Source organism: Pholcus phalangioides, unplaced genomic scaffold (assembly GCF_987345545.1).
Source record: "Pholcus phalangioides strain wild (caught in Gottingen) unplaced genomic scaffold, Ppha-v1.0 ptg000001l_1, whole genome shotgun sequence".
Lineage (NCBI taxonomy): Eukaryota > Metazoa > Arthropoda > Arachnida > Araneae > Pholcidae > Pholcus > Pholcus phalangioides.
In genome coordinates, this window is record NW_028301594.1 from 17,088,152 (window position 1) to 17,232,330 (window position 144,179).

General features: G+C 36.1%; 3 protein-coding genes and 1 non-coding gene across 4 annotated transcripts; 1 reads left to right on the forward strand and 3 right to left on the reverse strand.

Moving 5' to 3' along the window:
* Positions 1-278: 278 nt before the first annotated feature.
* Positions 279-6,570, reverse strand: LOC149089986 (uncharacterized). The gene is made up of 5 exons (XM_089231780.1): positions 6,120-6,570; positions 3,981-4,077; positions 1,910-2,187; positions 701-787; positions 279-577 (listed from the first exon to the last, which is right to left on the reverse strand). Exons 1-5 carry the CDS (start codon positions 6,284-6,286, stop codon positions 514-516), a joined length of 693 nt encoding a protein of 230 aa, XP_089087906.1. The 5' UTR covers positions 6,287-6,570; the 3' UTR covers positions 279-513.
* Positions 6,571-16,456: 9,886 nt separating this feature from the next.
* Positions 16,457-87,267, reverse strand: LOC149089987 (uncharacterized). The gene is made up of 6 exons (XM_089231785.1): positions 87,207-87,267; positions 68,114-68,191; positions 47,897-47,941; positions 46,743-46,919; positions 38,787-38,978; positions 16,457-32,146 (listed from the first exon to the last, which is right to left on the reverse strand). Exons 2-6 carry the CDS (start codon positions 68,181-68,183, stop codon positions 16,728-16,730), a joined length of 15,903 nt encoding a protein of 5,300 aa, XP_089087911.1. The 5' UTR covers positions 68,184-68,191; positions 87,207-87,267; the 3' UTR covers positions 16,457-16,727.
* An 8,385-nt stretch (positions 87,268-95,652) lies between these two features.
* LOC149089988 (uncharacterized) lies at positions 95,653-97,041 on the forward strand. The gene has a single exon (XM_089235087.1). The coding sequence runs from the start codon at positions 95,653-95,655 to the stop codon at positions 97,039-97,041; it is 1,389 nt and encodes a 462-aa protein (XP_089091213.1).
* Positions 97,042-99,504: 2,463 nt separating this feature from the next.
* Positions 99,505-99,577, reverse strand: TRNAT-CGU (transfer RNA threonine (anticodon CGU)). The gene has a single exon. It is a non-coding gene; the product is annotated as a tRNA-Thr (tRNA).
* Positions 99,578-144,179: the final 44,602 nt, after the last annotated feature.

A 144,179-nucleotide genomic window follows, 5' to 3' on the forward strand; every position in this document is an offset into this window, starting at 1 on the left:
CGTATGTGATATTAGATACGTTAGGAGGTAAAGGGCAGAGTTAACAACATTTTGCTAACGAGGGGGGGAGGGGTGTCAAAATTGGCTAAAAATCGGCTGACGTTATACTTGAACGGCCCCTAAGGCGTGTAACTATCTATTTGTTGGATGGGTTTAGGGGGAGGTCGTCTCCCAACCGCAAACGTGTAAGCTCCCTATATTATCAAAACTGAAGTGCAGTTAATTGTACCAGATTCGTTCTATTGATGTAAATATGAAACAAAAAATTGACGAATATATAAAAACAATGTATGACGTGTATTCAAACATAAATCTTTTTACACACTCAACCGTTACGCTATTTACATGTGTTGAAAGTGACGAAAACATGAATTATGTACAATTAAAAGTAAGCTTGAAACAAATCAAAAGGTGGGAAAACGTCGTCGATATCGATCAATATTTCGCTCGTCTTCGTACATGGGATTTCGTGATCAACATCGTCTTTGGATTCCATATCGGCGATATCTTGAGTCAAATCTCTGAAAAGCATAGACTCGATAATGTCCAGTTGCTCACTAAGTTCTTCCGTTGACATCTGAGGGAAATGAAAAAGAGAGAAAAGAATTGAGGGATTTTTAACGCATGTAATTATACGACGGGTGGCAATTATGAAAAATTTGTATGAAATAAATAAGTCTGCAAATTATGTTCGACCTACGTTCGTGTATTCAGGATCTTCAGGAAGTGTGAGCATTTCTCCCATGTTATCGATTTCCTGATCGTTGTGTGACTCATCCATGGACGGCTGTAAAATTTTATTAATAAGAGTGACACAAATATACTAATTATTATTTGTAATAATTATTAGAGTGTGGCATTGGAATTGTAAAATCTATGAAAATCTACATCAGATGCTTGAAACAGTTTAAACTGTTTAAATTGACCACCTGGAAGACTACTACTAATCAACCCTATATTATTGGAGAATCTTATTTATATTCTAAGGTTATTTTTTTCATCAAATACTAATTTCCATTAGTTCTGAAACGATATTTTCATTAATTATTGAACACGAGTTTTCAGTAATTCTGGAATTTTTTTTTCTTCATTGAACATATGAATTTTCATCAAGTCGGAAATTCTTAGATGGAGATATTATATTATATTATTCTTAGATAGAGATTCATATTCATTGAATATGAATTTCGTTAAATATGAATCTTCATTAATTCTGAAATTATTTTTTTAGTAATTCTGGAATTCTTTCAATACAATTCCCGAATTATTTTTACACAACAAAATATTGCATACAACATTCGTAAATATGTACTTTCATTAATCCTGAATTTTTTCATTAAAAATCAATTTTCAAAAGTTCTGGAATTGTAAAAATCCTTTAAAATTATTTTTTCATTCAATATGAATTTTCATCAGATATTAATGTTCATTAATTCTGAAAATATTTCTTTCAATTATTCTGACAAATTATTGAAAGAGACTTGCATATTTTAATATTTCTAGTCATTTCCCTCATTAGTTCAGAAATTATTTCTTTATAATTCTGGAGTTATTCCTCATTAGTTCTGAAATTATTTCTCGTTAGTTTTGAAATTATTTCTCGTTAGTTTTGAAATTACTTCTTTATAATTCTGGAATTATTTCTCATAATTTCTTCATTCGGGATTTTTTTCTTTCAGTTTTTCTATGAATTTTGTAGCATATATTTTCGTCGGCGGGCCACTGCCTGCAAAAAAGCTCTCGTGGCCACGAATTAGAGATTATTAATCCCAAGGTTTCGATTAACCCTATAATAAACGAGCAGCATGGCAGTCGTGTGTGATCAGCATGCTATAAAAAAATAGTGATCGATCGCGCAGGTCTGATTCAGAAATGAATGCCTTTTTTTTTACCAGTTTACGGTAATTACCTTTGCTGACGTTTGAAAAAAGCTTTCGTCTTCTCCAGCATCACCAGCAGCAGTTGGTGAATGTACAGCAGGGCAATGATAAGACCCCGATCCTTCTGCAGAGGAACGTTAGGGAACGACGCACGATCCGAGGGTTTTTCCATTGAATTGCTGACCACATCATCCTCCTGAAGACGATTTTGGACACTGTCCGTCTCCAAAACCAGACGTTCGTTTTCCGATTTCAACAGTTCTTGCTTCTTTTTCAGCGCATGGTTCTCCTTTTGCAACGCATCATTCTGCACGAATCATTAGGAAAAAAAAAAAAATAATAACAGTTTTAATGATGTTATGTGTGGTCAATTATCATATTCTTTTCATTTCTTACCCGAATAAATAGCTTCGTGAGCGAATGAGTGAAATAAAATATTTTTGTATCCACTCCAATTTGTCATTATTATTTTGATAATTTTTTAAAGGATAATACAAATGAAAAATATTATATGAATAGTTTATTTTTTTCTCTCTATCAGATTTAAATTATATTTTAAATGAAATGAATCACTTGAATAATAACCCTCACAGAAATATCATTTTTCATAATTCAATTACTTTCAATTTTTCATAATTTAAACATTTTAAATTTTTCATAATTTAAACATTTTAAATTTTTCATAATTTAAACATTTTAAATTTTTCATAATTGAATTATTTGTAATTTTTTTGGGAAATTTTTAATTTTTGATAATTTTGTCTTTAATTCTAATTTAATTGTCTTTAATTTGCGATATTTTAATTATCTTTGATTTTTGACAAGGGGTCATTCAAGTATTACGTCAGCATCGGGGGGGGGGTTCGGATTTGCAGACTTTTGATGACAGGGGGGGGGAAGGAAGGGTTTGAAAGTTGCTTACGTCATCAGTCACCCCTTTTTCAAGATATGAAATATTCTAAGCTGCTGACGAAATTTTGCTGACGGGGGAAGGGGGGGGGGCAGTGTTTTGCTGACAAGGGGGGGGGGTCGAAAATTCCAGGGTTAGCTTTAGTAGTTATATTTCATTTTAACAAAAAATATTAATTGCACTTGTATGTTCAGTTAATTTTCAAATTTGAAATGGGATTATACGTAAAATAAATCTAGTAAGTCAAGGAACACACACAAGATAGACATTTGGGGGGGAGGGGCGGGCACAAAGAATTTCTCCCAGTGAAATTTTGAGTCACCAATCTTCAAAAAAGCATTTAAATTACGAGATTGATCAAAATAGTTCATAAAAGGAGTTTTTTCCGATATTTCCCCTTTTTTTACGAAAATATTGAAATTTTTCGTCGGCTTGGAGGAGGTGGGAGGGACACGAAACACCTATCACCAGTCCCTCCAGCGTACGCCTCTGATGTTATACATGTATTTCATATTTGGATACTTTTACATTACCGAGGAAAATAGTGTCATAAATTTATTTTTAATTAAAAATTATGTTATATTTGTGTATCATTCTTTATTTCTTTTGTTTATCAATATTCTCTTAAATTAGGAAACTTTTCACAAACTTTAAAAAAAAAAAATTATAAAAATGAAAAAAAATTATTATTTGATTTTTAAATTCAATGTTCCAATAATATTTCGAACTTAAAATTAATTACAAAAATTATCTTTGGAAATTTAATGATTTGAGTAAAAAAATAAATGACCGGTTCTGATGAATTAATTCCAATTACCCACTGTAATTATCAATTCCTCTGTTATATTTTGATAGCATTATTATGTAAATGTTCCGCAAGTATCCATAGCTATCAGTTGATTTCAAAAAGAAAGAAAAAACCCTGAAATTTATCTAATAGATTAATGATTCCCAAATGGTATGTAACAAGATGACCAAGTGTTCTCAACAAGATATTTTGTTCATAAAATTACGTATAAGGAACCTAGAAATTTAGTTGTTATTCCCAACCAGTGTGACATGCCAACTATAGAACAGTTATTCTAAATGCGCATCAAGATACTAGAAAGCTTCAAAGATGCCGTGAATGCACACTTTGCAAATCTGTACAATAGATTTATTATAATTTTGATTATGTTTTTTTGAATTACCGTTTGTTTGAGTTGAAGAAGCCTCTGCTCTAGAATCATCATCTTCTCTTTTTCTTTGTCACGTGCATTTTGAGCCGCTTCCCTGTTGCGTAATTTCCTGCAATGAAAATTATTCCATTAAAAAAACCAGGGGAATATAATCAACATTATTCATAAGTGAAAATATTTTTTTTGCCAATTTAATTATTAGTGGTAAAATAATTAAATTATGTGAAGATTTAATGAGCGTAAAATGTTCTAAAAACTTTAGTGATTGACTTCGGGGAATTTGGGCGTTGAATGAATGATTTATTACAGAATAATGTAAAATTTATTGAAAAATTATTAATATATACAAATATGAGAAAACACTAATGAGAAATGTACTAGAGAAATACTAATGAGAACTGTACTAGAGAAATACTAATGAGAAATGTACTAGAGAAATACTAATGAGAAATGTACTAGAGAAATACTAATTAGAAATGTACTAGAGAAATACTAATGAGAAATGTACTAGAGAAATACTAATGAGAAAACACAAATATTCATCGATTAATGAAATCAACACTTTTAACATTTATCATAAAGGTATTCATGAACCAATACAATTAACATTTTTTAAAACTGATAAGAAATGTCAAAATCAGAATCGTGTCAAAATCATCAATTAATGAATTAATATAACCATACTGCGCATTTTTGACACCAAATTGGCGTATTTTGGCTTGCTTCTTTCCGAACGCCTTGTTAGAAAAAAAAATTATGAATCTTACACACACTCTCTAAAGAAAATATTCAACACTAAACCCATTTTTGAACGCTCCTCCAATTCATGACCAAATTGCACAATTTTTTCAAGAAGAAAAACTGGGTACCTCAAAAACATATATGAGAAGGTTAAAAAAAATTGGATATTGATTCGGCATGTTTTTCTTTGTAATTAATGCAAATTTCCAATCAATTAACTTTTTAATCTAAATAAATGAATCAACTTCGGAAGAGAGTACCCACAAATCAATACTGATGAGCAATGTATTTTCAAATCAATAATAATGAGAAATATATTTACAAACAAAAAAATTAACATTGTTTAATACTTATGAGAAATGCATTCACAAATTAATGAAGTTGATATTTTTAATTTATTACGATAAAGGAAACCAATAATGCATGTAAATATTTCAATGCGAATCGTAAAATAATAAGTGATTTTAAATAAGTATTAATAAATTATTATAAATTCCAAAATTAACCAATATTTTCGTAATAATTATAATTCAACTCCAATATTATGCTCTTTTTTCAATTTAATTATAGTTAATTTAATTCATAAATTATAGTTACAATTTTTGCGTTTTAAAATATTTATTGGTTACGTACAATTTTCGCAATGCAATTTCTTTCCTGAAAAAGTTTGCTATATTGTCCATTTTGTTCTTTAATTAATTTGAAGATAGAGCATAGTTATGGAGGGGAATAAACACATAAGTACTGTAATTTACAGTCGACCCAGCTAAATCGGATATCAACGATTCCAGCACATAATATCCGATTAAGCGGAGTATTCTCTAATGTGGGAAATTCTAATGCCATTTTACAACGTTAGTATGGTTTGCATATTAAAAACTAATAAAGGATCAATAATAGTAAAGCTTCTCGAGTAATTCAAACATCAGAAATGACATAAGAATTATATTTACTGGCAATGATCACATTATCTAAGTTTTTCTTTTCATTAAGAAAGCGCCCATTAGATCAACAGAGAACACAAATAAAATAATTAAAGGTATGTGTTGAAGACAACTTGAATACTTGGAGGCCAGAGTACCTACTCTATTTATCTTAACTAAGTAACACATTTTTCACTAATTCCGAATGTTTCATTCAATTAAAATATTACGTGTACAGTGGTTGATGTGTATAATAGTTGACGCGTGTAGCGTAATATTCGATTAAGAGGGGAAAAGTCGTTGGAATTATCATATCATGCGGGGAACTTTAACATTGTCTCTATGGGAGAAGTTTTGGTGACAGGATTTTATCCGTTTAAACGGGTATCAGTTTATCCGATATCAGATTAAGCGGGGCCGACTGTATTTCGTTTTAGTATAAATTATAATAATTAAATTAATCGATAATTGTGTGAGCAATGCTTACCTCCTGTGGTTCTTCTCTTCTACTGTGAGATGATCTAATTTCATCCTCTTACTTTTCGGACACATTTCGGGATTAGCGGTCATCGCGGATTGTTCGCTCTTGATAGTCGCAGCCTGATGACCACTGCTGCAAACTATCAAAGGAATGTTATGGGCCATCATCATCATCGTTGGCTATTTGATTATTCACCTTTTCTTCAAAGCTGGGCAAAAAGTGCGAACGTTGTAACTGTGCTGCGTGTCGAATCGCTCTTTGGTTGTTGCAAAAATCGACGAGAAAAAATTAAGAATCATTTCTAAAGAAGAAAGAATTATTTTCCCTAACAATCGAAAGGAAAAATTAAAATAATTTTTTTTTATAATATTCTCGGAGAGAACATTTTTGAATTTTTAGACAATCGAGATTTTTTACTAAAAAGACTTCTGTTTAATCCGAAAGAGTTCAAAGGAATGGGGATGATGATGCAACGCAACAGCTGTCACGGGATAAAAGTTTCGGAACGTGGTTATTCCTGATTGGTTAGTGACCTTGTGACGTCAGGCATGATGTCAGCTTTATCTTTTTTTAGTAATGACGTCACGTATAGATGGAAGTGTTATGGGCGTGAAGGGCATATATTTTTTATGTTTTTCTTTCTCACCATAAAAAGCGCAGGTGTTTTATGGATGAAATTTGATACAATTACCTATTGTAACTTCTTTCGTTCACCAAAAATTTTCCAGTGTTTCTTTTTTGTAAAATAATTTATATTTGGTGTCTGCTTCAATGACAACTATTTTTCTTTTCAGTTTAGGAAATTGGAAAACACGCATAAAATTATTATTTTGTGAACTGAGTAAAAACTCAGAGAAATGTATTCTTACATTAATATCTTTTAATCTCTAATTAATATCTAATAAATCTCTAATTTTGAATTTTTTCGCAAAGATTCATCATTCTTATATTCATTCTGCCTTATCTTTGCATATTGTATTTTTGTTCATTTCATTTATTTTTTGATGGTTTTTGTGTATGGGTAGCTATATCCTTGTATCGAATTCTCAATTTGCATCTCCGTTTCCGTATGTATATTTTTGTACCTTAGCCGTTTTAATTTGTGGCGTGCAAATTTTTATGAATATAATTGTAGTTATTATTTTACTTTTCTTTTTATTCCGATTACTTCATTATTTTTGGTATTTTTATGTTCATGGTAGTTTTTTTACATCTGGGTAATTGGGCTCTGCCTGTTGAAATGTGTAAACAAATAAATAAATAAAGTTATAGATTTTACACGCAATTAATAACAATCAGGGATAATTTTTTTCAGGGAACAATAATTTTTTTCAACATATCTATGTATAAAAAAAATATTGAGTACTTTTCTACAGTTTTCTACGCTGAAGCTTACCACCATCCCTAAGATTACTGGAGAAATAAGACAGATAAAATTAAATTTATGGTTGAAATAAATTTAGATGAATGACTAAAAAAATTAAATAACTTTAATTGAACTTTTTAAATTATTAATGTTTTGTTCTATTTTATAACTTTCAATAACTTTTCAAGCTCTATTAACCGAAAAATAGCTTTAAAAAATAAAATAAAACAACTTAATTATTATTATTACTTTTGTTTTTAGAAAGACACTGAATTTTAAAATTAAAAAGAAGAAGAAGAAATAAGTCTAGAATATTTTCAAATAATATGATATTTATATATACTAAGACTGGTCCGATTAATCAGTTTGGCTAATCTATCGTTGGTTGTCTATCAATTGTTAATCGCAGTTAAAAATTTTAGTTGAGTTAATCGCGACTCCATCAACACAATTGAAGCTTTTATTAGAAGTTTTTAATTTCACCTGATTTATTTGACGAAACCGATAAGATGTATTATTATTATGTTCGTATACATCACATTTTAGATAAGGGGCCGTTCAAGTATTACGTGAGCAAATTTTTAGCCATTTTTGACCCCCCCCCCCCCGTCAGCAAAAGTCGGCAAAACGCTGACTTCCTCCCCCCTTGTTAGCAAAATATCGTCATCAGCTCTGCCCCTCTGAATCCTAACTCATATTTTCATAAAGGGTGGTTGCTGACGTAAGCATTATCCAAACCCCCCCCCCCCATCGATGATGACGTAATACTTGAACGGCCCCTAAGTGACCATGTTTGAAAATATTTAAATAAATAATTTGATCAAATTTTTCGGCATGGGAAGATACAAGTCGATTGAATGAAAACTGATGATTTTAGTTTCAAATTGAGTTCAACGTGACTTTTATAAGACCGGACAAGATTTATCGTCCACACCAGTGACATCAGTCAACGGGCCGTCAGTGATTTACCGTTTCATTTTTACCCATTCATTTTCCATTAGTAGTGTCTATAACCGGGACTTCCACTCACAGAAAAGCATTGAACATTGAAGGACCGGACACGCCCCGCTTCCCATCTCAAGGAGATATCAAAGCGTTCCCGAAAGATGGGTTCACATCACATTCACAGAACAGCAATAAACCGGGCCATGGTCTTCCAAAAATTGAGAATCACTGGTCTAAACTGTGTGAACAGCAGTTTTCGTATTCATTTTTGATCGTATCATCGTGATAACACTTATGTGACATCGGTGAATAAAGTACTAATGCTGAATCAGCGGCTGAGAAGCTTTACGAGAAATTCGGATGCAGAAGTGATTGAAAGATGAATTCCAGAATGATGTAATTTGCTTTCGTGTAGCGCTCTCTATCGACAAATTAAAAAAAAAAATTTCTGTACTACGAAAAAATCCCCCATCACGAGAGAATAAGTGTTTATGAAATTTTTAACTACTTATGAATTTACGGGACACCTTATACATTGAAGTCCGTTGACGTGATTCAAAAAAGTGACCGTTAATGGGAGGTGTTCGCTAACGGGGAGTATACATTATGGGAGATTCCCCTATATTCCTACAGCTAATCTAGAATTGTTCTAAAATTGTCTTGGTGAAATTCGGTAAATTTTACATTAACTGGAAATTTCTCTAAAATTTGGCAATTTTTTTTTGGCAAAAATTGAGAATATCCTGCGATTTTCCGAATTTATCACCTGAATTTCCGATATTTTTTCGATGAATATGGTCTACGAAATGGTAATTCAGTATTTCCCAAAGTGGGCAATATCGTTCCGGCTGGGCGATGGAATAGTCCAGGGATAAAGGCGATAGAAGCTACAGTTTGCTGACCATATTCGCTGGAGAAAAATACGTGAAATTCGAAATACGGAAAAATACGGGACATTCTCAATAATTGTGAAAAATAATGCCAATAGTGAACAAACTCGGCAACTCGTACGAAAATCACAGAAAAGTCGCCAATTATGAAGCGCCACTTCAAAGTGCAGCGAATTAAAAAACATGGCAAATATATGAAATAAATATTCTTATTCGTAGTTGTATAGTATATATCATTATTATCGCAGTATAATTTCAGAGTTGGAAAGATAGTTTTAATCTGATTTGAAGAATAAGAGTAGGCTGACCATATTTGCTCGAGAAAAATACGGGAAATTGAGCTTCGAAATAAGAGGAAATACGGGACATTGCCAATTATTGTCAAAAAAAAAATGATGCCAAAAGTAAACAAAGTTCCCAACTCTAGCTAAAATCGCAGAAAAGTCACCAATCGCAGAAATTGAAGCGCCACTTCAAATTTCAGTGAATTGAAATAAAAAAAAAAACGACAAGTATGTGAGATAAATTCTTGTTCGTAGTTGCAATTATCGTAAGGGGTCATTCAAGTATTACGTCAGCATAGGGGGGTTTCGGATTTGCTGACTTTTGATGACGGGGGGCGGTTTGAAGGTTGTTTACGTCATCAATCACCCCTTTTTGAAGATATGAAATATTATAAGCTGCTGACGCAATTTTGCTGACAGGGGGGAGGGAGGTCAGTGTTTTGCTGACTTTTGCTGACAAGAGGGGGGGGGGGTCAAAAATGGCTGAAAATATGCTTACATGATACTTGAATGGCCCCTAATGTAATTTTTGAGTAGAACGATAATTTTAAGCGTTGATTTGAAGAATAAAAAGTCAAGTTGGCTTCATTGAAAATACGTGAAGAACCGGGACATTTTTGCAAAAAATTGAAACAGCCAAAAATCAGTAAAAATAGGGACTCTCCCGGCAAATACGGGACGTATGATCACGCTAAGCTACAGGTATAACACAAGATCTTATGAGAAAAGAAGGGTGCGAAGGAACAAAAATTTAGAAACTATGCGTGTAACTCATATCTAATCAAAATTTTCACATTCCTTCCAGATGAAAACTTCAAGATAGGTGGTGCCATCTCCCTGTGTCTTTTCAGACTAACTGTTTCTTTTTTTTCCGTAGAAAGTGTTAGTGCATAGTTTTCGAAACTTTTCGTTCCATCGCCCCCTTCTTCAGAAAATAAATCACATTCATGTGGTTCCCTAACAAGACTAATCTACCACATTATGCTCATATTGTTGTGCAAGGCACCAACATCTATCCTGTCACGCACACAAAATACCTTGGTGTCATAGTGGACAAGCGGTTCAGTTACTCCCGTCATTGTGATGACGCCATTCACAGGGTGACTGTGGCCTCGGTCATGCTCAATAGTCTCATAGTCACAAGCATTCAAATCTTGCAATATGCAATAAAATTATACTCTGCAAGATGGTCATCAGACCGGTGCTGCTGTATGCTGCTCCTGGGTGGCTGTTTGCACGACGAATGAGCCTAATATCTCTCGCAAGTTTTCAGAACAAAATTCTCAGACGATACACTGGACTTCGTCAAGGAATGTCAACATTAGAAAAAGACTCAGGTGTGTTGAATATCACAGTGTACATTAATAAATTGGCAAAAATAAACTATCCGACTCTGAATTTCCGCATCTTGCTGAAATTTCTTCATATGGCAGTAGTCAGAAGTTAAGACTAAAAAGACCTAAGAACTATCTGCATTAGGGGCCGTTCAAGCATTACGTAAGGAGATTTTCAGCCATTTTTGACCTCCTCCCCCCCCCCCCCCCCCACGTCAGCAAAATTTCGTTAGCAGCTTAGAATATTTCATATCTTCAAAAAGGGTTGGTTGATGACGTAAGCAATCTTCAAACCTCCCTCCCCTCTTATCATCAAAAGTCAGCAAATCCGAAACCCCTTCCCCCTCCCCCCCCGCGATGCTGACGTAATACTTGAATGACCCCTTATGCCCAGACCTGCGTTGCCAAGTCTGTAAACAGTTTTAATAATGGAACAGAAAGTAATGGCACAGAGCTCTTGGGGTCGAATTGACTCTGCACACCAGTGTTCGTGAATAAAAATAATAGGCCTACATATTACCACGGTGAATATCACCATTGGCCTTCACCATTGGCTCTGATAACATTTCGTTTTTCAAAAAATATAAAAAAAAAGGTAAAAAGGTTGTATGTTTTGGGTGACCTATCTTTGGCTTTCTTTTCGGCTGAGCTGCAGTTGTTGTTATGATCCTGGTTGGTGTAAATTAAGAAGATATAAATACATTTGCCCATATACGTATAATCGCATCTATTCACATTAACCGCATTCACTCACATTTAATCACATCTAATCACAATACATCATATTGTAGACATAGTCCTTTGAAAATTCTATCCACTGGCTCGGGCCAGTGTGACTGTCTATATATATTTTTCTTTTTAAAAAAACTGGAATTGAAGAACTTTGGGTATTAGGTGAATCTAGGTATTCACCTACATTATTTGTATATTAAACGTTATTACAAAGCGCACTACTGCTTCAGGAATCGGTAGAGTTATGATGAAGAGGGGTTTGATGGGTTATTACTACCCACTGGAAGCCCGTATCACTAATTATGGTTTTCGGTTTTCTCCGATCGTTCCCCGACTCAAGTGAACCCATAGGATCCTATGTTATATTTGTAGATTCTATCGCCCCCCCCCCCTCCCGGAAAATTCCATCACCTACCATGGGGCGATATTGCCCACTTCGGGAAACACTGCTCTAGTGGAAGGGGGTTGCTAGGAATCCTGTATTTTGATTCTCAGAGAAAGATGAAATTTTGAATCAATTATAGCAACATGAAAAAGTTCAAAATCTTTTATCTGGCAGTCAGGCCTCATTGAGACGAAGTCGAAGAAACACCTAAAATACGTTCATGCATGCCAATCGAATTTCCTGTAGGATGTACATCCTACAGGAAATTCGATTGTACAATTCGATTCTTGTACAATATAGTAAATTTTCCGACAAAAAAGCTATTTGATCCAGGTTCGATCGCTCCCTGAAATATTTATTTCCTTTTTAAGTACAAATGGAGCAAAAAAATTGCGAAACAAATTATCTTGATTTTGGAAGAGCAGTGGAAATTTAGTTTTCATATTGGTGCCATCTGTTGCAGATTCGAAGAATCGATCTTTCCGAATTTCCGCATGAACGTACACAAATATGCATGCTTGCGTGCTGCCACCTGTATTTCAGATCGAAAGCTCTGCAAGGGACGTGTGTTGTGTTGTAATTTTTAAAATCTAGCAAGTGCCTATGTAGAGATGAATGACTATGATGAAAAAAATTGTAGGAAAGACGTTTTTTTTTTAAAACCATAAATAGTAAATCCCCAATAATTTTTGATACGTATTATGTACTTTATTATTATGTATTTTAATACATAAATTCTCTCATTTAATTATTCTCATATTTCTTACATACTCAGTACCTTCTCATTATTAAATTTTGTATATACACATATATTTCCCAATTGAACTTGCATATTGAACTTTGACCTGCATATGATGTACATATGAAAAATATGTAAAAAAAAGAGCGAGAAGAATCTTTTTGAACTTTGGATTGTTTTGCTTACATAAAATTTGTCAATAGTAAATCTCCATTAATTTCTGATGCACTGAGTTGAAACAGAACTTTGTTACCTGTATTGTATTTTTGATGTTATTGCTGGGGTTTTTTGCGTCACGACTCCCATGTGATGTTTTTTCCCCCATTCCGCTTGGAATAGATGTTGCTAGCTGCAGATTGTGTGACCTGCTTCTGTGAACTGTGGTGGCATTTGCCTGCTTATAGCCAGATCATGACTTTTAACCAATTTGAAAAGTTCTTTTTACATACACTACACATTCATGCAAACACATATCTATCTACAAACATGGACACATTTTCTTCTTCAAAGGCCTTCTTGGCCAGTTTTTATGCTGGCAGTTGGCAACACACAAAACCGCAAGCATGCATAGTTGAATTCTTTTACCCTCCGAGAGGCCTTATTGCATGCACGATAAATCATTGATGCATCTCGCCTCCTCAAAATCCTCTTATTTTAGCAATGAAAAGTTATTTTGTAAAGTTGATTTCTCAATGGAACGTTTTTCTGTACATCCCCTTAGTTAGCAAATCGGCAGGAATCTTACTTCATACAGGAAGATGACATTTTGAAGGGGGCTTGCGATTTTTGTTGTGCCACTTAAAGGGTTAACCGCACCATTCTGATATAGAACACCTTTCGCAGGTGAAAGGTATCTTGGTGAATTGTGTCTACATAACATCAAGAAATGATAATTTTTGGAAAGAAAACTATATACGCTCTAAGTGAGAAAACTGAGATCTAAACTCAGCGTATTAGTATCGCACTCACCCGAATTGTGAGGAGACGGTGGTTTGATTCCCCCCCCCCCCCCCCCAGAGGAACAAGTGAATTTTTCTTTACAAAAATTCATCATCTCTACATAACATCCAGTTTCCTTGTGTATTTTATATAATTTTATAACGGCGAAAGACACAATAAGATGCCTGATAGACACCTTGTATGCGACTGTTGCATGACTTAATCCACTCCCCCTTCTTGGGATATGGATTGAGGAAAGAGTTTATGAAAGGTCCTCACTACGACATAAGGATATATCGTCTGATAAGGATTCACAATGAGTCACTTTTCTTCAGATGCAGACAAGTCAACTATTTTCATGCTGAAAAAAATCAGAATTTTTTTTTGTTTACAGTCATTCAACATTGCTGTTTGGAATAAGCGCAGCATAATACTCTCGGACCTAAAATTGCATGCACTAAAGCGCGAGCATGCAATTAGCTGTTATTTTCTCATTTTTTTTAATTATTAATTAGAAGTCTATTATTATTTTCCACCCTCATATATTTCCATTGCAGCTGGTCACATTATAACGAAATGTATGATATAATTTTTCATTCCTTCCAAATATTGAACCAATTAAGAAGCAAATTTATTTTCAAACTTTCGATATAACGACCTCCCAGTATAACGTCTGTTTTCCAAGGAACGATTAGCAGCGTAAGAAATCATTGGTTGAGACCAGTGATCACCATGATCACCAGTGATCCATGAATTGGACCACCGAGAAAAAAAAAATTGTGATGGTCCCGCGGGACCAGTAGCGAAAAATCTCGTCAGTCAGTTTGACACCCGAAAATGCCTTATTTTTGCTAAATATGCTTAAAACACGTGCATTTATGTGAAGATATTTTGTTTTAATTATTTCGTAATCAATGCCGCTGTTTGAGTCTTGGCAAAATGTTTTCTGGAAATGTAATGTAAAAAGGAATGCCTCTTCAAACCTTCACACTTGTTTATCGATAAATTATCACAATGAACAGTTGTGGCTTCATAAGGTTCGACTACAGTTCTAATATTCTTCTATGGCTTTTTGTACTCCTTAGTGGTATATCACTCTTTTAAATGGCAATATATTTAGGAAAATTAATTATTATATTATTCATTCATCGCAGAGATGATTCGTTTATAGTGGACCACTCATAATGTCTGCGGACCAGTAGGTTCTTGTATTCACTGTCCGTGGGACACGTGATTTTTATTTTTCATTTCCAACGCTGATTAGGGTCGTTATAAACGAGTTATAGTCGACTTATTAATATTTCAACAAGGAAATCAAAAACGCCATCTACAGTTCTGATTTTCTTTGTTACTTGAGTTATTTTATTGTTAAAGTATACTCTTCTTTTGTTTCAAATATACTTTGAGATAAATTACATAAAAATTTGTTTTTAATCAAGTTCTTAATTGAAAAAAATTTAAAGTTATTATTTTTTTAAAGTTAAATTACTTTAATATAAGAATATGTGATTATAAAATGCCACAAGTTGGTAGGAGTCAATTTTTTTTCGAGTCGTGAGCACCGTCTGTGCCCATCGTCAAAAAGACAGCATCAACATGAAATTCACCTCATGTGCAAACACAACTCCACGTAATGATTGTAATTCAAGCGATTTAATTAGTTGTTTACTTGAGTTTGCGATCAGTAACAAGTGAGTTGGAATTCCGACATTCTCGAGAGCGTGCTTCAATAGGCACCGTGGGGCAGGCAAGCAAGAATGAAGCTTCATGTCCAGAGCAATGTTTCTTAGACGTTTTACGTTGGCATTACATCTCCTTTGTTGATGAGATTAAAGTGCTAATTATCTCGTGGCACCTTTACTTGATCTCTAGGCATTTCTGTGGCACCCTAAGAGAGTGATACATTGTTTGGGAATCTTAAAATTTCCGTTCAATTTAATTTCGTACCAAAAATATTTAACTTCTTTCTAGGGTGTTATGACATTTCGTTCGGGAATGACTGCGTTAGAGAAATACTATACTATACAGGATGTCCTGCAAGTGCTAGCATGGCCTTTATCTCACCAACCATGCATCGTAGAAGCATGATTCCAGTTTAAAAATTGCTCAACAGGTGTACAAAATTTACCCTTTACCAGTTTTGAGAGTAAAAATGCAGTGTGAAACAAAATAAAAAAAAATCTAAATTTTTATATGTTCCCCCCTGTGATCTAACTTCCAGTTAGAAAGTTGCTGCCCTGTCTCTCCTGATGCCAACAAAAAAATTCCACGTTTCTAAAAGCAATATTCACAGAGATATTCAAATTCGAAAAACGGAGGAAATTTGGGAAAGAACAACGTTAAATAATGCTTGTAAAACGATTTTTCCCGCATTTAACGCTGTTCTTTACCAAATTTCCACCGTTTTTCGAATTCGAATATCTCAGTGAAGATTGCACTGAGAAACATGAAATGCTTTCTTGTTGGCCTCACGAGAGACAGGGCAACAACTTTCTAATTAGAAGTTAGAGCACAGGGGTACCACATAAAAATTTAGATTTTTTTATTTTGTTACACACTGTATTTTCACTCGAAAAACTGGGACAGGGTAATTTTCGAACGTCTTTTGAGCATTTTTTTTAAATTGGAATCAGACTTTTATGACGGACGATTGATGGGATAAAGGCAGTGCTAATCACACTTACAGGACACCCTGTACAATGGGAAGGAAGAAAAAGGAGTCAGAAAAGGAAACTGACGATCATTTTTATTATAAATAATTTATCTCCACACACACAGCCCGAATTTCACTTGGCCCAACAAACACATACAACTCAGGATCAAAAAAAAAGTTCGACATTACAGACATGCATTTCAAAGATGATATGGCTTAAGTCACAAATGAGTAAAATTCGCAAATATGTCGTCATTCGTTACGGCAGAAGTCCTTTCACCCTCGTCCATCACTCATTCCTTTCCCATTGCCTTCTCGGTTGATTGATTTAGAATTTTAAATTTGAATTAATGGCCGTGTCTAGGTCTATGCCGAATGTAGCGTCTTCTCCATCGTTGTGGGTGCCGCCCCGTTTCGTCATGGGTGTCTATGGATCCGAGATTTATTCCGAGTTCAGCCGTCTCGGAAGATGATCCAGAGGAACTTTGAGACCTAGACGATTCTGTGGTCGACGTCGTTTCATTCTCGGATTCAACTGAGATCAACGACGAGGTTACAGCATGGAAATCGCCTGATTTCACAGCAAATCCTTCGACGAGAGGGATTTTTACACCAAGCTCTATTCCGTGTCGATCTCCGTCGCTTTTGGTGATATGTGAAGAGTCCGTAGTGTTTTCGTGTGACGAGTCACTATTTCCGTCGATCCTAAATTCGGCCTTCCATTTTTCACCTTTACGCAAACTCGAAAAGTCAACCTCATCTAATTTCAAATCAAGGTTCAAGTTGAATCCATTATTTTCTGTTGAAGCTTCTGCTGCGACCGTAGTTGTGCTTGATTCTTCAGCTACCGAACTTCCTTCGGAGGAACTATTCACTTTTCCAAGCAGTATCGGTAAAGGTGGCAATGTCCGTTTGATAGTACCGGTTGCAGCCGTCGTGATCGCGCCCACAGTTGAAAATAAGTTTAAGCCTGTCTCTGCCTTCAAGCTTAATTTCAATCCCGATAGTCCTTCAGAATCTCCATGGGAACCCTCAACTGATCCAGAAATCGCCTGATCTAGTTTTTTGGTACTTGCAGTGCTACCTTCCAAAGCGACATTGTGTTCGGTTAGATTGGTATTCGTGGTATCAATAGAGTCAGAATATCTCAATGCCACGCCGGAACGTGAGACGTGCGATAAATCGTGAGCGATGTTGCCTAAATTATACAGAAGTTTTCCTGATATGACGTCATGATGGTTATCGGATTTTCTATGGTGTTTCCTCCAGATTCCACCCAACGATGATCTATGGGAACCTCTCAAACCAACATGGTGATTGGATATGTGACTGTGCTCAGAAGAACTTTCTTCGTTGTCTTTCTCAGACGACGCGGATGACTCATCTTCAGATTCTTCATTGCTGTCGGATTGCTGCGCTCCTTCGGCTGTGGTGCTTTCTTCACCAGAATGTTCATGCAACTCGTCAGAAGCGTTTTCACTGGTCGACTCGGAACCGAACGTGGGCTGTTTGCCGGCATCTATTACTTTATGACTGTTGGCTTTTTCCTCGTCGTAAGCAGATGAACCGCGAGAACGAAACTCGTCCAATTTTATCATAATTTTCTTCTCGGCTTCCGCTTTTGAATCCCAGTAATCGGCTGAATATGCGGTCTTGTGTACGGACTTTTCGTAAGCACTTGCCTCTTCTGATGAAGTGGACAAAACGAAAGCTTGTACTCGGTCCGCGAGTTGCAACGATGAAGAAGTGCTTGCGGAGTCACGTACATTGGTTGTGGATTTTTCACGCTGCTGTTGTTCACTTTCTTCGTCATATTTTGAATCGTTCGTGCTCCCAGAGTGAACATCGATATCTAATTCAGAAGCTCCTTCTTTATTCAGTCCATGAGTGTGTTCAGAAGAACTCCCTTCGTTGTGTTTCTTGGATGACACGGATGCCTCTGCCATAGACTCTTCACTGCTGTCTGATTGCTGAGCTCCTCCGGTAGCGTTGCTTTCTTCACTGGAATGTTCATGTGACTCGTCAGAAGCTTTTTTACTGGTTGACTCGGAACCGAACAGGGAGTGTTCACCGTGTTTTATTACTTTATGACTGTCGGTTTTTTCTTCGTCGTAAACAGATGAACCGCGAGAACGAAACTCGTCCAATTTCATAATTTTCTTCTCGGCTTCCGCTTTTGAATTCCAGTAATCGGCTGAATATGCGGTCTTGTGTACGGACTTTTCGTAAGCACTTGCCTCTTCTGATGAAGTGGACAAGACGAAAGCTTGTACTCGGTCCGCGAGTTGCAACGATGAAGAAGTGCTTGCGGAGTCACGTACATTGGTTGTGGATTTTTCTCGAAGCTGTTGTTCAATTTCTTCGTCATATTTTGAATCGTTTGTGCTCCCCGATTGAACATCAATTTCTAATTCAGTAGCTTCTTCTTTTTTCAGTTCGTTTATCTGGCTTCCTTCTTCTATGACGTCTGAAGTTCCTGCTTTAGTCTCGTCAGTCGAGTTGACGATGCCGCTCTCATTGTATGAGGTTCTCCCAAAGTCCGTTAAAAGCCGATCATCATCTTCCCGATGTTCAGCTGGTAGACGATCTACGTCTTCGATAATTCCACCCTGCGCGTCATTCGCCACATTATCGGAAGTTTGTTCATCTACTTGTGCATTCGCGTCTTGTGTGCTCGTGTTCGCTAGCCCTTTGACTATCAGCGTTGCCGTATCTGCTGATTCAGCTGTTTGGTGTAGCCCAGACCCTTCAGAATCTTTTAAGACCAGCGCACCTCCCTCGCGTATTGAATTAGAAACATTGCGAAATCCGTAGTCTTTCTTTGAGTATTCTGAACTTGCGTTTAGTAACACTTTGATGAAACTTTCTCCAAGTCTGTCGATGCTGAAGAAATCAGTGTTGTTCAGTTCGGATGAGTTTTCACTAGTTTTTAACTCGTTAGCTTCACCAGATGTTTTTGCTACGCTACCTAAAGTGGACACTTCCATCGCGTTTGAAACTCTCAGTTCATCAGTTGAGCTTTCTTCTATGGTAGATGCTCCCTCAACTTTTTCTGCGCTCACCGTTTCACCCGAAACCACATTATCTTTGGAATTTTCAGTGCTTGCAGACATGCCAGAAGATTCGTTCTTTCGTACAGAATCTTCTGAGTTTATATAAAGGTTTTTACTCTCAGATTCATCTTCGGATAACGATGAATCTTTTGTAGATGATTCGGTTTCTGCAGTGTCATGTTTTCCTTTGCTAGCTTCAGTAACGGTTTTGGATACAGCTTTCGCTAATTCACCTTGGGCAATGACCTGTTTCTCAATAGATGTGTATATTTTGTCGTGAATCTTGTCATTTTCGTAATCGGTTTTCCTGGTACCTTCTTTCTCAGAATCGTGGTCATCTCCTGACGATGACGATGAGGTGTTTGATGTGTCATTATCTCGTATGTTAGTTTCGGCAACGATTTTGGATGCAGCTTTTTCTAATTCACCTTCAGAGATGACCTCTTTCTCAACAGATGCAGATATTTTGTCGTGAATAGTGTCATCATCGGAATCGGTTATGATGGTACCCTTTTCCAGAGAATCGTGATTCCCCCTTGCAGTTTTCTCAGCACCTTCTTTCTCAGATTCGTAATCATCCCCTTCAGTTTTCTTAACAACTTCTTCCTCAGAATCGTGATCAACCTCTGCAGTTTTCTCCTCACCTTCTTCCTGGGAATTGCGACCATCCTCTGCAGTTTTCTTAGTACCTTCTTCCTGGGAATCGTGATCATCTCTTGATGATGATGAGGTACTTGAAGAGTCAACATCACCTTTTTTAGCTTCAGAAAGGGTTTTAGATACAGCTTTGGCTAATTCACCTTGTGCGGTGACCTCTTTCTCAATAGATGTGGATATTTTGTCTTGAATCGTGTCATCATCGGAATCGGTTTTCCCAGCACCCTTTTCCTGAGAATCGTGACCATCCTCTGCAGCTTTCTCATCACTTTCTTCCTGAGAATCGTGATCATTCTCTGCAGCTTTCTCATCACTTTCTTCCTGAGAATCGCGATCATCCCCTCCAGTTTTTTTAGCATATTCTTTCTCGGAATCGTGATCATCCTCTGCAGTTTTCTTAGAACCTTCTTCCTGAGAATCGTGATCATCCTCTGTAGTTTTCTCAGCACCTTCTTCCTGAGAATCGTGACCATCCTCTGCAGTTTTCTTAGAACCTTCTTCCTGAGAATCACGATAATCCTCTGCAGTTTTCTTAGCACCTTCTTCCTCAGAATCGTGATCATCGGCTGCAGTTTTCTTAGAACCTTCTTCCTGAGAATCGTGATCATCCTCTGCAGTTTTCTCAACACCTTCCTCATGAGAATCGTGATCATCCCTTGCAGTTTTCTCAGCACTTTCTTCATGAGAATCGTGATCATCTGTTGATGATGATAATGAGGTACTTGAAGAGTCAACATCACCTTTTTTAGCTTCAGAAAGGGTTTTAGATACAGCTTTGGCTAATTCGCCTTGTGCGGTGACCTCTTTCTCAATAGATGTGGATATTTTGTCGTGAATCGTGTCATCATCGGAATCGGCTTTCCCAGCACCTTCTTCCTCAGAATCGTCATCATCGGCTGCAGTTTTCTTTACACCTTCTTCCTCAGAATCATAATCATCCTCTGCAGTTTTCTTAGCACCTTCTTCATGAGAATCGTGATCATCCTTTGCAGTTTTCTTAGAACCTTCTTCCTGAGAATCGTGATCATCCTCTGCAGTTTTCTTAGAACTTTCTTCCTGAGAATCGTGATCATCCGCTGCAGTTTTCTTAGCACCTTCTTCTTCAGAATCGTGATCATCCGCTGCAGTTTTCTTAGCACCTTCTTCCTCAGAATCGTGATCATCCTCAGCAGTTTTCTTAGAACCTTCTTCCTGAGAATCGTGATCATCCTCTGCAGTTTTCTTAGCACCTTCTTCCTCAGAATCGTGATCATCGGCTGCAGTTCTCTTTACACCTTCTTCCTCAGAATCGTGACCATCCTCTGCAGTTTTCTTAGCAGCTTCTTCATGAACATCGTGATCATCCGCTGCAGTTTTCTTAGAACCTTCTTCCTGAGAATCGTGATCATCCTCTGCAGTTTTCTTAGAACCTTCTTCCTGAGAATCACGATAATCCTCTGCAGTTTTCTCAGCACCTTCTTCATGAGAATCATGATCATCTGTTGATGATGATGATAAGGTACTTGAAGAGTCAACATCACCTTTTTTAGCTTCAGAAAGGGTTTTAGATACAGCTTTGGCTAATTCACCTTGTGCGGTGACCTCTTTCTCAATAGATGTGGATATTTTGTCGTGAATCGTGTCATCATCGGAATCGGTTTTCCCAGCACCTTCTTCCTCAGAATCGTCCCCATCGGCTGCAGTTTTCTTTACACCTTCTTCCTCAGAATCATAATCATCCTCTGCAGTTTTCTTAGTACCTTCTTCATGAGAATCGTGATCATCCTCTGCAGTTTTCTTAGAACCTTCTTCTTGAGAATCGCGATCATCCTCTGCGGTTTCCTTAGCACCTTCTTCCTGAGAATCGTGATCATTCGCTGTAGTTTTCGCAGCACCTTCTTCATGAGAATCGTGATCATCCCTTGCAGTTTTCTTAGAATCTTCTTCCTGAGAATCGTGATCATTCGCTGTAGTTATCTCAGCATCTTCTTCCTGAGAATCGTGACCATCCTCTGCAGTTTTCTTAGAACCTTCTTCCTGAGAATCGCGACCATCCTCTGCGGTTTCCTTAGCACCTTCTTCCTGAGAATCGTGATCATTCTCTGTAGTTTTCGCAGCACCTTCTTCATGAGAATCGTGATCATCCCTTGCAGTTTTCTTAGAATCTTCTTCCTGAGAATCGTGATCATTCGCTGTAGTTATCTCAGCATCTTCTTCCTGAGAATCGTGACCATCCTCTGCAGTTTTCTTAGAACCTTCTTCCTGAGAATCGTGATCATCCTCTGCAGTTTTCTTAGAACCTTCTTCCTGAGAATCGTGATCATCCTCTGCAGTTTTCTTAGAACCTTCTTCCTGAGAATCACGATAATCCTCTGCAGTTTTCTTAGCACCTTCTTCTTCAGAATCGTGATCATCCGCTGCAGTTTTCTTAGCACCTTCTTCCTCAGAATCATGATCATCCTCTGCAGTTTTCTTAGAACCTTCTTCCTGAGAATCGTGATCATCCTCTGCAGTTTTCTCAGCACCTTCTTCATGAGAATCGTGATCATCCCTTGCAGTTTTGTTAGCACCTTCTTCCTGAGAATCGTGATCATCCTCTGTTGTATTCTTAGAACCTTCTTTCTGAGAATCGTGATCATCTCCTGATGATGAGGTGTTTGAAGTGTCATCATCTCTTTTGTTAGTTTCGGTAACGATTTTAGATGCAGATTTTGCTAATTCATCTTGTGCGATGACCTCTTTCTCAGTAGATGTGGATATGTTGTCGCGAATCGTGTTACTTTCGGAATCAGTTTTCTTGGTCCCCTCTTCCTGGCACTCGTGATCATCTTCCGATGATGATGAGCACCGTGAAGTGCCGTCACCTCTTTCAGTAACTAGTTTAGATACAACTTTCGCTAGTTCACCCTGGGCCATTACCTCTTTCTCAATGGATGCGGATATGTTTAAATCAGTTTTCTTCTTCTCATCACCTTCGGTGTTAACCACAGTTCTCTCTGATTCCTTTTGACCATCTGGCGTTGAGATGTTTGAATCTTCTTCACCTTTAGATTTCTCTCTTGCTTCTGCTTGATTTTTAGTCAATGCCGAGGCACTTCCATCATAATTAGAGTTGTTTTTATGCGTATCTATAACAGAACCTTCCTGTGCGATTGCTGATTGCTCATTTTCTTCGCTCATTCCTGTACTCATTGCCTCATCAGACTGGACCGTATCGCCAGAACTGTTGAGGAGAGTATTTGTTTGATCTTCATTTTCATCTTCAATTTCCGTAGAAGTGTTGGAGTTAGTTTCGTCTTTAGCTTCCTTACCTCCAATAGATATCGATGTATTCAAATTCGAACCTTCTGTTGTGTCTGATTCAGTGTATTCAAGGGACAAATCTTTTTCAGCATTTTTATGGTTGGATTTTTGGTTTGAATCCGAATCTTTTGCATTCAATTTTTTTGTTTCATCAGACTGAAAGCTCTCAGCTGATTTGACTTCAGAATACTCTGCCTTTTCAGTTTCTTCCTTGTCTGATGCCATATGTTCCGTTGAGGTTATTGCGGTCTGACTGTGATCTGTGTCAATGCTGCCGCCTTCTTCATTTGATGCATGATCATGCTCTTCCTGATTTCTAAGATGATAGTCATAATCGGCGTCTTCCTCTATGCCTAGTACGAATGCGATATCTCGATAGCTGGAGGATAGCACTCGTTTTTCATTGCTGGTGTATTGATGTTGTTCATTGCTGTGGAATTCAGAGCCTGTCGCTGAACTGGAATCTTCCTCTTTTGGTACGGAACCGCTTTTCGAAATCTCTTGACCATTTCCTTCCGTTTCAGCGACCGTTGTGTCAACAAAGACTGTTCTATTATGCAGATCCGATTCCATTACAGAAGCTTTACTTTCAGTGGAATCATTCAGTAACTCTATGTTTTCGTCACGGCTGCCATTTACTTTATGCTCTTCTTCAGCATCATCATCTAAAGCTTTTGTTTCATTTTCATCTTTGTCCATACCTTTTGATGTATCTGTTTCCGAAGAAATTGAATTCTTGGTATCTTTGTTTGTGTCGCACAGTTGTGATCGACTTCGAGATTCACCTACCTTGTCACTACCGATCGTTTTTTCTGGGCAATTATCATAACCTTCGGAATTCTTCAAGTATTCAGAGGAGGTCGTTGAATCATCGTCACTGATTACCGAATCTTGCTTTCCGCCAGAGTCATATCCGTAACCGTAGAAGCCATTTGATTTTTCTACAACCTGATGAGATGCAATCGAAGCATACGAAGAGTCTTCAGAATCTATGTTCGTACTCGAAGAAAATGATGACATGTAAGATATATCAGGCGCAGAAGTATCTGAATAGTTTGGTGATGCTTCATTCTGTTGCTGTCCCGCATTTGACATTTCATTTTCCTCTTCAGATCCTAGCACAGTAGGGCTCACACCTTCTTTTTCTGAAGTAGTGGAATTAACTATGCTTACATTGGCACTTGAGTCAGAGTCTGTATTCTGTTCCTGATGTGCATCTTCTTTTCCTGTTGAACTTTTTATTTCTATCCCTGCTGAGTTAGAACCACCTTCCTTTTCTTCTAGTTTTGGTGAGTCCAAAGAACTGCATTTATCGTCCTCCACATCTGAACAGTCTTGATCGTGTTTTGTCGATTCAGAAGAATAGTCCTTTTTCACATCCAAAGAATTGTCCTTTTTCACATTCAAAGAATTGTCATCTTCTATATCAGAGGAGACGTCATCTTTCTTAACATTAGAAGAATCGTCCTCTTCTTTCACAATATCAGAGGAGTCATCTTCCTCATCGGTTTTAGCAAGATCTTGCACGCTTTCATTTCCTTTGGTGTTAAAGTAATCTTCTTCTAGTTTGTTTGAATCTGATGGACTGGCCCCTTCATTTGCTGAACCAGTAGTTGAACTGCTACTTCCTTCATTTTCTATTGAAGAGATGTCCCCCTTTTCTTCACCTGAGGTATCTTCAGTTTTCTCCCCATTTTCAGCATCTACAGAATCTTCTGCCAACTTAACCGAGTTCCAGAACGTGCTTTCTTTATTGTCAGTAATTGAAGCTTCTGTTCCGCTCTTCTCGTCTGAAGCACCTGTTTCGCTCTTCTGATCCAAAGCATCTTTTTCTTGCTTCTCATCTGAACTGTCTGTTTCTTTCTGCTTCTCAAGTAAAGATTTCAAGAATATATCGTTTGACTCTGCAGTTTTCTCTGAATCTGCAGAGTTTATTTCCTCTGCAGTTGAATCGGAAGAACTACCATCTTCGTGCTCTACGTCTGAAGAATGGGATTTATTTTGCTCGACATTTGAAGAGTTAGATGCATTTTTATCAGTTTCTGACTGGTCTGTTTCGTTTTTAGTACTCGAGTCATTTTCTCTTGTTTCTTCGTCTTTTCCAGGGCTCGAAGAATCTTTTTCGGAGTTTATTGAGTAATAAGAACCTTCTTTTTCTTTCGCATCAGAAGAGTCAGATTCTTTTCTCTCTGCGTCAGAAGTGGTGGAATCTTTATTCTCCGCATCAGAGGTGTCAGATTCTTCTTTCTCTGCATCAGAAGTGTCAATTTCTTCGTTCTCATCATGGGAAGTGTCAATTTCTTCGTTCTCATCATGGGAAGTGTCAGTTTCTTCATTCTCAGCATGAGAAATGGCAGATTCTTTTTTCTCTGCATCAGATGTGTCAGATTCTTTTTCTGTTTTCAAAGAGATTCCTTCCCTCCCTTCGTTATTTTTGGAACCTTCTTCTAATGCGGCTGAATCGGAAAATGAGTTCACTTTTTGGTCCAAATCATAAATTTCTGATTCTTTGCTCTCTGAATTCGATCCGTCAGATTGTTTTTCATTCGCAGCTGAAAAAAAAGCTCCATGTTCAGTTTGAAAGGTATTTTCCTTCTTTACAGAATCAACAGTATTCTCTTTCACTTTTACCGATGTGCTTTCGTTTTTTCCCGCTCCTGAATTTTCTGATTCTTTCTTTGCAATGGTGTTTTCTTCCATTGCTTCATTTTTTTCCGAATCTGCGGAGTCTATTTTTGATTCGTTCGAATCAGAAGAAGAGTGTTCTTGTACCGAAATACCATCTTCTCTTTGATTGGCATCTGATACTGCTTCGTTTACAGTCTTCCAGAGATTTTGTTCCATATTTACAGCTTCCTCAGATACGCTAGAATTTTTCTCGCTTTCTTCTCCTTGTGCTGAGTCTCCAGATTCTTTTTGTTCTGCCTCCGAAGTGCCTTCGTTTTTCTCTGCTTCTGAAGAGTTCCCAGAATTTTTTTCTTCGATTGCTTGATCAGAAGACTCATTAGTGGACGAGTCAGAATTTTTGTCAGTCCTTTGATTGTCGTGAATTGTGTCGCTAGAATCTTTTTTCGCAGCACCCTCTTCCTGAGACTCGTGATCACCTGATGATGAGGATGAGGTACTCGAAGCGTCATAATTTTCTTTGTTATCCTCAGTAACGGTTTTAGATACAGCTTTGGCTAATTCACCTTGGGCAATGACCTCTTGCTCAATAGAAGTGGTGATTTTTTCACTAATCGTGTCATAAGCGGAATTGGTTTTTTTAGTTCCTTCTTCCTGAGAATCATGATCACCTCCTGCGGTTTTCTTAGCACCCTCTTCCTGAGAATCGTGACCATCCGTTGTAGTTTCCTCAGCACCTTCTGCTTGAGAATCATGATCATCACTTGATGATGTGCTTGAAGTGTCAACGTCTCCTTTTTCAGCTTCAGCAATGGTTTCCGATGCAGCTTTGGCTAATTCACTTTGTGCGATAACCTCTTTCTCAATAGATGTGGATATTGTGTCGTGAAACGTTTCATCATCGGAATCGGTTTTCCTGGTACTCTCTTCCTGAGAGTCATGATCATCCTCTGCAGTTTTCTCAGCACCTTCTTCCTTAGAATCCTGATCATCCCCTGCTGTTTTCACTACACCTTCTTTCTGAGAATCGTGATCATCTCCTTCAGTTTTCTCGGCACTTTCTTCCAGAGTATCCTGATCATCTCCTGCAGTTTTCTTGTCACCTTCATCCTGAGAATCATGATCGTCTTCGGAGGATGATGAGGTGCTTGAAGTGTTATCATCTTTGTCAGCATCAATAACGATTTTAGACGGAGCTTTTGCTAATTCACCTTGGGCAATTACCTTATTCTCAATGGATGCGGATATGGTGTCGCGAAGCTCTTGCTCTTTTTCACTTTTTTTAGAAACTGAAGAATCTTTTTCCGATTTATTTAAATCGGAGGAACTACCTTCATTTTGTTTCGTTGTTAAGGCTTCTGATTCCACGTCCTCGTCATCTGTTGTTCCAATTTCTTTCTCTTTGCCATCTGAAATGTTCGACTTTTTTCCGATGTCTGAAGAACTGTCTTCACCGGTTAGAGATGATGAAGTGCTTTCTGATTCATTTGAATCGGAAGAACTGTCTTCCTTTTGTCTTGTGTCTGAAGTGTTTGCTTCCACCTGCGTGTAATCTGATGTGACTGTTTGTTTCTGTCCATTTGAAGTTTCATCTTCTTTTTGTTTGATATCTGAGCCTTTTCTGGTTTCTAAAGAACTGTCCCTTGCTTCTTCATCTGTTTCAGAAATAGAAGAAACCTTTTCCGATTCATTCGAATCAGAAGAACTGCCTTCTTCTTGCTTTGATTCTGAGATATCAGCTTCTTTATGATTGTCATCAGAAATGTACGGCTTTTTTCCTGTTTCTAAAGAGTTGTCTTTTTCTTCTTCGCTCGTTTCAGACGAACTGTCTTTCGCTTCTTCGCTCGTTTCAGACGAACTGTCTTTCTCTTCTTCACTTGCTTCAGAAACTGATGAACTTTCTTCTGATTTATTTGAATCGGAAGAAGTATCTTTTTCTTTTGTTTCTGAAGCGTCAAATATTTCTTCTTTGTCATTCGTAGCATCAGTGTTTTTTGCATTGCTGTCAGAAGTATGTATGTCTTTTCCGGTTTCTGAAGAACTGCTTTTCGTTTTTACATCTCCGATAGAAACAGAAGAATCTTCTGATTTACTAGAATCAGAAGAACTACCTTCTTTTTGTATTGATTCTGAAGAGTCCGCGTCTTCCTGTTTGTCATCTATAGTGTCTGTTTCTTTCTGTTTGTCATCTGAAGTTTCATCTTCTTTTTGTTTGTTTGTTGATCCTTTTTTGTTTTCTGAAGAACTGACTTCTGCATCTTTGTTTGTGTCAAAAGCTGAGGAATCTTTTTCTGATATATTAAAATCAGAAGAACTCCCTTCTTTCTGTTTTGCTTCTGAAGTGTCGGCTTCTTCCTGTTTGTCAAGTAGAGTGTGTGACTCTTTTCCCGTTTCTGAAGAACTCTGTCCCTCTTTTTCATTTTTTTCAGAAAGTGAGGAACCTTCTTCTAATTTATTAGAATCGGAGGAATAGCTTTCTTTTTGTTTTGTTCTTGAAGTTTCTGATCCTTCCTCCTTGTTTTCTTCTGTTTCAGTTTTTTTATCTTTGTCGTCAGAAGTGTGTGAGTCTTTTCCGGTTTGTAATAAACTGTCTTTCATTGCATCATCTGTTACAGATACTGAAGGACGTTCTGATTCATTCGTATTGGAAGAAATACCTTCTTTTTCTATTGTCTTTGAAGTGTCTGCTTCCATCTGCTTGTCATCTGAAGTTACTGCTTCTTTTAGTTTGTCGTCGGAAGTATCATCTTCTTTTTGCTTATTATCTGATCCTTTTTTGGTTTTTGAAGAACTTTCATTCGCTTCTTCTTCTGTATCAAAAATCGAAAAACCTTTTTCCGCTGCACTCGAATCAGAAGAACTTCCTTCTTTTTCATTTGAAGATAAATATTTTTCTTCTATTTGAGAAGAACTATATTTTTCATTTGCTTCAGAACTTCCTTTCTCTTCTCCATTTGTATCAGAAGAACTGTCTTTCTCTTCTTCATTTGTTTCAAAAGAACTGTCTTTAATTTCTTCACTTGTCTCAGAAGAAATGTCTTTCTTTTCTTCACTTGTTTCAGAAGTGTCTGTCTTTTCTTCACTTGTTTCAGAAGTGTCTGTCTTTTCTTCACTTGTTTCTTTCTTTTCTTCACTTGTTTCAGAATTGTCTGTCTTTTCATCACTTGTTTCAGAATTGTCTGTCTTTTCATCACTTGTTTCAGAATTGTCTGTCTTTTCATCACTTGTTTCTTTCTTTTCTTCACTTGTTTCAGAAGTGTCTGTCTTTTCTTCACTTGTTTCAGAAGTGTCTGTCTTTTCTTCACTTGTTTCTGTTTTTTCTTCACTTGTTTCTGTCTTTTCTTCACTTGTTTCTGTCTTTTCTTCACTTGTTTCTGTCTTTTCTTCACTTGTTTCTGTCTTTTCTTCACTTGTTTCTTTGTTTTCTTCACTTGTTTCTGTCTTTTCTCCACTTGTTTCTTTCTTTTCTTCACTTGTTTCAGAAGTGTCTTTCTTTTCTTCACTTGTTTCAGAAGTGTCTTTCTTTTCTTCACTTGTTTCTTTCTTTTCTTCACTTGTTTCAGAAGTGTTTTTCTTTTCTTCACTTGTTTCTTTCTTTTCTTCACTTGTTTCAGAAGTGTCTTTCTTTTCTTCACTTGTCTCAGAAGTGTCTTTCTTTTCTTCACTTATCTCAGAAGTGTCTTTCTTTTCTTCACTTATCTCAGAAGTGTCTTTCTTTTCTTCACTTGTCTCAGAAGTGTCTTTCTTTTCTTCACTTGTCTCAGAAGTGTCTTTCTTTTCTTCACTTGCCTCAGAAGTGTCTTTCTTTTCTTCACTTGCCTCAGAAGTGTCTTTCTTTTCTTCACTTGTTTCAAAAACTCCAATATCTTCTGATGTATTCGAATCAGATGAAACATCTGAACTGCCTTCTTTTTGTTTTGTTTCTGAAGCATCAGCATTCTCGGCTTCGTGATTTATGGTATCAGTTTTTTGCCCTTTGTCGTCTGAAGTGTTTGGTTCCTTCTGCTCATCATCTGAAATTTCAGCTCCTTTCTGTTTGTTATTTTCAGTTACTAAAGAATTTTGTTCCGTTTCTATATCAGTTTCAGACATTGTAGAATCTTCATCCGATGTAGTTGAATCAAAGGAACTTCCCTCTTTTTGTTTTGTTTCAGAAGCACCAGCGTTCTGTTTGTCAAATTGAGAGTCTTCCTTCTGCTTTTCAAATGAAGCATACGATCCGTTTTCAGTGTCTAGAGAAGAGTCTTTCGTTTCCTGAAGTTTTTCTGAGTTCGAAAAATCATCTCCTGATTCTAGTGAATCGGAGAAACTGCCTTCATTATGCTTTATATCTAACGTGCTTGTTTGTTTTTGATCGGCATCTACAATGTCCTCGTCACTTTCTTTTTCACCATTTTTTCTGGTTTTCTCTTCTTCAAAATCAGTTGCAGAATCAGAGGAAACATTTCCATTTTCTACCGCATCTGAAGAATCGGATTTCTTTTCTATTTCATTTTGTTCATTATTTGAGGTATCATTTTTTTCAGAAGAATCTCTTTTATGGAATGCTTCCTCTTCAGAAACCGAACCTTCCTCAAGATTTGTTGAAGCTTGAGTCTTGATTTCACTTGCTCCATTTTCTGATAAGCCCACACCACTTTCTGTTTCAGATGCAGAAATATTCTCGTCATTGGAATCGAACGTATCTTGTTCATGTACGTTATTTGACGAACCTTCTTCAGTATCAGTGGTTTCTTTTATTTCATTTTTCTCTTTTGCTCCTGAATCTGTTCCTCCATCTAAAGAAACTTGCTCTTTTATATTTGAACCGGAAGAAAAACTGCTTTGTTCTTCTGCATGTAAAGTGTCTTTTGCTTCATCTGCAGTTTCTGTAATAGTAGAAGCATTTTCTTGGTTTTCTACTGCAATTCCTTCATTTTTGTTCGTTGTATTCTGCTTTTCATCATAACTCAAACCTAAGACGTCTTCTTGCTCAATAGAGAATGAATAACCTTCTTTTCTGGTTGAAGCTGAAGAACTTTCTTTGTCCTCTGATGTAACTTCTTTTTCTTCCTCCTTCGAATGTGTCGAGTCATCATTTTCTTTTTCTGTAACTGGAGATGAACCATCTCCATCACTTTTCCCAGTAGAACTAGTATATTGATTTTTTGTGGTCAGGGAATCATAATCTGTTGCCAATTTTGTAGAGGATTCTGATTCTTCCGTGAACGCTTCCAGAGACGTTGCTCGTGCCGTAGATGATTCTACTAGTTTCGTGAGTAGTGAAGATGAACTTCCATATTCATTTCGGGCTCCTTCATCGGAGAGCAATGATAGGTCGAGCTCAGTCACATGATTGTTTTCTTCATCAGTTGTTGAAGAGAGATCTTCTTTCGTCCGAAGCGTAGACAGACTCTCCTGTTCTGTTCCAAAAGAAGACAAATTTTCTCCTTCAGTCACAAGCGAAGACGTGGAATCTTCACCATCTTTTATTGCTAGCGAAGAGTGATCCCCCTTCCAATGAGAACTTCCCCCGTGTAGTGTTACGAGCGATGAGGAACTCGTTTCACTTTCTTCTGTATTGGATGAGGATGCATGTAGAAAACTTGATGTCGTGAAACCTCCTGTCTCATTTGATGTTGAAGATGCGTAACTGTGAGTGTTGGAATTCTCTTCGAATCCATAATTAGTATCACTCCCAGAGATTGACACTGAAAGAGTAGATGGCTTCTCCGTGTTCCAGTTCAACGAAGCACCGAATCCCCCAAAGGATATTCCTCCCGTTACGAAAGTTGGTACCCATCCAGACACAGTCGTCGCCAGCCAATCTGTCAACATTGTCTGTTCAGTGGTTGAGTCGTAGTCTAATGTGAATGTTACGGTCACTCTGGAGTCATCATCGCCGTCATTCGAAGGTGTTGTTGACGAAGAACTTTCAGTGCTACTCTCTTCGGTAAAAGCGTCTGTGACAGTTTCTACTTTTGCAGTTTCGGTCTCGCCCTCGACACTGGAGCTGGTTGGACGAACATCTTCTATTGTGATACGAGTACCATCACCCGTGAACTTTTCGAGATGCAGCGTTGTCAGATTATAGAATGACTCCACCAAGCTATCGTCCCTTGTCGTAGATGTTGTTTCAGTGGTGAAAATCGTGGCAGGTGGTGATGTACCTGAAAGTTAGAGTGAACAACTATTAAATATAGACAAGTGCTTGCTTTAATCTTCAACTATTTTGCACTGGAAACAGTTTCTGATACGATTGTGATCAGCAACTTGAATTTTTGCACTTTAAATTTCTCCCATTGGACGATATTTCCTGAAGCAATGTCGCATGACCATTCTTAGTTTTTTCACCGATTGTCACTACAGTCAACTCTCGGTTTACGAACTTAATGGGTTCCTGAAATCCGTTCGTAAACCAAATTGTTTTCAAACTGAAATAAGTTTTCGCATAGGAATCAATGTAAAATGAATAAATCCGTTCCGGGGATTCCGAAGATTTTTAGTGCGAACTTTTTACTCTGTGCTGGTCCTGTGTGCATAACCAATATGGTTATCATGAAACCAACACCGAAAAACATTACCGCAATTCGAAAGAGATGAAATGTAAACGGAATGACGATTCAAGGACATCGTTTGTCTGGTTTCGTGAATATGTATCATCTATAATCCTGGTCTACAATCATCTATAATCGAATCGTAATTAATTTCCTCATTCCTGTTAAAGCTGCAAAATCTACGTTTGCCACACCATCTGGCCAGTAATTATACCCCCAACCAAAATTGATAGTTCTTTAAGACACTAGTTGCCAAGCTTTGTAAATAAGAGCTATGCAATGTGGGATGATAAAATAATGTTTTCAGAAGTTACACTGAGATTGTTAGTTCTATATCAGATATTATTGCAAACTATCTGAAAAGTAGTTTGCTTCAGAGCTTCATAAAGTTTGAAATAAACTGCTTATCTATGGGCTGGATAAGAGGAGCTGTATTTAGTTGTGGAAATTATACTCTGATGAAATATAATTCTTCAACCAAATTCTGTTGGTAAAACAAAAATTTTATTCTCAGACTTCTGAAATATACTTCTTCTAGGATTTAGACCGTTTCGCGTGTTCATAAATCGGAATTACTTCGCAAGCCGAATAATTTTTTATTGTTCGTAAACCAATTGTTGACTGTACTACTTAATCACACATGCACCTCGTGAACATTCCTCTTAGAAATTTCGAGCAAACTGGTGCATACCGGGAAGTGTTTTGCTGACTTTTACTGACAAGGGAGGGGGGGGGGGGTCAAAAATGGCTGAAAATCTGCTTACGTAATACTTGAATGGCCCCTTATTTGTTTTAGTTTTTTATACTTATTTTGTACTTATAATTGTACTTTATTTTGTACACCACAGGCTGTGTTGTAATGTGATGCTATCAAATAAGTTTTTTTTCTACTTATTACTGGCCTTTTTTTGTCCCAGTCGACGTCATGTCGTTCATAAATATATTTGCGATTTTCACCTACTAAACGTTGTTTGTGATACCATGTTATCTGGCAATTTTTCTCTTTCTTGGTGCCTAACATCACCCCTCTGAGTTTGTCGTCACTTCAAGGCAACACTCTGTATATGTGTGACTCTAACGTATTCATGTCGTCAGTATTATGCAGGCTTCGTGTTATAGTGGTGCTGCCATCCGTCTCCCATGTTTTGAAATGAAAAGGACCGAGCCTTGTAACAGTTTTAACGGAGTTACAAGTGCTATGTAAGTATCATGAGTATCGTCCAAGTGTTTTTTTAGGTCTGCCTACTCTATATGGAGAGATTTGTCCAAGTGGGAAAAGGCTCGTATTCGCGACTCGAAGTTTCAAAGCCGCATAAAATTAACTTGAACCGACCACAATTGTGCCATCAACGCGGGCTCGAACCCGGATCCTGCTCATGCGAGTTCATCATGATGCCCCCACGATCGCCAAGTGGCGAACAAGTGTTACTCGTTCCAGGGCGGAAACTGGGGAAAGTTGTCACGGGTTTTCCAATTTCAAGACACGAATGCCAGACACGATTCGAAAGAGTCTCCTCGACTTAACTCTTACATAACACGAAAAATCCAAGGATTTACTATCTTCCTTTCAAAACATAGGAAGCAGACGGCAGCACCAGCAAGAACACGAAACAAGCATTTCACTGACAACATAAATATGTTAGGGGCCGCATACACAGACACACACACCGGCATGTACCAATTCGTTAGAAATTTCCCCAGAGGAATGCTTACAGTGCATGCGCAGTTACTAAATAGTTTTCCTACGACTGGTCAGTTTTATTGTGGTCTTTGCATAGAGCATGGTGAGGTTTCCCTAGGCAAAGAACATTGTCTCTTGTCTTTTATATATATTACCTTGGGGCAAGCTGAGCTATGGTTAGAATAGCATCTGCCGTTCTTGGAGGCAATTTGATCTCTGGGAATTTCGACGGTGATTTGTCAAAGCGTGTAAACATGTGGGAAAAAAACACATAAGAACAATCATGTCAATGAAGAGATGTGTGTTTGACAGTGAAAAAAAAAAATTTAGAAACCTGAAAAAAAAGGGGAGGACAAAAGTAAAGAACAAAATTTTTCCAAAACGTAGGAGGACGTTTGAAATGACATTAAAACGGGGACATGATTTTTTACGAAAATATGTAAACTTCTAGTTCGTGATAGCATGTGTGTTGCAGTGCACATAAAATATATGTTAATATCTAATACTGTAAGTTATAATGCATAAAATCGACTGAAATATAACTTGTATTACAGTTTTCTTCGATCTCGTGCAAAGTCAGCTGATTGACGGACTGATTTGCTTTGTATATTTCAGCTGACCTGATGTGTGTGTGTAGGATTTTTTTTCTTTTTCTCTTTTTTTATGTTGAAAGATCAAATGATTGTCGGACTCATGTGATGATATGTGAATATATATCTACAGTGTGATATAATTACAGTCTGAAATATAATACTTAAGTGAAGCAATTATTATAAACCCCAGGGACACTAAATTGCTGCTCGCTGGTTGCTAATGGTTGCTCCCTGGGGTAAGATGTAAAGTTGATTTTTTTTTTTGTGGAGGAAATAAATGCTCCCTTCGGGGAACCCCGTATGGCGAACTATGTTTGCCGGACCGGGGGTTAGTATCTCTTTAAAACGGGGACATGTCCTGTCCTTCTAAAGAAAGTTCTCTGGTAATCCTACTTTAATATATTAGTGTGCCGTAGATGAGACTTTTACAGCTCATGCTTTAATAACTAGGCTGACCATATTTGTTCGAGAAAAATACGGAAAATTGAGCTACGAAATACGGGACATTGCCAATTATCGCTAGAATGATGCCAAAAGTAAGCAGAGATGCCAACTGGTGATAAAATCACAGAAAAGTCGCCAATCTCAGGAAATGAAGTGCCACGGTTAATTAAAAAAGAAGAAAAATGTGTGAGTTAAATATCTTCTTGTTTGTAGTAATTAATTTCTGAGTTTGAAAGATAATTTTAATCGTCGATTTGAACAATAAAAAAGGCACGTTGACTTCATTGAAAATACGTCAAAAACCGGGATATTTTCACAAAAATAAAAGTCCGGACAACCAAAAAAACAGAAAAAACCGGACTATCCGGGGAATACGGGATGTATGGTCACCGTATTAATAACTAATTTAGAAAAACACTACTTTAAAATCTTGCCGCGATATGCTGTTTCTATATCTTAGCTATTATAAAGTCAAAAAAGAACAATCCTTAAGTTGGTGATTCTAGAAATCTTTAAATACTTATTTTTATTATCAAAATCAATCATTCTATCTTATAGGATAAAAAAAAAATGTTTGAAGCACAAACACATGAAAATACACTGCTGCCCTCTATCGGATATATTTTGCTTTAAAGAAACAAACAAAAATTCAAAGGGAGCATCACGGGTGCTGCCATCTATTAAATACAGTCGAACTTGGTTAATTTGAAGTGAAGCTAAAAAAAAGGAGGGGGGGGGGGGAATTCGTCAGAAAAGAAAGTTCGAATTATCTAATAAATCTATTTTGCATTCATAAAAATGACTACAAATTACAACTTAATCACCAATCTTCACATAGGATCTTAGCTCTGCTACATTATCCCCACCGTTCTGGAATCGGCATCACTGTAAAATTTCTTGACCAGGCTCAGGGCCTGATTTAAGGGAACAGTTACTGATCACCAGTTACGAAACCGTTTCCAAAATTTTGCTGATCATTTCTATGGTATTAGGAAAATCGATTTTTATCGGAATTTTCGGAAACAATTATTCTAAAAAAATCTGTTCCCAGAGGGTGAGCAACACAATTCATATCAAGTGGTGTACAATTTTGATGAATTTTGGCTGAACAACGTTAAAAAAGAGGCATTAAATCGGGGATCTTCAGCCATTCAGACACTGCGGGTGAAACTGAAACTTCACCTGAATTCCGCGGGCCACAAACTGATGTGATTTGGCGACGTATCAATACAAGGTGGGGGGGGGGGGTAGGCCAATGGGGGCCCCGAGTTAAACAGGGACAAAAATAATTTAAAAGTGATTTATTCTGAAATTATTTCTTTTATTAATTATCAATTTTGATTAGTTCTGAAATGACTTTCTCCGCTAATTCCGAAAAAAAAAATTCCGATTAATAACTGATTAAATTAATTAATTCTGATTTATTTTGAACTGAAATCACCTTAAATCAATTTTTGTAATTAATTATTACGGTAATTGTGAAATTATTTTCCTTCTCAATACAGTCGAATCCTGTCTTAATGAATACCATTATAGCGAAAAAATCTTGTTTTCACGGACACTTTTGTAATCCCTCAGATAAGTTTACATAGGGACAATGCAAAAAACTTTGAATTCCTTTATAACGAAATTTCGTAGTGATGGAGCAATTTTTCCGGTCTCTTCGTAGTTCGTTATAACGGAATTCGATCGTATATACGTATTTAAACCATTTCTTCTGAAAATTATGTAACTATTATTTTTATTGATTGCGAAATAATTTGCACCAGAAATTACGAAATATTTCTCTCATTGAGTTATAAGTTATTTTTTCTTCTAATTATACAAATACAAGGCCACAACAGGCAAAATGCCCAACGAGGAGGGTGGGGGGGTGGATGAAATTATTTTTTTCAGAAATTCTGAATTTCATCAATTCTGGGATTAATTGTTTTTCAATGTTTTTAACCATTTTCTGAAAATAATCGGTGGGCCAAAGCTCCAAGGGCCAAATGTGGCCCGCGATCCATGCGTCGATGACCCCTGCATTAAATTATCAAAAAAAAAAAAAAATGCAAATTTAGCATTTTTTGAATTCTTCCTACACCGATAATTGCGCGCGGTAGCCCCCAGGTCAATAAGATACGTAATTGCCAAAGGATGTTAAGAGGTGTCACGAGTTCGATAACCGGTTCGTCTTTGTTAGATACTTTCCTGACACAGGGGTGCAATGGAGACGGTGACATGGCCGTAGAAAAAGACTGCTACCGCAGGGAGTCCGACATTGAGGGGCTAGCGTACCAACCTCCCGGTAAGTATTAAAAAATGGTTGCCGTTCAAAATAAGCAATAAATTGTAGGTCCCGGTCTAATTAGACCTCATGGGCTGAAAATGACAAAAATGATCAAATGATCATGATCGTTATGAACAGTCGTTTCTGAAATTGCTTACTTGTGTAAAATACGAGACGAACCAACGCACCTACACAATTAATCGTCTTTCCGACACATCGGCCTGAATGTGAATCCACCAGCTTTCACTCCATTCACAGCAGATGTGTGCCTCTGCTTCATTAGCAGCTGAAGATGCCTGGGTCCGCTCCATTCGCAGCTGAAGATGAGTGACCACTCCATTCAAAGCTGAAGATGCCTGCCTTCACTCCATTCGAAGCTGAAGATGCCTGCCTTCACTCCATTCGAAGCTGAAGATGCCTGCCTTCACTCCATTCGAAGCTGAAGATGCCTGCCTTCACTCCATTCGAAGCTGAAGATGTCCGCTTCGGCTCATTCGCAGCTGAAGATGCCTGTCTTCACTCCATTCACAGCCGAAAATGGCTGCCTTAATTTGATCATTTTTGTCGCTCCACGGTCATTTTCTGCACACGAGGGCTAATTTTAGACCGGGACCTACAATTTATTGCCGATTCCGAACGGCAGACTTGTTTTTTTATACTCATCGGGAGGTTGGCGCTCTAACTTTTCGATGGGGGACCTCCTGCGGTAGCAGTTTTTTCTGCGATCACGTCACCGTTTCTGTTGTACCCTGTTTCAGGAACGTTTTCTGACAAGGATGGGCCGGATATCGAACTCGCGACACCTCTAAACATCTTTTGGTACTTAAGGCGAGCATCTTATCGACATGGGCTACCGCGCCCATGGCTGCCTTAGGTCAGACAGAGATCCGGGGGGGGGGGGGAGAATAGGAAATCCTCTCCCAAGAGCCGAATAATATGTAAAAATTTATTTGTCCCCGTAAAATACAGGACAATCCAACAAACTTACACAATTCACCCGTCTCGACATATCCTTCTGTACGTGGATAACAAAGATAACAAATTAGTCGAGGGAAAGCGGATTTTCCCCCAACTGTCTACATTATACTAAAAAATCAGGATTTTTTCCCTATAAATTTAACATTAAATTTAAAAAAACTCAAAGGGAGTTCGTAAAAGTTCCAGTTATGAGTTGACCACGTTCGAATTAATCAAGTTCCACTGTACATTTAAGTAAGAAACATGAAAATTTTTTCGCTATTTTCAAATATAAATCGCACTTACTCATTGGCGGGCAATGGTCATATCGCGGACAACATTCCCCTTGGACATATTCCGGCGCGCAATCGCCACGGAAGAGACAGTCAGCGAATACGCAGGATATTGAGCTACCGTGACAACGGCAAGTGTAACAAGGATTCTGGATGTCTTTTATGAGTTCCCCGTCCTCGTAAAGTTTCCCGCTGTGGACACAACCTGGAAAGGAAAAGACAATAAACACACAATTACATGTTAGAATAAAAAAAAATAAGAAAACAGATCGAATATATCGAAATGGGAAGCCGAAACAAGTGCTAAGCTCAACCTTTAGGACAGTGCGGGCCACTTCACTGGTTTGAAAGCGTGTCGCGGGCCACTTAATTGATTTGGGACAGTACCGCATGAGTGATCTGTTAATATTCTGCGGGTCACTCCAGTGATCTAGAACTGCGCCGCGATGATCTATAAATATGCTGCGGGTCACTCAAGTAATATAAGAATGCACTTCGAGTCCCTTGAGTGACCTGCAACTGTACGACAGGTAACTTAATTGCTCTGGAACTGTGCCGTGAAAAAGTACTATAAATATGCTACGGGCTACATGAGTGAACTAGGCTACGGGTAACTCAAGTGATTTAAGAATGCTCCGCAGACCACTTGAGAGATATGCAACTGTGTCACGGGTAACTCAATTGCTCCAGAACTGTGCCGCGATTATCTATAAATATGCTGTGAGTGACACATAAGTGATCCGGAACTGCGCCGCAGGTTACTCAAGTGATCCGTAAATGTGCCGCGTGTCACTCAAGTGATTTAATATTCATTTGGTGGGAATGAGATTCCCCATGGCCCACCACAGTAGGTTGGATCCATCTCAAGACGATGAATCAACAATTCATACAGTTAATTTAATGTCCAGGAAGTGAAGATTTTCCACGAAATTTATCCACGGCAAACACAATGCATCGCCCTGTCGCCGGAAATTGAAAACAAAAATCTACGCGCTCTTGAGGGAAACGCCTTTCTATTATTACATTACCTTGAGAAAAAACCTCTTTTTTCCCAATAGCCTCTTATTATAAAGGCTGTTCCCGATCCTTTTTACTCGCATACAATAAAATACACGCACCGTAATCATATATAACAAACATAACCATTAAAATTTCTCATCAATTCTGTATTTGCAACACACACCCCCTTAGAATTTTCCTTACCATCGCATGTAGATTTACATGCACCGAAGCGTAGCGTTATATATGTATTCCAAGTCTGTGGATATTGAAAAATGAATTTGTGATAGTCATTTTATTATAGGAATCTTCTCATCGGGGAGGTTTCCAAGTGATGGGATATTGCGTGTGGGGTCTCGTGGGGAACTTTATTTACGCTTTAATCTAACAACAACAACAACAACAACAACAACAAAATTATTAACTAAACAATTGAAATTAAAAAAAAAAATTAATGAAATTTTTTTTTATTTTTAAAAAGTGAATGCGATTTTCATTGGAATTGAAAACAAATAACGTTCTTTGATGTTGTCGCGTAGAAGTACATTGTATGGGTAAAAAATCCCTTTGAAATATTACTGTATTGGCGTATTTGCCTGCCCTCGCACATGGTTTTTTTTTGAAACTATACCGGAATGTACATGACTCGGGGCCCTTTAGGTCCCTCACCAGGGCCTCGGATTTATTTTTATTTATTTACATTATTTGTGAATGGCAGGGTAGCGCTTACTTATTTGTTTCTTTGACTTGTTTGTTCTGTACAGTCCCCCCACTTTTGTGTAAATATTTATACTAGTACATGTTACTTTGAATTTCGTATTTGAATGTATATTGTTAAAGGGTCCTCCAGGTACCCTAAAATAGGGGCCCCTTCGAACTTAATGTATAATATGATTCGCTTCGTTGTATGTCTGACATCGCACATGTTTTTTGTAATTGCATATGATTGCACATACAGTACCTTCCGTAACGAACACTCCCCGTTAACGAACACCTCCCATTAAAGGACACTTTTCTGATCCCCCGGTCCCGTGGAATAGAACTTTAATGTATTTCACTCCTCATTAGAGAACAGTTTTTTTTTCAGGCAAAGTCTAATTTTTTCCCAAACTCTAATTTATTCATTTTTGTTCGTAAACCGAAAATTCATCATATTCGGCGAAGATGACGCAAAATCCGAAGTTCGTGTAGGTAAATATAACAAACTGTGAATTAATTACTTAATTAACTGAACTATGGTCCAGGATGGTAAATTCGAAAAGTAGTGTTGGCTTTATTTGTTGATACATGTGAAGAAAGGAACATTACAAGACTGATAATGTTGTTATATGAATGTTTTAATCTTTTTCACACTCATTTTAATTTAATTTTTATTGAAAAATATACGTAGTGTACGTATCATGTGCTGGTAAAAATAATTAATTGATTTAATGAAGAGAAGAAAGATTATAAATTTGTTCACATCTAGCAGACTTTCCAACTTTATTTCGGAATTATGCGAAATCTCCCCTAAAAGTGATAAAAATATAGTGAAATATATTTAAGCAAACTTTCTTTATCGAGACGATTGGTGATTATGCATAATTACCGGTGCATCCCTTTTTCAGTAACGCATATATTAAAACGCATAGGAACCATTTGCGACCAAAGTCAAACGTCGTATAAATGTGAAGGTCGTATAAACGAGTACTGTATACCGTACATTGTCTATCATATTTCCCCATTATCGGACACTTTCCTTTGGCGGACAAAATTTTTTGGTCCCATGGGTGTTCGTTATCGAGAAGTTCTGCTGTACTACCTGCTGTACCTAGTTCTAGGGATTCTTTAGATCCCATTGATAGGGGGGACCCAGATTATTTTTATTAATTTTTCTCAAAATTTTCTCCGCCACGACCACGCCCTCCGGGGTCTTATATCTCTTATATGAGCTCATATCGCGTAAGCGGCAGAGCCTGGTCGTTCTCGGTCCGTTCTGTTTTGTATTTCTGCTCATGAAATTGTAAAATCTATAGAGTAAAATGCTCGTCATGAAAATTCAAAATTTCACTCATAGATGATTCTGTAGTACTTTTATTTGGTTGGCATTAAACAACTTTCAAACCCAAAGATGCTAACCGGATAGAAACGTAACATCACCATCTATTTGTGAAATTTTGAACTTCACGACAAGCATTGAAACAACTGAACACAAATTAGCATGATTATGATTTTTATGACGAAAAAAAAACTACTTGAAAAAGGAAAAAAAATGCATTTAGGCCTAAAAATCTAAGAATATACTCTGGAAAAAAAAAAAAATTTCCTCCATTTCCGATAAAATTAATTTTAGAGAAATGATACGAATGAAAATTTTAAAGGAATTAATCCTTAAACATTTTTTCAACGAATTCGATCCATGAAATGTCACATTTTTCTGTTCACTTTATATTTTGTCAATAGGGAAATGCCATTAAAATTAACATTTCAAACATTTTTAAGCACATTTAGAACAACTTTTTTTACTACTAATAAAACAATAACGTTTTCTCTGTAAGTTGTCTTTTCTTCTTACAGAAGCGTTCAACAAGGAAGTCACATTTACGGTTGTTGCATATAAAAAGAAAAATCCTACAGCAGACTTTTGAATCCGGCTTATTTTTGGCGGGTTTTCTTCGAGTATAGAAGAGGAAAACATGTCACTGCATGTCTTTGCACAAAAAAAACTATATTTAAATGGGCTTTCTCAATTGACTTCCAGTAGTCCGGCATACCCTGGATATGTGTCGGTTTAGGGAGAGTCTAACTGTACTTTAATAAACAATTACCATTTAGTAGACAACTACCGCAATCTATACTAATGCGAGAATGAGATTGCTCGATCATGACCCTAAAACAGCTCCCGAACTGCTCACGCGCAAAACAGGAAAGGAGTTAAACTGTTTTTCAGACCAGAATTGAACGTTTCCGCCACCGCCTAGTCTTTTTTTTAAAACCATCTGTTGCTGCTTGAAGTTTCAAAATCAAAACATGTTCAATGCCAAACAGAATGATGACAGTACAGCACCATCTATGAGTGAAATTATTGGATTTTTTTCACAAGCATTGAATAACCAACGACATAGAATTGCCACGATTAACGCTTTTTTGCGAAATAAATTTTAAATCGCTACAATTTTTGAAATACGCCTTGATTTTCTATATCGATTGAATTTTTCCATCGAAATTTTAACAAAAAATATAATTTTTTTCTTTTTTCTTGCGCGATGGCAGAAATTCTTCCAAAAAATGACTGACGCGCAATTTCTAGTATTCTCCCATCAACGGCGGCTGCGAGAACTTTAATTTTGGACACGTACATTTTTAAATTTTAGTAACAACAAAAATTCACACGACACCTCCCCCTATCACTCTTTTGAGAGCTACCTTGTCCCTAAGGGCGTAATATCAGAAACAAGAATGGCCATTATCACACAGGTCAATTGTACATTTTGATTCTTTCACCCAGTAATTTTTTGGGAGCGGGCAAATTTAGGCAATAAGTTTACAAAGAATTTAGATTCTCACTTGTCCAAGGCCTGGAGCACCAGGAAACCCTCGCATTCTTCTAGTTTCCACCCTGCAAACCTTGGAGTAGATATTTGGGCATTAACAAGGTTTAAATCTGTTGAAAAGGGTTAGATTAATTGAAAAAATGCAATCCTAGGAAGGAAAATATGATTGTTGAGTAAGGGCTGAAAGACGGTAAAAGTCATCTGACATAAAAGTAATTAAGAACGGGGAAATTCGTTTAAAAGCGGGACGTATGGGAAAGCGCATTTCCGTCAATTAATCAATTGTATGTAGCTTCGGACGGGTAAAGAACCAGGTTTATCTCAGTGCCATTTGGATAAAGCCCTTTCAGTCTCCAACCAGGTTCATCTTTTGGGCCGCTCATAAGGTTCTGCAACCGGGCGGCAGGTGAAGTGGAGCCGCCCTTGTCTCCCATAATAAAAAAATGGTGGCTATAAATATTGTATAAATAATCTTGTAATTCAAAATAATCTAGTAATCCCAGGGTAATAATGTACTTCCAGCCATATTTCTAAATTTTCTCCTTATCGTAGAGATGGTGTGAGGTGACTCTTACATTGTCATAATCCCTATTTAGCCGCCTATAATTAATTACTCTATTTAGCCACCCAATTTAGTCACCATTACCATTCTCAGCCACCTCGTTGGGCATTTTGCCTGTTGTGGCGTTGTATTTGTATTATCTTATAACCATAGTGTTCCTCAAACTTTATGTTCCATCGCCCCCTTTCTTCAGAACTTTTTTCCTCTCATCGCCCCCTGACTCAAGCGAACCCCATAGGATCCTATGTCACATTCGTAGCTTCTATCGCCCCCATTCTTCCTGGACTGTTCCATCGCCCCCAGGGTGCGATATTGCCCACTTCAGGAAACACTGTCTTATACCAACCATGGCTTCAATGCACTACTGAATTTAATTAGTAGAGCGATGATGGAGGGTGTAGGAGCTGTTAAAGTCTACGGCACCCCGATATGCGAGTGAAGATTCAATGTTCATCTTTCATTTGTTATATTATAAAAATACATTTTTTCGTTAAATTCATTCAAACACACTACAAATAATGCAGTATTGCTCAATTTCCCGCAGGCCATAGCGGTTTTTCGGCGATTTTAGAAATAATTAGCAACTTCGTGCTCACATCCGGCATTGTTTTTGGCGAGAGAGAGATATGATCAGCCTACGTTAAAATATTTTATGGCGCAGCGTCATCTGTGAGTTAAATTTTAAACTATTTTTGAATTTAAATCATTAGTATGTATAATATATATATATATATTATATTAATTTAAAAAAAGATTATTCTTGGTCATAACAAGAAGCATTTTGCTAGAAACCAAACTGTCACACCCCGAATGAATGGATTTATTAAAAAAACATATGTCATGGATGTGACCATGGACATCCCGTCCTGTATATGAACAGAAATCTATTAAGTGAAAAAATATTGTAATGAATTTATTTTGTATTCAACCATTACTAGTACCCCATAATATATAATTTTATCAGTAAGTTTATCTTCTTAATTTTAATCACTACATAATAATTAAAAAGCATAATTATTAATGGTTGATAGTATTTGTAGTTAAATACCTATGAGAAATTTATCAAACTATTTGCCATTAATCCCAGGTAATTGCTAATTCGATAAATGAGTAAATGGACATTTGAAGTGCACTATGGGTGTAATATACTTAGTGTCCGGTAAGACCAATTGAGGCTTCTATCTCATCGACAGTTCGTTGTGGAGGTTTGGTTCTAATTCAAAAAATATGCTCTGCCAGTTTCTAGAGTGGGAATATATAAATTTTGATGTACCATCGTCCCCTTATTTCCAATTACAAAGTTGTTGCTTTGGTAACATTGCAAAGTGCAATATTCACTGAGAGATTTCAATTCAAAACGTTGTAAAGTTGGGAAAGAACAGCGGACAATGCTGCTTTCCCTCATTTCCCCCCCTTTTTTTCCTCTGATTTTCGCATTCAAATATCTTAACGAATATTTGGAAACGTGGGACTTTTTTTTTTATTGGCCTTAGGAGAGACAGGTTCTAGAATTTTGTAATTCGGAGATTGGTCTACAACCATCCGTCGTAGAGGTATAGGTCCAATTTGAAAAATGCTCAAAAAAGGTGTGAAAAAATTACCATGTACCAGTTTTGAGAGTGAAAACACATTGTGTAACAAAATTAAAAAGAATCTAAATTTTTATACGGTCCTCCTGTCCTCTAAGTTCCAGTTAGAGAGTTGTTGCCCTGTCTTTTCTGAGGTCTGTAAAAAACGATCCAAGTTTTTAAGTGCAATACTCGCTAATATTCTAATTCAAAAATCGGAGAAAAGTTGGGAAAGGACAACATAAGCGTCTATATTGCATATGTACATATACCTCACATATCTTTGTATTTGTGCAATCAAAAAAATAAATAAATAGGGGAACGGGGGGGGGGGCATGTGTGAGTGTGTACGTATAAACAATTTTATACTTTTCATTTTATGACATACTGTATTTTTGCTGTTTAAACCGGTACAGAGTGATTCCTGAGCACATTTTGATCATTTTTTACACCAGAACCATACCTGTACGATGAACGGTTGATGAGATAAAGGCCACGATAGGACTTACAGGACACCCTGTATACGGTAAGATACCCCGTCAGGATAAGACACCGGTAAAACCAAGTCGGGTTGATAAAAGCCCGAAATTCGTTCGTAAACGTTTTCATTTCGGACGCTTACAAAGTCAAAGTCTGTTTTTAATGAATCAACAAACCATAATGAACACTTAATTAATTATGAATTATTTAATAAGTACAATTAAGAATTAACTAACCCGTGGACATTATCATGGGTATTAATTAACTCGTGGACTTGTTAGTTCCGTTGAACGCTTAATTAATAATTAATTATGAATTATTTAATAAATACAATTAAGAATTAACTAATTCATTAATTAATCCATAGAGATGCTGGTTTCCGATCATGTTTTTCAGTAATTAATTATCATCAATTAATTAGTTTACTCCGAACAATGAAAACCCTATTTTTAAATGAATCAATTAACCAGTCAGCTGTTTTACGACGGCATATGCCGATTTTTAATCTAATTATTTTAATTTTAACCACCATGAGCTTATTCGTTCCTGACGCTTATTAACTAATAAATAATTAGAGCTATGAATGATTAAATAATGAATTAACTATACCATGAACTTTTTAATTGATAGGACTTATTAAGTGATTGATAATCAGAATTAATTTAAATTTCACATTTCTCGGAGTCAATTTAATTGATTAATTTACTCCGAACAGTAACAGAGCACATTTTTAATGAATTAATCAACCACTATGAATTCATCATTTCCTGACGCTGCTTATATAGTTGATAGTTGCAATTAATTATAACTAATATACATGCACTCACCACAGACGTATTCGGGGCAACATTCGCCGTCCCTGCGCACGGCTTTACATCCGGGCTTGATTTCGCAGTCGCGTAAGACGCAAGAGAATCCTGGGGGCCGACATGTACATTTCTCGCAGTGGTCGTCGGTTGGCACGGGGTCGCCGTTCCGGAAAACCTCTCCGTCCACGATACACACTGAAAACGAGAAATTTAATGAAACACTCGTTTTTTTGGCGATGTACAGGTTACGGTAAATGTGATAAATCGGTTATATATATATATATATATTATGTATCGGTTATATATATATGTAAGTTTGATAAATTTATCACTTTTACCTGAGAGATTATGCATTAGCGTCGGTAAATTTGATAATAGTGGAAACATTACCCCTTTTACAGGCAATTATGTACTATAACACGTGCGGTTGCTATATATATACGGCAAATACTTGAAATTTTCTTTATTTTTATCTATGATTATGCATAATACCCTATCATAATTGGCGAATTTGATAAATATGAAGAAAATTCCATGTGAGTCTAGCATGTGTTATGAACATAGTCGAACCCCTATATAATGATAACAAATTTTACAATCTTACCAGATACATTGATACAATACTTGTATGACTTATCATGAATTATCAATCGTACATCATATAGTGCGATTTATTATGTTTACCAACTAATCGACGCTTGGGTACTATGCATAATCTCCAGTAAAAGTGAAGAATTTAGGGGAATTTATAAAATTTACCAACAGCACTTGAGAACTATGCATAATCGCCAGTAAAAGTGATAAATTTAGGGAAATTTATAAACTTACAAAATGCTTGGCAAGTATGCATGATAACAGGTGATATATAATAACCGCATTTATAATATTTACTGTAACATAATCGTGAAACAGCGGAACCTCTCCATAACGGATACCCTTGGAATCTAAAATTTTGTCATCAGCGAGGAGTGTCCGTTAATTGGTAATAAAATACATTGAAGCCCTTTGAAGTAATTCAAAAAAATCTCCGTCAAAAAGAGTCCATTATGCGAGGTTCCACTGCATACTATATTGTTTTTGTAAGTCTCTTTGCTTTGCATAAATTAGAATACATGAATCTAAATTTGAGAAAAGATGAATCGGGGAACATTAAGGGGAACACAAGAACTTACTTGTTTCATTTGCAATGTAAAACGCTGCTCTCTTGCTTATTACTCCTGTAAAAAAGGTAACGCAAATTTAATTTCTCATTATTATTCTAATTAGCATGAGGAATAGCTTTAAAATTCGGTGCATAAAATCAAATTATTAGAGTCAGTATTCAAATATAATTATGAGTGTCAAAAATACTCTGTTCTTCTGAACAGATGACATTTTTATGTGAAGAAATAGCTATAATTGGGTAATATTGGTACATATAAATACTGTTACTTATTTATTGAATGAATTTTAAAAATGTATTTATAATGGCATCTTATTGTTTTATTGACGTAATTATGTGCATACAGGGCGGTTCTAAACGCATGGGACAAATAAAAGGTGTATAAGGCACCCAAACAACCATTTTTGATCGCAGAAATGAGCGGTCGACTCACAACAGCACTTCAAAAGCTAATATATTTTTCTGGCGGATTTGCAGCGATATGTGCTATCAACCATTCGAGGGTGCATATGCACCTTCGGATTGGATTGGAGTTTGTTATTTATTTTGTGCAAGGATCATCAAGGTCAGCTACGCCAAATAATGGCCAAGCTGTATAATGACTTGTGTAGAATTGGCGCTACCCAGTTGCACTATGAGGAGGCCAACAACATTACAATACGCTGCATCCTTCGAATGGTTGATTGCATTTATCGCAGCAAATCCGTCATAAAAGTATCTTTTCTTTTGGGGAACTGCTGTTGAGCACTCGCTACAAACGCCCTGTAACGCCTAATAGAGTTTGTCCCAGGAATTTAAAATCTACTTGTATTTCATCATTTTTCAAAATGGCATTTATCAGCTCTCAGAAAGTCTCCCTTTGTGAATACTACCTTTGAATACTACACTACCTACAAAGATCTTTGTTGCCACCATAGACTTAAGATATAAATAGACCGCGCACGCTATTCATAAAACTTGTCGAACGTGAAGAAAAGATGAGCAGTATTGTCGGGGAAAGAACAGGTTCTGCGCTATTACATTTGGCGCGTTTTCGCCGAAGCTAGGATGTTGCTGTAAAGAAATTTGACTCAATTCGATCAAGTTGATGAAAACTTTCCTTCATTTTTTCAATGAATTTCACTCATTTTTATGTGAAATATTTAGGGAGTATCAGATTTGAAAAAATAAATTCTATAAAATAAACAAATATTGAAAAACGGAATTTTTTTATTTTCCATTAAGGGATAATTCTTAATAATTTCTTAACACGTGGGTTTTTAAATTTTAATTGAATATATAATATTTGAAGGAAGTGAATATAAACAGTATAAATTTCATGAAATAAATTTTTTTGGCACAGTTTTTAATAGCTTTCTAAATATCTATACACACACAGGAAACAAAATATTGTATACAACAAATATATAATGTTTATGTTACTGTAAATTTGATACATTATACATAACATGTTGGAGTAAAAATGAATGCTAGAAAATCGTATATGTTGTAAAGCCTAATTCATTTATATTTTTAAATATTCTCTTCATTCACTTTGTCGCTTTTAATTTCGAAAATTTATTTAGACTAGGGGTCATTAAAACAAAAATATATCTTTCCAGAACATTACAATTACTCTATATACTCATAATTAATGTATAATTAATTATAATGCATCATATTATGTTATGTAATGTAACACATTCACACTCATACCATATTCAGTCATGAAATAATATTCAAACAATAAGAAAAAATTTCATTTCTAACATTCCTGAAAAACCTTTTATAACCCCATCACACAAAACTGTAAACACTTACATAATATTTCAGGATTAAAATAGATTTTACTCAAGAAAATTACAGAATCTCATCATCAATTTCTCTAAATTATAAGAATTAAAATTCCATGTAGAGCATATATGTAATAATTTAAAGTGTGTGTATATATATATATATATATATATATATATATAATATTTTAGGATATAATATTTCATATATATAATATAATATTTACACATGTCACACACATATATATATATATATATATATGTGTGTGACATATGTAATCTCTTCGCTCCTAAAGTATGCATATGTTAATCTTAATTTAAATTATTAAATCGTTTTTAGAATGATTCTTTTTCAAGATAACATCTGAGGTACACAATATATGACTTCAGGTCTTAGTACAGATATTGACTCAAAAAATCAATTGAATAATTAATTTTCTTGTTTGAAGCGGCAATTTCACATACAACAAACATAAATTAATGAATAAAAAAAATTTCTTTTCTGTAATAGTTTTATCTCAGGTGTGAAGAGGGGTAAAAATACTATTATTTTTAGAGGTTGTTATGCATTTTTATGCCAAACTGCAATTGTCTGGGGGGGGGGGAAGTTTTCCTCACATTCTATTTAAATATAATATTTTTTATAAATTTCTCCTTCTGAAAAGCATATTTTCTTCCAAGTTGAGCAAAACTCGAATGAACTCACTAGCTCGCCAAATCTCGCCTAATCTTGCGGAGACGTATATTTCAGTTAAAACTTCATAAAACTCACAATTTCAATCATTTATTGCCAAAAATCCTATTAAAACATTTAATAATGATTCATGACATTTGAATTTTACCAAAACTTGGAACTTTAATTGAATTAAATCCAAAATGGAGTCGTTAAAAATTGAGATTACGTCAGAAATCCATTGCATCGTCAATTTAATATTCCAATTTTTAATTTATAAGAAGGGGAATAAGCAAAAAGTATTCCCATGTGAAAGGACACTGGTCCCCCTTTCCTAAACCGTTCAGAACATCCGAAAGCTGCACACGTGGTGACCATTCTAATGAAAAATAAGACAGCACGTGTAGATCGTCATACGAGTAGCCATAAGGAAAGCATTGCCAGCGAGATTCCCTGACCAGCCTTTCGACCGGAGTCACGTGACTCCGGATCTTTGCTTCACATTGTAACCCCTCGCGCGCACTCTATAGTATTATTACTCTGTGGTTGCCACCTATGACGTAAATCACGTGACGTATACACTTCATGAACCAAAGATATTTTAGATTTTCGATACCGGATTGATTGACGCTTCTTCGGTAGGGCATGTACTCTACTTTAGCCTAGAGTCCAATGGTTTTAAGTCACTACTGTTTGAAACCCAATTAGTTGGAGAGGTGAAATAAAATACATTGATTAGAAGCTTTTCTTGTGAGTTCCTAGAATACACACAACAAGTCAGTCAATTTTACGTAGATCTTTATGCTGCATAGCCATTGCTTTCAATTCCAGTTACTTTCAACTTCACAGGTTGTCACTTCTGATATTTTACTCTGGTAGACTTTTCCCTTATAGTCTACGCCGTATTCAAATTTTGTGAAAATCTTTGTTGGTAAATTTGTAAAAGCCCTACTTTTACAAAAACTTTAAGGTGTTAGTATCCATGATAAAGATGAATGGACTTGGTCTACTATGGTGTGAACCCCTCATTAAATAACACTCCTAAACAAACATTTTCGGTCATTTAATGCGCGGTCGAATCGCAATAGCAAAGGCGTAGAGGGTGTTTTTAGAGAGAACACAACAGCACTTCCCCAAAAGCAAATATCATATTTTTCTGGCGGATTTGCGGCGATAAGTGCAATCAACCATTCGAATGGTGCAGAGTATTGTGATGTGGTAGGGCTCCTCATAGTGCAACCTGGGTAGCGAAATTCTATCATAAGTCATTATAATAACGCTTGGTCATTGTTTGGAACATCCTAATAATAAATAACAAACTCTAATCCAATCCGAAGGTGCATATGCATCCTCGAATGGTTGATAGCACATATCGCAGCAAATCCACGAGAAAAATATATCAGCTTTTGAAGTGCTGTTGTGAATCGACCGCTCATTTCTACTATCAAAAATGGTTGTTTTGGTGTCTTATATCCTCTTAAAGTTTTCCCATGACTTTAGAATCGGCCTGTATACACACAATGTCGTACATACATTACATCAAAAAAAAAAAAACAATAAGACACCATTATAAATATAAATTTTTAATTCATTCAATAAATAAGTAACAATATTTATGGAGAAAAATATATACTGTTAATATTTCTGTAAATATTACCCACGCAATTATAGCTATTTTTCCATAAAGAAAATGTTATCTTTTCTACCCATCATTCCAAAGAATAACTAGAGTTCTTTGGAATGAATGTTCATCAATTCTTTGTTAATGAAACTGATGTTTGGTATCGAAACCTTTGTTTTGTGTTTCATGTTTGTTTATCAACCTGCAACACTATTTAAGAACGACCGTATAATTGTAACGTCTTGTGACAAAACCGTTTTCACTTTCTTGAGGTGAATGATTTGAAGTGACCATGTGTGTCTGTAATTTCGTACATTCCCAAAAATGTCACAATATGATACTCGAGCATTCTTTAAAAAGCCCTATAGTGCTTGACTAGTTGACCTGCGAGCCATTATCGAGGCGTTTCCAATGATATTACATTTCTTTCTTCCGTTAAATCAGAAGGTGATTAGCTGATCAATGTCATACCACAAGGCAATAAGAACTGATCACATAACACACGAGTACTGCCCTTGCAGAAATGTTATCTCATCAACTGCTGCGTGTAATTATGAATGTAACGGATCGGAAGCGAAAAAGAAAATGAAGAAGTGAATTGCAACTAATAATAGCGATATAATAATCAGATGTAAAACAAATAAGGCAAAACAAGTTCACGAAATGATGGCGCTGGAAATGCTTTGGGTTAAACGCTCGTTTTTTGCGGGTCACGTGTTGATGGAATCAAGTGTTTGGTATCAAAACTTTTGTTCTCTGTTTCACATGTTTGTTTGCCTGAGTTTTTTTTGTAGCAAATCTATTCCAACCCCTTTTTTTTCTGCCTGATGAAGGCCTCTATAGATGCTTCGAAACCTGTTATTATTGCCATTTATTGGGAGCTATCACTTATTAAACCATGCACACATTCCTCTTTGCTCTTTCTTTTTTTCTACTTGAGGTGAAGGAGCCATTCCGTCAGTCATTCACCCTTCAACAGCATCCCTTCATTATTTTTTCTCCCCTTCACCTTCATCATAGAAATGGAGAAAACAAAATCCATCTCAATCTGTCTCTTTGGCATTCGACAATGACACGGGCGTCGTCGTCATCATTATAGCTGAAGTGATATTAGGGGGGCTTAGCCTCTAGTCCAGAGATCTTCAACCTTTTCCCAGTCGCGAGCACTGCCTGCACCCATCGTCAAAAGAAGCGTACCCCTACGACAAGTTTAACATACGAATGCATGAAATGACGATGATTTCAATCCTTGAATGTGTTTTACTGGAACGGTAATCGTGTGCTCGCGAGCACGAAATTGGACATGGGCATCGAGCATTCTGTGTCATGGCCCCCACATCCTGGAGCGGGGCCTCTAGGCTGAGATCTTCTGCGGACCCCTCGGTCAGACTTATCACGGGCCCCATCTGTAGTTAATTTATAGCGTGAAAAATCAAACATTTATGAGAACTGTCCCGGGCCCTGTCAGCCCCCCCCCCATTTGTATGGGCCATGCTCTGTGTACTTCAGGGAACACCGTGGTGCTCGTGAGCAACGGGTTGAAGATGCCTGCTCTAGTCCATAGAGACACCACAGCCATTTGAACAATCTGATAATACACATCCATAATTCCTCAATTATGATCATAAAAAGTCATAACTGCTGCTCTAATTATCTATTATCCGGATTGAATGGGGAAAATGTTTAGCTTATTTTTCATTTACTTTTTTTTGGACTACGTTAGTTCTCTTCCCCTTCAACATGACAACATTTTAACATGTGCAACATGTAACAACGGATATAGCTATAGCCACTGGCCCAATCATCATCCGCCATTTATGCGCAGTGTGACGTCAGTATTATCACTGCAGCCAATAGTTGGCAACCTATGTCATTTTTTAAAGCAATTAAATGTCACTTTGACGTCACATTGAATAGAAAACCAGTTTTTCCTCGATGAGCCAGCTAGGGATTTTTTAAGGTATCTTGGGGGAGGGGGTAATAGCTATTTTGTGGCCCGGTGAACATTCTTATGATCCTACAATACCCGTATAAGCGTTTTAATAAGGCCTAAGACATATATTTTCAACACACGACAAAACATATATAAATTGATGGAATTGATAGAACTGCTATGTAAAAGAGCAGTTGAAGCAAAATTAAAACCCGAAGCTCGTGTATTTTGTGGCTGGTCTAAGCTGCACTTTTCTAGACTACAAAATTCTAGGCCTGTATAGTATTACCAGTGGTTCCTAACCTGCGATTCGCGTATAGGAGAGCGTACGCGAGCTTCCTACGCATTTCTAAAGCGTGAGACCAGTCATCTGGGAATAGTGTTATTATGCATATCTAGGGATAATCACGTCTCCTACGCAACTTTAAGTGATACACGTGCCTTCAATTCATTTCTGTACACAATCTTGAAATCTTGAATGGTGGAACGAGTGTAGGCTCAGCTGATAGCCTCTTTGTCATATCTATGCCTATTCGGAAACATTAGTGCGCTAAGCAAATGACTTTTCTATTATACCTTATATATTAAAATTTTCTATTATACTTTATTAAATACTTTAAATTTCCAGGTGCCCTTTTTGTTCGATAAAAATACAATGGATCCAGCAAAATCATGTTGGACAGTGGGGAGGGGGGAGGCCATGTCCCCCACCAGGTATAATATTATCATAGGTTATGCAAAATAAGAAGTGTGATGGGATTAGGGTGAATAATATCGAAAATATTGTGAAAATATGAGGTATCGATTAGAAAAAACAAATGTATGTATACCCACATACAAAAATATTATCACGTGTGAAACACTGGTATTATGCTAATTTGGCGAAATAATATGAAATGAATATATGAATTTTATTTACACATTATAATCTCTTTATGTAACGACCGTCAGAAAATATTTAGGTCCAGAAAATCTGTCTTTGCGTACAAGAATATGGAGCGATTTCCAGCCACAACACGCAAGTAAGTTGAAGAGAGATCAGCGAAAATTGACATCCAATTGACTAATACTGAAGTATATACTGTATATTACGACATGTTACATTCTAAACCCGTTTTATCATTGCTATTTTTTTGCGGGAAAAACGTATAATTTATAGGGTACTATATTTATTAATTCCACGTATTTCGTCACGAGATTATTCCACATTCCTGCACGACTGTGAGCGCATTGCTGTTCTTATTCGGAATTCATATCGCGCTCTGCTTCTGTGAAAAGGAAGACAAGTATAGATCTTCACGAGAGGCTTTGACCTTTAAAACAACCCAACGTCCACGTAAACATTGAATACATAATCACAAGCAGTGTCTGGTGTGTATATATTATTATTATTTAACCCTTTCACGAATAACTTCCCGTTCCTGTCCGGAAAGGGTCGACATTTTAAGAGAAGAAGAGTGACAAATACGCAAATGTGTTGGAAATAACTTCAATATATACGAAGAAAAAGAAAAACACCACCAAAGAAAAAACCGTCCACAGAATACTTAACGATATCCGAGACGGCCATTACACAGAATTAATTTGCATAAACCGAGTGAAGCGATCGATTAATTTTCTCCGCTGATGGATATCGATCGTTTTCTCTTCTTTTAAAGGGTCGTCCCGAGAACAAATTAAATGTAGCAGCTAATTACTCGAAAATTGATGATTACTTACTCGGGCTTTGCTTAGATCATATTTCATCATCCCTGACCAGGAAAAGATTCTCTCCAAATCTCATCAAGTAATTTGAATAAAAAGCCATAAAGTTATTTAAATTTTCCGTCCGAATTATTTTGATGAGATTCAAAGTCTTTCCTGGCTTGATATTATCATAATAATCGATATACGAATAATTACTAAATACAAATACAAATACAAATACAAATACAACACCACAACAGGCAAAATGCCCAACGAGGTGGCTGATAAAAAGATGCCCATAAAAATATGGTTGTCATATGTTTCAAAAATACAGCAACCCAATTAAAAATGCAATTAACACAAATTACAAACAATATATACACATGATAAAATATTATACAATGCCCATAAAGAATACTTATGGTTGTCTTATTCTAAGAATGGATAGCTTCCCGATTTACCCCAACATGTTTATCGTATTTCTTTTTAAACGTGTCAATTGTGTTACAATTTACTACCTCCGGGGGTAAGCTATTCCATTTATTAACAACCCTATTGGAGAAAAATTCCCTGCGACACCATAACCTTGCATTGTCCCTCACCAATCGATACTGGTGTCCCCTTGTAAAAGCAGTCGATTGGCGGTGTACTAAAAGTTCATGGTCCATCCCATCCATCCCATTGAAAATTTTGAACACTTCGATCATATCTCCTCGACACCTGCGTTCATCCAATGTAAACATATTCAAAAAATGAAGTCTTTCTTCATAACTCAAGCCCTGTGTGCCAATAAGGACACGCGTAGCTCTTCTCTGCACCCCTTCAACCAAGTCTATGTCCCTCTGTAGGTATGGTCTCTAAAGTGCTTGATGGCAATGTGAGTGATTTTCTTGTTCCGAACGGAATTCAAAAATGATGTTTTTATTTTGAGCAGCTATATGCTTAAATGTATGACTTGAAATAATATATATTTCAATATAATTCTTCAATTTAACACCCGTTGTCCCATGAATTCGTAAATAGCTTAAGAAAAAAAAAATCATAATAAAAACTCGCAAACATCATAAAAAGCTAAAAAAAAATCATAAAAAACTCAAAAAAATCTCAAGAATTGGAATATATGAGTGCGGTTTGCAAAACAGATATTCTCCCGAAAGAGGATTGTTTTTTAGTACAAATAAAAAATTTTATCAACTTTTTGTCGATAGAGAGAGCTGCACGAAAGTGCAGATGATTGGAAATATGCAAATCAGAGTCCGATAAAATGCAGGACGTACGATCGACAGCTTATTTGTCAATTTTTCTGTTACTGCATAAAGTAACAGGATAAAGTACTCTGCTTAGATAAGGTTTTCATAGTGATGTTGACATCGGTGATGAAATCACTATTGGCGAAATTGTTTTACGACGGCCACGAATCGCCGGCTGAAGCTTTACGAACGTTTCAGACACAGAATAGGTTGAGGAAGTTGTTTACCATGTAATGTTATTTGTTTTTTGCAGCGCCCTCTATCGACAAAACCAGAAATAATTTCCCCTGAGTCAACAAAAACAAAACCAATCCTTCTTAGTGTGAATAAGTTTTCCCGTACCACATTCAACTGTACCAAATTCCTTAATTTTTATGAATTTTCAAACAGTTTACGACTTTATTGGATACCTGTATTTAAAATGTATGATTTTTTCCCCTCCAGCTATATAATTGGATTTTTTCCGTAATTGGACTAATATACAATTTTTTTTTTCGAAGATGCATAAAAAATAGAAAAATTCACATGTCCAACTTGAAATAATACATGTCCGAATCAATACATCATAGCATCGGGAATGTGGTTAAAGATATACATGTCCGGTCAAAATTTTTACATGGCCCGGGTATGTCGGACAAATCCACAGGTTTGTCTAGGCCTGAGGTCACTATTAAGTACATTCAACTCACATTTGTCAGTTTCTTGCGGGTTTTTTTTCATTTTGTTTTCAAGAATCAGAATAATATTATTTCTGTTCAGTATCAGAGCAATTAATTATGAGATTCTAACTTCTTAACTTATTTAAAAACCTTTACTTTCGTTTTATTTTTAAAATAATGAATTACAATTTTCCAATGAATTTTTGAAACCAAAATTTTGCTTTATTTGGCATTTTTTTCCATTAAAAGTTTTTCGAAAAACATTCAGTTGACCTATTGAAATTATCGTAATTTCCCTTAATAAAGCCACGGTTTAAATAGCTTCAAAAGTGCAGTTTTCTCGATTTTGAATCAATTTTTTTAAAGTTTCATTGATGTCATGCTACTTTATCATGCGCTCAAGCTGTTAAAAATATCTATAAAAAAAATGGCAAAAAAAAAAATCAAGTATTGGAGATATATAAATCTTTGACAGACATTAGTAAATACAATGTGTGTAAAACATTTGAAATAACTGAATGGTTAAGTAATATTTTAATGTTATTTCTTCTGGAGAAAGTATTTAACCATGTTGAAAGGTAAGAGACCCCTCAACTCATTTTTGACACAGCTCCTGCAATCCTTTTCGGTGGTTCCCAACTTCGAGGTGCCATTGCGAGTCGATCTCCCCTTTAAAAAGTCTTGCCACAGAGAGCAACACACCTACAAACGGTAAAAATGAAATTCAATCATTACACTTCACTTTTGATGTATAGATGGAAGCACTGAAAAATCAGACAGAACACAAGATACGCACTCAGACTGTTAAGTACACACACTTACACTTCCGGCACAACTCACTAGGCAGTAAATTTCCCCTAGATGGCGATAGATCTGAGTTGTGCTTGGTTTGAAAGAAATCTCCTCCAATCCAGGACAAAAATATACAATACTTTTGTACATGATAACTTGCTACTTAAATAACATATTTAAAAAGTGTCAAAAAATTGGACATTAATTTAGAAAGTTTGTACTTTGTAGTTAATGGAAATTTCAAATTAATGATTTTAATTAATATAAATAAATTAATTTAATTAAAATAATTAATAAGTAACGTTTTTTTTGGAAAACCTCATGTACCATATAACAAAAAATAAATTTAAGAAAAAAACTATTTTTTTTACTATTTTTAAAAAATTTATTTCTATTCATGATCTTAGAAAAAAAAATTCTAGATCGAAAATCAGGATAAAATTGTTAAAATTTCATTTTTGAAAAGCCGTGAAAAATTAATTTTTTTGTATATACAAATTTTTAAAAATACTCTGTGTGGTGCTTTATTTTTAACAAGTGTTTAGTTTACAAGAATGTCGATTTCATACAAAAATTTGCATGAAAATTAATTGAAAAAAAAAATAAACAAAGTGTTGCACAAATGCAATGTCAGTTAAAAATGACGTAAGAGACGAATAACTGATTAACTATATTTCCACTATCAACATTTCTAACACGGCCAAAGTTTCTACACTTACAAAAAAAATATTTTTTCTTATTTCCCGTTGACATCGGAGAAGACCTCAGATTATCTTTTTCTACTTTTAAAATATTCTGAGGTATTTCTTAGTATTTACTGCACCAGAGAACTTCCTAAACTAGCTCCAAGAAAAATCACTGAAGCTAAGCATAGGTATATTATCCTTAGGCTACCCTAATTCTTTTCTAATGGGAAAACAAAATCTTATTGATCCTAAATCCACAAAAGCTTTTTAAAAAAAACCATGTTGAAAAGAGAAAGGATTATTTTAATCAATGATGAAAATTGACATGAAAAGTTCCCGTAAAAACAAGATTTCACATGAAGAATTCAGTGGAGATGAAATAATGATATAAAGGATTTAATAAGATAAGAATTTCTTATATCTTTTCTTGAAGAAGAAGACATCATCAGGTGGATGAAGATTACGATGTCAAGACGAGTTTCAAGACGAAATTGATGTCTCCTTTCATTATTATCATTATTACTTTTTTTTAAAAAATGTTTTTATCTTCAAATTAATGATGAAATTATGATGAGATGAAAATGATTAAGTTAAGTTCATTAATGTTTTACGAGGAAGGATTTTATTGAATAAAAAGGGGATTCCGGTAAAGATACATTTTTTTTTTTGTTCTTATATTTCCTCTTGGAAACTTAATTAATGCTGTCAGTATTGAGAGAGGATTTTACTCGAAGTTATAATTGAAAGTTTTTGTTGTTGTTGGAGTGAATGGAATGAGGACTGACGGGACTTGATGTTACATTTTCAAGACATGGATAAGAAATTATTGAAAATTTTATCTTTTGTCGTTGATGAATATTTTGATGGAATTGTTGATGAGTTTCTATTTTTATTATTATTATTATTTTTTTGGAATGACTAGAATTCCTCTGATTTGTTGGTTGTCGGTATAGAAATTTGGGCACTATACGATTACTAAATGGAGTTTTTGGAATTTTTCCCATCACTGATGTACAGTAAGCTTCGCAAAACTTAGCGTCCCAACCCGAAGGTTATACGCCTTAGTCTGATGAGATCAGACAATCGCTTCAATAGTCCTGCCCAGGACAAGAGGTGTAACCCATTTTGTGTTACAATTTAAACTAAGTACTACTTGTATGTACTAGTTGATGTACAGTAAAAAGTCCGTTGTAATAACAGTTAACAATCATGAGGAAAATGGTCGTTATATTCAACTCTCGTTATGAGCGAATTTCCAATTTTCTATGTCCCGTTCCTTCTTAGAAGTGCCTCAAAGTAATTTTTATGAAAAGCATGTGCTATGGCAAGAGTCATGTTTAATTCTTGAACAGAGAGAGAGAGAGGGAAAAATGTATTTTTTGTGAGAATATTTTCGATGTTGTAGCTAATGCTTCTTAATTTTCAACAACTCGCTTATATTTATATTTTTGTCTTTAACATTAGCTATTTCACAATCATTTGCAAATCATTTATTGTAGTGATATTCTCGTTATAAGCCATACTCGTTATATCGGACTTTCATTGTATTTATTCAGGGTGTCTGGCCTAAAAATGTCTAAAAAAAAAGTAACGGCTTATAGAGAGTGAGAGAACAACACATGGCTACTGATAAATTCAAGTTGTATTGAAGAGGGTAACTCTTCAAGTTTATTTGCAGGTCAATCAAGTTCAACATGATCACTCCTAGTCGCTCTGCTGATGTCAAAGCGGTATTTGATCTCTTGCCAATTTTTTAACAGCATTCAAGGTATTATCAATTTATTATTATTCAAGGTATAAATCAACTGCGGCAGAAGCTGTTTTATATCACATGGAAGGCTTTACATTTCACTCAGTTCGAACACTAGGTTTAACATGCTCCACTGATTTAAATACAGCTATCCAAAGCACGCACTGAACCTTATATTGTGGTGCCCACATGGTATTACTCCTACTATCCAACCTCACACGCATCTCATAAAAATTCTTCTTAGAAACTTTTAATGAATTGGTGCATGTCGGAATCTGCCTTTATATGTGCTGTGTAGCATCATCTAGTTAGTTTCTGAAGAATGTCTGTGTTGTGTTCCAAAAATGCAGCCATCTTTCTACGGAACTCGGAAGCAAATAACTCGGCAGCTCATTTTGATCGTATAACGTACTATGCGTGAATTTGAAATTTTGTCAGCCTCATTATCTCTACGCTCTCTTTAGAGGGTTTCTTTTTAGAATGGGTGATCCGCTTGCATTTGCACATTGAAGCTGGGAAATCACAGAAAACAAACCTCAGCCAACAACGGCATTCCCATCAAAAACCCCTGCAAATCAGCTTAACTACTGCAAAAAGTGTCTCAAAGCAGTAATCGACTGTGCGCAGGAACCCATTGCGTGAACTGATCCAGGAGGGGGGGGGGGGGGGGCTGGGAGCGATCACCCCTCACCAGAGCCAAAAGATGAGGGGAAATGTTCATCTGTCTCATAAGATACTGGACGAGCTTAATTGTGTGTGTGTGTGTGTCTGCCTCCACTATATTAACAGCTGAAGACGTCTGCCTCAGCTTCATTCACAGCTGAAGACGTCTGCCTCAGCTTCATTCACAGCTGATGATGTCAACCTCTACTCATTTTCGAAGCTGAATATGTCTGGTTCAGCACTGTTCGGAGCTGGAGATATTTGCCTCGGCATTATTTGTAGCTGAAGATGTCCGACCCCCCCCCCCCTTCATTTGGAGTTGGAAATATCTACTTAGGCTTTCACTCGCAGCTGAAGATCTCTACCGTGGTTCATGCGCGGATCCAGAGGGAACGATGGGGCAATTGCCCCTCCCAAGACCCAAAATCGGAGAAAAATTTATTTGTCCCGTAAAATACGGGACGACTCAACTGACCTGAACAATAAATCGCCTCTCCCTAGATCCGCGATTGGAACGACCATGGTATAAAACTGAGATAAAAAACATGGAGCAATACCCTATCGACTTAATAACTAAGTATTTGTGGTTCTCTCAGTACAAGAGCTGGATACCTTCAACTCAAATATCAGTTATGATAATTACGTGACCCCCTACATGGGTAAAGCTGACAGCGCTTTAGCCCGGGGGGGGGGGGGGCAGGGAATAATCTCTACACAGTATTATATTATTTTTGTTTTGTTTTTATCTTAATAATTTATTAAATGGACTCCAGGATATATGGGTCGCTTAGATAGATGACCATGTAAATTTGAATCAACTATACATTTTTTTGATTGGATGCCAGCTTGAAAGCAAACGTTAAATAGAAACGCGATTTGATGATATTAATAATGGACTTGATCAATGTCTTGCACAACCATTATAATGTTAATGGCCATCATGAGTATTACATTCGAATAAAAACTGTATAATTATTCATGGGCCAAGTACAGCATCTTAGTTCACGAATTAATTTCTAAAGACTTGTCTGAGTAGTAATGAACAACTCACCCATGGTGAGCAACCACTCTTTTGAATAATTTGTTTTGCCACTTAATGGTTTATCCCGATCTAGGTTTCCGCTGCCGATAGGCATTGCGCCAAATCGCCAGGAAATCTTTTATTTGGTGAGTAAACAAATGTCCAAGTTCGCTAAATAATGAGAGTACATTCACTAATTTTACCAAATCCAATGTAAATTTTTTCCCCCAATTTGGCTGAAGATATTTTTGTATGATGAATGTAATTATTACGATTATTCACCCCGTTCTATTCATTCTAACCTAACATTTAGATTGCTGAACCATAAAAAACTTTCTAGGCAATGGAGTGTTTTGTTTCAGTTCTTTAGACTTGTTTAGGGTGAACATACGTTCCGTATTTCCCGGGACAGTTCCGGTTTTTCCTTTTTTCCTGGCTGTCCCGACCTTTTTTGCAAAAATGCTTCTGTTTTTCGCGTATTTTCAACGAATACAACTTGCATTTTTATTCTTCAAATCAACGATTAAAATTATCTTCCCAACTAATGACTATCTTATCCACTTATCTCAAAATTCTACAATACATTACTACCAGAAATCACTCACAATACTAATTTATCATCCTTTAAAAAATGTGTCAAGCAATACATGTTTTCACTTGATGGCATGGAAAATTTGTTTTAATGTTTTTCTGTTGCTCATGTAATTCTTACATAACGTAACAGTTTTATTTAATTACAAGCTGCCTCTAGTTGTTTTTGCTTTGATTCCAACATCCAAAAAAATGTTTATTTTTAGATGCGGCATGTAGAACTGTTTTTAAATTGCACTCCTCTGTTGCCATGGATTTTTATTTTAATTTGAACAATTTGAATTTTTTAGTTGAATATTCTGTTTTCCATACAAATTTTTACTAGCATTTACCAGAGTGGGTCATTTTTGTGTTGATTGACTGCTTGGTAAATTTTTCTCTATTTTTTTGTACTTTTATATGATAACAATAAATTTTATTTGATGTGAAGAAAAAAAACCTCATTAAAAAGCATTTACCAGAGTGGGTCATTTTTGTGTTGATTGACTGCTTGGTAAATTTTTCTCTATTTTTTTGTACTTTTATATGATAACAATAAATTTTATTTGATGTGAAGAAAAAAAACCTCAAAAAATTACATTACGAGATAGTTATGACTACAAATACGAATATTCATCTTACGTATTTGACATGTTTTTTTTTAATTTGAAGTGGCGTTTTATTTCCCGCGATATTGACGACTTTTCTTCGATTTCCCCACAAGTTGGCAACTTCGCTTACTTTTGACACCATTTTTGGCGATAATTAGTATTGTCCCGTATTTTTCCGTATTTCGAAGCCCAATTTCCCTTATTTTTCTCGAGCAAACATGGTCAGCCTACACATGTAAGAAAAATTAATTAAACCTTTTTCCAACTCAATAAACTTCAAAATTGCCCTCCAACAAAATAAATTTCAACGTTCCATTACGAAATTAAAGGAAATTGACATTAAAAAAGTGTTTTACCAATAATAAAATTGAATATCCAGAAATATGAAATTACAGTATTTATATTTATTATTTATCTCTATAGAGTGTGGTTTTTTTCCTGAATAAAATAAAAGTTGTATGTAAAAACCATCGTTCACAAGACTAATCATTTTTGTAAGTTATCTTATTTATGTATATAGTATATATTATATTATTTTTTAATTTAACTTCTATGTCAAAATTTGTACGACATACGCATCACTTACGGGCAATATTAATGAGCGTTTTAAAATGAAAACTTGATACATAGTTATAAATAAGATAAGATACTTGAAACTGAACTGAATTAAAATTTATTCTCTTATTCCGAAGGGTAAGCACTTCTTGATTAATCTTAACGGCGAGACACTCAGGGCATATGAATATTTAAATTGATATTATTAGCCGTGCAATGGCTCCTTTTCCTTACGTCCATCGATTACATTGAAAAATACACCTTCACAGGGTTTAAAAATATTATGCATTTTAATATTTCGATTTCAGCCGCTAAGTTTTTCTTTTGCAATTAACTTTGTATATTATTATTTTTTTATTACTGATATTTATTGGTTGGTTTATTTGAAAATGATTGTTAAGTGGTTAATACAAATTTATAGTGACACTATTTTTTTATCGGTAAAATAAAATAGTTTGTTGCTCGTGCCGTCCAAATACGAACGAACAAATTTTGTTCATTTATTCAAAATACATCATAAACCAAAAATCTTGTTCGAAGCTCGGATGTGCAAGTCTAGGATCTGATTCAAGATTACGTTATGAATTATCTGTAGCATACCTAATCTTATGAAAGGGTCTCTATCCTTTAACTTATGTCAAAAAGCCTAAAAACTATGTTCTAGTAGAAATATCAGTACCCTACGGCAATAACGAGATACCTCGCTTCCATAAAAGTCTCTTATTTCAGCATCGATAAGCCCAGATGTTTTTTAAAGAAGATATGGCATTTTGAAGGAGGGGTCGGGGGGGGGGGGTCAGTGATTTCTAATTGTCGCTAAAAGGGGCCAAAAATAATATTGTTTAATCATAGATTTATTTTAAATGTGATACAAATATTTTTGATTTCAACACTAAAAGCTACACCAGCACAATATTATCTATATACTCCACCACTTATTATTTTTGTAAATTTTCAAAAATTAAGAGAAAAAAATGCATTGTTAACACCTTGCGTGCATGATAAAATAGCATGACATCAATGTAATTGAACAAAAATTGACCGAAAATGAAGAAAGGGGGGTTCATTTCATCGAATGAGGCAAATTTCATTGATTCAATCCTGTTTTAAATTAAATTTAAAATCAAAATAAAAAAAATAAAATAATATGTGTGTGTGTGTCTTATTTTTGTGCATAAAATCCAGTAATTAATTATGGATCAAAAATATTTTGTTTCATTTGATGACCTAAACAATTTCTTATTTTGAATCAATTTATATTAAATTGCACCGATGTTTTGCACGCAAGCTGTTAATACAAGGTGCGTTCCATAAGAACTCGGAGTAAAATCATAAAAAGTCAAGAAATATAAGTACAGGAAAAAATAATTCATTTTTTTTCAACATATCTTCCCTCAGATGATATGCAATGGTCCCATCGTTCAATCCACTTTTCAAAGCAAGTAGAGAAGGCTTTATCTGGATGATGTCTCAGTGAACTCTCCGACGGTGCTTCTCTTTCACAATTGGAAACATCCAGAAATTGCATGGTGCAAGATCCGGACTGTAAAAGGGTTGTGGAATGATTTTAATATCGCATTTACCTATATTAAGCTTCAGTTTTGAAAAGTTTGTGACACCACATATCGAGAATGAGTCGGGAACTGGTAGAAATTTCATTTGTGCAAGGTTCACTGAGACAGCTCTCAGAAAAAGCCTTCTCTACTTGCTTTGAAAAGTGGATTGCACAATGGGACCATTGCATACCGTCTGAGGGAAGTTACTTGGAAAAATAGTGAATAATTTTTCCGTATATCTATGTCTCGATTTTTTATGATTTTATTCTAAGTTTTTATGGAATGCAGCTCAGCGTGTAATAAATTTTTTTCTTGATGTTTGTAAATTTTTTTTTATCGAAAAAAAGTATTAGAGATATTTAAAATATTGTATTGGCATAGCATAACATGAATACAATCGAAAGTATGCGAACCAAATTTAAAATAAGTCAATGGTAAAATTACATTTTTTCATTACATTTCTACTAGAGCATAGTTTTTGAGGACTTATGTAAATTCCAGAAAGTATGTAGAACAGGGGTCTTCAAACTTTCAGCCATCGCGGGCCACATTGAAACTTCCCACAAAGTCCGGGGGGGGGGGGGGACCAACTCACATTAACGTGTTTATAATTGTGAGATGTAATCTCGATTTAGAAGGGTTTCATGTACAGTAACATAGTCATATCTTGACAGATGGGCAAAAGGGGCCCTCGAGTTGAAAATGAGCTAAAAATAATTAAATACTTTATTTGTGCAGAAATTATTTCTTTTATTATGAATTGTGTGATTAATTTTGAAATCACGTTTTCGTAGCAATTCTGAAAATATTTTCAATCCTTCACTGCTTTTAATTATCCTGAAATTATTTTTCCTTCAAAATATCTTGGAATTACTTTTTTTAATGAATCTTGAAACTATTTCATCCAATAATTTTGAAATTAAATTTTTATCAATTATGAAATTATTTCTGTCACTACTGTAGAAATTATTCCTTTTAATGGTTCCTCAAGTCATTTCGTTTACTAATTCTAAAATTATTTGTTTGAAAACTTCTAAAATTATTTGTTTCAGTAATGCTGGAATTATTCTTAAATTAATTAGAATTTTTTGATTAATGAAATAATTTAAATAATTCTGAAATTTTCTATTTCATTAATTTCGAAACTATTTCTTTTAAAAATTCTGATTTTTTTTCCATCAAAGTATTTTTCAGCAATTCTGTAAATTCTGTTATTAGGTAGGCTTTTTGGATAGCCCGACACTTCTGCCCGAAAATGTACAAAAACGTTTGGTGGGCCACAACAAAAATCTCCGAGGGCCACATGTGGTTCTTGTTGAAGGTGCCTGAATTAGGAGATTACATATTTCCCTCTGGTTTCCATAAGCACGTATTCTCGAAATTTATCAAGTCCGGGTCTATCGGCCCGAGAACCATCGGAATCTGATCCGTTTCACGCAATTAACGACTGGAGCACTTGATCCCAGAGTTTTATAGATCTTAAGCCCAGCCTCACGCCTCGAGCGAAACAGTATAAAAATGGTTCACGAAAAATACTAACAACCTGGAGAGCATTGTTCGTCCCTTTTCCTTTTCTATTATACATGCGATATTTATTAATGACATAACGCTGCGGTCGATCAATATCTATCTCTTTTTTGTTTTTCACCCGTTTTCTCCATTAAGAAGCAACGCACCTTGGGGCGAAACACGTGAATGTGCAGGTTCATCCCGTTCGTTCCCCATCACAGAGACCTTTTTCTTTTCTTTTCTGTATTTATATCGCCCCGAAGGGTTGGAGAACCTCTCCGCACTTAATTTATTTAACCTAGACGCCTATGTTAAAGGGAAAGGGGTGCAAACGGCGCCAAATTTAATAGCGTATCCATCTAATCGGTATAAACATGTATGGCATCTAAAAAAAGAAAACTTCGAGACCAGTGCCCGTGGTACCTGTGAGAGAATTATTACGGCCGCACATATATGTTATGTAACATACTATGTATGATTCCCATGTGTCTGTGTGTCCTTCCTTCAGGACTATGCGGCGCCTTCCGAGAGTTCAAGGCCACGGCCCCGAAAGAAAGTCATTGGACAGGCAACGTTATATCTTAAGGTTATTTCATTAACGTTTTACTCCTTTTCTCACTAATTAGTCATTATTTTTTTTCTCAAGTTATCATTATTGTTATTACCTTTAATTAAAGGAAGAGTCCAAACAGAGTCATTTGTATGTTTTTTTCCTCCCGTTTGGTGAGCTAATATATAGAAAGCGTTATATTCTTTCCACTCTTTCCAGATGATTATGTAAATATTGTTCTGCGAGTTTCGTATTTGAAGGGATGAAAGTTATTAAGATAAATAAAATATATAGATTTTTTATTGGATATATTTGACATTGCAAAGGAAATGCAATAAAATACAATATGCATCGAACGTATTGAACTTACGTGATGTCACAGCAGCGAACATCCAACCCAAGTAGAAGAGTTGGATCAAACGCGTAGTCGATATTAACATCTTTGCACCTGAAAATATGAAAAGATTTTTAATTTGTTAATAATTGAAGATTGTTTAGTTATTGAATATAATATTATTGAATAATTTATTGAATATAATTCGAGTATTGTGTATTGATTTACCATTTCTATCAAATATCAATTTCATCAACTTTTAAGTTTATAAATTTTATGCATTATTAACTTCATTAACAATGAAATTTATGAATTTCACAAACAGTCAAATCAACCAACCATCAAATTTACGAACTGCTAAATGTCATAAAATATCGACTTTGTTTTTTTAAGAAATATCAAATTTATCTATTTTAAGAACTATCAAATTTATCTATTTTAAGAACTATCAAATTTATCTATTTTAAGAACTATCAAATTTATCTATTTTAAGAACTATCAAATTTATCTATTTTAAGAACTATCAAATTTATCTATTTTAAGAACTATCAAATTTATCTATTTTAAGAACTATCAAATTTATATATTTTAAGAACTATCAAATTTATCTATTTTAAGAACTATCAAATTTATCTATTTTAAGAACTATCAAATTTATCTATTTTAAGAACTATCAAATTTCCAATTTTAAGTACTGTCATTCTCATCAACAAATAACAACTTATCGTTTTATAAATTATCTACCATATAAATGATGAATTTCAACTATGCATTTATCCACTAATGATTTTATGCAACATTAATCTCGTCTATGATCAATTTTACCCATTATCAAATGGATCAACGATTATGAACGTGTTTCATCAACTATGAAATTTTATGAACTATCAACCACAGCAATCATCAAATCCATAAACTACCAAATTTAACAAATCCATCAACTATCAACCTTATCAATAATGGTAATTATTAATTTCATCAACTGAAAAATTTATGAATTCTCAATTTTATGAGCTACCCAACTATTTTGGTGTAATTATGAGAAAAATATTTAAATTTATAATGCTTTGGCTCTTTCCAAAAGATACCCTAAATAGCTGTATTAGGAATACAAAATTGCAGAAATCGAAAATTTAACTGGATGATAAAAAATCTTAGGAGAAGCTTGTTTCTAAGAAAAATTTCTCAGAAGGAATTGCCTTCAAAAGAAAATAGTAAAGTTGAGGATGTTTACTTACGCTGGTGCAAAGTCGTATCGAATGGTATTATCAAATGGATTATGATGATTATGAACTAATTTCATCAACTATTAAATTTTTGAATTTATGAACCATCTATCTTATCTATTAAATTCCATAAACTACCAAGTCACCAAATCCATCGATAATCAATTTTATCAATTATAAATTTGATCAACTGTCAAATTCATAAAATATCAATTTTATTAACTAAACTATTTTGATAAAATTATAAAAATTATTTGAATTTATGTTTCCGTTTTTTCCAAGAGATGCATTAAATAGCTGTTAGGAATTTAAAATTTCACAAATTTAAAATTTTTAAAATTTTTTACATTTTATGATGAAATACAATACAATAATTCGGTAATTGAAAGAAGAATTAATAAAATAAAATTATACGATTATTAGAAAATACATATTTTTTTAATATTGAGAATCAGATGAACAAGCTGTAAACCTATAAACTAGCGCATCCATGTTTAAATTTCTACTTATACCAAGAATAGCATTTATTAATAAAATAATATTTCGATATTTTTTCCCAATGATAATTTACAATACTTTCTTTAGGCAACATTCCAAAAAAAAAAAAAAAAAAAAATATATATATATATAATATCGAGTAATTTACATACATCAAAATAAATAATCGCACACACATAATTATAAAAATTTTTTGGATTTGTTATGTTTAAATTCTTTCTAAAGAAAATACGCTAGGTAGCTCTTGGGAATCTTAAATTTTACAAATTAAGCATTTTATTGTATGATAAAAATTCTTAATTTTATGATAAAATACAATACAGCAATTTATTAATTAAAAGAAAAATTAAGTTAATAAAATTATACCATTACTAGAAAATAAAAAAACAGATATAAAAACGCAGATGAAAAAGCAACAAACTAGCGCTTTCATATTAAGGATAGCAATAATACAAATTTATTAATAGAAAATATTTCGATATTTTTTTCCGATCATAATTTATAATACGTTCTTCAGATAAAATCTAAAGAAAAAAAAATTGAGCGATTTATACATATCAAAATGAATAAACGTAGACATATCATAACATTGGTTAGTATTCAAAGTTGTCTCTTGAAAAAGTAAATGAAGAATTTAATAATAAATTATGTCTTAAAAGCAAGAGAGGTTTTTCAAGTTATCCGGTATACTTGCATGCCACGTGGACGGATCTTACAAAAAAACAAAAGTATTCTTTTACGATTTTTTTTACGCATTTGAAGAAAAAGAAAAAAAAATAATCTTAGGAGGGGTTTGTTTCTAAGAAAAATTTCTCAGAGGGAATTGGACTCAGAAGAAAATTAAAAAAAAAAAAGGGGATAAAGTTTATGATTCACTTACGCCGGTATAAAGTCGTATCGAGGTCTGTAGCGCCAGCGAATAAGTAGTAGAACGAGTCTCCGTGATCTGAATATTGATAGTCAATTTTTTTATATATTTATTATCACTATTATTATTTAGGGTCTTTAAGGAATGACCAAGTGAACGTATGGAGCGCGTAAATCAAGGGTGACTGACCAAAAGGTTAAAGGGAGAGGTTGAAGTTCTTCTTTTATTTATTTATTTTCCTTTTTTTAGTCTGTGAATTTATGCGAAAGGCAAACAAAACATTTACCTGATGACCAGCCAAATACCAATTTATTTATTTTTTTTTTTACTTTCTGTCATTCTTCTTTTTCCTCCAATCTTTTCTACTTGTTTTTTTCTTTTCCTTAATTATTATTTTCTTCTCCGAGATAAAGAAGAAAGAAGAAGAAAAGTAAAGATGTCTGGCTTTCTCCGATGTGGTTTTCTAACAGGTAAATGCACCTAAAGAGCTAGAGATGCTCGTGTCTCTGAGAAAGAAAACTTTCGTTTATTTGTAACTTTTTTTTTTAACCAAGGACGAATGCTGTTCTAAATATAAACTTATTTAAAAAGTTGGCCGGCTTGATAGATTTTTTAGCTGTTTTTTTCCATCATTTAATCTTATCTCTTTATAAAATGCAGTCTTTGTTATGATAAGTGTTTTTCGAATAGGATGATTTAAATTCTGTTTTACATCTGAAAATAGCTATTGTAAAAATTAATCACAAGTATTGTTGAATAGAGGTTATGACGAACAAAAAGTTTAATAATAAATTGTGGTTTATTTGTATCGAATTAGTAATTTTATTCTTCTCTTGTTAACTTGTCAAATTAGGTTTTAGTTCATGATTTTCGCTACAGTTTTTCCTTTTAAATAATTATTTGCTGTGAATTGATGAATATCACGATAAAAAAGAAATTATTTTCTTCTAATCATGCATTTTTAATTTCATTTCAGAGGACATAATTTTCAGAAAGAATCTAGAAACATATGGCTCCTGATATAGTAATGCGTATATTATTTGTATTTAATTTATTTTATTTGTATTTAAGTATATCAGTAACATAACATATAATCCAAAAATAAATATTGTAAAAAAATTAATGTGAGATACTGTTTTATATTGGCTATGATGTACAAAAAATTTAACGATAAATATGTATTGAGTTACTAGTATTATTTTGTCATAATTAACCTCAGTCAAACTATGTTTTCGTTCATAATTTACTCAAAATATTCCATTCTAAACAACCATTTGCTATAAATAGATGAATATCCCAATAAAAAATATTCTTTACTTCTAATTATGAATTTTTAATTTTTAAATTATAATCTAAAAATAGCTATTTTAAAAAGTAATGATACTAAATACTGATTCATATTGACTATGATGTGTAGAAAGTTTAATAATAAATTGTGGTTTATTTGTATCGTGTTAGTAATCTTATTTTTTTGTTATTAACTAGTCGAAGTAGGTTTTAGTTCATAATTTTCACAATATGATAATTTGTGATAATTTGCAATGGATGAATATTACGATTTTCTAAATGGATAAATTTCAATATTAGAAGATATGCTTTGCTTCTAATTATGAGTTTTGAAATTGTAACTTTGTTTCAGAGGTCATAACTATTAAAATTAAATGAAAATATGGTCTAATATAGTAAAAGGCATGCACATAAATTGATTATATTTTCATCAAAATGTAATGCGAAAAAGTTATTACCATCAGAAAATGGCAATTTATAAGTATATAGCAAAAAGATATAATCTAATAAAATGAAAAGAATGCATATTTATTTACTATCTTCATGACATTATTTTTCTTGTAAAATAATTGAGATCACTCATGTTTTTGATTTAACACGTTTCTTGTGAAAATCGCGTTTAAAATTTTAATTGATGAGTTTTTTCTGTAAAAAAAATGTGTTTTTGAAATATTTCAAACAAAAATTCTCTGAAAATGAATTATTGTTATTTCAAGACATCTGTAGTGTACGAAATGATCGATAAAAATGCCGTATAGAAGCGTTTACAGTGTTTTTTTTTATCCATTTTAAATTGATGCATTTCATCCTGATGATCATCGTTTGTCAATTATGAAAGAAAAAGGTATATTAGGAGCTTATACTAAAAATATTACACTATCGGCTGATCTACGATTGTCTTCCATCATCGAGAAATAAATTGAATTTTTATTTGTACATTTCTAACAGTACAAATTTAAAATCTGCATAATTGAGAAACTAATTAACTAACATAATTGATAACTAACACAATTGATTAATTATTCAATCTTTTCTAACATACACATCCAAACAAAATGCATTTTTCGGCAAAATCGAAATATAACAATATAAGATTCCTATTTTAATAGTAAATTGCCTATACCACTAAGGCGCGCATAGCAATAGAATGAAAGATCTACCGAGTCGATTGATCAATACGATGGCAACACTGAAGATATTTGGAGCGCGTGAGGATGTGGTCAATTGGTCATGAGGACATTTCTCTCGTGGTTGGATTGACCGAGTCTTTCTGCTTCAATGTTTCAAGAGGGAAAAGGGATCGGTAGCATCGATGTGAATGAAGCTCATAGAATGGTCTTTTTTTCATATTTTTATTGATAATAAGTGTAAAACACGATGATAAATGAAACTCGGATTTGAAGATATTTCTGTTGTAATTGACAATTAAATAATATATGAATATAGGTGCAGCTTACATAAAATTTCAACATCTTTACGATTAGTATCTTATAAGAAAATGATAAATTACACATTGCAAAAAACAGCATAAGTCGGGGAAAAAATTGTACTTTTTGACTAATGATTTTTTTAGTATCACCAAAATAAATTTTATAACATAGTAGCGTAACTACGTCATTAATTTCATTGTCAATTCTAAAATAATAAAACAAATTTTTTCTTAAGAAATCGTGTTGTCATATAATATGTGATAAATATTGTATTTCACATCATATATTAATAGAAATTGCAATATTCATCTGTACTAGTATAAAGTTATCTGACTTTACGTCAGAAATTTTTGAATTTATCACTGATCAATGTTTTTCGTAGATTGATAAAAAAATATAATAATTGCATAAATTACCAATATATTGATTTATTGATTTATTATTGAAGATATTTTCTTAAATATAATATACAGAACAAGCTGTCAGAGGTTTCAAAATAAAAAATTATGCCGTTGAAGTTAATAAACATTATAGCATTAGGCTTATTTTATTTTTGACATTTTATATAAATTTAATAGCGTCAACTCACAAGTTATTTGCGTCATTTATTATGTGACAGAACTCGCGGACACTCTGCCAGCCCAAACGCAATTTTGAAAAATATGCATGCATAAAAGGTATTTTATTAATAAAAGAGTTTTGGCTATTGAATGTCGGAGATTTTTTGTAATATCGGTTATGTTCAATGATATCGGAACAAAAATGATAAATATTTTAATGTAAGTGAATTTATAAGTAAATGGTATATATGACATGAATGTCGCTCTCCAGTTGTTAATACAAGATATGCAGAAGACTGGATGTTGTGAAGATATTTATTATTTTAGATGTTAATTTTTTTTTCTTCTTTACGAAAAAAAAAAAATCTCTATCTCCTCTGTAGCTTAGTGGTCAGAGCACTCGTCCGGCAATCGAGGGACCCGGGTTCGACCCCCGGTAGAGGCAGAGATGAGGGTTTTTTTTTTTCCTTCCTTAAAAAAAATTAACATCTCAAATAATAAATATCTTCACAACATCCAGTCTTCTGTATATCTTGTATAAATGGTATATATTGTAAGAGTAACAAATTTATTACAATAAATCCTCCTTTATCCAATAAACCAAAATAATTTTTTACGTGTGCCTATTTCAAATGTACGCCTGGACTGACAGAGTATAAGCAAGGTGAGTTACGAAACAAATAATGCAGATAATTTGTGAGTTAAAAAAATTGGATTTACGTAAAATTTCAAAAATAAAACGAGCATAAAATGCTGTAATATTTAGCCCATCATTACATTAAATGATTATTATTTGGAATGTACATTTCGTATTAAAAGCAATATTACTTTCTAAATAACTACCTTCTCTGTGATTCGAAACTATATTAAGAAAAAAATTCGGATTGCAAATTTCAAAGTAAAAAAAAGAAAAAAGAAATGCGAATAAAACATTTTAACAAATTGGCTAAATCACAGCCACACATGCTCTGCAACAAACTAAGAGTTGTTGTTAATTGGTACATTTACCAGCAAAATTCAAAATATAAAATTGAAAGAAAATATAAATGGAAATATCACCTTATGTGCAAAGGAAATTCTGAATTTTTATGTTCAAAATGGTTGCAGTAATAAATGTTTGAAGAACCTTTTTTGCACATAAGCAAAACTACACATTTAAGGGTTAATTTTGTTTCTATAAACATGGACAAGTCCAGAAAAAATACGGAGAAATGTTTTTCTTTCATGGATTTTTTGATTGACATGTGTAAACTAGGGGGAAATTATAGGAACAAAAGTATGAAAATCAATCTAAGTTTGAATTCTGCCTGTAAAAGGTAAATTCTACTTATAAATTTACTTGCATGAAAATATTTATTAGTTTTAGTTTCGATATCGTCAAACAGAATCGAACCTATAACAATAAATTCCAAAGATTTGAAGGTGATATATACACACACGTATCAACTTACCTTAGTGATTAATGATGAAAATTATGTTGATTAAATTCCACAAGTCGAAACAGGAAAAAAAAGTAAACAACAAAACAGACAAGGCACGAGGGATTCACGGTGTCAGTACATCATGGTGTCCACGATGATTTGATTGAAGCTACTGATATTTCCTCATATTACTATTATCACTACTGACTATTGTTATCGTTTTTCTCTCTCTCTCTCTTCAATATTCTTCTTACTTTTTACCTCGAGAAATTATTACCACCGTCTCTCTCTGATAAATACATTGTATTTTTTTCTGAAGGAAATTATTCTAAATATAAAGAGGTCTCTGGTTACTATTATATTCGAATAACTTTTTTTTCCAAAGGCCAATAGGGCGTTATTCGGAAGGACCTGCCCTCTATACACACACTCTCACTACGATAATGCCACTGGTCTTGGGAAGATGAAGAATGAATGAAGGAGTGATTAAATTCCTCCGTATTGTCCGTGGCCTTCTTCGATGGCTGGTGGACCAGCAGCAACAGACAAAAAGATTCTGGAGCTCGGTACTTGTTCTTGTTGTGAGAGAGAGAGTGTGTGTGGTGTGTGAGTGAGAGTGGATACATGTGTGGTCAGCCACCTCGGGTTTGAAGGGGAAACCTGTCTCAAAAATCTACCTGTAGATACACATGCACACACACAAGCAACCTCTCACCAGAGATACCAGTCGGTAATGAAAAAGAGGGATATTTGAAGGAACATCAAGGGGTGGGGGGTATGGGATGACTAGTATTAGGGTTTTTTTCTCTTCTTCTTATTTACTGACTACCAGAGGAAAGCATCCGCAGCATTAGCAAGTCCATAGATGTACTTTTTTATTATTTTCTTTTATCGTTATTATCGTTATTCAAGGCAAATTTCTAGAAGTGAAAGGTTCTTTTTTTTGTTTTGTATTTGGTTCGGAATCGTTTTGTCGAATGTAATGCTTTTTTTTATATTCTTTTTACGGTCATTTATGGGTTTCTGGTGTTTTTTTTTACAGTTTTTTTTTTCAAGTGAGTTGGAGTGAGAGGGCTGGAGTCAAAGGGGTTTTCTCTCATAGGGTTCTTAGTCTTTTGATTATGGGTTTTCTACCTGATCCGGTTTCGGTTAGGAATCATGGGAAATGATTTCGAATGTTTTTTTTGGAGAGAGAGAGAGAGAGAGAGTTGAGTTCTCTGCTTTGTTTGTGTGAATGTATGTGACTCGGCTGCTCGTGGTGTGATTTTTTCGTGACCAACTGGTTTTCCATGATGATGACCATTCCTCCTCCTCCTCTTCTTCTGCTTCCATTATTATTGTTATTATCACTGTTCTCTTCATGCCTTCGACCTTGCTATGTTTGAATGATCTTTCTTCAGGAATATATGTATGTCGAATATTCATGTCGATTGTTCTTATGGATTGAGAATTATAGTTTTTTTTTTGTTTTTCCTTTCTCTTACGGGTATACAGGATGTCCCAAATTGTTTGCACAGCAGATATCTCTGCAACCGTTGACTTCAGAAACATACTTTTAATTGCAAAAAAGTTTCCAAATGACGCGCAGTTACTTGAAATCTCATAATTTGTTTGAGGGGTTGTATGCAAACAAAAAATAATAAAGAAATTAACTTTTTATACAGTCTCCATGTGCCAGAACTTCGAATTATTGAAATATAAATCCTGCTCTGAAAACTCATTTGCTAAAAATTTCATATTTTTCGGTGCAATATTTTTCGAGATTTTAAATACAGTCGGTGCCGCTCAAACGGATATCAACGATTCCAGCTCGTAATATCCGATTAAGCAGGGAATCCGATTATGCGGGAAACAATTAGATTGCGGTTTCGTACCGTATAGTATAGATTTTATATTGAAAATGTCATGGCTTGTTAAGGCATACTATTGGATAGGCCGCACAAGCCCAAACTAATGCTTCAATGACACAATTTTTTTCCTTGATCTACGAAAAAAAATGCTTGATTTAGGGTGATTCATAAGGCTTTATAATCTGCATTATGACTTCACCCATATTTAGAAAAATTGATGGCAGATAGCAGCACTACACATAACAAGCGTTACGCAGGAACGAACTTCACGTTAGATTCACAACACATACATGCACATTCCAGCGTGTACCAATTCGTTAGAAGTTATGCAGAGGAATATGGACGAGGTGCATGTATGGTTTAGTAGTAGTAGTAGTAGTTCGTTGCTATGAGGTCGCAAAATCATCTTGTATGGATATTTAAAGAAACTGATTTGGTGAATTCAGTGTGACATAGAGACAAGAGCCCAAGATGCCTATTCCGTTGAGAACACAATTTTTCTAACGCAATACACACAATGCTGCCCACTCTTATCGTTGTCTAATAGCTTCAAAAAAATGTTTTTAAATGTTGTCGGACATCACCTTACAAAAGCTTGAAATCAATTTTTTTTAAATTCACAAAATTTAAATTTCTATCTGTTCGGGGGTCTTATATAAGTTATATCAAGTAAAATAAAATATTCATGACTGACATGTTAATTTTATGACAGAAACTGACTGAGACAGCTAATTGAAATTTGGAAGCATTTTTTTCTCCTTTTTGCTGAAAAATGTGTCGTACACACATATTAAATTATCTCTAATCATTTTGATTGATTTAATTTATTCATTCATCAGGAGTGTTACAAACAATCCTAATGTTATATCAATGAATGTAAAAAAAAAAAAGGTTATTTTTTGACTCTATGGAATATTTGATATAAATTTTTATAAGATCCCTTGAACCTCCGCTGGAATGGCGCATTTGAACACAAATACAAGGCCACAACAGGCAAAATGTCCAACGAGGTGGCTGAGAAAATGATGCCCATAACCAATATGAATGTCATATATTTCTAAAATACGGCAACCTCCCCAATTGAAAATGCAATCATAAAAACTAAGGTAAACTTCCTCTGATACGAAATATATTTGAAATTCGTAAAATAGTCAGTCAATTTTTTGTCGAAAGAGACTGTTTTTTTTGGTTTAAAATGCCAGTACATGAAAAGTGTCACTTAGATATAAAATTAAATTTTAATTAACAATAACTTTAATTTTAAATAAATTAATAATTTTTATTGAATATTCACTAATGGAATTAGTATTAATTAAATTTGAATTTAGGAACTTAAATATCTATGGAAGAACGATGAGAGTGGACACTATGGATATCCGAAAACTCTGGGATTTTCAAACTATATATCCCTTTCAGATCTGAGCATTAATTTTTATGGAATTTTCAAAATTGTTTTGCATTTGATACTTCAGAAATGCAATAAAAACATAAAACAAAAATATCAGCAAAATATTTTTTCACAATATGTTTTTCAATTTTTTTTTTGTGAAGGAATTATTCACTTCATTCAAATTCCATCAGCCAAGATGATCCAGGATATATTCATTTTCACATACAATTTTTTCCATAATTTTATTGCTAAATTTTATGTAATGAATCACGCTTTTCTCGGAGGCACTTTCTCCCCTGAAAAACATCTTAAAAATCCCCCGACAGTTCAACTTCAAGTGCTACCCTCTAATGACAGCCCCAAAGTTCATGTTCACCATATTTCTAACTGAAAACTTGCACAATTAATATCCTTTACATGGCTTAACTCCCTGAGGTCAAAAAGGAAAAAAATTCTACAATGAGAAAAAACAACCCACATATTTGCGTGTCATGTCCCCAGGGTCTGGAAGATCTATAGGAGCTTATTCTTTTTGAGATATGTGAGTGTGAATGAAATTTAAATTTAAAACAAATGCAAAAAAATTCAATTTGATTTGATTCTTTAATAAAAGAATAATAATAAATCAGTTTCTCACTGGTGTATAGATATTTGAAAAAAGACACATGTAAATGGCGATCGCTCCTAAAGGCACGACATTCCAATTCTTCTCGAGAGAGAGAGAGAGAGATTAAGGGGAATAACGCTTCAGAGATCAGACAGAGATCACCCGATGTTTACGAAGCAAATGAACAAACAGATCAAAGATGGCGTCTGATTCTTAAATGCACGCTCATGAGTCAGATCAAAATATCTTTTAATACCCGGATGTCATTTGAAATGCAAAGGGGAGAAAATTTCGAAAGTCTGTGAGAGCGGGATTAAAAACAAGACTCGGCGATTATTTACGTCAGAGGAAAATTCAAAAACACTTAAACTAAAGAAAAACCAAACGAAAACAATTTTACAGCGGGAATCAGACGAAAACATCTCTGTTTTGATTCTAAATTTCAAGTTCCATACGATATCAATGCTATTGAAGAAAAATATTTATTTTTCAGCCTTTTTTGAGTTGAGTTTTGCAATCGTAACAATCAATTTTTATCCAAAGCCGCTGAAAATAACCCATTTTTATTCATGACCATAGAAAATATATTCACGTTTTCTTCTCGCAAATAATAGTTTCTCAGCATTGCCACATGGAATCGACAATTCAAATTCATTGGCATTCGTTTGAAGATCGTGATTAGACCAATAGAAAGAATCTATTCTATCAAATAAACTAGCATTTTGAAAATCATTATAAGTGATGTTGAATTATGAATATTTTATTATATTAGCTTAGTACAGGGTGGGGATGAATAAACTGACACCTCTCAAACGTACATATGTAGTACCCGTTCTGGTGGAGGTATTTTAGTGAAACTTGAAAAAATGATGTATGGACCAAATTGACCCATATTTCAATTTTTTATCACCAGGTTAAAAACTGGCTATTTTTTATCGCATTATCATTTTCCCATAGTCTAAGTAACGTATATACCATGATCCAACGAAATACGTCCACCACAACGGGCGCTACGCAGGTCGGAGTAGTGTCATTAAAACTAAGCTGAGTAGGGTCAGTTTAATTCTTTAATTATACCAGTTTAATTGCTTCCAGTTGAGAAAATTACAACTCTGCCATGTTCTCAAAATTGAATGCTAAATCACAGTTTTCAAAATTGAATGCTAATCACTGTTTTCACAATTAAATCGAATCTGCATTTCTCGCTTCAGAATGCTTCTATCTGCACTTGTCGAAGAAAAATAGTGCCCTTTGGTGTTTAAGTGAGCACCACTTTGTTCGAGAGCACCAGGTGTGTGTCCTGACTTAGAGAAGTCAATGCTCCTTCTTCTTTTTTTGGTAAAAGCATTTCGAAGGAAAATACAGTCGGCCCAGCTTAACCGGATAAAGGATACCCTGCATAAACGGACAAAATTCTCCGGCACCAAAATTTCTACCACATAGACAATATTAAAGTTCCGCTTAATATGATAATTTCAACGAATTTTCCCCGTTTAATCGAATACTACGCTTCACAAGTTAACTGTTAATACACACATCAACCACTATGCAAATAATGTTTTTATTGAATGAAGTATTTGGAATGTGGGAGTAGGTACTGGCTTCAAGTATTCAAGTTGTCTGCAATACATTTAATTATTTTATTTTTGTTTTCTGTTATGCTATAGAGGGAGCTAATTTTTGTGTAATGAAAAGGAAATGTCTTAGGTATTGCGATCGTTGAAATCAAATATAATTTTCATTTCATTTTTGATGTGTGATTTATTCGAGAAGATTTATTAGTATTGATTCTTTTTCATCAGTTTTTTCAATATGCAAATGTTGTAAAATGGCAATTGAATTGTTCCTCGCGTAGGCGTAATCGGATATTGTGTGCTGGAATCATTGACATCCGATTAAGCGGGGCCGACAGTATATAAATAAGATAGTTCTAGAATGCTTCAAAGTTCCATCTTTAAAAGGGTTTTTTAAAACAGTTGAATGAAATATGATAGAAAAAGTATATAATGACGTGACGTGTCAAAAGTGATCATTATCATCTGTTCGAACCACAAAAAGTTCCGTATCGTAAAACGTCTTCGTCGAATAATTCCAGATATTTTGAGCCTTCAACAACGTTTACTGACCATGGACGGGAATTTATAGTGGAGTGTAAGTCTTCACTGGGATGCATAAGAAGATGGATGCGATGGATAAGACGTAAGGCTTTCCATTCGTCTAATTTGAAGTTGATGGATCGCCAGAACATCGCGTGACAAGTAAAATGTTGGACAAGATTCTCCTCCGTCCACACTCGAGTTTTTTTTTTCCTCTTCCTCCCTTTTTCTTCAATGTACATCATCTAAGATATATAGCATTCGGAAAATCCAATACAGTATCGATCAAGAGAAAATGTTTACTTCGTAATCTTAAAAAGAAAGGCTCATCATATATTGATTTAATCGGGCATGGGGGCATTCGAGTATGTACTCAACATTTTATTGGCGAGATGTTATAGTATTCGAATAAATGTGCTTTAGAAGAGTTGCTTTACTTACAAATGTGCTTTACTTACAAATGTGCTTTACTTACAAAAACCCTAGTAAACATACAGGGTGTCCATTCTTATGGTTTTCCAATAGATGATTCCTAAATTCAAATTTCATATCATCCTAGAAGCCATTTACAGTTGATTCCCGCTTATAAATTTTTGGACCTATCATGGGAAAAAACGCTGTAAGCGTAACGAAGCTTCAAACGGAAATCTCGCCGAGTATTGACGAAAGTTGGGGCCCCGAAAATAAGTCGCACCAAGCTTGTTATGGGCATCTTTTTCTCAGCGACCTCGTTGGGCATTTTGCCTGTTGTGGCCTTGTATTTGTATTTAGTACATATATTCCTTATCATCGTGTCATTTTAAACAAGCTTTAAAGGGTCGTCTGGTAACCAGTACAATTTTCTTAAATTTTTTTGAATACATTTGAGTATGTGAAAATCATTGATGTCTGAAGTAATTTTTGTATGACCTCCAATTTTCAGCAAGAAATATATTTACACTTCAATTAGCTATCAGCAAGCTCTGGGCATAAAAGTGCAAATTTTTTTCCTATATTTTTCCCACGTCATTCACGCCGTTCTTAATGATTATGACTTATTGTACCAAAATGGACGGTATAAAAATTTAAATTTCATACGTTGTAAGACATAACTTTTTTTTATTCTAATGGTTTCTGCGATGATGAGTGACAATTGAAAGGAAAACAAACAAAAAGTTTAATTTTCATTTGGATAAAAAAACATTGTAATCAGTTTTCTCTAACGAAAAGAGTGCACACCCTGCATAAATTATCTGAGATATTATAACGGCAGTATAATGTTTATATGATAGTTTCTGAAGCCGGTTCGAGAAATTCTAGAAAAACAATTAATGTAGAAGTACAGCTTGTACTGTTGTGACAAGAAGAGAAATTGACCATATTAAAAACAATGCTAGTAATATAGCCAATCAAGTTACGCGTCTCATAGCTTATTTACTTTATTTGTTAATTTCAACAATTATACGGAATTCCGTTGGTAGAACTTTTTAATGGAAATATACAGAGAGGTCCTGTATGTGTGCTAATGCGGCCTCTATCTCATCAACCGTCCGTCGTACAGGTATGATTCTAGTTTAAAAAATGCTCAAAAAGCGTTCAAAAATTGCTCTGTACTAGTTTCGGGAGTGAAAACAGTGTCTGTCCTGAGATAAAAACAAAGTCTAAATTTTTAAACGATCCCCCTTGTCCTCTAACTTCCAATTAGGAAGTTGTTACCCTGTCTCTGGGAAAATTCAATGTTTCTGAGTTCAATATTCGCTAAGATATTTGTATTCAAAATCAGAGAAAAGTTATCAAAGAGCAAAAACTAACGGATAATGCTCCTTTCCCTCATTTACGCTATCCTTTATGCTGCTTTCCCAACTTTTCTCCGATTTTTGAATCCGAATATCTTGGCAAATATTGGATTTAAAAACATGCAATTTTTTTTGGTTGTCATCAGGAGAAACGGGGAAATAACTTTCTAATTAGAAGTTAAGAGGACGGTGGCGACCGTATAAAAACTTAGATTTTTTTTATTTTGTTACACGCTTTATTTTCACTCTCAAAACTGGTACAGGGTAATTTTTGAACGTTTTTTGAGCATTTTATAAATTGAAATCATACCTCTGCGACGGATGATTGATGCGATAAAGGCGGCATTAGCAAGACACCTTGTATATTAAATTAGGCAGAATTATAAGTGGAAATAAAATGATAAAATGCATAACTTTTTTCACGAATTTATAACACAAACTAAAGAATTTAAATATAAATTGAAAGATGTTTCCGAGAAACAAGAAGTAAAAATATTAGAAATAATGTTATTCTGAATATGAAGGTGGGCGGGGGGGGGGGTTGACCAATGAGGAACTTCGTTACATCAATTTGGGAAACAAAAACAGTTAATCTTCCAATGTAACCATAGAGCCAACCCCTACCCCTCGAAAATCGTTAATCCAATTTTAAAAAAAACTTGCATCACAGGCCAAATTACGGCGAGCGCAGTCGCAACTCCCAAAAAAGTACACGTAGCGTTAAAGATTCAAAACTCATTAAGGAATTATTTTAAAGAACTATGAAATAATAATAATGATAATAATAAAGTGCGTTTTTTTAACCCTTGATTGCGGGAATAGTGGAAAAAATGCTTCTCTTTCAATGGGAATCGTAAAAACAATTTCCCCTCTTTTCAGTTTTCTTTTTGTAAAAGATAGATGGCACTGAAACTCATGTGTTGCAAATACAGTCGACTCCGCTTATTAAAATCACGAATAATGTTATCATTCGGGTGTTTTCACTTTTGCAAGGAATGGAACGGACCAATATCATAACATAGGGGGGAAAAATTGTTTTTAGTTGTCGGGACTTCGAATAATGTTATGGCTGATAGACGTAATCAGTCCGTAGTATTCGCTGTGATCCACATACGCGTGGAGCTGCTTTTGCAATGGCCTAATGCAAGAATCAAATGCATGAAAAAGAACCCTTTCCTCCAGTTCTTGGTGAGTTTCTTTCAGTAAACCAGATTCGAGACACACACGGATCTATGAAATGTACTAAGCATTAAAAAAGTATGTATCGTAATTCGTGATGTAACAATAGACAGTGGCTGAATAACAGAAATGCAGAATTTTAGCTCAAAGGAAAAAAGTCCCTATTTACAAGGGAGTAAAAAAAAATTACGATTAAGCAATTTGCAACCAGTTATGTGGGAAAGAAAAACAGTTGTTCCGTTTTATATCGATATATGGATTTACCATACGTCAAGCTCAACCACACGAGAGGTCATCGTTCTTCCAAACGGGACTCTTTTCGGGAAAAGTTATTAGGCTATTCGGTTATTGCTATCAGGAATCCCGCGTCTCGATGTGATCACATTAAGCGGTGTGGACTGCATAATACGATCGAAAAAAATAGTTTTATACAAACAAAGAATCTGGTTTTGAACCCATAATCACCAACAAAATAGCGTTTGTGGGTAGGGAGGAACTCTACTTACAACTCAACAATGTGCACACGCATCCCACACAGTACAAGCAAACCTGTCAGAGAATAGGGAAATAATAATACAGTCGAATCCCGTTATAACGAACTCCAAGAGACCGGAGAAATCACCTCGTTATAAAGAAATTTTGTCATAAAGGAATTCCAGGTTTCTCCATTGTTCCTATGTAAACTTATCTTGGGGGATTAGAAAAGTGTTCGTTAAAACGATTTTCGTTATAACGGTATTCGTTAAAACGGGATTCGACTGTAGTACTAGAATACATATGCGTACGCCATCTATACGGCATTTAAAGAATTTTATCTTCAGAAAAAAAAATTCAAATCATCACAGGATGATTTGAATTGACAGCAGGCTATTACGTTCATCACCCGTGGATGACGGGAGCACTGTGAGGGTTAATGACATTTTAGTGCAAAATGACAAAAAAGTGAACTTTCCCATCATATTTTACTGGATACACATATACATCTGCACACTATACAGTATGATACCTCATCGTTCATAGACTGAGCAAGTATTCATTCTTCGTAATGTGTATAGCACTCTAATAAGTATAACAATGCTTATTCTTATACTTATTACGATTTTACAGAGAAAGCTAATACAATACTAGAACAACGGATAGCGGTTATTTTGATCGCCATTAATTATTTTTCTTTACCGAGACTTCTTAGAACAGTGCGTATTCGGTCTCTTTGACTTATTTTTACAATAAACTCTTGTTCATGTACCAGTTTTTATTTTTTTGGAATTTTGGGCAAGAGGGCTTGTTATGACAAAACCTAATCCCTCCCGTATTAGCTAATTTTACTTATTTAAAAAGAGGTTTGACTATGATTTTTAAGATTTTCAAGCTATTGTAATGCGTGGCTTCATTTTCACCTGGCAGTCTGCTGACAAGTTTTGAAGTATGATAAGCTTGAGAAATTTACGAATACATTTCACCTTTGGAATGAACAATGAATGTAGCCGCGAAATTCCCAGCAAAATTAAATGCGTAAGACAGCTTTCCGATGGCATTATGCACTGAATGAATTCATTTTGCGGAAAATATCAATGATACTCATTAGTAGAGCAATAAAATTTCATAATTTCTGACAGAAATTTCCTTTGTCCGCAATTTTAACCTGGTGTGTGCAAGGTACTCAAAACCCAGAGTTCCTCTTGTTATCAACTGCACATAACTATTTGTTTGCTCAGTCAAAAGCATGATAAGTGGTAAAATAATGCCTCTCTCACATTATCCAGCAGGGGCCCGATTGATTGGGTGTAGTGAATTTATAGTGTGAAGAAACAAAAAAGGATGGGAATCGTCTTGAGACCCGGGCTGTAGCCCTGTCCGTGGGTAAAATCATGAAGAATGAATATCTTTTTTGCCGTGCGACATTGTTCCAGCGAATGCAATGCAGTAAAAACGCAAAACTCCATAAAAACGAATTGAATAACGTACGACGACGAGCTCTTTGAAAAGTGTAACCTTTAAATGTTGTGAAAATGGCTACTGCAGAAGAGCAAACATCATGACAGAGCATCTGTTCCCTCAATATTAATGTTCGCATAAGAAGACTGTCCATTTTAGCATGTTTTGAAAGCATATTACTTAAATAGCTCTATATTATCGTCGTTCTAGGTAGAACTTCATTTTACCACCAAATTAAGATAGAGAGAGAAACTTGGAACATTTATATTTTATAAATTTAAGATCTTTAACAAGGGAAGGAAAAGTCATGAAATTTCAACAACCTGAGGTATACCGTTTGGGTGTAATTGCATGCAAAAGTAGTTTTTCGACCCAAATGACCGTTCTAGTGTTAAAAGTACACGTTAAGTAAATTTTATGCTACTACCACTACTACATGCACCTCGCACACATTCCTCTGCAGAATTTCTAAGGAATCAGTGCATGTTGGAATGTGTGTTCTGAGTGTATGTGTGGTGCATAACGTACTTCTGTTGTGAGATCCATAAGCTGAAGTGAAGATGTTTTGAATGCTTGAATTTTCATGTTACGTAAGTATCATGCTGTAGTCTGCCTGATCTCTTCGAAGAGGCTCTTTCAAAAATGGGAGACCGTCTTTTATACATTCGCGACTTGAAGTTGGAAAACCGCACGACACCAACTTCAGCCGACTACTACCGTACCGTCAACGGGGTTCGAATCTGGATCCTCGGGATGAGAGTCCAGCACGATGGCCACACGACGGCACAGCGGCTAACTTTTTTTTCTTTTCTTTTCTAATGCTGAAGCTCTCTATACAAACGGATTGATTTGAAGATGACAAATAACAATGCCCAAAGGAGAAAACAAGATTAAAAAAAACCATAACCCATCGCAATAAGTTAATTTTCTGTAAACGAATACCACCAGCAATACAATTAGAATATATTTACTATAAATATAATATGCATATAACAACAAAGACTTACGTCTGTGGAGTTGACTGCGTACATTATAATTTCCAATAATTTGCCTGAATGCGGCCAAGTGAAAGTGTAAAACACGAAAGGATTTAATTCCGTTTTCGGCCGACCTTTTGAAGCCTAGGGTTCGAAGACAAAAGGGGGGGCTGGGGGCGAAGAAACAATAGAAATACGCCTCTCTATACCTCAGCTGGACGTATGCACTTTCCAGCTTGCCACTTGTGACAATAAAGCCTTATGTGAGGAGCTTCTTATAATGTCTAATATTATTTATCTTTGAGATGAAATGTTTCACAATGCCACCGTAAATCTCCTTATTATGTCAATCAGGGTAGTATGAGATGCGTCACTTGACCACGGAAAATTGTGAGATTCGTCTTATTTCAGCAATAAATGCTGAAAATACACAGTTTTATTATATACATACATGCTTATATTCAATATAAGGGGGCATTCTGAGTATTTCGAATTCACTTTCGAGATACATCACTATCAGTAGCTATTTTATGGTCTAAAATACAATATTTCTGACTGACCATTTAAGTTTTATTCATGTTGACAGGTTGCCATAGAGACTTAAATGCAGCATTAATTCCGTTATAACTAGACCTTCTCACGGTAAAATTGCCATTATAACGAACTTATCGTTATAACCGAATTTAAATTTTTTTCTCTGCAGGTCAAAAATTGTTGCTTTATCTGCCTTAATCGTCTTTTAGCTTATCTCGTTCTAATTTTAGCAAATGAAGAGAACTTGTCGTGAAATTGGTTTTCGGTCCAGCAGCAATATTTGATTCTCAAAGACGCAAAAGACTTCTTAGGTGCGTTGCCCAGGTCGATAAGATACTCGTCTAAATTACCAAAGGATGTTTAGAGGTGTCGCGAGCTCGATACCCGGTTCGTCCTTGTCCGACATTTTCCTGACACAGGGGTACAACAGAAACAGTGACATGACCACAGATAAAGATTGCTACCGCAGGGAGTCCCACACCGAGGGGTTATCGCACCAACCACTGGATGAGTATAAGAAAAAAGGCGGCCGTTCGGAATTGGCAATAAATTATAGGGCCCGGTCTAATTAGCCCTCGTGAGCAGAAAATGACTGTGGTGCGACAAAATGATCAATGACGTTTTTGCATAGAATTTCACGTTCTTAAAGCAAATCAGTCAACCGACTGAACAATTAAAATTCTCAGTTATTTTATCATGGCTCATTTCCATTGTTGTATAGACTCGTTAACATTTTTACGTGAATCAGAATTTTCTTTTTACCACGGAACCGACTATCGGTTACATTCGAGTAAATGTAACATATACGCTTATTAGTTGTTTTCTTTTTCAAGTTTTGCAAAATATCTTTTATCAAACTTTTATAGTGCAATCCCGGCCTTAGAAACGGATATCGTTGTATCGAGAGGAGTTCAACATTAGACTATAGGCAATTCCGAACTAGATTTGAAAAAAATATCGTTGTGCAGCAAAAAGATGCTCCGAAAGGGAAATCGCGTGCTTCTTCATTGGTATGAAAACGTATCACGGACCACTTGAGTTACTTGAGAATGTGCTGGCCAGCTAACTGGTGTGGAAGTGTGTCGCGGGACATTAAAGTGATCTGTAAATGTGCTTTTGGTCACTTAAGTGATCTGTAAATGTGCTTTTGGTCACTTAAGTGATCTGGAAATGTGCTTTTGGTCACTTAAGTGATCTGGAAATGTGCCGCAGGCAACTTATATGATTTGGAAACGCGCCCCGAACCGCTTAAGTGCTCTATAACTGTGTCGTGGGTCACTACTCAGGTGATCTGTAAAAGCTCCGCGGGCCACTTAAGTAATGTGGAACTGCTACACAGATCACTTGAGTGATCCGGTAATGCGTTGCTTATTTTATTTATACATAATTAGGTTTACGGACAGAATCAGATGACTCTGAGAGCCCCATTTGGCTAGCGGGCCACGGGTAGAGCAATTACGTTTTAAAGGAATTCATCGTTATATTGCCGAGTATAGTTGCGGTGAAGTTTCACTGTATATTAAATCAGACAAATATAAATACTCGTTATAGCGAGATTCTGGTTACACTGTAGATGAGAAGAATATTATCACTTACCCTTCAACAGTTCATGAGTTACATCCTTTGACAGTAACGAAATGTCTCAACGACTATCCAGATAAGTCCATACGTAATAATGTATATTCCTTGTACAAATGGAAACAATTCGATCGAAATTATTCATAGTAGTCTCAATAAATGCGCTCATTACCATGCATGAGCATAATGGTCAGTACAAACTCAAGCATCACGTATAACAGCAGTACAGCGGACGAATCTTTTTTTTTAGCGTTTTGTTTTAGGAAGGGAAGCACGTGGTGTGCTTCCCTTGTGCGCACTGTGCAAACACTTTTATTCTTTCATCAAAGCCTTTTCAAAAGCGGCTTGCGCATGGCCGGAACTATCTAGATGTGAAGAGGACGAGGAGGTTTTTTTGCAGACGAAATATATCGAAACTGTGTCATGGTGGACTCCATTAAACTAATTGTGAGCGTGGGAAATAATAGCAGAAATGAAAGTGAAAAAGGGTTTGCTTTTTTTTTTCGGTGGGGCGGAAAAAATGATGACACATCTATAGACTCTTTTGTTTCTGAGGTAAGCATGGCAACCCCAGATTCCCTGTTTCCCAGTTCCGAATCAGCAACAACAACAGCCACTACCATTTTCTCCTGCACGGATTCGATGGGAAGAAAAATCACAATATTGCGAATCGTTTTGACATTGAACACGGACCTTGTCGTCATTTTGTCCATTTCCTATGAAAAAAAGAATGTTCGCCGAAAATGTCTTTCCTGCTAAATAACTCGCAATTATCATTGACACTACGGGAAGAAAAATTGATCAGATAATGGCTGTTTTTGTTTTTCGATGACTATCGGTAATATTTCATAATGGAAAATGTTCTGTTGGAAATATATGAAATGTTCTCAGCATGTCTCTCAAGGTGCGTATGTATCAAGTCACTTTTTTGTAATAACAGTGTCACATAATAAAGAAGAGGAAACAGTGATGAAGGTGAATAGCAGAAAAAAATCATGGTGCACAGTAACATTCGCACACGTGCCAAAGTGAAAACACTTGCGGATACTAGTCCTTTTCTGTTGTTGCCGCTGTGGTGGTCGAGTGGTTATAGTGACGGACTCGCGATGCGAGGATCCGGGTTCGAACCCCACAGTGGTGGTCGGCTGAAGTTGGTTTTCTGTGGTTCCCAACTTCAAGGCGCAAATGCGAGCTGATCTCCCCATTAAAAAGTCTCGCCACAGAGAGCAACAGGCCTACAACGTTAAAAATATTTAATCATTACACTTCACTCACAATTTGAAGTAAACATGGCAGCACTGAAATATCATACACAACACTAGCTACACACTCAGACTGTTAGGTGTACACACTCACTTTGTTCCAGACTGCCACGAAGCTAGGCTGGAAGAGATCTCGGCAACGGGATAAGTCCGGTGGCAGAGACCCTGGCGTTCATTCATTCAGTCCTTTTCTGTCTCTGACACGCGTTTCTTCCCCTAAACAAATTGAAACTATACAGGCGGTCCCAAATTGTTTTCACAACAAATATCTCTACAACCGTTGACTTTCGAAACGTATTTTCGATCACAAAAAAGTTTTCAAATGACATGCGGTTACTCAAAATGCTTTAAAATTTCGCAAAGGGTCGTATACTTGCAGAAAAATGGAAAAAGAAAGATTAACACACTTTTTGGGTTGTCCAATGTGCGTTGGAATTTTCGATTAGTGAAATGTGAATGTGGCTCTAAAAAGTCATTTACGAAAAACTTTTTGAATTTGAAGCATTTGATTTTGAATTTTCTGCATTTGTGCCAATGATTGAGGGTGTTATGTATAAATTGCGAAACAAATTAAATTCAAAGGCATATGTGTATTGTGAATAGAGAAAAATTCGTTCCATTTCTGTACAGTTCCAAAAAGTGGAAAGAAATTCGAAAATTATTTAGAAATTCATAAAAATTTAAGGAATTGGTATATTTCAAAATCCGGTTTTCTTGCAAGAACATTTTTCTCACGAAAGAGGATTTTTTTTGGTGCAGAAACGTGTTTTATCCCGAATTCTTATCCATAGAGGGCCAGCGAAACTATTCCGGCAGGAATAATTAGACCTGGACAATTCATCAATTTCTTCTGTGTAAAGAACGTTTCTAGAGTTTCAGCAGGCGCGGGATTCCTTAAACAACTTCACCAATAGGTGATTTATCCATCAATGCCAGCAGCACAGTGGGAACCTTATCAGCGCCAGTAACAGGAAAATTCGGAAATGAGCTGTTTATCACACACCCTGAGTTTTGTAGGACTCTGATTTGGATATTTCCAGTGATTTGCTTTTGTGCAGCGCCCTGTATCGATAAAAATTTGAACTAATTTTTTTTTTCTGCACCAATAAAACTTTTCCCCCAAACCGTATATTCAAATGTACCAATTCTTTCCATTTTCATGAATTTTTAAATTATTTATGAATTTAAAGGCACCCTGTATTTAAAACTGCACCCATAGTGCGACAGATACGAGTCGGGAATCTTGTATTTTTCTGCTACTTGCCTTTACCGTTGGTTTTCTTCTGTACCAGGCAATGAAGAGTTCTTTTCGCTTTTTCAGTATCATTTCTTCCATATAGGAGATTGGTCGACAAATAATCACCTCTGGAAACGGCACATGACTCGCGTGCCAAAAATATTTTGCTGATATCACACCCGGATGATTTTTGGGTTAGTATTTATTATAATATCATTAAACTTTTTCTTTGGAGAGAGAGAGAGATACACATGAATTTTTTTCCTACAAAAATCCATGTTTAGAAAACCTTCATACGTGTCTGGATTTTTAATCGGTAAAAAACGAAATACAAGATTCATTGAAAAACTGGCTATTTGTGGAGATGATTGCAAGGAAGAAAATTCATCTCCGCCGGTGACTCGAACCCCAGCCTATGGCTTGCCGGACGAGGGTTCTACCATCTAAGCCGTGGAACCAGGTAGAATATTGCAGCCTTGGAGCGCATATATATGTTGAAATTCTCCGTAAATAGAAATATTCACTCAGCCCGTGAATTCACGAGCTATTAATTGATTGCTGTCACCGTCCATGTACGGAGCCTTTCAACATATGGGGCCGTTCAAGTATTACGTCATCGTCGATGGGGGGGGGGGCAGAGGGTTTCCGATTTGTTGACTTTTGATGACAAGGAGGGAGGGGGGTTTAGATTATGCTTACGTCATCAACCACCCTTTATGAAAATATGAGTAAGGATTCAGAGGGGCAGAGCTGATGACGAAATTTTGCTGACAAGGGGGGGGGGGGCGTAGGGGGTCTACGTTTTGCTGACTTTTGCTGACAAGAGGGGGGGGGCGTCAAAAATGGCTAAAAATTTGCTTACGTAATACTTGAACGGCCCCTATATATACTCTCCAAAGTAGAAATATTCTATCTAGTTCCATAACTTAGATGGTAGAGCACTCGAACGGCGTGCGAGAGACCGTGGTTAGAGTCTCCGTGGTGGCAGAGATGAATTTTCTTCTTTGTAATCATCATCTCCACAAATAGGCAGTCTTTCAATGAATTTTGTATTAACAAGTGGAGGGGACATTTCTATATGCATGAAAAAACGGAATGTCTCACTCATCGTTATTGTGAATATTTTATATATACCCAGGTTTTTCGCTCGTTGTTCCACTGACATGGTTCCGGGCGATTGATCTCATCCGCCTGAAAGCCAGAGATGGAATTGATATGTCACACACCGACCATTATATGTACAAGGTGTCCCATAAATTCGTATATAGTTTAAAAATTCATATAAATTGGAGGAGTTAGCATTTTTGAATGTGATTTGAGAAAAATAAATATTCGTATGAAGGGGTTTTGTTTTTGGGGGCAGAAAAAAATTGGTTAAAGTGTTTGTAGATAGAGGGTGTTATACGAGAGCAAATGACTGGAAATATGCAAATCAGAGTCCTTTAAAATACAGGTTATGCGACTGACAAATAATCTCTGAATTTTCCTGTTACTCGTGCTCACATAAGGTTTTCATTGTGTTGGTGACATTGGTGAAGTTGTTACACCTCAGCCAACAATCGCTTGCTGAAGCTTTGCGAACATTTCGGACTTAGAAGATATACCAATTACTTCAATTATTATGACTTTTCAAACTATTTAGGAATTTATGGGACACCCTATGCTGTTCAGATCTTCATGTAGACGTACACAAAACAAGTAAACAAAAGTATATCGAACAAAATTGGAAAAATTACGTTTTTTCTCCTTGTTTGTTTTCTGGAAAGTCAAGAGTTCATGAATGTTTGTTTCGGATTGATATATGCTTTTGATACGGGTATAACATGGAACTCATTCATTAATCTCTTCCGCGCTTTGGATTGATTCCCGGAAAGCCAGCTTGGGCTCAGGTTCCTATTCCCACGACAAATGCCGTCGACATTAAATGATGAAAAATATGTCTTATGAAGTAAGGGCCGCAACTGGTGGGGGGGGGGGAAGGAGAAGACGCGTCTGCTGGACCAGAATGGCACCCAATTCCCCTTCCCCTTTAACTTCTTCTTCTATATTCCAAGGGGCACCGAAATTCCGGCTAGCCCGGGTGACAAGTAAGTTATCCAGTTGCGGCCCTCGTAATGTTCCATATTGAAGTATCGTCTATAGACCAGTGTTTCTCAACCTTCTTCAGCCCATGACCCCCCGTTAGATCACATTTTCTTCCAGTGGCCCCCGCCTGTTTTATTTAGAGAGGGCCCCCCCCCCCAATCTTCATCTAAGATCCAGATAATTTATACTTATCGAATTTAATCAAAATTAAATTTATAATGAGCCTAAATTGTATAAATGAGATTGATCTTTGGAATACTGGGCCAGGCACGTATCCAGAAGGTTGGTGACCATCCCTCCCAAGAGCTGAATTATTTGTAAACTACAGGACGATCCACAACGAACCTACACAATAAAAATCGATTTTCCGAGACATCATCCTATATCCATGCCTACCCTGGGGTAGAGTTCAGTAAGCTTTCTTCTTGTGGGGGGGGGGGGGTTTATGCATGATCGTCTCAATATTATGGGTCTTCTGGAAGTGATGTACTGGTTCTTGGGTCCCATACATAGCGCTTGAGAATAACAGTTTACATATTTATATACTTACATTCAAAAATCATATATTACCAGATCTCATCGTGTAGGCCCGGCCCCTATGGATACCATGGATATGAAGGGCCATCTTCATTACTTATCATGGTTCTTTCTTTCTTTCATTTAATTCCTCTTAGAACATCTCAGGACCGCAAGGAGGCAATATAGTCTCAGGTTGAGAACCTCAGGTCACATGGCTCTCTCGTTGTCCTCGGATATTCTAAAGAAGCCAAGGCTGGAAATTAAGTAGAAGAGTAGCCACCACAGGTGGCTGGGGGGGGGGGGGGGGCACAAAGAACTATGAAGAAAAAATCAGATGTGAAGAAATGAAGTTTTCAAGTGAAGTACGATGGATAGATAAATTGTGAACAATTTCAGAATCCAGCAAAACTGCACATAATAATAATACGGAGTCATCTTCTATAAATAGGCCCATTTATGCATGGCCCGTGGGAAAACTCATATCCTTAGAAATCCTACATGATGAGTTCCGGCACTGAAATATCTGAGAGTAAAATAGCTTTTACCCACCCAACCTACTGGGTCTCGGAACATACATTTGCGTTGGGGCTCATGATTTGAGACAGTGGCGTAGGTCTCCTTCTCTAAGGAGGAAGCTCACTAAAATCTAACCAAGGGGTTCAGAGATCAATCTTATTTTTGCTCCCTATAAATTTGTTTAAAAAGCACATTCGGTAAGAAGAAAGGGTTCGGCTGCTGGGTGAAGAAAGGGGGGCGGGCCCTAGGTAAGAACAGGGACCAAGAGAACATAATATGACCGAATGAAGGGAGCCGTTCGCCCCTCCCCGGAGCTAACCAAAAATTGGAAAAAAATTAAAATATCAAAAGAAAATGCCTTTTATACCTTATTTTAATCAATTTCAGTTGATTTAAATGCTTTTTGAAGGGTGGTAACTCAAAATTTCTTTGGAAAATTTTTTTTTGCGCTCCCTCCAAAAGTCGATCCTTCGTATACCCGATCCTTCGAAAAATTAAGAAACATTGGTCTATATAGACTCCAATTCATCAGCCAAGAATAGGATGAAGACAGATGTATTGGTCAATATAAAGTCTCTGTTATTATACGTTGTAGAAACTTGAAAAAAAAAATGATTATAACAGCCGCTGAAAAGCCATTTGGGATATGTTACAAGAAGGCATGAAAAATCGATGGTTTGAAACCATAGTTTGTTTATTTAAAAGAATCTAGTATCTACTAAGTAGGTTGAGAAATATTCTCTGAATGTCTTTGTCTAGTGAAGATGAGAAAGCGGGGACATCGCTCAAAGACGAAGAGGACACTTTTGGCTCACTCGTTGAACGCTTCCGATCCACGACCGTCGTCGAAGACAAACGGTCGGCCATCCAGGCCATTAGGGAACGACTATCTACGGTTGGACCGGAATCTCTCGCCCTTGAAAAACGTGTAATCGATTGCGGCTTTGTGAGGGATTTAGCCCGCTGTCTCGAAAGATACAATAACCCACCGTTGTTGGTCGAGTGCATGCGCGTCATCTCAATAATTGCTTCCGGCGATTCCAGCCATAGGAGATCCGTCATCGACACCGAAGTCGTTCCACACCTCTTGGATTTCACGAGGTGTACATCAAGCGGCGTGCCTGAGCAAGCCTTCCTCGCGCTGAGTGAGATCGTCGGCAATCAACGCAATTTCTGGGTCAAAGCGATAGAACTCCGCGTATTACCAGACATATTCATCTGCGTGAGGACCGATTCGCCACTGCCAGTTCTGCGGGCCGTTAGTTGGATAATCAACTTCATCTCGTGCTCCCCAGAACATATGCCACGCCAGATTGTCGTCCCTCAATTGATTCCCTTCATACGGAGATTCCTTCAGAACACGGACGCGATCGTCTTGATCGAGACGTTGGGTGCCATCTCGAATCTTTGCCAATCTGATTTTCGAACTCGTCGGATGCTGAGAGACTCTCACATAACGAATCATCTACTTCCTCTCGTCCAGCGGAATCACATAATTAATTATCCCGGTAACATAGAAATATCTATGGAGGCCCTGAGGGCATTCAACAACGTCAACAGAGATGAACCCACCTCCCCTAACAAGATGAACGCTGACGCTCTGTGCATTCTCCCCGAGATTCTCACGCAATCGAGAGAGACTATTTCTAGGGAAGCTATCATGTTCATGTTCATCACAAGAGCGAGGAGCCGACACCAAATACAAGCCCTCATAGACGCGGGTTCACTTCCACTCATCGCCAACAACCTGGAGAGCGACGATGTGTATTTGAGACGCCAGGCCGTTCGAGCGGTTCGCTGTTTCGCCGAAAACGGCAACAATGCCCAGTCATTCTACCTTTTCCGTGCGGGCATGATACCAAGACTGTGCAGGTTACTGACTGATCCGGATCCAATCATACTTCGGAACTCTTTGCGTGCCATAAAAAACATCGCCGAATCGTTATTGCTCCACCAACGCGATATCGGGTTCCAAATCGAAGCTAGTGGCGCGATCGACGTGTTGAAAAGTCTCCGGGGTCACGAATGTGAGATCGTTAGAAACTCTGTGATCTGGATGACCGAATGGTTCTTCCCAGAAATTAAACAAGCTCTTGGGAATCTAGGGGAGGAGCGTCCATCTTCGAATGAGTAAATATACTGCACTTGTAATTAGTGACTGTACAGCTGAGCCAGTACAACAAGATTTGAGATATAGGATGCTCGAAATTCCGGAATCTTTCGGCCGTACCCAGCACTAAAGTTTGTCGATGGTCGTGTCAGAGAACGGCAAATTATCATTACATCATGACCGCATGTAGAAGAAACTCCACGCAAAGTTGGACCTCTACCAATGATAACGGGGACAATATAAAAAGAGAAATATGTCTTCAGAGCCGAAGGTATTACATTTGCCGAATTTGACAAAAACAAGGGTATATTCAATACTAATTGTGGAAATGAAATATTTTTCAATTTTTCAGTCCTGTTCTTTGGTATGTGATCTCTGTAACATTTTTTTATTCATGCGACAAAAAATTAGCGAATTTCTCTTAATATATTGAGTTTTTTAAAGCTTAGAAATCAAACGCTAAGACCTAATAATGGATGCTGAATTTTCGAGGCGGAATATATGGGAATTTCGAAAGATTTTTCAGAAACTCTTCGGTGTATGGCGTCCAAAGATACGGGCGGGCTCAACAAGCGATGATGACGACGTCACTCTGGGCCTCGGTAATGGCGGTGGCTACGCATTCGCTGTTGTTATGCATAAGAACCATTATTTCTTAAAAAAGATTCGATTTATTATTTTCCGTTTTTATTATTGGTACGTGGACACCTACTAGATATTCTCGTCTTTGTGAAGTAAGTGAAACCTTAACAATTTTTTTTTTTACGATTTCCGAGGCATCGTCGGCCATCACCGAGCTCACAAGGGTTGCCAATTTTAGTGATGAGCCCACCAGTATTTCTAGGCTTCCTACTTCAGTGAGAAGCCAACGAAACGTAGAAGTACCAATCAAATATAGTGATATCTCGGCTAATGAATGTTTTAAATAAAGAAGATACTTATATTTTTGCCTCGGCTAACGAATGTGGATTCAGCAAACTAACATTTTCGTTGATATGCATGCATGCATGCGCTAGCATAAAGCAGTCACGTCATGAGCTGAATTTTCGCACCGAACATCATCAGCATTACTGTCCACTTGAGCCCAATAAACTCATATCCACCTTAGAACCTTTTTCTAGATGCACCGTCACTTCTTTTTCTGAAAGTTTTTGAATCATTTCATGTAAAATGAATTAAGCTAATAGAAAGCACATTGGAAAAGTTTTTCTGAGCAAGCGTTATTTTTAGTTTAAGACTCTTAGCAGCAAACTGAACAGTCTGGACATTTTAGGGCTCATCTCCTCCACCTGCATGTATCAGAACAGAAATGAGCCGACCAAAACAAAAATCGATTGGGACACCTAAGAACTCGACTGGGTTGTGTCAACGCTAGTAGACAAAAGCTGGTAATGATTGTGTACATAGTGTAAAATGAAATTATGTCTTCCCAGTACCTTAACTGCCTGTAAATTCTAACTTATCCAATTTTGAATCTTTTCATTTTAAGTCAATTTTTGTCTTTTTTTACTGTGATTTTTCGGTGTTTTATAAAACTTATCTTCAAATTTTGGGCCGTACCTGGAACGAATTGAATGACTTTACATAGAAACCTACGGTAAATCACGTTTCGGTTTACAAAGACAAAGATTTCGGTTAAAGAACGTGAACAAATCATCTTCGTTAGTCTAGGTATGACTGTATACCAATCGGATTTTAATCCTCAAATAATGAAAATTTTCCACGGATTCCACAGAAACGATTGTAAAATGTTTTTTAGAAAACTCTTCCGTGTCAGGGATAGCCAAAATAAAATTTGAAATGTACACATTTTAAAGGTACTCCTGGGTTGAACCAGGGACGCCTTTACCAGATGCAAGGCCAGGTGCAAAAATAATAGCAGGGTACAAGTGCATCTCAACAATTTCGGGAGAAACTAATTAAATTTTACATCAATTTGGGATTCTCTTTTGCCCCGACTGCAAATTTTATTTTGAGGAGAGGGATCGGCATCTATTATTTCAGAATATAAAGGAATGCTGAGAAATATCCATACAAAAAAGATTTTGAACACACAATTAAATGTAAATTAACTGAAAAATTCATGAAAATTTAGCACAGAGTTAATTTTAAACTAATGAGAAGCAATTCCCGAAACTAATGAAAATTTTGGACCTGTGAATTAAAAAAGTTGAAAGAAATAATTATATGGAACTGGTGAAAGAATAATTAAAGAATTGAGGAAACTTCAAACATAACTGAAGAAATAATTTCAGAATATATATATAGGGAAAATTCAGAATTTATGGAAGATGGATGGAAGAATTTATGGATCATGTACACGCGAGAGTACATGAGTCCCTGCTTATATTCCTCGCAAAACTTAAAAATTTCTAGATACTTTCCAGAGAAAACAGCAGTTGCGTTAAGAAAAGAATTTGGAATAGACAATCGATCTACCCGGCCTTGAAAACGGACGCAATGTTGCTGCCAAGACCGAAACGACAAAGCCACCAGTGAGGATTGAACTCACGACCCCTGGTTTACGAGACCAGTGCTCTAACCACTGAGCTATGGTGGCCGCAGTGAACGCGGAGCCAGTAACCATACGTCTGGCACTATTTACTTTTAAGCTTGGATCTTAGATCTATTTAAAACTTTAAAATTACTAAAATAAAGCTTTAGCAAAGTTCTACAATGTTTTTAGCCCTTGATTAACTTTGAATCCGACCATTTTAGCTCTATGTAGCCCTTATGTGCTTAGGCGTGGATGTGTTGTTAATTCTAGGGCTGGGAATCGATTAAAATGTTTGTGGTTAATCAAAAAATCTTAATCGATTAATCGAACTTTAATCAAATATTCTCAAATGCTATTCATTCATAGCAACGCAGTGTTGATAACTATCCGTATAATATTAAAATTGATGCTATAAAAATATATTCTATCCATTTCACGGAGGAAACTACAAGTCTTGGGCTATCTGATAAATTATAAAGAAACTATTTTGATAATAACTGGAAGTAGTGAACAATCCACTAGTGATTCGGAAGTGGAATCTGAAACGGATGCGGGTTCCATATAGAGGGGCGCACTTGGGCTCCTAAACCATAACATTTGAGTAATACACCCTGTATAATTTATGAATGTTTTTGTATATACAATTTCATAGTATGATGGTGGTTTAGTAACCTTGAATATTGTATGAGCTCATTATGGCATTTGTTGTGAATATGTGACGTACATAGTAATATTTATGTGTATCAACAATTATTATAAAAATGGGAATTTATATTTTGTAATTAGCGTATATTATGTAAATATATTATATAAATATGTGTGGGTAATTCAAATGTGATCGCTGCCACCCAGCACTGTGAACAGGGGCTGTGTTTGATTGTTCCCGCCGCACTTTTATAGTAAGATAGTAATTTGTAACCTTGAATATATATTTGTATGAGCTCATGGTGATATTTGTGCCCAATACTACCTTCATAGAGTAATGTTTTTGTGCATTCCCAATAGTATAAAAAAGGGAAATTTTTGTAAAGTAAATAATATATGCATGTAATTAAAATGTGAATGCCCAGCACTGTCAACGGAGGCTCTGTTTGATTATTCCCGTTGCAGTGTAGGCTCTGTGTGAATTCTGTGTGTGTGTGTGTGTATATTGCATATTCTGCAATAGGACAGGCAAAACTGCTCAGCACTGTGGACGGAGGCTTTGTTTCTTCGTTTCCCGTCACAGTCGAGGCGCTGTATATATGTAATTTGTATACATTGTGTATTGTGTATTTTGATCATTCTCAAAGCTCTCCCACTTCAACTTGCCAGCTTCTTCCTCTTCTTTCTTGCCCACAAGTCTTTTCCACATTTCTTTCGGAATCCCAGGTTGCGGTCTCCGGCCCTTATGTGCCACTGGGCTCACGTGCAATTTTTCTCCCTAGTCATTGGATTCAGTCACCCATTTTTGTCAAATGGCTTGTATGTTGCATTGGTTGATGGCTGTCTTCCTGGGGAGAACGACGCGAGTAATTCGAAACTTGCGGGCACGGGGCAAGGGGAGCCACCACTATAAATCTTTGCTAACTTTTCCGACACAACTCTGCCTCTTTTGAGGGAACGGAAGTAAGGTGCTTTGCATCAGTCCGGGGTTGTGAGCGGTTCTATCTATCTATCTATCCATCCATTTCACGCATCTACCCATTGAGTCTTATGTAAATAAATATAGAAATAGATTAAAGAGGCCTCTATACAAATAGAGGCCGCTCGCTTGAAGCTATTTGATATAGTCTCCCTTACGCCAGAAACATGAATGTGCAAATTTCTAGACCATGGAAATCCCTTTTGAATACTACTCTAAGAAAGTTGTTCTCCTAAAATGTTTTGTGTAAAATGCGTTTCAATAGGGGATACGCATTTGCGTTTCTGTCAAAACTTGGCAAAATGAGTGATCCAACCAGCTGATAAACCCAAAAGCGAAAATTTGCACATTCATGTCCTTGGCATAACGGGGACGATATGCTGAATGTGCTTGTCATATCTTGGAATTCATATATTAAATCCTGTCTGTTTTTTTAATAGGTTAGTTTAGAAATCATCACTAGTTTTCATTGAATCGACTTGTGTTTCTTCGTGTCGAAAAACTTGATCAAAATATTGATTCAAATATTTTTAAATACGATCAATCATCCGAGATGTTATGTACACAAACATAATTTAGGACATTTAATCGGTTTAGTCAAGTAAATGAAGTTATATTTTAAACTTTTAATGAAAATTTTGATCAGATTGATCGAGTCAATTAACTCCGCTAAAATTGTTAACTGCGATTAGCAATTGATCGATTAACCGACCCGATTAATCGATTAATCGGATCAGACCAACCCTAGTTAATTCATCAGGAGTAAAGAAGACACAAATGTCTGAACCAGTATTTGTGACTGTTTTATAATGCAGTCAGGACTGTAACTGGGGGGGGGGGGGTGTCAATCAGGTGGGTCTGGTGTCCCGGTTGCCGGACCAGAGAGGACCGCAAATCCGCAAATTTCGTTAGTTAACCTATCCTTCAACATCATAAGGGGGGACGCCAAAATACGTGCTTGCTTTGGCTGACCAAGAGTTTTTAGTTGCGGCCCAACTTTTTAGTTTTTCCCGAGTCTCTCTAGGAAAAGCGTTGCTGGTACCTTCTATCATTGCCATTTTACCATTACATTCTGCAGCATGGCCTTAGGCTAGGATCTTTGACCAGCCCATCTACAGTGAATTTATAGCATGGAAAAAAATTGTGAGAATCGTTCCAGGGTTGGAGCTCTGTCAGCCCCACCCATAGTCGCCCTTAGGAAAGTGCGACAGGTGCCATCGCACCGTCCTCCCCCTCCCCCGGTTTGGGGGGAGGGCTCGCAGCACTTTACGGTACTACTGTTCGTACATGCTCCCTATACGTTAGAGGATGCTATTGGAATGTTAACGTGGGAATGTGTGTGGTTCTCAAGGTACTAGAAATAAAAAAATAATATATACAAGTATAGGCAAACTTGGCTAATTCGAACAATTGGATATTTCGAATTTTAGAAATACCCCCTTGCTTTCCTATCAATTTAATGTTTAAATTACCTGTTTAATTCGATCTTTTTCCCAAATGTTTTGTACAATTCGAAGTTTTATTTGGGTATGCCATTTTTGCAGAGAAATATATATTTTATCTGAATTTCTTTCTAACTTGCTCATATTTTTCTTCATTCCGTGATTTACTGATCTTTTCCGAAATAAAACATGAGGAAAACATTTAAAAACTTACAATTAACCAAATATGAATTTTTTTTTGGTTGTGACTGGAAATAAGAAGCAATGCTTTCGTTATCAGTCCCACGCACATTGGCTTTTGTCTTTTCGCTGGCAGCTGGTATTTTACCGGATGACTTCATCAGCACCTGCCAATGTCTGCAGATGCAAATGCGACTACACTGTAAATACGAAGTTTTGTGTGTTAGTGGTAATCGCTTCCCCACAAACGGAATGTTTTCTAAGCTGGAGTGCTGAACCTAATTTGCCACTTGTCTGGTAAAATGTGTTGGAAATTCATGGCCTCTCTGACATTGCTTGTTCATTTTAGAACACCAATGTAGTTTTTTTTTATGAATATATATCTGTGATGATGTGTGAATCTTTGGATGCCGATTCCCATCCCTACTAAATATATAACATCTGGGCTAAGGAGCCCCGAAATTATTTTTGCACTGGGCCCTCCAACCCGTGTCTGATAAGGGCAGTTCTGGCAACGTCTTTGTTGATTTGTTGCAGGTGTGGGGGCATAGTTGAATGCACGCTCATTTGACTTTTGAGCAAGAATTCTCAGTGAACAAAAAATAGCTACAATAATCAAAATACCAGCAGGTACCGGCTAATAGTCGGTATCATATTTTTCACGATTAGAATGCCGTTTCATAAAACACTATGCGAAAACTTGAAGCTATTGCAAACGATATTTTGATGTCTTTTCTACGAATTATTCCGTTTTTTCAAATGTAATCAATTTAAAAATATATATATATTAATTTATACCGTAATGTTTTGAAAGTTATACGTCAGGATACTCAATACCAGAGAACCTAATAAAATCGAAAAACAATAACGAAATGAAGAAAAAACCAAACGTAAAGATTTTCATTGTGGCGCCATCTAGGTCATTTGATCGTCATTTTCAATAACGTAAACCAAACATTCGAAGAAGTCTTATAATAAAGAGAGGGGAAAAAGAACCCTTATATATATATATATATATATATATAAATTTATTTCGAATACTCATTATATTTCCAGGATTATTATGTTATTTTACGTTCACTCAAAGGGTTAATTAGATCAACTCAATCAGTGAAATTTAGTAAAATTTTGAATTTTATGCTCTCTACCGCGAGGCTTCGTGTCATATGTCGACAAATTCGGTCCAGATAATTCTGGAAATTTTGTCATTATAACCGAGGTGTCGTTTAACCAAGGCTGACGTTTTCGAGACCTTTCAAGTGAGGAAAAATATAATCAAATGCAAACAAATGGCGCGCATAGTTGTTGTTTTGAGAAAAAGGTGATCATTAGAGCCCGGATTATATGCACTAAAAAGTGGCAAAATGTGCTCAAAAAATATGTAAATATGCACTTAAAATACAAAATGTGCACTTAAAATGTCAAAATGTGCACTTAAAATGTCAAAATGTGCACTTAAAATGTCAAAATGTGCACTTAAAATGTCAAAATGTGCACTTAAAATGCCAAAATATGCACTTAAAATGCCAAAATATGCACTTAAAATGTCAAAACATGCACTTAAAATCCCTAAATGTGCCCTTAAAATGCCAAAATGTGCCCTTAAAATGCCAAAATATGCATTAAATACTCCAGAATATGCATTAGAAATCTTGAAAAAGTCAAAAATTCCGAAGTATGTACAAAAAATGAGAAAATGTGCATTAAAAAAATTACCATGCAAAAAAAAGCAGATGTGTTTTTAAAATGCATCTTTTCTACTTTTAGTTCGTTGTAGTTGCTCAATAACGAAAATACCAGTAACAAAAAAATTTCGACACTATTTCTAAAAAAACTTTAACACGACATATCTCTAGAAATAGCCTTACAATAAAACGGCTAATATTCGTAAAATACTTTATAAATATGTATTAATTCACTAAATTTCACCTGCGGGAAAAAAATCGATATTATAAAAATATTTATTTGAAAAATTATAAAAAAAAATTGAGTGAGCCTTCAAAACATAAAGTAAACCTTCAAAATATGCACTTATACTGAAAATTCTTTGATTTTATGCATTTATATGCATTAATGCTAAAAAAGGTCAAAATATGCAAAAGCATATGCACATATGCATTTGCATATAATCCGGGCTCTAGTGATCATATGCGATCGGAAAAAGTACGGGATAATGCCAATCCTAGATAAAAAATGTCGCCAATTGTTCACCAATTGCCGATTCTTGTTTATACATAACTCTTGGCGAGAAATGCAATGTTACAGCAAGTCTGTTATCATTTGAAATATATTTCACTGGGGAAAAATGAACACGATCAGAGCTGTCTTGACAGCATCACAGTCCTCGCCCCCAGGGCAAAGTCAATTTTCTGTGGCCTTTTAGTAAGGCTACATCGCTAGAAATACCAAATACAGTCAAACCTCGTTAGTGCGTCACCCGGTTAACATGTCACTCCGCTTACTGGATCACTTTTTGGAAGTCCCAATTGTCCTCAGGCAGGAATTGGCAAGCTATGGCTTACTCCATTTAACGAGTCACTCCGCTTACCAAGTAATATTTTTGCTCTCCCAAGAGTGACTCATTAACGAGGTTTGACTGTAATTGACAAATTTGCATTCCTACTCACTGTCGGAAATTTGACCAGATCTCATTTTCATTAGGCCTATTCTGCACTTGAGGCCCCCTGGTAGGCTCATGCGTTAAGGTGGTAACGAAACACGAAAAATATTGAGATTATTATTCACATTTATGGCATAATATAATCTATAAATTACGCACAAATCACCTTCATACCCGATTTTAATAAGGGTTATAAATTAAAGTGAATTTCGTTGAAAATTAGGGCCTTTTTTAATACAAAAAAAAAGTCAAGAAAGGCAAAATTACGAAATCTTCCATATACGTGTGATATTACCCTAATTATGATAAATATGAAATATTATTCGTTATTATATAATAATAATAAATGAATAAAATGAAACAAATAAGTCAAGAGCGTGCTGTTATTATGTATAATATTTTTTTCAAGTCTAGGACGGACCAAATGGGTCCCCAAGAGCTGCATTGTGTATGTTTTGTCTTTTGTTCTGTTGTCTTTATTCATTTTATTTTGTATTCATGCATTTATGTGTGCTGTTTTGCAATTAAAAAATAATAATAATACGACAATAATGAAAAAAAGGGTCATTCTATCCCAGGTTATTACGTTTTCATTAACGTTATGGGCAAGGTTCTCTAACATTATTCTCTATGGGGAATATGTTACTTTTAACTAACTGTACGATGATATTTGTTTTCGCAAAGCAGAAAAATTTGTATACGCGTATTATAAGCGGGAAATTACGGTATTTAGCTTGTGTATGAGAGAGATTTGAAGTAGTGGAGGGATATCAATTACTCATGTACTTGCTAAATAAACAAATGTTTTTGTTGCTGTATTTTCAAGATAAGATAAGCTTTATTGACTAGTAATTCCCGTAATTCCCCTTACTTAAAAAAAAAAAACCCCGTGATTTATACAGCTCTTTTAATGTTAATTTCTGGTGTTGTGTGCGGCCAATTCAATTATTCAAGTTTTCTCTGCGATTTTGAACACTTTAATGAACTTTAATAAACGTTTTTCTCGATATATTGGGAGTACACCACGAGTCAAGTCCTCTGTAAATGTGGAGCTTAGTTCATTTTTAAAAAGTTGGGATTGGGGTCGCGGGCCACATCAGGTGAATCGAAGGACCACATGGCCCGTGGGACATGGGTTAGGCATACATGATTGAAATCAAGGGTGCTCAACCTTTTGAAGAGTGCGGGCTACTTCATTAATTTTGGAACCGTGTCGCGGTCCACTTGGGTTATCTGGAATTGTGCCGTGAGTCACCTCAGGTGATGTTAAAATGTGTCGCGAGCCACTTGAGTAATCTGGAAATCTAAAATGTTTTGGAATCTCGCTTCGAGGCACGTAAATGACCTGATAATGTGCCAAGAACTACTAAAAGTATCTATAAAAATGCCACGGACTGCTTAAGTGAGCTGTAAATTTGTCACGGGTCGCTTAAGTGAACTGGAGATGTGCCACTGGTTGCTCAAGTGATTTGTATAAATGGGTTTTGCGTCGTTTAAGTAATATGGAAACGTTCCACGGGCTACTAACGAGATTTAATAATCTTTCGTGGGCCACTTGTGTAGTTTGGTTATTTGTCGCGGGCCATATCAGATGACTCCAAGGGTGACATTTGGCTCGCAGGCCATGGGTTGAGCATATGCTACAGGTGATAACTCTAATAAACCCGTTTGAACTTCCTAAAACATAATCACGAGGTAGAAATCCTTTTTCATCAAAAATTCCTCTAAAGGAGTTTCTATTGCATAAATAATAATCAGAAAAAGTATTATTACTCTATTGCACTTCATAACAAGATTTCAAGTCCCCGCATTAGAGTCACTCCATTTAAACATTGAACGCCATGAATAATTCTCAATGAGAAAACGATACATACTACAAACACCGAAAAATAAATAAAGTAAAATAAACACTATCGATTCTTCTTCCGAATACATAGGAAAATAAATTTAAGAAGGAAAAAAAATTGGGGGGGGGGGCAATTCTGTATATTATACTTTGAATTTATTTAGGCTGTACGCGTTATGTGTTTGATATATATTTCTTTTTCATTTCCAGAACAGAATGTTCTAGATCCCAAAGGATTAATATTTTCAAAGTTCTTTTGAGGAAAAATATATTTATTTTTTGAAAAAAAGAAGTCGGTTCGGTCACGGTTCCATGGATCTACACTTTAACCGGAATCGAACAACAAGAAAATTAGATTTCTTGGAGAAAAACCATTTTTGTTCCTTGGAAAAAAAATTTGTTTTCTTCTTTTTTCAACCTCTATTTTATGTCTTGTTGTTGTTTTACATTCGCTTCGAAAACCTTCATCCTCCTAAATTCTACATTTTATATAGAATCTATCAGAGGGTTGTTTTCTTTTTTACTATGAGAATGAAGGTTTTTGGATTAGTCAGAAACAAGGTCCCCTCAGGGGTTCTTGACCTATGGATCGCGACCCGTACTTGGTTCGCAGGGGCTTCCGAGATTAGTTTTCCGGTTGATCATTTGATCATTTTTGTCGCATCACGGTCATTTTCTGCACACGAGGGCTAATTAGACCGGGACCTACAATTTATTGCCGATTCCAAACGGCAGGCTTGTTTTTTATACTCGTCGAGAGGTTGGTGCGCTAACCCCTCGATGGGGGACTCCCTGCGGTAGCAATTTTTGCTGCGGTCATGTCGCCATTTTTGTTGCACCCCTGTGTCAGGAAAGTTTTCTGACAAGGACGAACCGAGTATCGAACTCGCGATACCTCTAAACATCCTTTGGTACTTTAGGCGAGTATCTTACAGACCTGGGCTACCGCGCCCTTAGTTTTCCGGGTCCATTAATAACCAGTGGCTCTTGAGTTATGTGTTCTGACACAAATTTGATTCGCTGGGGCCTCCAAGAAGGGTCGTAGAAATTTACTTATAGCCAGGAATTCTTGCGATATTGGTCAACGCCCAAACCTGATGCGCAGGGCCTTCTGAGATGGGCCGCACGGATTCACTGAAAGTATAGAGTTGTTGAGCTACTACTACTTAACATTACATGCACCTCGTACACATTCCTCTACAGAATTTCTAACGAATTGGTACATGTGGGAATGTGTGTTCTGAGTATATGTGTGGCCCTGACGTATTTATGTTGTCAGAATTGTGCTTGCTTGAGTCGTTGAGCTACGGGTCACGACCAAATTTGATTCGCAGGAACTTCTGCGATGGGTATAATAAATGTACTCATAGCCAAGGATTCTTGAGCTATAGGCCACGACCCAAACTTGATTCAAGGGGGCTTCCGAGAAAGGTCGTACGAATCCACTTACAGCCAAGGGTTCTGAGCAAAGGATCATGACTCAAACTTGAGCAAAAGGGACGTCCGTGATAAGTCTAATAAATCCACTTACAGGGATTTTTGATCCACGACTCGAAATTTATTCGCAGGAGCTTCCTAGATGAGTCGTACAAATGCACTTGCAGCCAGGGATTCTCACGATATGGGTAATAACCCTGATTCACAGGGTGCTTTAGGGAAGAGTCGTACGAATCCACTGAAAGCCAAGAGTTTTTGTTGTTGAGTTATGGGTCACGACCCAAACTTGATTCGCAGAGGCTTTCTAGACGAGTCGTAAAAATCCACTTACAGTCCTGTTGTAACGCCGCTGTGGTGGTCGACTGGTCATAGTGACGGACTCGCATCCGGGTTCGAACCCCACCGTCGCCACAGTAGTGGTCGGCTGAAGTTGGTTTTCTGTGGTTTCCAACTTCGAGGCGCAAATTCGAGCCGATCTCCCCGTTAAAAAGTCTCGACACAGAGAGCAACAGTCCTACAAACAGTACAAATATTCAGTCACTACACATCACTCACTTCACTTCTCAGATATAGATGGCAGCTCTGAAAAATCATACACAACACTAGATACGCACTCAGACTGTTAGGTACACACACACTTACACTTCCGGCACAACTCACTAGGTAGTAAATTGCCTATGGCGATAGACCTGAGTTGTGAAAAAAAAAGTCCTGTTGTAACCCGGGTTTGATCCCCACAGTCACCACAGTGGTGGTCGGTTGAAGTTGGTATTCTGTGGTTCCCAACTTCAATGCGAGCCGATCTCCCTGTTAAAAAGTCTCGCCACAGAGAGCAACAGACCTACAAACAGTACAAATGCAATTCACTCATAACACATCACTCACTTCACCTCTGAAATATAAATGGCAGCACTGAAAAAAACACAATACTACATACGCACTCAGACTGTTAGGTACACACATACAGTTACACTTCCGGCACTACTCACTAGGTAGTAAATCGCCCAAAGAGATGGTGATAGACCTGAGTTGTGCTCGGTTTGGAAGAAAGAAATAAAGTAGAGACAATGTCAAATATGGAAGGCAAATCGCATCGCCACACTAACACAATACAATTATAACTCAGGAAACAGAAATGCGTTAGGGCCACGCAAATACACACACAACACGTTTCTGCATGTAACCAAATCGTTAGAAATTTCCCAGAGGAATGTTTACGAAGTGCATGAAGTAGGGAGTAGAGGCATTGTACAAAATAGCTTTAAATACCACTCTTCGCTCGTGTCGAGTCATTGGTAGGCAACCTGTTTGTGAAATACGTACAATTTCACTCGATGTGTGGAGGAAATGAATAATATTGTGTCGCCATCTATTAACCGAAGTTGTAACTAATTTTATGCACAGGTATATTCGAAATTTGAGGCCTGCGTATTAAACGTACCACTTGTTTCATCATTCTTGCTGTCCATTTAAAAGTTATTTTATCATAAAGTTCGGGAGTACTTTCTTGAAGCACTTTATATATTACGCTTAAAATATTTTAATATAAAATCTTTCATATCTATAGAAACGTCATCCATGTTGTAAGGTGTTGTATGTATGTATGTATGTATGTTTGTCCTTTATACAAATCTACAATTTCAGACCGAGCGTCGCAAAATTTTGCATATATACCAAACAGGACAGGGATTGAACCATAGGCTATTTTAAAATTTCGTCAGAGCTGGGAAAATTCCCGAAATGGGCAAAAAAAACCGTCGGGCAACAATGGTTCCTCGGCCCCAACAATTACTTTCGGAATATGTACTTTGGTTACCATGGTTCCCTAACAATGCGTTTCAGGCATGCATATGCTTTTACGATGGTTTGCTTCTTCTTCAATGTTGCCAGTATAACAGTGCATTCCTTCATAATGGTTTGTCACTTTTTCAATCCTCCCAGTAATTGAGGAAAACCCGGGCAGGGCCGGGTATGATGGCTAGTAGTTATTAAATTAAAAATTAACTATTTATACGGACACCCTGCTCAAAAACCCAATTACAAAGTTGTTGCCTTATCTTTCCTGAGACCAACAGGAAAAAAAAATCCGCGTCTCTAAGTGCAATATTCGCTGCATTCAAAAATCGGAGAAAATGTGGGGAAAAAACTAACGGTAAACACTTTTCTCCCTCATTTATGCTGTTCATTCCCAACTTATATTGTAAAGGGTTATATAGTTAGTAAAATGAAAATAATAACTTTTTATTTAGCCACCCTGTCCTAAAAAACGCAATTGGAAAATTGTTGCCCTGTCTCTCTTGGGGTAAAAAAAAGGGGGGAAATCGTGTTTTCAAGTGCAATGTTCGCTGGGATATTAGAATTCTAAAATCGCTGCAAATGAGGAAAAGAGCAGCATAATGAACTTGTCGGTTAATTTAAGCGGTTAATTCTTTCAGCCATTTTGAAATCCAACCATCAAAGTATAAATACTGCACTTAAAAATAAATAGAATTTTTATGGTGTGGTCAGGAGGGAAATCAGTAAATGTGATAAACAAACAAAAACGAGGCCTAAGGGGTACCTACTCATAAATAATATACTAAAAAGAGCTCATCGGGTCGAACAGGGCTCCGTCATAGAAATTATACATTGAAAAAGCTTCCGCGAGTCAGAAAAGGTTGAGAACCGCTAAAGTAGAGCATCGATTATCCGAAACAATTGGGGACAGGGGGTGTTCGGACAACTGAACATTCATGGAACAAAATTGTTCCAGCGTCATACTAGGAGCAATATGGAACAAAGAAACAGTGAAATTAAACACAAACTGTATACATTTTGTATCACGTCTAACAAATTATAGAGAACTGACTAGTCTAGTTTGACAAGTTTAAAATACCCCTTCCCCCCCTCCCCCCTATTAAAGTAAAGTAGGCCTACAGTTCAGCGCTTAGACTCGTTTTTTTTTTTTGTTTTGCCGCTAAATCTCACAAACAACCACTTCATAGTCATCTCAAGGCAGTGAATTTGCCGACTGAAACGCTTTCGGTTAACCGATGTTTCGGTTGATCAGTGTTCGGATAATCGATGCTCTACTGCAGCGGTTCTCAACCGGTGCCCCACGGAGCCCTTGGAGCTCCTTGTGCACTCTCCAGGGCCACCGCGGCCGCTCGAGTAACATATAAAAAAAATAGTAAAATTGAAAAAAAATTTAATATTTTGAAATAGTAAAAATATATTAGTAGCTTTTATGAATAATTAAAAAATTGGCCTATACGGGGCTCCGCCATAGAATTTTTTTACTCAAAAGGGCTCCGTGAGTCAAAGAAGGTTGAGAACCGCTGCTCTACTGTATTCTGGTATAGGCCAATGAATGAATGAACGCCAGGGTCTCTGCCACCGGACTTACCCCGTTGCCGAGATCTCTTCTAGCCCAGCTTCGTGGCAGAGTCTGGAACAAAGTGAGTGTGTACACCTAACAGTCTGAGTGTGTAGCCAGTGTTGTGCCTGATATTTCAGCGCTGCCATCTATACTTCAAATTGTGAGTGAAGTGTGGTGATTGAATATTTGTAACGTTGTAGGCCTGTTGCTCTCTGTGGCGAGACTTTTTAACGGGGAGATCGGCTCGCATTCACGCCTTGAAGTTGGGAACCACAGGAAACCAACTTCAGCCGACCACCACTGTGGTGCCGGTGGGGTTCGAACTCGGATCCTCGCGATGCGAGTCCTTCACTATGACAACTCGACCACCACAGCGGCTTCTGGTATAGGTCAATAAACCACGGAATAAAGAAAAGGGTGACTAAAATTTAGCTATAAATTCTGAGAAAAGAGACATTTTGCGAATGACATAATATCTTAATTAAACTGATCTCAAAGGGAATTCCTAATATTTTCAAATTACCGAAAAATTTGAATTAACAATGGAAAAAAATTGAGTTAAATTGAATAATTAATTGAAAAAAAAGGAAACTTAAATAATAAAAGAATATAATATTTCCAATAAGAGATCAATCAATCAATCTATCAAAGTTCTAGACGAAGTATAAGAAGGACATTGCACTCTCCCAATCCTTTTTTCTCGGAGGGATATGTATCGATTTTTTTCCCCAATTTTTTTTTTCAATTTTATTTAAATGCAGATTTGAATATGAAAAAATAGTATCGGAAGTTTTGTATTTTTCTTCGATGTTGGTGGCGGGATTTTGTATTTTCGGCTAGACACCGGCTAGACATCGACCGACAATCGGTGGTAGCGGAATGAATTGTGTCTCTACATCGTCAGTCTCCCGTGAGTACTGAGTAGAGAGAGAGATATATATATATGTATATATATATGATATATTTTTTTTTTTTTGTGATAATATATATGTATAGTTCGTCTACCTTTGATGCATTGAGATCAGACATGGCTGATAATCATGGCCAGTTCGGATCAAGTCTATGTATGTTTAATGCGCAACGGTAATCGATTTCTATTTCTTTTTTTGTGCATCTGGGGACGATTGAATCGTCCCGAACGTTAATCAATTTGGTCGTTAGTCTCGTTTTGAAAAACCAATATCAAGTCAGCTTGACTTTAATGAAGTCCCTAATCGGCGCGAGTGATGAATCGACCATTATTATTAATGATAAAAGCATTCAAGAGTGCGTACAAAATTATCACAATATGCAGGGTATCCTGGAAGTGCGCTAATGCAGCCTTTATCTCATCAACCGCTCATCGTAGAGGTATAGTTTCAATTTAAGAAACGCTCCTGTACAAAAATTATCCTGTACCTGTTTCGAGAGTGAAAAAACAGTGTGTGAGAAAATAAAAAACCTAAATTTTTTATACGGTTCCCATACCCGTCCTCTAACTTCCAATTAGAAAGTTGTTGCCCTGTATCTGCTATGGTAAAAAAAATTCAATGTTTCTAAGTGCCATATGCGCTGAGATATTCGATTCAAAAATCTGAGAAAAGTCGGGAAAGGAGCATTTTGTATGTCTGTCAGCTTCTGCTGTTCTTTCATAACTTTTCTCCAAATTTTAAATTCAAATACCTCAGTGAATATCGCAATTAAGAACACGGGATTTCTTTTTGTTGGGCTCAGAAAAGGCAGGGCAACAACTTCCTAATTGGATGTTAGAGGGCAAGTAGCAACTGTATAAAATTAATATTTTTTATTTTGTGACGAACTTTATTTTCCCTCTCAAAATTGTGGTAAAGGGTAATGTTTTAACACCCCCGTTTAAAGCATTTTTGAAACTATACCTCTACGACGGACGGTTGATAAGATAAAGGCAGCATTAGCAATTGCGGGATACCCTGTATAATTTCGTTCTTTTAGAAATTCTTATCACTGGCATTCATGTTGCGGTCATAATAAGATGAAATATACTGGGTGATTGCTTATAATTCCCCCTTGCCGCATTTTACTGGAGGAGCATTCATGCTGTACGGAGGTATAGGCGTTAAAATATAAAAATTAACTTTCCATCGGACACCCTGTCTTCAAAAACCCAATTAGAAAGTTGTCGTCTCTTTCTTCTCTCCTGAGTCCAACAAAGAAAATCCCACGTTTCTAAGTGCAATATTCACTAAGATATTTGAGTTAACGAATCGGGGGAAAAATTGGGAAAGAACACCATAAATAAGGGAAAGATGCGTTGTCTGTAAGTTTTTGCTGTCCTTTCCCAACTTTTCTCTAATTTTTGAATTCAAACATCTTAGTGAATATTGCACTTAAAACAGTGGTTTTTTTTTTTTTTTTGCTGTCGGGAGAGATAGATCAACAACTTTACAATTGGGATTTTGAAGACAGGGCGTCCATATAAAAAGCCATGTGGATGACGTATCTGAGGTCTACACGTTATTAGGATACTTTTCCTAATTGGAAGTATGCATCTATGATCAACGGTTCACCAGTAAAATGTGGCCTGGGACTTTCCTTACTACTCTGTATAATTTCCGTTCCGTTGGAAATTCATATTATTTGGGTTTATGCTGTGATTATAATGAGATGAAATATGGGTGAAAATGAAACAGATTGCATTGTCTCGTGCATTCTGTGTCGCTTTGACCGATAGTCGTATCGATATCAATATTTGTATAAATACTATTCAAAAAATACGTGATGGTAGTAAATATAAAACAGTAGCTGTACGGTAGTGTGGGCATCGCGCTGGACTCTCATCACAATCCAAGTTCGAACCCCGTTAACGCACAGTGGTGGTCGGCTGAAGTTGATTTACTGCGGTTATCCAACTACAAGGCGTGAATAATCGGCCTCCCACTTGAAAAAGACCCCCCCCCCCCCGCAGAGAGCTGGCAGACCTACAATACGATATCAACATAACATGAAAATTCAAGCATTCCCCCCTCCACCACACACAATATAATCAGAATCATTTGATGTGACTTCTGAACATCCGACAATTTCTTCTGAATATTAGACAAAAATAAACTAGAGTGAAATGTAATAAAATGGTTATATGAATTTACAAAGCATTTATATGATATACCTTTCAATACTTGACAATAATCTATTTAGTGAATAAATGCATTTAATTTACATAAAATATTCTTACTATTTACGAAAATAATACGATGTCCCTGCCAACACTTGCACCAGTTAACATATTCTCAAATATGCAAACCTTGAAAAAAAAAATAACATACTAAACAATATAACACTATATAAAACAAAAGACTTGTAATTGATAAATAACACTTTATTAACAAAATAAAGATTGGTTTAAACAACTAGTTTCTGAACTAATTATCATATTTAATTTCTAATATTTAATAATAAATATAAAATTATACTGTTTATGTCAAAAAAATAGAGAATTGGTCTAGCTATTCTATCAATAAACACCAATTTTTGATCTTATCTGGATAATACATCGATAGATGACGCTCGAAAGAGATAAATATTATACCACTTGCATAAGATGTCGTATGTTAATTGGGTAATTACATCTTCGTCTTCCTCGATGCTACAATTTCCAAAAGGTAGGTCGAGGACCCCCCCCCCCCATTGGGTCCACAATAACTTGCTGAGGGTTTCGCGCTAAGAAGTCTAGGACAACTATTCCAAACGGAAAACAATATTTTATGCCCGTCCTCTAGCATTCATAATTTTTATGAAAATTAATGAAAATTATCGAAGTTGATCCTTGAAATTGGAATTTAGAGAAACTCGATCCCAAAACACGTTTGATCATGGTTCTCTGGCATCTAAATCCTACGGATATCGTTATATCCAGTCTGTAGAAATCATATTTGTTTGAGAGAGTTTAAACTACGTCGGCACATAAGGAGTCCATTCTTCATGTGAAATAATGATGTTAAGAAGTTCTGGTTATAAACAAATGATCTAATATTCCATCATCAGTCTTGACAGAACACATCAATCAAGTAGTAAGTATCATTACTTAGATTTTTCGCGTGTGTTGCGCATTATGCTCATTTCCAAAAACTTCATGAAGTATAACGTACCAAACACCAGTCTTGAATCTAGCGATGATAAGATAGATGGTTCACTTTAATTTTAGAAAATTTTACGGGATCATTTCAAAATAAAGTTTAAGTGTTTCACGGTTGATGACTGTGAGATCAAATTTTCTGTCCCGAACATTTTCACGGCACCCTTGGCAATGAGGCAGAATCATAGACCAGGAGTTCTTAACCTTTTGTATTCCACGTGCCAATAAACTCCCAGTGCCAATAAATTAAGATCGCTCCCTCCGTTACAAAATAATATGATATATAAGCATAGGTTTTTAACCACCCACCTATTGGGGTTTTTTCGGAAATATCTCGGGAGAAGGCATCAGCTTGATTGATAAAACAAGAAATTTATTGTTTTGTACTGAATATTATTATGTTGGGGGGGGGGGGGTCCGTGGCTATTTATTTTATTATCTTGGGAGTCCGTGGACTTCGTCTTATTTTCATGGTGGGTCCATGGCCTTAATCGTATTGATATAAAGAAGTCCATTGGACTTAAAAAGTTAAGAATCCCGGATATACATAGTAATGCAAAAACAATGAGTTAATTGTTTTTTCAATCAAGTTCATGAATCCAAAATATGTTTAAAGATCCCAAAATGTCCATGTTAGGAACCCCTGACATAGCCCAATGTTATTGCCTAAGTGTGACCAAATGATCACATCTTTTACGGGACTTCCTCGTATTTCACGGCATTTCCACTCACCCAAATTTTTTTTTTCAAAGCTGTCCCGTTTTTTTATTGTTTTTAACGAAGCTCTCTTTAATTCATTGTCTTCACTGAAATCCCGGTTACACTGATTAGAAAAAACTAGTAATTATTGATATAAATATTCAGCTCACATGCACACAGTATTTTAACTTTTTTTTTAAATGAAATGAATTTCATTTCATTGAATTTCAATGATTTTCAATGATTTTCATTTCATTGCAGATTAGAGACAGACGCGAGTAATTCGAAACTTGCGAGCATGGAGCAAGGGAGCCACCACTATAAATGTTTGCTACCTTTTCCGACACAACTCTGCCTCTTTTGAGGTAACGAAAGTAAGGTGCTTTGCATCAGTCCGGGGTTGTGAGTGGTTCTATCTATCTATCATTGCAGATTCATTGAATAGCTTAGCCTTTTATTCTCCGCCGAAATGAAATTTTCTTGATCACATCTGGGGATTTTATAACCGAGTCCCTTACCATGACAATTTTTTATAAGAAGCTTCTCTTACTCACAAAAGTCATTTATCTAAGACTCCCTTGCCCTAAAATCATTCACCCGCTGCTTCCTTTCTTTGATGATTTATTCACTAACTTGCTGTCCCAGTTGACCATAATCCAGCGGCGTTTTTCAGGTAGTAACAGCTGTAGCAAAATTCAAGTCTTGTTTTTATTATTATGTAGCCGCATATCTCAATATCTTAAATAGCAATTCCTTTATCAAAGTTTTCTTCCCCCAACTACCACCCATGATCAGCTGCGACGCACGGTTTGAGAATCACTACTACTACTATTTATCGTACATGCACCTCGTACACATTCCTCTGCTGAATTTCTAATAAATCGGTACATGCGGAATGCGTGTACTGAGTGTATGTTTTGACTAAGGTTACATACCAAATTCAGAAACTGAGAAAAGATGACGCATGTGCGCTCACCATTGGTAACGTCAATTTCTCCAATTTTCACAAAAAAGGCGCTACTACATATACAAAAGAACACCGTCACCACAATGGTTTCTCCCAACTAAAACAACCGCTTAGAAAGCAAAAAGAAAAGGCAAAAAAGATCTGCCTCCCTTCACTTTTAATGAATTGTTCCAACCATCTGGTCAGTTTTATTGCTTTTCCTGGAGCCTGACCAGAGGTTTTCTTGGTAACACCAACTGTAGTGCACGGCATTAGCTGTTGTTGAACAAACAATGGTGTTTTCAAAATGAATGTTTCGGTTTTCTTCTTCCAGAGCTGTTTTTCGGACTGTCTTTTTTCATATTATCCTAGTGCAAACTGCGCCATGAATGGCATCTGCCCTGCTTGGAGGCAACTTGAGTTCTTGTATCTAGGAATTTCGACGGTGTGATTGGTTTAAGCGTGTAAATGTGTTGAAGAAAAAACACACACACATAAAAACTCTCATGTCACACAAGGAAGAGACAATATATTTCAGAGTGAAAAAGTTTTTCCCAGAAAAAGAAAGAAAAAATACATAATTCTGGAACCCTGAAAAGGAAGTTAAAAAGGCGAATTTTCCAAAAAGTAGAAGGACATGTGGTAAATCTAAGTGTGATCGCCTAACGCAAGGGTGTTCAAATTTTTTGGGGAGTGCGGGCCACTTCATTGGTTTGGAAAGGTGTAGTGGGCCTTGAGTTATCTGGGAATATCCCAGGTTACTGGAAATGTGTCAGGTTACTGAAAATCACTTGAGTGATATGGCAATATGTCGCAGCAATTCAAACGATCTGGAAATGCGTCTCGAGTCACTTAAATGATCTGGAAATGCGTCTCGAGTCACTTAAATGATCTGGAAATGCGTCTCGAGTCACTTAAATGATCTGGAAATGCGTCTCGAGTCACTTAAATGATCTGGAAATGCGTCTCGAGTCACTTAAATGACCCTTAAATGTGTCGCGCGCCATTTAAATGATATGTGAATGCGCTGTTAGCAACTCATGTGACTTGAAAGCGTGCCACGAGCCGATTGAATGATCTGGGAATGTTCTCTTAGTCACTTGAATAATTTGCGAATGAAACAAGAGCCACTTAGGTGTACTGGAGGTAGGAACCACGGGTCGCTAAAATGGTTTGGAAATGTTCTTGGGGTCATTAACGTGATTCTTATATGCGCTGTTGACAGCTTAAATAATATTGAAATTCCCCGTGAGAGCAACTGCATTAATCTGGAAGCTACAGAAGCAATTCGGAAATGTGCCAAGAGCCAATACGTGATTTTATAATCTTTCATGGGTCACTTGTGGTTGGTTGTTTGTCAAATGACTCCGAGGGCCACATTTGGCCCACGGGACGTGGGTTGAGCGTGTGTGCCCTAACTAGGGCTACCAGACGTTCTCCTTTAAGAAGACATGTCCTCCTTTTTGATATCATTCCAAGCGTCCTCCTACGTTTCGGAGATTTTGACCTTTTGTCCTTCTTTTTGAGGTTGCAATTATTATATATTTTTTTCCACTTTGAAACATACGGTATACCTCTTCATTGATATGAATGTTTTTGTGGGGTTTCTCTCCCATTGACCAATAGGCGTCGAAAATCTCCGATTTTTTTATGCTTTTGCTATTTTTTAGCGCTTCTGTTTTATTTGGGAAAAATTGTGGCCGGTTTTTTTACTGGCCAGAGTTGTGGCGCCATCTATTGAGAAGAGTGACGTTACTAAGGGCGCGCAGGCATCCCCCTTTCTCAGTTTTCGAATCTAGTAACCTTAGCCCTAACGAATTCATATCGCCAGAGGTGTGTTTGTTTCGGGACCTTTCTGGTGCTGCCATATGTCTTCCATATTTTGAAGTTTTAGAAAAATCACTGCGAAAAATGGAAGCACGTCCGTTAAGAGAATCAGCACCTAAATTTCAATTCCCCGTTTGCATAAAACGACCATTGTCTGGGGGGGAAAAAAAAAACAATCATCGAACGATTCTTAAATCTCAGTATCTGAACACATCAGTCTAAGACTGGAGATAAAGCCAAGTTAATTTCGTGCACGATCCCCCTAGGCACTCTCAACTTCCTTTTTTTTAACATGGAAGAGCAGGTTGCCATGGCGAATCTCTCCTCATCACATCACGAGCTCGTCCCGATTAGATTGCTTCTTTATAAACACGGGGTAGTTAAAAATCATTAGGAAAGAGTAGAATGATGATGACAATGGCGAAACAATATGCGATTACGTCTAGACATTAAAGTGGGGAGAGAGAGAGAGGGGGGGGGGAGCGAGAGAACTCGGGGTAAATGACTTTAAAAATCTACTCAAATTGCTGCGAAACAAATTTTTGAAGGATTTCTCAAACGAGAGAGGCTGTTGCACAGCAAATTCAACTTATTCAGACAGCGTGTGAAATTACCAAAAAAAAAAAAAGGAAAAGGACCAAGCGATATCTCGTGATAAGAGGAAATTCAATTAAGATAATTTAAATTAATGATATAATAATTATTAATTTACTTTTGTGCCATCTAATTATTTCGTAATTACCAACATTATGGCCATTTTATTTGGTTTTGTAACATTGGAATCGTGCTTTAAGAGCTGCAATTATGAATTGATGACGATATTTTATTCATTTATATAACTTTTTTTTATATTTTATTCGTTTATAATTTTCTTCATATTTTTCCATATTTTATTCACATAGAAATTTTTCATATTTTATTCGCATAGAATTTTTCTCATATTTTCTCTTATTATTATTTGATAGACGTATCCTATCATAGATGAGTATATTCCTCTTTTCACGGATCATTTTTTTTATATTTCTTTGTAAAAAAACTATCTTGCCGTAAAGTTTACGGTCTTCAACTTTTTCCCAATCACGAGCACTGCCTGCACCCATCATCAAAAGGAGAGCACCCTCACGGCAAGTTTGACATACGAATGCATGAAATCCGGATGATTTTAATCCTTGAATGCAATTTGTAAAGGGTGTTTAATTGGGACGTTGATCAAGTGCTCACAAGCACCAAATCGGGCACATGCATTGAGCACGCTGGGTGCATCAGGGAGCACCGTGGTGCTCACGAGCAGCGGATTCAAGATGCCTGATGTAAACATATAAATAATATAATTAATCACTATGAATATAATCACTAATTTCCATCACTGATAACTCCAAATGCATTACTGACTTCAGCTTCATTGATCACTGATTGAGCAGGAAATTTTAATGATAATTAATCCTTTTTTATAGATTCAACTAATTTATTGTTAAATTTAGAAATTTATTGTCAGTAACTTGGTCAATCCTGTTTCCAAAAAGGAGTTATTGCTACAATTGACTGTTCTTCAACTCCAGTGGATGACATTTATTTATTTACATGTAATCTTAAAAAACACACGCAAAGCATGTAAAAATTGATGTAAAGAAAATTAGCCATATGCAAAACAAATTCACTATAATAAAAAATGAAAAATACGAAAATAAGTAGAAATGAGAAAAAGAATGAAAATTTTAAAATAAATTGAAGTAAAAACATAATTAAAATTAAAAAGTAACAAATGAATAAACATTAAAATTAGAGAAAATTCTAAAGGCATTGGAAAATAGTTAAATTACAGACATCAGCAAGACTTCATAAGATATTTTCGGTTCTTAAATCCTAAAGAATATTAGTTGGGTGAGTATGTAGCTTGATGACCAATATTTTACGGGACATTTTCTCGGTTTTGGGGTTTCCACTTTTTTTTTGTATAATCTTGTGTCTCTTTTTCTTCTAATGAAGTGCTCTCGAATTCGTTATGTTTACTGATATCGTGCATGAAGGTAATTTTCATTCAAATATCAAGAGTGAAATTTCTTTTGGTGCAAAAATTACGAAACAATACTTTAAGGTCTTCGCCGTGGTTGGGAACGGACGTGCTTTTATCGCGCTCCGCTCACCGAACGATAGAAGAAGTTTTATCCGAAACCGTTGCCGGGGGATTACCGAAGGATTATCCGTCACGTCAGTGCGCCATTTTGTCTCTTTCTTTGTGTTTTTCTTCGTTCTCGTGAGTTTTACTTAGCGTGTTGTTTATTTTTGGGTCATATTCTGCGGTGTTCTGCTTTTTTTTTCTAGCACACGTTGGATTGCGAGGTAAGTGGTTTTTTTCATTATATTGCTCGCAATTTTTTTAATTTTCGTTGTGTATTTTCGATCGACTTAAATTTTTTTTTTCTCGTTCGCATTTCATTTTCATTGAATTTTTGCCAGGTTTGTGTTTTCTTGCTTCTCTGTTCGTAGGTTTTTTGGACGTTAGTGTTAGCAAACAGTGTATATTTTTTCGAGGGTATATTGTTTCAATAGCTTTGTTTTTCCTTCCACTTGGGCCTATAGTTGTAGTGTTAGTGTGATTTCAGATAGTTAGCTGATTCTAATAAGTAAAAATTGTACTTCGTAGCTTAATACTTTTTTCAGAGTGTGTTCTATTCTTTATATACATATTTATTTTATTTATCTTATAGCCATTACAGAATCTTGGGCAAACGATGGGGATGAATCTTTCTTACACACCTCAGGATACGATACTTTTTGAGAAATAGATCTGATAGGAAAGGGGGTGGAGTGTTGATATACGTGAAATCCTGTTTGAAGGCTAGAGAGTGTAACGTGAAGAGAAGTAATATTGAAACCATATGGGTTGAACTTGAGAACAGCCGACGTCATAAACTTACTGTTGGGGTTTGTTAAAATCCACCGAATAGGGATCCAAACTACATCGCCAAATTGCATGATGAAATTTCCTACATGTGAAAGCGAAAGAGGGTTCTCATACTAGGGGATTTCAATTACCCGGGTATTGATTGGGGGAACCTTTCATCTGGAAATCAGTATGAAAGAGACTTTCTTAAATTGGTGCTCGAAAATTTTTTGTATCAGCATGTATCAGAAGCCACTAGGGGTACTGCTATTTTGGATTTAGTTCTTACTAGTTCTGAGGATCTAGTTGAACATGTTTCGGTGGGGGAGGAGTTTTCTTCCTGTGATCATCGTATCGTCAGATTTCATTGTAACTTTTCCTCGGGTAAGGCTGATAACAAAAGACTGGTTCCTTGTTTTCGGAGAACTAACTTTGATGTTTTGAGAGGAAGGTTAGCGGAAGTTTTCAAAGACCGGTTGGAATCAGTAGGGGTGGTAAGTCAATGGGAAGAATTTAGTACGAAGCTGTCCTCTGTTTTGCACGACGTCATACCCTTTGTTCGAAAAAAGCGTGTTTGTACATCGCACCCTCTATGGTTCACGGATAGCGTGCGCAACCTTTATCTTGAAAAGAAAAGAGCATTCAGAGAGTATAAAAGTGAATAAGGTGACCTATCATTGTTTATTCATAAAAGAAGACTGTTGAAGAAAGCGATAAGGGATAGTAAAAAGGAAGTTGAATCTAGGTTGGCAGATAACATTGGCTCTGACCCAAAATCATTTTTTCGATACGTCAATAATGGATGTAAGGGGACAGTTGGGCCCCCTCTCGATAGGAGGCTCTAGGGTAGAGAGCAATGTAATCATGTGCGTAGTGCTTTCAATGAATTTTTCGCGTCGATTTTTAATGGAGATAATGATATTATATATACGGGTGTTGCATGGGGTAATAAAACCCTAAACGGTATTCAAGTAGAAGACGTGGAGGTCCTAAATCTTCTGAGAAATGTATGTGCAAGCAAAGCGCCAGGACCAGTTGATATCTATCCCAGGGTCCTCAGGGAATGTGCTAATGAATTGTTAGGGCCAGTCGCTCAGATATACAGGAGTAGTGTTGCTGAGGGTATCGTCCCAATATATTGGAAACTTGCTAACGTTGTTCCGATATTTAAGAAGGGTAGTAGAGAAGCGGTGTCAAATTATCGTCCAGTGAGTTTGACGAGCTCCCTCTCGAAAATTTTGGAAATTATCATCAAAAGGCAGTTTGTGAAGTGGATAGACGAGAATAATGTATTGTCGGATAATCAGCAACTTTTTGAATATGTTTGAAGGGGAAGTCATGTGTAACTAACCTCCTTTGCTTCTATGATCACGTGACGAAGGCTTTGGGTAAGAGCAAAAATGTCGACGTTGTTTACCTTGATTTCCAGAAGGCATTCGATCGGGTCCAACATGGCAAACTCTAGAAGCGTTTACACGAGATTGGAATTGGGGGCAACTTGCTGAATTGGATAGAATCGTGGATAAGAGATAGGTCGCAACGAGTTATGGTGAACGGGGAATTCTCTGGTTGGACAGACGTCACCAGTGGAGTTCCTCAGGGAAGTGTCCTTGGCCCCATACCTTTTTCACTTTTTATCGATAAACTCGATCAGGGTATGGGATTACTAGCAAATTCGCAGATGATGTGAAGCTAATGGGGGTAATCGGGAATGAAAGCGATAGGGAGTTGCTCCAGACCAACTTAAACAGGATTGGGCAAATGAATGAAGCATGACGTTTAGCGTTGATAAGTGCATGGTAGCTCATTTTGGTTCGAACAACCCACGGTTCTCTTACGAGTTGAATGGTGTCACTATCCCGGATGCAACTAGGATCACCGATTTGTGAATTCTCATTCACGAGCGACTTAGGTTTTCTGAACATTGTTCAGCGGTGGTCAAAAAATCGAATAGAATGCTTGGTCTCATTTTCAAAAAGGTCTCTTCGCGTTACCCTGAAGTCATTCTTCCGCTTTTTCGAGGCTTAGTTCGTCCTGGACTGGAGTACGCTGTAAGGTTTTGGAGACCATACCTACAGAGGGACATAGACTTGGTTGAAGGGGTGCAGAGAAGAGCTACGCGTGTCCTTATTGACACACAGGGCTTTAGTTATGAAGAGAGACTTCATTTTTTGAATATGTTTACATTTGATGAACGCAGGTGTCGAGGAGATATGATCGAAGTGTTCAAAATTTTCAATGGGATGGATAGGATGGACCATGAACTTTTAGTACACCGCCAATCGACTGCTTTTACAAGGGGACACCAGTATCGATTGGTGATGGACAATGCAAGGGGACACCAGTATCGATTGGTGATGGACAATGCAAGGGGACACCAGTATCGATTGGTGATGGACCATGCAAGGCTATGGTGTCGCAGGGAATTTTTCTCTAATAGGGTTGTTAATAAATAGAATAGCTTACCCCCGGAGGTAGTAAATTGTAACACAATTGACACGTTTAAAAAGAAATACGATAAACATGTTGGGGTAAATCGTAAAACTGTCCATACTTGGAATAAGACAACCATAATTATTCTTTATGGGCATTGTATAATATTTTATCATGTGTATATATTGTTTATAATTTTTGTTAATTGCATTTTTAATTACGTTGCTGTATTTTTGAAATATATGACATCCATATTTTTATGGGAATCTTTTTATCAGCCACCTCGTTGGGCATTTTGCCTGTTGTGGCGTTGTATTTGTATATTTGTATATTTAATTAGGGCCTAAATTTTGTAATAAAATCTAATTAAAGAATTTTTAAAATTGAATGAAAAAAAAATTCATATATTCATTTTTTTTCATATTTTATTCATGTATAAAATGTTTTACATTTTGTTCAAAAAGGAAATTTTTAATACATTTTATTCATATGTAAAACGTTTTCGTATTTTCATAAATAAAAAATTCACATTTTATTCATACATGAAATTTTTCATATTTCTTTCACATTTAAATTTTTTCATACTTTATTCATACATGAAATTTTTCATATTTCTTTCACATTTAAATTTTTTCATACTTTATTCATACATAAAACTTTTCGTATTTTATTCAGAAATGAAATTTTCATATTCCATTGGGAAATAAAATTTTTCCCAAATTTATTCATATATAAGATTTTTCATATATAAATGTATATTCTTTTTACCGGATCGTTTTTTTTATACTTCTTTGTAAAAAAAAACAAAAACAAAATCATCATGTGCCGTATAAAAATGTAATTAATCAATATGATATTAATTAATTATAGTATTTAAAAAATATTTAATCACTAATTTCAACATTAATAACTCCAAATAAATTTTTACTCCAGCTTCACTGATCACTGATTGAGCATAAAAATATACAGAAAAATGTATCCAATTAAAATCAACTTACACATAAAACTATTTCCTTATTAGAAACATTTCAGAAAGTTTAGAAAAAAAGTCAGTTTCACTGTCTTTAGTTATTAGTGACGAAATTAATTCAGATAAAAATTCAACTTAATTTGAGTCAAATGAGATTTTAATTTTTTGCTCATTAATCGAATCAAACGGTTTATATGTATATCTGTTTATCTGTAATTTTTTCTTTTATTAAAAAAAACCCCATTTTTTGTACTTCAAATTAATAGTTTTTATTAAATTTTAAGTGATAATTTTTTTTTCAAAATTCACTGAAGAATAAATTATCAATAAATTCATTTGTTTCGTAAATTGTATATTCAAGGGTGTTGTATATAAAGGGAAACTAAAAAGTCTCCTTGTATTATATATAATTATATAGCCTTGTTTTAACAAAAATTTGGACATTCCAGTTTCTGCCTCAACGACGGGGTCGTCTTAAAGCAGGGATTCACAACCTTCGTCCCGCGGGCCAAATGTGGTCCGCAGAGAGCTTCCATTCGACCCGCGAAAGTTGTTCTGGTAGAAAAGTATCAATACACACATCATGATAAATGCGTACGCCGACCATATATATTCTTCATAAAGGAAAACGTAATCGATAGGATAATGCCAATAAATTGTCAAATGCAAGTTAAGTTGCCCAATCAGTGAAAAAAAATTGTCAAAAACAAGTAAAACTGCCCATTACAGCCAAAAAGAGAAAAAAAAAACAGTGAAAGGCAACTGAAGTTGCCAATTATCGCTAAAATTGCTAAAAATTACCAATGGCGGAAAATAGAAGGCTACTGCAAGTCTCAATGGTTGAAAATGCAATTCAAATAATCGTTCATACAAAAAACATACATGTATGTTTGACGAACATTTTTATGTGTGAGATGAATATATTATTATATGACTGTAATTATAATTATAATAGAGTCATAATTATCATAATATAATTCATAAGTCTGAACATAATCTAGTCTGATTCTTAATTTCAGAAATTAAGGCTCATTGAAAATAAGAGGGAAATGGGATATTTCATAAAAAAGTTTGGATGGCTAAAGTTATGGGAATGTCCCGTAAAATCCGGTTCGTATGGTCACCCTATGTATGCAACATTCTACATTCTGGTCCGCGAGTGACAGAAATACCGCATATCTGGCCCGCAGACTGAAAAGGTTGCGTGCATCCCTTTCCTAAACCATTGGTCCCACCAGGAATGGACCCGGTTACTCCTATACGTAATGAGATCGGATACCATGAATTTGTAAAGAGAAAGCGAGCATGTGAATTGATAAGATGGATATCCTTCCTACTCTGTGAGAGGTTCCGTGAGCGATATGACTTATGTCACCTCTGTGAGAGTCACATTACTGTCATCTTTCACTCAGATTGCCAAGCAGTCAAAGATCTACAATTCAGAGCCGATTTCAAAGCTTTGCACTAATTACTGGCGACAATATCGGATAGACAATCATTGTTAATGATTTTGTTAGACGGACAGTCATTATTTAGTGGCATCGATGAATGGAAGCTGTTACTTGATCACATAATGAAGCAGATAGTTGGCAGCATTAGAAAGAAGATAAGCAGTTGTTGTATTTTTTATTGACATCGGACAACAGACAACCATCATTTCGTAAAATTGAGGAATGGACACTGGATAATTTGGTGACATTAAATAAGTATATCAAGAATAAGATTATTTCGAGGCATTTGCCAGTTGTTGGTCGTTGCCATTGAGGATGAACAGCAGTTGAACAGTTGATAATGAAGGATGAACAGTCGTTTGTTGGAGGACGAACAGTTGTTATTTTGCAGCATTGGAGGATGGGCAATTGCTGTTCAGCGCAATTGAGGATATACAGTAGTTATTTGGTGGCACTGGACTTGGGTACAGTTGTTATCAAGCGCAATTGAGAGAGGAAACACAAGTGTTATCTAGCGCAATTGAGGATAGATACACAGTTTTATTTACGGCATTGGAGGAAGAACAACTATTTGTTGACATTGGAGGAAGAACAGTTATTTGTTGGTATTGGAGAATGAACAGTTGTTATTTGACGGCACTGGAGGATGAAAAATAGTTATTCCGTGCAACTGAAGATGGACAGTTGTTATCTGGTGGCATTGAGGGATGAATGCAGGAAGGGCTGTCATTTTTGGTGCTATTTCAGTGGGATTTACGGTTAATTGGTGAATTCGATATTTTATCTGCTCGCCAAGGAGAACATTCTGTCGAGATTTTGCACTCATTAGCAGAAATCTTCTTCGTGACGGAGCGTGTTCGTAATCCGGGGAATTAAAACACCCCAGACTAAACCAATCTTCAACATCAATATCTGGAAAAATAAAAAAGAAGTCCTTAAATACTTTTTTAAACTTCAATCAATCTCATGCTTGAACCTCCACAACGAATATTTACGACATTTTCCACATTCTTACGCGGATTTAAAAAAACAAAACAAAAAAAAAACCGGAAAGTAATTAACATGAATTAGCATTAAGAAGATATCCCAATAGGGGAGTAAAAAAAAAGTGAAAGGGAAAAAAGAGATAATTTAATTTATGCCAATGAAAAACGTATCAAGTAAACATGAACGGGGAGAGAGAGGGAGAAAATCAAATAATTTCTATTGAAATCATTATCCCAATATTTTTAAGCTAAAATTGTATGTGTGTCTGTACGTATAACAGGTAGCGCCCCCGCGTTAGGTATTTCGAAACAAACCAGAGGATGGATCAATATCGCTAGGGGCAACGGCAAGGTCGAACGGAAAAGGCTCCGGTCACGTGGTCCAAAAAATGATGATGATGATTGTGAGGGGGTGGGGGGGCGGGATATCCAGTCCCTCCCCCCCCCACACACACACACACACTTCCACTCACCCTTATACGTGTGTAATCGTTTCGTGTTATCATCGAAGAGAGAGAGATGATAATGTTATTCATGACGCCATTGAACAAACACTCGATTCCGCCATTTATAAAAGACATTTTAAGTATCGTATAATATATGATACGCGATAGGAAAATGGCTGTTAGAAATGCTTCGTTTGTTCCATATTTATTCGAGAATTTATTTTATAAAAATTGTCTTAGTGTTAGGATTAGTCCTTTGATTATTATTGATGATTATTTTCTGAGCTATTTCAATGCTAGAACTATTCATAAATAGTTAAATATTTGAATATTCATTTACGATTGTTTCAAATCGTTTTTTAATACAGGGTGGTTATGAATGAGTTGACACTATTCAGACGTATGTGGCGCCCATTCTGATGGATGTGTTTTGATGTAACTCGGTATGGGGTGTATGTGTGTATCGACCATAGGGAAAAGCAACATTTAATAATAAAAACAAGTTCAATTTTTGACTAACAGGTGTAAAAGTGGCGCTTTTTTTTATCGCCGTTATATTTTTCTCCATGATCCAAATAACGTATACACCGAGATTCAATGAAATACGCCAAAAACAGCGGGCGCTTTATGGATCGGAGTTTTTAGTGTCGGTTTAATAACACTGACACCACTCCAACCCATGTAGCACCCGTTGCGGGCGACGTATTTCATTGAATCTTGGTATACATGTTATTTGATCATTTGGTCATTTCGTCACACCACTGCAATTTTCTGCACACACGAGAGCTAATTAGACACCGGAATCTACTACAATTTATTGCCGATGCTGAATGGCAGCATTATATATATATATATATATATACTCGAGGGGTTGGTGCTCTATCCCCTCAATGTGGAAACTCCCTGCTATGGCAATCTTTTTCTGTCATCTCACCGTTTTTCTTACGTCAGGAAAATTCTGACAAGGACTCACCGAGTATCGAACTTGCGACGCGCCTAAACATCCTTTGGTACTTAAGGCGAGCACCTTATCGACCTGGGCTACAGAGCGCCCTGTTTAGATGTTATTTGGACCATGGGAAACGCGCAACTTTCTTTACTTGGGGGTCAAGAATTGGACTATTTTTCTATTGAATCTTTCTTTTCCACCCATGGGCCATATATCCTATATACAGGGTGTTGACTTGAAGTGACGACAAACTCATAGGGGTGATATCAAGCATCAAGAACAAACACAAATAACCATAGAACATGGTATCGTAAACCACGTTTAGTTGGTGAAAATCGCAGAAATACTTATGAAGGGTGTGACGTCGAGTGGGATTAAAAGGTCAATAAAATAAGTAGAAAAAACATTTATTTGACAGCATGATTACAACACGGCCTATGGTGCACAAAATAAAGTAAAATAATAAGTGCAACATCTCCTGTGATCATTTCTCTTCGTCTATTTTCTGACATTGAACTGTGCTGCACAAGCTGTATTGTAATCAATGCTGTCAAATAAATGTTTTTTTCTACTTATTAATGTTTTTTCCACAACTCGACGTCACACCCCTTTATAAGTATTTTTTGCGATTTTCACCGACTAAAAATGGTTTGCGATACCATGATCTATGGCAATTTTTGTTTCTCTTGATGCTGAGTCCCTTCTCAGATGAGTAAGTTTCGCTAATTTCTGAATGGCATATTCCAGTGAGGAACAGGTCCTGATCTATCGCTACAGTTGTGGCGAGAGATTAGTCTACGACTGCTCTTTACATCCCAGAGTCCCGTTATGTCCGAACTGTGTTTTTTTTGAAGCCAACTGAAGTAGTGAATTTATGTATATTGGAGATGCTGCCATCTATCACTCAAATTAAAAGTAAAAACTGCAGAATCTAGTGTTTTTTTTATGAGTATAATTTAAGTGTAAAAAGCTAGTCTCTCTTTGATGAGTTGATTGCTTGTTCATTTAAGCTCACGGACCCTAGAAATCTCCCAAATAACCCCCAACAGTTTCGTGGACCCCTATAAAACTCCTGTTGCCATGGTACCGAAGTCCACTGGACATGCCCACGAATGTGCAAGCCTGCAGCGCATATAAAAACTTACGCCTACCTTCTACGCATTTCTGATGTAACAACAACCTCGTACGTATGTTTGTGGGGTAAGTTAGCAAACATTCTACGCATTTCGAGAGATACGCAAGCCTCCTAGGTATTTCAAGAGGGTACGCAAGGCCCATACGCATGCCTGGGATTAGATTGCCACCCTACATGTTTCTTGAAATTTCCCCCTATGGTCACTGTACTTCAAGGAGTCCGCACACATTCGACGAGTTTCTGTGGGTGCGTACTGGCACGCCTCTGCAGGCATTAGAAGGGGGTACGCAAGGCTCCTACGCATTTGAAATGTTCTATGCGCAGTGAGAATGGAAGGTAATATTTTTGCAGACATCTCGTATTCTCTAATTACATATACGTCGCATTTATTCGAAGATATTTATTTCTCATTAAGAAGTATAATTCCAGAATTTAATTTTTCTTTTGTACGTGCCCAGAATATTTTACATTCTTTTTTCATTCTTTTTTATCCCAGTAAGAAACAATGATCCAGGTGTTCATGGACCATGGACACAATATTGATCACCGTTGCCATTTCATCCGACGTAAAGTTTTCCCTTTTATAAAATCATGAGGAGCATTAAATTTTCACGCCAAGATATAGACAAAACAAGAAAAAATTGGAAACGTTACCCCTCTTCTTATTATTTGATAGAGAGACGATCTTTCAAGATTCTTGTTTGTGGTTAGGGAAAAAAAGGAAAAGATCGAAGGAACCGAATTCAATCGTCCAATGCGACGATCCTTTGTTAAGAATGGCCATTAGGAAACGGGGGGAAAAAATGTCCGGATCGAAGAAACTCAATTATCGAATGTTTCACAATTAATTGGTTTTTCTTATTGTTTCTGAATCTCGAGCATCTAATCAACGATTCCGCAACTGGAAATGCAAATTAAAGATTTTTTTTTTCGTTTAGACTTGTAATATACGAAATATTTGAGTCTATCGTCATTTATTTAAGCATTTTTATTTACCAGTATTTTTTTACCGTATATAAATGATTATTTTGTCGGACTCTATTCTTGTGTGTTTTATTGAATTAGGAATCGCCTAAAGCAGTGGTTTTTAACCTGGGACTATATGGTCCCCTTGTGCTCTTGGGATATTCTAAGGGGGCCACGGGCGAAAATCAGAGGACAGGAGAGCAACAGCAAGTGTTGAGGGGGGGAGGGCACAGAGAGCTTTGAAGAATTATAGCTTTCAGCGAAATATAGTGGGAAGAAATGTGACTATACTTTCAAAATCAGAGACCATGCCGATCTTAGTCCATGTGGGTATGGCCATATGTGGCATAGTGGCCTCATATCCACAGAGGACCTACATGATGAGATCTGGTACTGTGATTTTCGAGTGTAAGTATTATGTGAATATGTAAGCGCTGTTTCTACTAGCTACGTATGAGTTCCTAAGAACGTCACTTTTCCGTGATCATATGGTGGTGTGAAAAAGAGGTGCATCACATAGTGCATAAAACTCTCCGCAAGAAGGAAGCTCACTGAGCTCTAGCCCAGGGTAAGTGCGGACTCAAGGTGATGTTGAGAGCTCAGATTTATCGTGTAGATCCATTTGATCGTCCCGTATTTCATTAAGATCTATATTTTTCTCGTACAATTCTGCTCTTTGGAGGGATGATCATCCACCATCTGGCCTTGCCCAGGGTTCCAGAGCACGAGTTTATTTATAAATTTTTTGTTCATTACAAATTTAGTTTAGATTAAGTTTAATTCAGAAAAAAAGAGAAGGGAGAAAGGATCGTACCATTGGACGATCGAATTCGGTTCCTCCGATCTTTACCGTGTTTTTCTTTTCAGTTCAATAAGTAGCAAAAGTTTCGCAATTGGATGAGGCGAGGGGGCTAGATAAGACGGGGAGTGGGGACGAAAAGAAGATATGGGTCCAAAGTGGGCCTTGGACTGAAAAACGTCGAGAAACACTTGTCCCGTTTTTTCTTCTGCATTTCCAACGAAGTAAACATGAATTGTTACTTCTTTTTGAAATGTGAAAAATTATTTTCTCAACTTACAAGTTAAAAAACGAATAATAATCTCACATATCTATTACGATTTTTAAACTTTTTCTTTTCGTAGAATTCATTTTCAATCCCCGGTAATTTCAGGTAGTGATTTATTTCCAGCGATTGCTGATTTTTCAGTGATTTTCAGCAATAATTAGCAAGTTCGCACGCCTTCGGCATCATTTATAGCGGCAACAAGCGATTTCCCGTATGTTTCTCGAGGAAATAAGAGTCAGTTTATGACGGAGCCCTTTACGTCTGATGTCTGGGCCAAATTAGATATAACTGTCTAAATTCAGTTCAATTCCATTTTTAAATGTTCAATGAATAAAATGAACAGGACCCGTTATATACTTTCCCGTACTTTCAACGAAGCCTACAGAAATTTAAATTCTTTACTAAAATCAAGGATTAAATATTTGCCATTTTTTTCTTGAATTACATTTCACTCCACTGCTATTCGCAGCAGCGCTTGAATTTGCAGCCGCTTGGAAATTTTTTCGTGATTTCAGTCGTAATTGGCAGTTTTGCGTGTCTTTGGCATTATTTTTGATGGCGATTGGCAATTACCCGTATTTTGCCGTATTTAAAATGATGGTCGTATTTTTCTAGACCGCGGAGCCCTTGGGGCTCCTTTTTCACTCTCCAGGGGCTCCGCGGCCGCTCGAGAAAAAAAAAAAAAAACCAGTAAAAATTTAAAAAATTATTATAAATATTTTAAACAGTAAAAATAAAATCAGTAACTTCGGTGGACAATTAAAAAATGGGCCTACGGGGCTCCGCCATAGAATTTTTTTACTACAGAGGGCTCCGCGAGTCAAAATAGCAGTCAAAATAGCGAGTCAAAACTCCGCGAGACAACCATAATATTCTTTATGGGCATTGTATATACTATTTCATCATGTGTATAAATTGTTTATAATTTTTGTGATTGTGTTTTTAATTGGGTTGCTGTATTTTTGAAATATATGACACCCATATTTGTTATGGGCACCTTTTTCTCAGCCTCCTCGTTGGGCATTTTGCCTGTTGTGGCATTGTATTTGTATTTGTATTTGTAAAAAAGGTTGAAAACCGCTGTTTTAGAGGATATATGGTCAGTTATATATGCACTTGTTTTATCCGAGTTTTTTATTCCAGAATTTTATTTTTAGGAAAGTAAATGGCGTCTGAATAAAAAAAAGGATTGTTAAGGCCATTGGCGTACGCAAAGGGGTTCTAACTCCCCCCCCCCAAGCCGAGATTATAGTGTTATTTTGCAGGAAAGAACGTAACCCCCCCCCCGCCCATTGAGAAGAAAAAAAATTGAAACCCCCCCACCCCTGAGAAAATTCTGCGTACGCGTGCGCCTATGGTTGAGGCTATAACCTTACCTGCGGGACTAAAACAAACTGGTTTTTCTACTACTGAAAGCAAGCAGCCATTATAAAAAAGAAAATAAAATGAACGTATTCATACGCCATCTATACGGAATTCTAGGAATTTTAAAGCATCGTCAATACATGACCTGTCCATCGTCTATAAGCGATATAATATTATAAATATTAATATATTATATACAATTATTTTTATAGTTTTTTCTCTCAAATTTCACTTTTTTCTTTTCGTGTTACCACACATGGAGCTAATAAAATACAGCTGCTATGTATAGACACGTATCACAGGTTGGCGATTAAAAAAATGGATTTGGCTCCCACTGGGCCGTCTTAAACACATCGAGCTTTGGCCAGGGATCTTCGGCCACTTCATGGCATGACCGGCCAACGCCCGAATCATTTCTGCAATTCCGACTTCGGTCAAAGCTTTTTGGCCAATTTTCGAATTGGCTGATGCCATCGCGAATTGGCCGCACTTCGGGCTTTGACAATAAGGAATAACACATGTACACGAAAACTTGTCTGTGAAACCTGTAGACAACTCCTCACATTGGACGGTTTTGAATGGAATCGGCCATAATCCAATAACACAGAATGCCCACTTACTTCATCTATAAATCTTTTATTAATGATTATTTTAAATCTTATGATTATAAAAAAAATCAGATACATATACAATCTTGTATTCTAATCTCTCTCTTATGATTTCTTTTTTTTCTTCTCTTTTTTGTATTTCAACTTGGACGGATTTTGATGGATGGGCGTCGTGGGCGATGTGTTTCATGGATTCGTGGGCGTCCAACTAACAAGGAAAGGGTCCAAAGGTGCCATCCTCAAAAAGTTATGGAAAAATTTCTGTATATTTTCACACCCAGAAACACATAAAAACAAAAAATTAGCGGCCGAATGCTACAGAAAATTTTTAAAACTACAAAAAATGATTAAAAATGACAACAGTTGACTACTCATTAGCTCTCACGCTTTTTGGCGATATCTATAAGAAACTTCTTTTTCCTCTTTTCTCCAGCTTTTTTTTTTCCTAAAAATTCATATGTATTCCCCTGGAAACTCTAAAAATGCCTCTATTTTTTCCTCTCTTTCTCTGTCTGTGCTGTATCTAATTTTGTGTTGTTTGAATGCCGTTGTCCTAAGACTTTAGGGCTGCGGGATTTTTAATGTCCTTCTTGGCTTCTATCGGCGTCCAAAATATTAATATTTGTGATTTTTTTTGAGTGACCCATAATAATTCCGCCAGATACTTTTGTGCATATTTAAATGAGTAGGATTGGTGGTAATTTTTTGGAAACTTTTTGAGGATGACATCTCTGGACCCACTCCTTATTAGACAGGTTTTACAGTACTGTATATTATTTCCCTGCTTCTGTCTGAAAAGCTGCGATATTCAGTTCAGGGTAAGCCAATGAAAGGAAAGCAGAAAATACTTTTTTTCCCCAATCAACAAAGCCACATTACCACATTTTTTGGCAAAATTGACGTGAAAAAAATATTTTGTGTTTTGCGTATAAGAAAAATATTGAATGTGATAAGGATGAAAAACACTTATCTGAACTACACTGATCCCTTTCTCGTTTTCCCCTAGTGGTAAAATAAAATTCCATTTTTGGCGACTTTCTGCAGGGATAAAGTCACTAAAACGCACTAGGAAAATGAAACAGCTGAAGGGTAAGTTTATTTGATGGAATGGAACTTTGACAAACATAAGGATTCTTTTGACAATCTGAAACGACGACTATATAAATAGAAAGCAGATCGGAGACGTGTATTGATATATTTATTGAAAGACTAACTCATGCCCGATAACTCCTCCATTTTTTCCTCTTTGAGTGACGTATCTTCGATGTGTTATCATCGATCGGGGGAATTAGTTATTCTTAGCAATTGGCTCTTAAATATCGATTCTCCTTCGATTGACTTGAAATGAATTGGCTTATTTTCAACGATATGATGCCGACAAATAGCGAAAGAAATACAGAGAGAAACCGATATAACTAAATTTATTCTGTCTTTTCTTTCTTTATCCTTAGTTTTCTCTCTCTCAATTACTTTTCCATCCTTATTTATTGTTTTTACATACAATTAACGACCATGCGTTGCAGTTATACGACCATACAAGTCTCAGATATTTTCGTACAACGAGTATCTTGAATACTTTCCTTTGGATATAGCGACCGCCGTTTTTGACTGAACGATGGAGTCGGTATATAAGCGGATGTGGGCTCCTTCAACGAAATGGGGGGGGGGGGGAAGTGATTCATCGATGGTATACATGGTGAAGACGAAAGCGAATTTTCCCCTCCACTGCTGAAGTTGGTTTTCTGTGGTTCGCAACTTCGAGGCACGAATGCGAGCCGATCTCCCCGGCAAAAAATCTCCCCACGGAGAGCAACAGGCCAACAACGAAACAATTATTCAATCATTCCTCACTTCACTCATAGTTAGAAAAATTGATGGCAAATGACAGCACTACACATAACAAGCATTACGTAGAAACAAACTTCGCGTTAGGTTTGCAACACGTACCCGTGCATTCCAGCATGTACCAATCCGTTAGAAGTTCCGCAGAAGAATATGGACGAGGTGCGTGTGGTATAGTAGTAAACCCCATTGCCGTCCTCTTGTGCCGGCCTATTTGGTCGTTATAACAAGCATAAACTGAATATATATAGTCGACGCCACATATTAAAATCTAAAAAAATGTTATCATCCGGGCATTCTAATCGTTTGTGGATACAATTAATTCACGGACGGACCAATATGATAACGTAGTAAAAATTCGTTTATAATTATCGAGATTTAGGTTTATGTTATAATTTTTTTCCCCCGTTGAAAGTTTTCTTCCGCATTATGAAGCTAAGGTTTAGCTAAACTTATTCCCCCCGTAAGTTTTCGTAAGAGGCTGCAAGACTATATTAGAAGCCCCCTCTCTCTCTAGGAGATGTTCTCTCCTTCCTCCCATGTTCACAAACATTAATGTCGTAATCAGTTTATAGTATTCGCTGTGATCCATGCACATGTGGAACTGCTTTTGCAATAGTCTTCCTGTAGTGGAGGCAAATTATTAAAAAAACGTGCCATTTCTTCAGTTTTTTTATGTTTCTTTCAGTTGACCAGATTCAAATTTCTATATTTCCGAGAGACTTTCTCAAGGGATCTATGAAACGTATTGTACTTTGAAAAAATATCCCGATTCCTTGATATGCACTAAACAATTTCATTCTAACGTCTCCTAACGTTTCCTAATCCCGAAAAGCAGGATTTTGGCTCAGGGGGGGGGGGACTCTATTTTAGAATGGAAGGAACAAAAAAATTGGAATGAGACAGAATGTGCGACCAATTATGTGGGAAGGAAAAACAATGTCATCCCGTTTTTCCAATTCCAGTTTACCATACATCCCGTTCGAGCAAACGAGATGTATGTTCACCATACTCGGAAACGGGACTCCTCTCAGATACAGTTAACATTCCGTTATTATTACCAGAACATCCAACTCCCGATGTGATCACATTAAGCGACACATGGACACTCTATATCGTTTTTTTCTAAAATTCATTTCTTTCGTAAGTTTCCATTCTCTTTGCCCGCGTATCCACAGTCATTCCCAATTGTTATCAAATTCACCATTCATAATTCCCTAGTGTAATTACACTAGTATATTATACATAATCATCGGTAAAAAATTTCAAATATTTATCAAACTAAACCAGGTATGCTTGGCTTTAGTTTTATGTATAATCACTGGTTAACGTGACAATTATTACGTTTATCAAATTTACTAACGGCATTTGGGCATTATGCATAATCATCGGTGAAAACGATAATTACGTATACTTACCGAGACGATTGGCGATTACGCATAGTAACAGACTTATGACATTTGCCGTAACACTTACAGCTCACCATTCATTCATTCTTCGCATCTAGCACTCATGACTCTCATTTTATTTCATTGCCCAGGCAGTTGGAGCGAAAGGTAGAAGGCGTGCCACAAATAACGTGACTCGACTGCGTATAATATATAGTGATAATTTCGTTGTGTTAACATGCCACCATTAGAAGATCATTTTCCATGTTCCTTTCTGGTGGTCAGTTTTTAGTACCTGTGTAAGGCACTCTTTTGTGATGGATAGTTACTTTTTAAAAAGAAGAACTATTAAGAATTTTTAGAAATATGTACACACACGCGGCTGTACTCCATTTAATCCTCGTTAGTTTGGTATCCTTTGTGTAAAAGGAGCTTCACAAAGAGGATTTAAAATGATGACAGCGAATATGATGGATAGAAGTTCACTTTCGCCTTTGAAAAATTTTCCTTTTCTTTGAGGTAAAATATGAAGTTGCTCTAAATAAATAAATAAATGATTTTCGCTACCTTTTCATATGCTTTGATCTATTCAAAGAGAAATCTTTGTACTTTTTTTTTTATGGTGGTAAGAAATCGAAATACGCAACATTTAATTTATACAGGGTGTCCTGTAAGCGCTAATGCGACCTTTATCTCGCGAAACGCACGTTTTAGCGCAGTATAGTTTCAATTTAAAAAATTCTCAAAAGACGTTCAAAAATTACCCTGTACCAGTAGTGAGAGTGAAAATATCCGTGAGCTATCCGAGTTAATCCGTTTAAGCGGACGCGACTGGCAAAAAAAAAACCAACCCTGTTGAGAGTTAATCCTATAAAAGGGATTCACTGTATTTTATAATTAACATGATATTTCAACAATGACAGTCATCAATACCGATCTCAACACTACGCTAATTATAGTAATAATAATTACAAGTGCGATGTGAATCGTGAAAAAATCCCATTCAGATTTATCAGATTTAAAATGAACCACCAAGAATAGTCACAGATAATAACTTCATATAATTTAAATGATAATAACTTAAATATAAATTCCTGGAATCATTAGAGGGGGTTGGGGGAACTTGATCCGATTAAGTGCCATTTCTCCGAAATGGTATTAGACTTCATATTTCTGCATTTCGTTCTTATGGAGTTTCCTGGAAGAGGAATTCTCGAGCTAATCTAATTTCCATCAGAGGATCCGAACCCCCCCTCTTTATATTATATTATATCTACAGTAATAGTTATACTAATGATTAGTAAACTCGAGTATTGCCTCGGAGAATATCCCGCATGTTATTCGGGACAATGGCTGAACAGGGATCGCACAACTAGTATCATATAATATTTAGTATATATCATAATATACGACAAATCTTCTCCGTTAACAATTTCTCCGAGTCCACGCATCCTCTCGAGATCCCGTCCTCCCTATCTCTCTATAATATACATACAGTGTCGTCGAAAATTCTCAGACATAATCTTTTTGCTTTTCGGCGGGATCCATGGAAACGGCGAAGTTTCATATCTCGGTTGCTAGGCAACCATTTAACCCAATCCCTACCTCCTCTATCCCGGGATTTTTGTTGTTTTTTTTTTCCTCTTTTCCTATTTCGTTTTCCGTGGATTGATATTTTCCTCGGGACAAGATATTTGCGGATTCCGGGAATCAAAATACGTTGTATTTTTTTTGGTGTTTTATTTCCTCGGATGAAGACGTAGGAGTTTTATACTGTATATACTGCTGTTATTTATTCTAAGTATCTTGGGATTTTAACGAGAACTGTTCTGTTTGTTAAATTAGTTATTTGGTTTCTTTTTTGAATAGAATATTGGATGAGAATGAAACGTTTTGGTCTTTTTATAAAGATATTCGTTGCATAGAAAAGTATGTTGTGCGATCTTGTATGCTTGGAAGAATTTATTGGGGGGTTTCTTGGAATTTTTAACTGGAACGGTGTTTTGAGAATTGTGTGTGTGTGTGTAATCTTGTCATTCCACGAAGAACTAACAGTATATTCATCCTATATTTGACTCTTTCATATTTAATGTTTTAAGTTATGCATAAGCCCGACTGAATGCGGTAATGGAAGTGTTGGCGACTTTTTGAACCGCCAAAATGATGATAACGGCCTGATTACGAGTTGCCAAGGAGTAACTTCGCTTTTCGTGTTGATCGGAATCATTATTATGAAAAGACATCAATAGAAATGGGATCAGGAAATGTTAGCGAGTAGATTTCGGGTTGTTTTATTTATTTATTTTATTTTTTGAAAAGTTGTGTGTCTTTGAATTTAAATGAGAACTATTCTGCTTGTTGAATTAGATATTTGGATTCTTTTGAATAGAATATTGGATGAATTAAGCTCGTTTTAGGCCGGGATTACACTGTAAATGATCTTTTATCAAACTTTTATAGTGTAATCCCGGCCTTAGTATTTTTGTAAAGAGATTCGTGCGTAGAAATGCATGTTGTTTTGTGATCTTGTATTCTTGGAAGAATTTATTGGAAGTTTCTTGGAATTTTAACTGGAACATTTTTCAGTATTTGTTTTCGATCATTCCACGAATCTATATCTTTATCGATCAATTCACAATATATCAAATCTTTTCGTTATATTGTATATATGCCTGATTGAATGCGATAATGATGTTGTTGGCGGCTTTTTCTAACCGCCAAGATCGCCAAGATGGTGATAATGGTCTGTTTACGAGTTGCCAAGTAAAAACTTCTCTTTGCAGGTTGGTTACATGCCATTGCTCCCGAAAATCCTCTACAGAAAACGGATTAGAAATGTTTAGCGAATAGATTTTGATTTATTTTTTTGACAGGTTGTGCGTATTGGGATTTTAATGAGAATTATTCTGTTCGTTAAATTAGATATTTGTCTGCTTTTGAATAGAATATTGGAAGACGTTTTAGTCTTTTTTATAAAGATATTCGTCCATAGAAAAGTATGTCGTGTGATCTTGTATTCTTGGAAGAATTTATTGGAGGTTTCTTCAAACCTTAACTTAAACTGAACTACTTAACTGAAATGTTTTTCAGGAATTTGTTTTCTATCATTGCACGAAGAACTAACAGTATTCTTCTTACATTTGACGCTTTCATATCAGTTACGTACAATGAGCCCGATTGCGAATACGGTAAGGGAAGTGTTGGCGACTACTCCCTTCACCGAAATGGTGATAACGGCCTGTTTAAGCGAGCAAAAACTCCCTGTTTCATGTGGGTATAACCATTGCTCTAAAAAGGTTAATCAATAAAACAACAGAACGGAATTTAGTTTATTTTGTCGTTTCCGAGCCCAATGAGGCTGTCTGATGACTTAGAAATAGCCTTTCTGAGGCGTTGTGAAGAGGAAAGACAAGCCTGCACATGTATGCGTAAAGCATGAGTGTGTGTTTGTGTAGAGTAAACAAAAATTCAGTCTAACGTCATGTCCAATGTACAAATGTAGTATGTGCTCCAAAAAGTCACAATTAAGGGAAAAATATTACGTTTCAAAATTATGAGTATTAAAATTAAATCATTGAGTGTTAAAATATTCAATGTTTCAAAAATCGTTGGCAGACAAAAACCATACAACACGTATAAGATATAGAGATAACACATACGGCTACAGGAATGAGCACAATATACCAGTGGCAAAGTAGATAAAGTAGTATATAATAGGATGACTCATACAGAACAATAGAAATAGAAATGCACAACATAAATATTTATATTTTTCCCAATCTATCCTTTTTTACAATTAATTTTTTTTTAATTTATGGTTTTTTTTCATATTCCTTTTTTTCATTTTTTCCTCGAAAATATTTATAACAAAAATAATAATAGAAAACAAAATTTTCTTTATCAGTAGAGTGTCCAGTCAGTGTGCAATACCGTTTTTGGCCTATGGTATATTGTTCTCTGTAATGGGTCGTAATCCACTATCTCATTGAGATGGCCTTATTCAGAGTTCTCTAGTTTGTCATAGTGGGTTGTAGATAGCTCCTTGATGAAGTCCAGTATAAGTGGTATACCCAGGTCTTTCCTGATATCAGCTCCACGTATAAATTTAGGTGTCCTCACAAGAGACCTTAGAATAATCTTGTTTTGCTGAGATTGTAGTTTTTGCATGTTGCTATAACTTGCGTAGGCCCAGACCGGGACTGCACATGTCATAATTGGTCGAAGTATAGGTTTATATAGTATGACTTTGTTCTTTAAGGAGAGACGAGCTTGAGAAAATGCCATTTTGTAGAGCATGCCTAGGGCGCCTTGTTCCTGACCAAGGTTGTTGGCCGATCCGGAATGCCAACTAGGCACCCGCTCTTCCAATGCAAACATTTTCAAAGAATCAAGTCTCACTTCATAGCTTAAGCCCCGTGTGCCATCAAGAGCACCTCTGCTCCCCTTCGACCAAGTCAATGTCCCTTTGTATGTGTGGTCTCCAAAACCTGAAAAATGCATAACTTGATTACTTTCTTTATGTCTGACCTCGCACATGGCTTTGGAAATTGTATCTGAATGAACATAACTCTAGGTCCTTTAGGTCTCACGCCAGAACCGCTCCCCCACCCCTGATTTTATTGTACGGTCTGGCACTTTTGTTTATATTTATATACTTGTATACCCTTATTTAAATCTCGCATTTGAATGCTTATTATCAAAGGGTTCTTTCGTCACCCATAAAATAGGGGGACTCCTAACTCCTTGTAAATCAGGATCACCTGATCATTTTAGTATTTGCCTGCCTTCGTACGTGCTTTTTGAAATTGTGGTCCCATGCTAGGGCCGGGCCTCAATTTTGTTTTAATTTTAACTTATTTGTTTTGTACAGTCTCGGACTTTTGTGCATATATTTATACTAGTATATGTTACTTCGAATCTTGTATTTGAATGCACATTGTCAAAGATTCTTCTAGGTATCCTAAAATAGGTGCCATCGGACGCATTGTATATAACCTGATTCTCTTCGTATATATCTGACCTCGCACATGTTTTTTTGTAATTTTATATGAATGCACATTCATGACTTGGGGTCCTTTATGTCCCATGATAGGGACCCCCCCCCCCCAATTATTTTTGCTTTTCTCTGTAGCTCAGAATTTTCTCCGGCGCGATCACTTTCCCCGGGGCAATGAGCTTATATCGCGTATGGCACAGAGCCTTGTCGTGCTCGGTCAATTCTGTTCAGTCGAGACCCGCTTTCGACTGATTATTCAATAAATATATCTCATATTACTTTTTTCGAAATAAATACAGAAAACGTTTCCTTTTCTGAATGAATGATTTATTTATCTCATTCATGATTTTACACTCATTAATACCATTCAAGATATTTTCTGTTGCGTCATGATTATCATTTCTCAACATCCTCGAGCTCCCCAAATTGCATAATTTCTTGAAACACAAAGATATAAATCAATTCAAGAAATCCTTTAAAGACATGATAAGTTAAGGAAGAATATTTTTTGAGCTAAACCGCCGTCGTGTGTTGGATTAGTTACACGACATTTCTTAACAATTTCAGTGGAAATTACGAGATATCTCCCCTCCATAACCCCCTTTACGATCAGTGACGTAATATTGCGTCCACAAACGCCAGAGTGGAATAAATTCAGTCCAGCTTCAAATTCTTTTTTCCCTCATCGCGAAGGTTTATTGTAACTCTATGTAACAAAGTTGTGTGTGTGTCCCGTTCGCCCATCACCATAGTATCTCAACGAGATAACAGTCAACTGAGGCAACAATTGGTGGTGGTTCCCCTCAACTTTTACCCCCTCCTCTTCATCTACGGCATCACTCCCCACACACCTATAAGGTACCTTTCTCAGAACTAATCCTTTTACTATATACAGTACGTAGAAGTGAGAAGAACAAGTAAAAAAACTACAAAACAAGTTTGTAGGTGAGGGCAAAAAAGGAAGCCACACTGTACTAATACTCTCTCATCCAATTATCTCTGCACTGTTCCTCCCGCACCCTTATTTCTTTTTTGTATTGCTTTCCCTTTCTTCCTTTTTTCACGGGAAACGAGGCTATCACATTTATCGCCTATACGTCTAATACAGAA

Excerpts from the sequence above, each read along its gene's own strand:
- LOC149089986 (XM_089231780.1), bottom strand. The coding sequence starts at position 6,286 with ATGATGATGATGGCCCATAACATTCCTTTGATAGTTTGCAGCAGTGGT. Across the intron at positions 788-1,909 it reads TTTTTCAAACGTCAGCAAAG|CCGTCCATGGATGAGTCACA; the intron begins GTAATTACCGTA and ends AAAATTTTACAG. Across the intron at positions 578-700 it reads AAGATCCTGAATACACGAAC|ATGTCAACGGAAGAACTTAG; the intron begins GTAGGTCGAACA and ends CATTTCCCTCAG.
- LOC149089988 (XM_089235087.1), top strand. The coding sequence starts at position 95,653 with ATGTCTTTGTCTAGTGAAGATGAGAAAGCGGGGACATCGCTCAAAGAC.
- LOC149089987 (XM_089231785.1), bottom strand. The coding sequence starts at position 68,183 with ATGTTAATATCGACTACGCGTTTGATCCAACTCTTCTACTTGGGTTGG. Across the intron at positions 46,920-47,896 it reads TTACATTGCAAATGAAACAA|TGTGTATCGTGGACGGAGAG; the intron begins GTAAGTTCTTGT and ends TCTCGTTTTCAG. Across the intron at positions 32,147-38,786 it reads TGACCATTGCCCGCCAATGA|GTACATCACCACCTGCCACG; the intron begins GTAAGTGCGATT and ends TCTAACTTTCAG.